General features: G+C 37.2%; 3 protein-coding genes across 6 annotated transcripts; 2 read left to right on the top strand and 1 right to left on the bottom strand.

The window, feature by feature from the left end:
- Positions 1-28624: 28624 nt before the first annotated feature.
- On the top strand, positions 28625-44653 carry ALKAL2 (ALK and LTK ligand 2). 2 transcript variants are annotated; one of them, XM_035321063.1, is made up of 6 exons: positions 28625-29431; positions 30024-30358; positions 32850-32903; positions 33027-33107; positions 35803-35868; positions 43975-44653. In XM_035321063.1, exons 1-5 carry the CDS (start codon positions 29427-29429, stop codon positions 35865-35867), a joined length of 540 nt encoding a protein of 179 aa, XP_035176954.1. In that variant the 5' UTR covers positions 28625-29426; the 3' UTR covers position 35868; positions 43975-44653. The 2 variants fall into 2 exon arrangements, with proteins under 2 accessions (XP_035176954.1, XP_035176955.1); XM_035321064.1 differs by having other exon boundaries at positions 28634-29632.
- A 262-nt stretch (positions 44654-44915) lies between these two features.
- ACP1 (acid phosphatase 1) lies at positions 44916-63285 on the bottom strand. Of its 2 annotated transcripts, none has more exons than XM_035321066.1 (6): positions 63132-63285; positions 56059-56132; positions 55665-55778; positions 51818-51879; positions 49240-49345; positions 44916-48346 (listed from the first exon to the last, which is right to left on the bottom strand). In XM_035321066.1, the coding sequence occupies exons 1-6, from the start codon at positions 63172-63174 to the stop codon at positions 48269-48271; spliced, it is 477 nt and encodes a 158-aa protein (XP_035176957.1). In that variant the 5' UTR covers positions 63175-63285; the 3' UTR covers positions 44916-48268. The 2 variants fall into 2 exon arrangements, with proteins under 2 accessions (XP_035176957.1, XP_035176956.1); XM_035321065.1 differs by lacking the exon at positions 55665-55778 and adding an exon at positions 55834-55947 and having other exon boundaries at positions 63132-63284.
- Positions 63286-63406: 121 nt separating this feature from the next.
- SH3YL1 (SH3 and SYLF domain containing 1) lies at positions 63407-107809 on the top strand. 2 transcript variants are annotated; one of them, XM_035321062.1, is made up of 10 exons: positions 63407-63533; positions 73434-73544; positions 74522-74635; positions 75143-75207; positions 77908-78020; positions 82998-83126; positions 84066-84216; positions 84964-85036; positions 85746-85802; positions 107235-107809. In XM_035321062.1, coding segments are annotated over exons 1-10 (1014 nt in total). In that variant the 5' UTR covers positions 63407-63532; the 3' UTR covers positions 107435-107809. The 2 variants fall into 2 exon arrangements, with proteins under 2 accessions (XP_035176953.1, XP_035176952.1); XM_035321061.1 differs by having other exon boundaries at positions 84066-84228.
- Positions 107810-144179: the final 36370 nt, after the last annotated feature.

Raw genomic sequence — 144179 nt, 5'->3', positions numbered from 1 at the left:
AAGTCCCTCACGAGGTACAGTGCCTGTGAATGTGAAGCTTCCTTCAGTTGTCTGAAGAAGACCATATACTTTTTCTTCCAGATAAATTGATCTGTAGCTGCTTAGTTCTTGTTGTGCTTCAAGTATGTAACATAAGGCTATATTACATTAATTATTTTTTTTTTTCCTGAGGTAACAGGAAAAAAACTGCAAATCCTGTGCAAAACTGCAATTTTGACAAAGTAAAATTTCTACCCTGACATTTTTATGGAAGCTTTAATGTAGTGCTGGGGACAAATTTTGTGGAGGAAAAAAAAAATATGGCAGTGACAGTTCATGCAATGGACATGAACTGGAACACAAGAAATTCCATCTGAACTTCTGTGCTGTGCAGGTGACAGAGCGCTGGCACAGGGTGTCCAGAGGTGCTGTGGAGTCTCCTCCTTGGAGATCTTCAAAAGCCACCTGAACATGGTCCTGGACAACCTGCTCTGGGTGGCCCTGCTTGAGCAGGGGGCTGTACCAGATGCCTCCAGAGGTCCTGCCAACCTCAGCCATTCTGTGGTTCAGTCATTCTGTGAAATATCTCCTCAATGGTATTCATATGATTGCTTTAGCAGCTATCATATTGGAAGAACTACTATAGCCAGGTTTAATATCAGGACTTTAGAACTCTTGTGAACTCTAGATATAAATGGGATATTTTGGTATGTATTACTAGGTCCCAGAAAATTACAGAATGCTAACATAATGCCAGAACATTTTTTTCTTTAACATCTCATTTTCTAGAGAGAAACTTTAATGCTTGGTTCAGATGTTGTCATTTTCAACAACATACAAAATAGTTTAATGTAATTATATTTGTTGTGACAGGAAATTTTAGCTTGGGCAAATAATGGGCCTTTTAATTTCATCACATGGAAAAACATAAATTAATAGCTAACTTTTGCAAAGAATGAAAGTCAGAATTTTGATAAGTAACTATGGTTGAGTTCTTTGAATGAATTTTAGGTGCTTATTTTCACTGAAATAGTCTGTTAGCTGAATATCTTTGATCATGTGGTCTTCATGACACCATTTTTAATTGCCTAATTTTGCAGATCATAAAGGAATGCAGAGATCAAAGGAAAAATGCTTTGTAGTTAAATAAAGAAATAAATAAAAATTTGAATATCAACACTGGCAAAAACAAGATATTTAATTAATTCAGAAAATTACTTATATAAAAAAAAAAAAAGAGTTCGGGAAATACATTTCAGTTCACAGAATGTCATTAATGAAATTGTTTTGAATCATTATTAGTCAAAATAGTGTTGTTCAGTATTTCCACATTACAAATTGAGACACACTGGCTTTGGTTCCCAGTGGGTCTTCTTTTACTCTGCCATTTTGATCTCTAGGCTATCGTTGTTTGGCCACACTAGGCTTCTGCTACTCACATTTTTATACAGGGCAGCACTGATAAAATGAAATATATTTCTGAACGTCATAATTAATCAGAAACTGCCATGGAAAATTCCAGATTCCTCTGCAATTACAATCAGTACCAGTGGTTGTACTGTTATGAGACCAGAAAGGGTTAGTTTTTCACACAAGCCTCCAGTGAAAGGAATTCTTATAGTTTTTCAATTCTCAAATATTTGTTAATACCTTTCAGATTTTTTTTGTTTATTCTCCTGGGTTATAGAAATAAAATTTGTCTATCATTGCTTGACCCTGAAGTTTTGTACTAAAGATTTTTAAATGATGACTAACATTATAAAATAAACAAATATGTATATAATTTTACCATTGTAAGTCCATGAGTTTGTTCATTTGTGAATTAGTCATTTATTATTTAAGAGCAACATGATTTTAAAATTGAAATGCACACATGGAGGAAAACTCACTATATAAGCAAAATTCAAATAACCTGGTGTTCATTTGTCATTTTTTTCCCTAGTACTACCTGCTAAGTAGATAAAAATCACTGGATCAAGCACAAATCAGTTCCTGAAATCAGTAATGTCTTTTCTACCTCATGAAATTAGCTTTACTTTTCTTGTTCTCAAACCAAGCTCGTCTCTCTTCTAGTACAGTTTAAATAACTTTTCCCAATCTCATTCCATGCCCTTTATGTGTAATATAGCACACTGCCATCAGCAAGAGATCTCAGTATCTAGATGACACTAGATGCCATCTGCCATTGAAACCCCAGGCATCTGGTTTAATGTCTTCTGGTTTAATGTCTTGAAGAACCTGGGGGTCAAGACAGAAGTCTTAGCATGACAGGGAAAGGAAACTGGTGTTTCCTTCCCATTTTCTCAATTTCACTCTTTTTAAATTTGATCATGCCACAGGTTGCGGCATGGCTATGTGATTGTTCACCCAGGTACATTGAACAGATGTCTCTCACCATACATTTTCAGTTCTTAATTAAAACTCAAGCACCAAATGTATCGGAATACTTATAGTGCCTCAAATTCTTACATAACTTATTACCAATGAGGATTAGCTTACCCTGCCAGCTACCTCCACTTGCTAGCAGATGCTGGCAGAACACTTTTTCCCTGGGGAGGTTTCTCTCCATCTGCAGTTCTAAAGAGCTTTGGGCTCCTTTTTTGTTTTGTTTGTCAACAAAGATCAAAAAAAAAAGAAAAAAAAATGTTCAAGGTTTCAAACTTGTATCATTGTAGGCAAAAGAGGAAGTTATTAAGACTCCCTCCTCCAAGCAGAAGGACAAAATCATTGGGCAATAGAAATGTGTGCATATATCCTTACTGTCTCTCCTGCTGTAGGTTCTTGATTATTGTCCTGTCAGTGACCTTTAATGAACAAATCTGCACTGGGTCAGGCTAAGATGAGGTTAACTGCCCGTCTGGTGCTGTGTTTTACAGTTATGGATGAAAGATTGTTGATAACACACCAATGTTTTGACTATTGCTTGCAGAGTGTCAAGGGTTTCTCTTCCTCCAAGCAATTTGGAGGTTAAAGCAACAAGCCAGGAGGGGACACAGCCAGGACCGATGGACCCAAATTGACCACAAAGATATTCTACCATATGAGGTCAGCATGCTCAGAAGTAAAAGCTATGGGAAATAAATAAATAAATAAATAAATAAAAATAAAAATAAATAATTTTTTTCTTTTGATCTCACATGTATGTTTTGCTTTACCTATTAAGCTGCCTTTACCTCTAAACTGCCTTTATCTGTGTGGGTGATGGAGCACTGGCACAGGTTGCCCAGAGAGGCTGAGGAGATTCCCTCCCTGGAGTTATTCAAAGGCCACCTGGACATGGTCCTGTGCAAGTGCCTCCAGGTGTCTCTGCTTGAGCAGGGGTTGGACCAGATGCCTTCAAAGGTCCCTTCCAATCTCAACTATTCTGCAATTCTGTGATTCTGTGATTCCAGCCCACATGTTTTCTCACTTTTACCCTTCCAATTCTCTTCCCCATCCCGCTGGGAGGGAGGGAGTGAACAGATGTGTTGTGCTTAGCTGCATGCTGGGGCTAACCCACAACAAACCCTTATCTTGGGCACTCTTGTGTAACTCCTATGTAACTCCTATGTAACACATCTATGACTCTTTTCCCTTCCTTACTTTCAGTCTTCTTGAAGGACAAACACCAACATCATGTGTTCTGTGTTGGACTCTGAGCTAGGGTTACATGTGAAGTGTGGAATTTTCCTATTGTGGAGCACAAGACAGCCAACCCCAGCAGATGGATCAGTTAGTCAAGATAGGACAAGAAAATTACTGGGAAACTGTTGTTCCTTATACCTTTTACCTCCTTGCCACTTCCTCATTTCGTGGCATTATAGGATTATGAATTTCATGATGAGCTCTTTTTGTTTGTTTGTTTGTTTGTTTTCCAGATAAACATCAAGGTAAATTTACAGTGCTGGCATCAGCTATAACATTTAAAAGTATATACTACAATATGTTGTAACAGTGATCACAGATTTTGTGTTTATAAAATTTTATCTGAAAGTTAATACAGTTGAACAGATTTGAAAGATATTGTGCTCTTCACTGTCTGACTTCTATAATAAAATGATACATTAACCAAACTATATGCTGTTTTTTTTTTTTGTTTGTTTGTTTGTTTGTTTGCACTGTTTCTGCAAGGTTTTATATTTTCACTATCATTGTCAGCTAATCAGTCTTTACAGTGTCATTATTTACACTCGTGCAGTATGTTCAGTGGTAGCATTTGAGAGCAGATGTCAGGCAGTATAAATCTAGCCTTGTTACAAAAGCCACTAGTCTATGATACACCTATAAAATAAGCTGTTCTCAGGGAGGCTGTCAGGTCCTTGCCCTTCTGGGGTCTGAGAGCTGTGTGGTGCCCAGTGGAGTCAATGGAAAGCTTTTCATTAACTTCAGTGAGCTTTGGATTAGTACTTCAAGTTTCTGTAGTAGCCCTGATCAGCCACTGTACGAATATTAATTAGATGAGTTGAACAATGCCCTTAGAAGCTAAAAAGACAGAAGATATTTTTTCATCCATTCATTTATGATAAGGGTGAAGGGCCATGATGGAGGAATGTAAGGAGATACCACACAGTGTCTCAGGATGGGAAATGAAAATGCTCATTAAACTCTAAAAATCCAGAGGGATTTAGATGAGTGAGTTTCTATTGGTTCCCTAATAATTCCTCTTAAGGATAAATCCATAAGAGTAATTAGAGGGGAGATAATGGCTGAGGTTGATATATATTTGCTGAAACTTCTTTCCTGTCTGTCAGAACCATGCCTATATGCTTTTAAACATTTCATTGCCACCCCTTAAGTGAAAAACCACCAATGAATACCTAAAAGTAGCTTGAATATCAATCACAGATGATCACTTTAAAGTCTAAAATAAAATTCTTTTCTTGAAATGTTAACATATTTCCACAACAAATTCTAGCACAGAAGAAAATGGGTTCAAAAAGTAGACATCTTTTTTGCTCCCGTCCCTTCTTCTATGATTTAGTGTTACCAGGGATGTTTCTCATTCTCTTGTTTTTCCCTTCTCCTCTGTCTGTGCAGTGTTTCATCCTTTCTTAAATATATTTTCACAGTTACCACCAGCTTCGCTGCTACGATCAGCTGTAAGTATGCATTCAAGTGTTGTGTTTCTTTTAAACATCCTAATGGTTTTCTGTCACTGTGTACCTACAACTCACTGGTGCCCAGAGAAACACTACCTGCTGTTTGATGGGCTCTCAGATCCGGGATATTGTCAAAAGACTGTCAAGGCTTGTCCAGCCGTCAGACTATTACCTCCAATTCCTCCAGTGATATGGCCATCATGGTCACAATGAATTTGGACTAGGAAGGCCTGGAGTGTATGATTTGACTACAAGGCTCTTGGGGCAATGATCAAGAACATGGGGGCCCAGGGTCTTTTCTCTTCAATCCTGCTGATGTGGAGATGAACACAAGGAAGAGTGGATGGATCTCATGGGTAAACAACCATTTGCACAGCTGGTATTGTCAACAGTGATTATTAGTAGTAAACAACATGGATGCAGAACAAAGTAATTTCCTCTGATCTGCTGCAGAGGCTTGCTCTTTTACCTCTATTTGGCACAAGGTTTTTGGATCACACTATTGAAAAATAAAGTATTGTATGATTCAAATTTGCTATGGGCAAATCATGTCATATAAAATTTGATTAATCTTGTCTAGGTATCATGGAGACAATAACAAACCTATAAATGACAAATGTGTGATCTTAACAAAGTGTTAAGCCAGAAAGAGTGATGAAATCTTTAAGTCAGCCGTTGTTCTGGCAGCAGTCTTGAGAAAGACAAATTAATGAATCTTAATTCTGATTCAGCCCCATTATTTGCTGCCTCTACTTGCATAAGGTGGAGGAGACATCTGAGGATGCATTACATTAAGGATATGACTTAAACCTAGGGTTCCTTTTTTTTTTTTTTTTTTTTTTTTTTTTTTTTTTTTTCTCCCGGTAGAAGTGTTCAAGTCCAGGTTAGATGGGACTTCAGGCAGCCTGGTCTAGTAAAAGCTGTCCCTGCCTATGGCAGGGGAGTTAGAACTACATGATATTTAAGGTCCCTTCCATCCCAAACCATCCTGTGACTTTGTGAAGTTCAGCATGTCTTCTTTTCAAATCTATTATAACTTGGCCTCTAAACCACCCATTAAAAGAAAACACTCAATCTGATGATTCAGATATACTTTATAACATTGTCTAATCTATGATGCTGTTGCTTTAAAGTGATGAAGTGGTGCTAAACTGAACAGTTGCAAACTCTTAGAGTCTGATCTAGCTTCTTTTGTTCTCTGTTTTTCTGAATTCTCTGTGGCTATTGCAAAGGATGTATGAGTGCTGTTAAGTAGGGCAGAAAACAGAAGATGGAAAAGAACAGATGTCCTTAGAGAGAGCATCCTTTCCAACTTACAAGGACTATATCTGATATAAATGAAAGAAGGTTTAAATCACAAGTGTCTTTCTTCAGATTTAAACTAGAATTCTTAAATGAAACAACCCTATCCCACTTACACAGTCAAATATGTCTCAAAGTGCATACCTCTGACAAAGTTCATTCTTTAAGATAGAGATCACATCTGTAAAAAAATAGGTTTTTCACAGATTAGGTCTGTATTGTGAGGCAGCTCTTCTTTAATGAAATTATATATATATGAAATATATATATATATAATATATATATATTATATATAATGAAATTATATAGCTCCTGGATTTCCACTCTACTTTTTACTTTTTTTTTTTTTTTTTTTTTTTTACTTTTTTTTTTTTTAATTTTTGACACATGCAGTTTTGGATTTGGGAGCCCAGAACTGGACACAGTCTTAGTAAGGTAATTAGACAAACTTCTTCCATGAGAGCTACGTTTGGTCAAATGAATTCCCCTTAGGTATAAAAGAATAGATTATTTACAAAGTCACTGTAGTTTAGTTATATTTCTGAGCCCTTAATATAACACTTATGACCTTTTTATGATGAAATTTGCTTTCAAACATTATTTTCCAGAACATTTTAGCTTCAAGAGCTCACAAAGAATACAGTAGACACCAGTCCCCTGTGGTGTGCCACTAGAGCACACCAGATGGAGAAGGAAAGGCAGCATTAGAGAGTTCTCATCACTTCCCCTTAGTCCTTGAAATACAAGTTAAAGGGCAGGATTTTCCCTGTTACCTTCTTTGATGGTTCTAGCTTAATTAATCCGTTTCATTTAAATAACAATTCAAGGATGATTTTCCACATTATGACCCAAAATTAAGCAAATGATGTGAGGTGGAGAAAAGAGTTTTGTCAAGAGAGGAGTCATCTACCAATATCAGGTTACCCTGCTATTTCTACCTGTAACTTGAAATAGCAGAGGTAATTTTCTGGAATATTTTGGAACATAGATAAATAACCAAATTGCAGACAAAAAAAAAAAAATAATACTCCTGAGTTGTTAAGTAATTTATGGTTCACACATCTGTATTTTGTCTTTCTGCTCCTGTTAAAAAGTCTAGAGGCAAATAAAACAGTTTATTTAAATAAACTGCAGCTAAAAACCATTACTAATTGCAAAATTAGTTCACATACTGTGAGGGATTTGGAGAAACAGTCCAGCTATATTCTTGCATTTTGAATTGCCAAGGGGTTTCTGCCATACTTTTTCATACTAAATAAAGAAAAACTCCTGTCAACCTTATGGAGTCCTGATCCCTGTAACACATTCAACAGATGTCTTCTATTACGAAGAAAATCCCTGTACGGTGTAAGTACTGCCTGGTCAGACTTCTTTAAACATGAATATATAAGGGATGCAGATATTTACCACATTTATCTCTCTTTTTTATGATGGAACTTCAGTGAGAATTTACACATGAATAAGGGAAACAAACCTGAATAAAATAAAATAAAATTTCAGAAGACAGTAGACCTTAAAGGAAGTAAATATATCAGTTAGTAAGCTCCCCTTTGTGACAGGTAACTCAATTAAATACAGTAATTTAGTAAAGTTTGAAAGTACAAGTTTCAGTTGGTTCTTTGCACACTTCTTAAAATGTATTTGTTTGTTTGTTTGTTTGTTTGTCATAGGTTTGTTTATTGTCATAGGTTAGATCCTATTAAAGTTACATGTTGCAACTGACTTCTAGGCCCCTGAAGCTTAAACTCAGATATGGTCTCTCAATACTGGTTGGGATGCTGGACACCTCAGAATACGACCCAAAATAAATAACAGGGAAGAGGCCAGCTCAAAGCAGCTGTTAGAAAAATTATTAGGAGAAAAACTTGTCTTTGAACATCACCATTGCCTAAATTGTCTCTAACATGTTTATTTCCATGTTGTCAAAGTGCTAAGAAGGACTTCATGTCTTTCATAGAATCATAGAATCATAAAATGGATTTGCTTCAGAGAAATAGTAAGAATGCAGTCATTCCATCTTTTCCTAATTAGTGCACAAATGTGCATACATGCTCAAAAACCCTCTGTGAAGCATGGGTAGACCTCACTTTGTTCTTTAGTCTGAAAGGGTCCCACACAGACATGCAAACACACACCTCAGACCGACTCAAGTACTTCACTAAGTGTTCTTTCTCAGCACAACTTCTGAAGAGATGTAAAATGCTTGGTCAACACCAGCCAAATCATTCCGTAAAATAATATTTTCACATATATTTATTTATTTATTTATTTATTTATTCCATGCAGTTCATGATCACTCCTTGAGCTGTATATGGTGTTCAGGTTCTCTGGTGTTGGGATGGAGGCTGCAGCTATGTGCTGCTATGTAGAGGGGAAGAAAGATTGGATTAGGCTTGGCTGACTTGGCACAAAATTGTACACGCTTCCAAAGGCTTTGTTTAGACAGGGGACTTTGTAATGGCTCAGCACCAATCCCAGCCACATGGTGAAACAGATTTGTGATCAGAGTGCTTTATACTTCATCTAAATGGATTAAGCATGTGCCAAATGGGCAAAGTTTAAGGAAAAGGAAAGCTGCTTGTTAGGTTAGCACTTAGGGAGTTAAATTCTGCCTTTCCTAAATGAAGAAATACAATGATGTGAAAAAAATGTATAAAAAAAAAAAAAAAAAAGGTTTGTTGTCATGCTACTGACTGCAAAAATGATTAAAATAAAAATCAGTTGATAGTATCAATGTCTGGAGAGACATTGACTATATAGAGATAGGGCAGTTGGTAGAGATAATACAGTTTACAAGGGAAGACTATGACAATAGTTCTTGCTGTTCTTGATAGAGAGCTTTTTACATTTAGACTCCAGTAGTGTTAATAACTTCATCTCGTTTTAATACAATTGAAGAAAATCAAGTGTTTGTTGAAAGAAATGCAGGATAAATATTCATAAGATGTATTTCTATGTTTTTGTTTCTAAATAACTTTTAAGCCTAAGGCTTTGATAGGAAAATGTTTATTTATTAAGCTCAACAGGGCTATATATTTTACTTTGAGAGTGATCTCAAAAAGAGAGGCTGTTTGTACATCAGTAAGAGCTGAAAAGACCCCAGCTATAACAGAACCTTATCACACTCAGAGGCAAAAAGAAATAAAGTAGCACCCTTTGTGTCTCAGGAGGGCTAAGGCAAGCAAGCAAGTCATCGTTTTAAGTGTAAGATACATTGATAACACAAATTAATGTCTCAGAATCTAAAGCTCTAGCTCTCAATTATGTAAACATCAATGTCGTGATTTTTCTTTTTCCAAACAGACAGATAATAAATCCAAAACATTTTTTAATTACACAGTATAGGGAAATTAAGGAAGTATTTTAAAACTTGATATTTTTGCATAGAACAAAATATACATATATATATGTATATATACTTTACCACAGAAGGTGAAAGATAATGTTTTATACTGACATTTTTTAAAGTAAAAATTTAGACTGTTCCTATAGGAAAAAAAAAAAAAAAAAAAAAAAAAAAAAAAAAGAAGAAGAAGAACTTGAGTATGACCATGAAACCCAAGATCTGTGTAATATTGTATTATGATAAAGCAAAAGAACATTGAGCATTTTTTAGTAAGCATAGGTTCTGGGTTAGAAAATCTCCTGGATATGTTATGTCATTTAAGAACTCACTCATGAATAGAAAACACAATGAAGCATCTGTGAAAAGCCAGAAACAAAACTCTGATATGGAAAACATAATATGGTTTGAATTAAGATTGGAGTATTGATTTTTTATTCTGAAGGTGGAGAGCAGCCCTGCTGATATGGTGCACTGGTCATGCAAAGTCTATTGTTTAATGTATGTGAGAAGTTTTGGCGAAGTTTATTTTGGACCATGAAATATTTTATGACAATCCTTATATTGTTATGAAAAACAGATTCATGTATTTTGTAACAAAGATATGTATATAATATAAGGATGTATATTAAAAATATCCCCTGCTTCATGCATGGCATAGTCCATAACTGTAGAAGACAAAAAAGTTTTGGGAGGCAGGTTATCTTTGGAAAGCAGAAACTGAATTTTTCTCTTCATTATGCATGATTTGAAGGCCTGAGAGGGTATGATTACCACAGTCAAACAGGTTAGAATGAATAAAGAGAAACACCTAACCAACAAGTCTCTTATTAAAGTTTGGTTAATAAGTTATTTCAGTTTGAAGATGAAGATCAGGAACTATTAGAGATGTGGGCTATTTGAAAAAAAAAAAAAAAAAAAAAAAAAAAGGAATATATAACCTACTTTTACCAGCAATCAATGTTCACATCAATATAAGATATTAGACTTTCCAAAACTATCCTTCAACTTGATGCAGAAGATCCTGAACTATATTGTGATCAGCTTAGATCTAGAGGTCCTGCATTACAGTTCCTGATCTACAATACAAGCATGTATGTTGCTATAAGTAAGGATCTGTAACTTAAACCTGCCTCAAATTTACTGAAAACCCACCTTTATTGATAAAATCCTACCCTAGCCCTGTGATATTTTTATTTTCAGATCCACTATAAACAGATTTTTGGCATCTTCTGTACCATTCTCTAACCAAGACACCAGTCCTTCCTCTAGTATTAAATACAGTTTTCCTCTAAATGACAGGTTTTGTTTTAGTCCATACAGGATGCAGCAATTAACTTTTGTCAGTCACTTATTAACTGTTATGCTGCCTTACAATCATTATGGTGTCCATCCTAGATTTACGTGGAGCATTTTCAAGTAAAATATAAAACCATTTACCCAGGCAAATGGTGTGGGAATTAGTTTTTTTTTTTAAATTTCAAATCTTTCCCTCAGCTTTGCTTTAGGGGTGCATAAACTCCTCAGCAGAGCCTCTTGGTCCTGTATACCCTTCTTGGTCTAGCAACAAAATCAATTTCTTCATCTGTTTCTCTTACCTTTAACTTATTTCTGTTCCTAACCCTCATTAGAACAGTAAATCCTCCAATGCAACCATCATACCGAAAGACTCAAAAGAAGTATTTTTTTCCTAATAACATTCAATCTCAATCTGCCTCTGCAAAATGCATGTTAAAAGACTTCAGTCCCTGCTGTTCTTAATATTGGTATATATATGATAAAATTAGCTCAGACTTCACCTTTTCAATAGAACTATGATCCCTTTCCTTGCAGAACTAACCTTAACTTCTCATTCAGATGAAAAACAGCTACAATTCTAGTTCTACAGACCTGGCAGGAAAGATAAAGCCATTATCCCACTCTATATAGTCTCTGTTATCATAATCTTTTAACATAATCCTGACTTTTTTTTTCAATTCTGGTAACAGTAGTCTCATCCATAGGAAGTCTCTAATGAGTATCATCTAGGAAATAGTTCTGTGGCTATTTCAGCATGCTAGTATGCAGTTAAGATAAAGGAAAAGGTAGGCTGAAGTCAAAATGAGAATTTACTGCATTATATTTTCTAGGTATGCTACCTGGCAAACTGGGATTTGAGCTGGACCTGGAATGGTCTAGTGCCTTACAGTTGAGTCCTGGGTTATTGTAGGCTGTTAATAAGTTTGAAGGCAAAATCTGTATTGGTAATACTGTTGGGGAGATGAGATGATAAAAAATGGTGTAATAGCTGTATTTTGTATTGTTCTTACTTCTGTTCCATCCCCCTCCCCCCAAATTTTGTGATTAAGTTTAAGAATAGGAGTGATTTATTTCTGAAGGTTATTGCTGGACATGCAGAAATTGGATGAAAGTTGGGTCTGGAATACCTGCATCCTCTTTCTCCGGAACCTGAACCTGAAATCAAAATATATATCTACTTTTAACCAGAAACAAGAACAAAGTGTTTGTCCTGGTGGCTTCAACGCTCATCTTAGCTCTGCATGACTTGCAGGATGCCTGCAAAATCATGTTCTTCAGCATCTATTCTGCCAGCGTTAACTGCATCACTGTTCTTAATCTTTGCTCTCAATTTGCATCTATTAGTCATAACTGCCACAGAAGAAACCATGACTCCCCCACTCCTGTTTGCATCAGCTTTTATTCCAATAACATGAGCCTTTATTTCAATACTGAATTATTAGCTACCCGGTCTCACTTAATAATGCTATGAAACTTGTGGGCACTAATATCCAACCTAAGAATTTAGGGAGGAATTAAATATCCTGGCCATAGCTAAGTGCTAGGATATTAAAAAAGGTGTGAGGTGACAATGTAAGACATGGTAAAAACTTAACTTTTACGGAGTTCTACAAGACCAGTAAAAGCAAAACTTGAACTGACAGAGGTGGATATGTTCAATGAAGGTATTTCCAGTTTTTAATTCCCATCTATTGAATTCTCAGGATCACTGACTTACTGAAAATTATAAGCTTGCAGTTTTAGTAAAAGTAAAGGTTCAACATGCCAGCATAACAGACATAAATTCAGTATGAGATGGTTGCTCGATTTGATAAAAGTAAATAAACAGGTACAGCTGTTTCTCCAGCCACTGCAGGTACCCTTCAGGTAAAGATGGGTTTGGGCTGAATGTGAGTGTTCAAACACAGGCAGTTTGAAAAGATAGCTTTATTTGTAGATCTTACAAGGTCCACTGAATAGGAAAAGTATTAGGAAGAAGTAGTGAGACAAAGTTTTGTGCTAAATATTGGTTGCCTGCTTATGCTTATCATTATGGTTAAAATAATAGAGGATAACAGCAAGGACTCAAGAACAGTTAACTGTTACATTCTTATAACATTTCAACAGAGTGAGCTATGTTTCTGCTACAGGTCAGTCCCTGACCTGTAGCAGAATGTTAAGAACTTTAACATTTGATTTCTACACAGTACAATTTCCAAAACCTAAATCTTCTGCTGGATGCTAGAAAGAACAAAGATCTAGGTGAAGGTCTTTACAGAAGTTAACCAGAAGTAGGTTATTGTGTTTTGAACGAAGAACCAGAGCTGGATTCAGGCTCAGATTGTAAAAGAAGAGTGAAGTGTTGAATAATAAGTATGTTTCTTTAGCGTGACAATTCCTCAGGGCCTTCACAACTACCTTCCATTAATTGTTTATTCAATATGGATGGTATAGGATTAACATACTTATGGACAACAACAACAACGAAGTCCTTTGCATTGTCTTTTTTATTATTAGTTTATATATTATATTGTACTGTCATTTATCATGTCACTAAAGACTTTTCTTTTGACAGATGGCTGCTCCTGGGACTTAGTAGAGTGTTCTTTCAAGAAATTATCGAGGAGCAGAAAAAGTGGGCTGATCTGCAGGAGAAGGCAAGCTGGGAGGAAAGCAGATGGAGCACTAGCTTGACTGAAAGGACAGACAGTCCCATAGTACCCAAGAAGAGAAAAAGTCTGCTGGCAGTAACTACAATTAACCAATAGTCCAGTGATCACTGGACAAGTTCAGTGTGATAAGGTAGGTCTGAGGTCAAGCAAGAAAGTCAAGTCAGCATGATACACAGCCAAGCACACAGCCAGACACAGGCAAACCTGTGATCAGGAAAGGATCAGGGGCAAAGGCCTGAACTGAAATGCAGCTCCTGAGCCAGCTGAGGTCTCCATCATAGCTTCTCACAGTGATCTCACACAACTCTTCACAGCAGTGATCCCCGGTTAAATGGCTGCACTGTATCAGAACTGGCCTTCACCACAGGTGGCCAAACACCTCAGAGAGAGAGAAAGACTGCACCTGCATTGATGCTCTCAGGATCCTGACAGAAAGGCTGGGGAACACATATCGAATGTTTTCACAAGAAACTCAGAGCTGATTTAATGTACAGTGAAAGGAAAGAGGCACCTTAGAAAACAGATTGGCCTCTCCGTTCATTTCCTATGGGAGTTGGTTATACTTACAATAATATTCCCTGTTAAAGTTGTTGTAGACCATGCAAGAGACAAACCTCAGATCAGCCTTCTGATACTTCAATAGAGATAAGAACATTAAAATGCTTCAACATCCACAAAAGATAATCATGGCATCAGATATGCCACAGTCAATACCGAGTCTCATCTCTGTCACACTTTATGACTAATGTCATTGATCTATCCTATGGACTATGTAACTCATTAATGTTGTTAACACCCATCTTCTGCTATTCCTTTACTGTATGCTGCAAGCTTTCTCTGTTCAGAAGCTGTGCAATCACCTGTAGAGAAGTGCTCAAATAAATGTATGTCCTTTGTGCAAAAATGTCTGACAGCTTTCCAAGCAGCTGCATATCTTGCCCTTATATCCTGAAAACAGTGTCAGAATATTAGCATCTGTTAGTGTGTCTGAGTTCTGAAAATCAGGAGATAGTAGAAACCATCAAGGACTTGCTAAATATAATGGATCTAGACCCTGTATATTATAGCCGTCCTTCGTAATATGCCACAGAATCCCACAAAGATCAACAGCTTCACTAATAACTTGCTTTCTCTTAAAGAAATAAAATATGATATTGGTTCAGGGATGCTCCAATAGCTCCCAGGAATGCTTTTCAAGTCATGCTCTCCTTAACAAAATTACAAGTAATATCCATCTTTCAGTTTTACTGAACATATTTTTTTTCTTCCTTTCCTGCCAGAATTTCTACAGCAGGTCTGGGATTTCCTACCCTGTCTCCACAAATTGGATGGTTTGACAACCCATCTGGGTGTCTGGATCTCAGTAAGACACTTGAAAGTTCTAGCAACACTTCTAGGTCATTGCCAGGCTGATTTTGCTGGGAGTCAGTCATTCCCCGTGAGTTTCAAAATCATTGTACTCACCTGATGTGTTATTTTTTTTTTTAATTTTAATTTTTATTTTTTTTTTGATGGTCTGTTGAACAGAGCAACAGCATTCAATCATTCAGTAAGTTCTGTAACCTCTTGCTTTCACTGTTGTTCCTGTATGTGCAGCTCTTATTGTGCCATTAAATTCTTGCATTTGTTCACAGGTTGTTCTTGAAGCTTCCAGTAGGACAGTCACTGCCATCTTTTTAACGGTAGCTAATAGGGACATTTTCTCCAACTGTTGCTGGCGGTATGCTGCTAACCCCATGTTTCTTTCTCTGGATCCGTATTTTCTACTCCCCTCATCTTTGCTGCACACATTCTCCATCACAGGTGAATTGGCTTTGCCTACAGCCATCACAGGACTGCTGGTATCATTCCAGTAAGCTACTCTTGATTGCAATTTCAAAAGAAAGCTAATGTAGCAATTCTACCCAGGGAACAACAACTGCAAAGCCCTTCTTCTTCAGGTAAACAAGAAGCTTTTTTGGTTATTATAGAAGAATCATGATACACACAATGGTAGTCCACCAGTTTCAAAATCCACAAATACTTGAAAAATTGGTATGCAAGCTCTCATGCTCCTTCTTTCTGGACCTTAATTCACTGAGGTAGGAATTAACCTCCTGGGCTTATTGCAAACATGTATCATTTTATTACAGAAAAAACAACAACAACAACGACAACAACAAAAGTTTGTTGGATTCAAAAAAGGCATATGAACCTTATTTGAAGGAGCTAACAAAATTAGTTCTTGTGAGTCAGCACTGCATTGCTGGTAAAGTGAAAGTATTCAGAACAGGAAGAATAGATATATTAGTTTTAAACTTGAACCCTGCAAAGCTCACATGACTAGGTTAAATCCAGGAACCAGCAGGCATTTAATGACTTTTTATTTTATTTTCTAGCAAGTATTAATAGGTACTTTATAGGGGTAACAGAGCTAAAGAGAATAGCCTACTCATCCACAGGATTATAAAGAAGGTCAGAGATCTTAGTGGTCATGGGTCTTTGGCCGACAGTAGAGATAATTCTACTTCCAATTAAGTTTTCTCTACAGAAACTGATGAAAAGTTTTGTGTTTTTTGTCTGATTCTTATTATTATTAATAATATATATATATATATTTATTATTTAGATCTGGTAAGAACTTTAGGAGCCTTGGAGCCATCAAGCCTTTTCTGAAACAGGTATGATCAGCACATCATATGAGAAATACAGTTGGTTTTCAGTGACTCAAAGTGGGTTATAGTGTATGTAATAGAAACTGTTAAGTAAACAGTTGGGCCTAGAGACGGGCTAGGGTTCAGGACATACAAAGAACTGGAAAAGGTGTATAATTCAAGGAAGAGTCCTTGGAAAGAAAAAAATAGAACATTAGTCAATACAGAAAGCACAGCCACTGAGGCGTTACCTGCCTCAGACAAGAAAACAGAGAAAAAAAAAAAAAAAAAAGAAAAAAAAAAAGTGAAAAACAAGCAAACAAACAAATGAGAATGCTTTTAAGTGATGAACACTTTGAACTTAAAGGACCTGAATCTGCATGGACCTCTGAAGCATCTCTTTATCAGTTCCTGGGGGGGTCTCCCAAGACAACTGGACCATGAACAACTGGATCATGAACTCTTCTCATCAATGGAAGCTACCCACTGGGGCTTATACATCCACAGCAAATACCAGCTGGAGGACAAATTATGTAACTTCCTTTGATGGCCACTCAGCTGCCCTCTATTCAAGTCAATCAGTTTGGCAGATCTATTGCTTTGTAGGCTTATAAGCAAAATTTCGATGAGAGGTGGGGTTGGAATTACAGTTTAAGGCAGCACTAAAACCCAAGATCCAGGAAGTGGGCTGATGCTGGTAGGAGTAAAATGTTTACGCCTGCAGGTTCCCATGCTGTCTCTAAATTGAGGATTGTGTTGTGGTTTCCTTGTAAGTGGATTCCAGGTGGATTCCAAGACATGCAGGGTTAAAATGATGATTGGGCAACTGATTTATGGAAAGCTAGGGAAAATCTGTTTCACTGACTTTGATAAAATCTAACTCTGGGCATGATATTATGATTAAGGTCATCTTATAAATGATGAATTGACTGAATTCTGCAGTTGGTATCAATCAAACTGGTTAAACCACAGATAGGTTTTAGATAAGACCACAGTTATGAAAAATAGGGACTGAAGATGTTAATTAATTGCTGTGCTTTATGGTATTCTCAGAGCTAGGAGAAAAAATAGAGCCAGCGAAGTACTTTGTAGTTGATTTTAAGGTAACTGAATGCAAGCAGGCTCTAGATAGGCTTAAAATGTAGCACCAACTACTGTCACAGGAGCAAAACTTGATTCAGATTGGAGAGCTGGGCTGCAATGTGTTTTTTTGTTTGTTTGTTTTAAATTAATATTCCTTAAGATTGGCCATACCTATTGAAATCAACATTCCATGTAGACCAGCATGAAGACTCTGACAAGAAGACTCATAGTGAAACAGCAAAGAGGTGTGTATATTTAATGACACATTTATCAGAAAATATTGCTCTCAGATTCTCCAAGCATTCATTAACAAATTTCAGACACAAGCAACAGTTTTGTTTTGCCTTTTTTTTTTTTTGTATTGTTTTGCTCTGTGTATTTTTTTTATAACTTTTTTCTTTCTTCCTTTTTTTTTTTTTCCCTGTCACCTCTGAATGGATTTAAACTGTCACCATTTGGAGGATCTCACACTATGGAGTGCTGTAAGTAATCTACTTGTGTTAAGAACCACTTCTTATCAACTGTTTGAAATCGAAGGTCCACAAACCTTGTTTTGGAAGACAAAATTACACCATACTTACTACCCTACCAATGGCTCTCATGATTTCATAGACCTCTATCATGTTCCCCTTTAGCACGTAGTTTCCTTGTTGAACAGTCTTAATCTATTTAGCTGTTCCCTGTACAGAAGCTATTTCAAATATCTGGTCACCTCTCTTAAACTTTTCTGAACCTTCTTCAGTTCTAGTATATCTTTCTGCAATGAGGAAGGAGGATGCAACACACACAGCTGCATATCACCACCCTCCATGGAAAATAAATAAGCTGTTTCCATTTTGTTCTCTGTTGTGTTTGTTTGTTTGCTTGTTTTTTAATAGTTCTTAGTACTGTCTGATTTTGAGCACTAAGATGACATTTTTAACAGAACTATGTAATTCCAGGATGTCATTCCATAAGAATAGTAATCAGCTCAGAGCTCAGTCTGAGCTGTGTAAAATTTATATTTCCCATACAATTTACTTAATATTGGATGTATCAATACTAGATTTCATCCTCCATTATAGTCACCACTCATTTAGTCTCATAGTGCTCTTTTCTGATTTTTCATAGTAAGACTTTCCTGATTAGCTCGGTATCAGTAAATGTTGTCACAGTTTCCAAGGAATGTCTCATCTGTGCAATCTGGAAATTACTAAAATCTCATCTGGAAACTACCAATCATAGCTCCAATCCCTGAAGAGCTCTTCTTATAGCCTTCTTGCTCTGTGAAAATTGACTCCTTAGTTGAATCTTTATTTTCTGCATTCTAGGCGATTATTTAACTATGCAAAGACTTTGGTTCTTATTGGAATTATTTATTATTATTATTAATTATTGCATTGCATGTAGGAGCATTTTGAGAAAGTTTGTTGACAAAATCAGCTAGATTTCCCTAGCACATGTTGAATCTTCCAAAAAAAAAAAAAGCACAACAAATTTGTAAGGCATGACTTTTCTTTACAAAACCTGTGTTAATAATATTGAAACAAAATGATGGGCAGCTAAAATCACCTGAAATGTAGGAAAACTGATAACAATGGGAAAAAAATCCATTTGTGGCACAGATAAGAGTGAGGAATTCTAATGCACTGCAAAAGAAATGAATCATAGCAATGAAACGGGCCTTTTAACTAGATATGAATTGTTAAATTATTAATAGTGTAGAAAAGGAACATTTGTTCAATTAATACTTTTGTTCTGTCATTAGAATGAAGCTGGATAAGATACATGGATCACATAGGAATAAAGGAAAGATCTTACTTCACTAGTAACTGAGAAAGATATTAGACAACATCAAAAACAGATAAATATCTTACAGGCTCATAAGATGTTTCCCGTAACACTTAATTGTTTGCTGAGGAAATATCTGGCCTTCTGATTTTAATTTTATTTTTTTTATTACAGTGACAATGAAACCATAGGAGACTGAAAACGCTTTTTTTTTTTTTTTTTTTTTTTTTTATATCACCATTCATGATGAGGAAATGGAGTGATATGGATGCTAATTGATTAGCCTAATTCCAGTAAATTAATAGAATTAAAATAAACAATTAAAAGATGGCGTTCTACTTAATGTCATTCAAAAAAGATTTTATAAAAAATAGGCTTTGTTGAACAAGAGAAGGTGGGCTTTTTTAAAAACAATAGATTTTCTTGACAAAAGTAACCACACAGATATATTGTTAAGGAGTTAAATATGTGTAACCAATATAAGGACTCAATGGTAACCTGTAGCAAAATGATAGAATGAATTGACACTTGAGTTTATAAACAAGATATATACAACTGTAAATCCAAAGACAGCACTGTTGATACCATTACTGGCATGCTATGAACTCTTTCCTTTTTTCCTGTCACAAAAGGATGTTGGAAAAATAGTGGAAGAACCACAGAAAATAACATAAAAAATATGTTCTATAATATTAAGGGCTGTAGAAAGTGTCAAAGGAAACATTTTAATTTAAATTGGAACAAGACAGGTAACCAGGAATTCTTGCCTTGAAAAACATGAAAATCTATTAAAATGGGCAAGTAAGCACAACAGCTTATCTCTGTCATCTTCCACTAAGCTGTGAATAATCCACTGATGTCTGAATAGTTCATTGGGACTGGCTTCAACAAGACTCTTTTAGTACGAATGTGGATACTTCATCAACTGAGAGAATAGGACCTTCAAGGTTTACGTGGTTCCACTGAGTAAAAAAATCACTTGACTATGATCTTCTCTGTATGTATTCCTTTTGGTAAGATAAGAAAGAATCATGCAGTTTCCCTTTCATGTCAAGAAAAATGTACCTGTTTTCCATATTACCTAGACCAACTAATCAGAGCATCCATTTGCACTGGGCATACATATGATTAATACTGGAATATTGTTTCTTTTCTGAAGTATCCAATAGAAATCTACCAGATCCACTTGACGTTCTCCTGGGATACACCGCTGGTAGATAACTATTCTGCTGTTACCATCTCACCTTGAATACAGACTAAGAAGAATGAAAAGAAAATGCTTCTCTTTGCCATGAACATACAAACCAGAACTCTTTCTGATGTCTGTTTGTGTTGCAGTGTTTGGTAGTCAACTGCTCACCTAAAAGCAAACTTCTGCAGAAATATTTTACTTTTTATCAACCTCTGATAAATCACAAACACATCTTCCTAGTAGGTTCCACCAAACGGATTGCTTCAGTCAGTCAACTGAGAATTTCAGAGACAACAGTCAATCTTAAAATCGTTTCTTGGCACAGTCAGGAGCTGCAGGACATCAAGGAGCCAAGAACACAAAAACCTTGGGAAATCTAATTAAATCCAAGCTTTAAAGACGCTGGAAAGCCTTTCAAGTCTTGATTCATAAGATATTCTGTTCCAGATGTTCCTTGTGCTAATCATTGTTCTGAGGAACTCCCAAGTGTGGTCCCATTTATGAAATAGAGGGGTGCCTCATTTAATTATGGAAAAAATAGTAGGCTATGCTGTGATTTCCTTATTATCTTTATTTACTTTCCACCATCAATATTTTTGAAGGTTTTGGGCTTCTTTTTTTTATTTTTTTTATTTTTTTTTTATTTTTTTTTGTGAGACTGTCTTGAAATCAAAGGAAAGATGTTTTGAAATGTTTTCCAGAAAACCTTTTTTAAAAAAACTTTTCCAGACAATGGAAGTTCCATCACACCTAATCACAATTGCTTACTGTCAAAAGCCTTTTCGTCTGAGTACTGTCCTCTTGCTCCTCTAACAACCAGAAACCAATAAAGAAAATGAAACAAATATCTTCATCTGAAATGACAATAATAATTATTTTTTTTACTCTAAATTTTTTCCTTTTTTTTTTTTTTTTTTTTTTTTTTTTTTTTTAAGGGGAAAAATTTAAAATTTAAAAATTTAATTGTAAAAAAAAAAAAAAAAAAAAAAAAAAATAAATAAAACCCAAATAAAAAAAAAATTATTTTTTTTAATATAAATTTTTTCCTTTTTTTTTTTTTTTTTTTTTTTTTTTTTTCTACAGGGAATACTTGCAAAGGTCATATCTTCATTGGTCAAAACTAACCAAGGAACATTCTCATTCTATGACAGCCCCTATTAGAAACATGTGACTGCATCTGCTGACAGAAAAGAAACTATCAAAATGGTGTTTCCACTAAATTTGCATTGCAGAACAAGTATAAGAAAATGGGTGTAAATGTATCTATGTTCAGTACCTGACAACAGCAATAAAAGTCCACCTGCATTCCTTTCACTACAGAGGCAAATTCTTTGGTATACCAGAAAAAAATATATAGAATTTGCATACAAGAGAAACAATATCTCAGTTGAATATTTTAATTTGAAATTAACTTTTTAAGACAGAAGCTTTTCCCTTGCCTATTTTTTTTTCCTCTACATCATTATAAAAATGCATAAAAAGACTTCCCCAGATGACAGTGCCAACTGGAAAAGGTGAAAATTAATGCTTTCATTATCCAGGCTGAAGTCCATGTAAAACCTAAATGAATAACATAAATAGTGAATCATCAGTTAGATTTTTGATGATAGTGAATAGGTACAAATTCAGCAGCATAAAGCCTTTTCATAGTTATATGTGTGTAGTTTATATTTTTACTAATTATTTTTTCACCTAGCTGCAATGCAGAAATAAAAACAAATAGACTGAAGATGGTAGAAAAGACTTGTTTAATGTGATTTTTGGAATATAACCTTACACCAACAATTAAAACAACATATGCAAATTGAAGATTGGCTCCACTTTGTAATGAATGTCAACTACAAGTAAATTTTAAGCTTCTGAACCATTTTACATTACTGCCAAATTGTTCTGTGAGACAAATTTTTACAAACCTGGTCTTTTAGCTTAAAAATAGTTTAAAATGTAGAAAATTATTATAATAACAATAATAAAAAATCAAATCTATAGAACATTTCAAATGGTCCCAAAACAGTACTATTCTGTCATGTATGAAAATTTCTCCATTAAAAAATAGATGAGAAAATTTTGGAGGGAAATCAGATGAGAAAAGAGGCTGAAGAGAGCAATTGCAGTAGTAAAATGTTGAGTAAATACAGTACAGCCTGTTGAAATTAATGTAATGTGAGGCAAGCTCATTTTCTGCCTTAGGAAAAAGACCATCTTTTCAAGGTCATACAATATTATTATTATTTTTTTTTTAATTTTTATTTTCCCTCAGGCCACAACTAAAGATACTGGCTATTTTGGTCCATTGCCATACACGATCTAAAAGATGTCATGCTCAAGCAGACAAGGTACAGAAGATGGAGGGAAAAATAAAATAAAATAAAATAAAATAAAATAAAATAAAATAAAATAAAATAAAATAAAATAAAATAAAATAAATAGATCCTTTTTTATCCTGTTTTGCAACTAAGCTGATGTCACTGTGCTTCTTCCTTATTTACATTGATTCTTTACTGCCTCCAGTGGAGGCTGTGTACGGCTGCCTGACCATACAGAATTATTTTTGAAGCTGCTTATGAGCTCCCAGATTCTGATGCTTGCTTTACTCCAGTTTATGCCATGATGCAAAAAAAAAAAAAAAAAAAAAAAAAAAGCTCCTGTAAATTCTTCCAACTGGTAGGAGTCCTGAAAGGGATGACTGGTTTGAAGCTGCCTGCATCCATCCTCGCAATAGGGGCAGAACAGACTGTGCCTACACCAGAAGACAAAGCTGAACACTGCCAGGGTGGGCTCCTGGCACTGCAATCCAGCCATGTATGCTGCTGGATTGCTGTAGCCATCCCTGACACATGGTTGTGACAATTCTTCCTGTTGATTCTGTGGTAACGTTGGGAAGTTAGGCAGTCCAGGAAGTAATGAGTAGTTTGCATAAGGCTGTCCTCTCACAGGGAATAAGAAGGATGGGTTGTGACCTATCCTGTGCCAGCTGGCACCATCTTTAGCAATGGTCTTGAGCACGTTATATTTACTCCTACAAATGTAACCTGTATATGCCAGGTCATGGATTTCCTGCAGTTTGGCTGACTCAGGATGTTTTCTTTCCTTCAGAGGACAGCAGTCTTCCACACAAGAAGAAACAATATTAACACATGGGCTAGTGGACAATTTCAACTGGACTTGAGGTGATTTGGCACCTAACGTGTGCAGAAAGGCTAGGAGTCAAAATCTTAAATCTTTAGATCGTTCTTTGTGCTCCTGTGCTTCTGCTGAGTAAACTTTATGACTTTACCTGGAAGGCAGCTTTTTTCCATTATGAAGCTGGTCATGAAGAGGCTGCAGTGTACTTTGCTATGTGTGTGCAACCAGTGTGTATTCCTACGGGAATGAAATGATTTTTTCTGGGAGGACAGAACCACTGATTATTTTGTAGGACTGTGGTCTTAAAGAGTATGCTTACCTAAAAGCAGCCTCTAGACCATGATCTGGTTGATAGGCATGCCCTACATCTGAACCACCATTCACAGACGCAGCTCACAAAGTGAGTAGCACATTTGCCTACTGATGATCCAAAAGATGAAAAAAGGAGGAAAAAAATAACATGGCTTTTAAAAGTTCTAGTTGTTTTTGCTTAGCATTCAGATGCTGATAATGAGTCATATGTGAAATACCCTTGCATTGCCTAAGATGGCTTTGCTTTTCAGCATAAATCTTTTCAGAAATGGTGCAAACACACATTGAGATAACATTCTCAAATTTAGGCTGTACTATCAGAATATGTTATCATTTATCACCAATGGCTCTACAAAACACATGTGATTCACTTGTCTGTTCAAGTTAAGATCTGCTGTTGGGAATGAAGACAGCAGCTACTCTGCCTCTAAAACTACATTCTTATGTACACTGAAGCCATCCACTTTCCTTTTGCGCAGAGATCAGAGCAGGCCAGCAAACGTAATGCATTCTATCAGCTAATGAGACATCAGCTAGGGCTTTTACTCATACTCTTAATTTGATATGGAAAGACAGTTTCTTGCAGCTGCAGCTATATAACTGTAAGTGAACAGATATAAGTCAAGAGTGAACACACATAAAGTAGGCTTACTGCTGCACAGTAGCTATAAAACTGCCCATGGCCTAAAATATACAGTTTTGTTTGTTTGTTTGTTTTTAATGCAATTAACCTCCTGCCCTCTCTCAACTGTTAAAACTCTTTATCTGCTTTATGTTAGTGTGTCCCCCCCAGTCAATAGCCAAGAGAGGTTTGACTCTCTTCTCTGGGGCATTTATCCTTTCTCTGCAAACTAAAGTATCTCTGAAAAACTACATACATAATTCAGAGTGGTGATTTGAGATTTCAGGGGATACTTTGCACACAATGAAAGGTGGCTAAAAAAGGCGTGACTGTTCTCACAAGGCTTGAATTCCTCCTGATGGTTCAGTAGGATTTGCACTGATGCAGCAGTGTAAAACTGATTAAGATAATTTTGCAACTGTTTTAATGACTGTTGGACAACACAGAGACATCTTTAGCCTTGAATTTACACATAGAGGAAAGATATAGCCAGAAATCTGTTTGTGGTATTTTTTAAACTTTCCACCAAATGTCAGGCTGGCCCTGTTTGTAATATCAATAAAACATTTAGGAACTATATCAAAGTTCTTCAGTTTTTGTTGCAGTGACGATTGATGGGATTTTAATCCTGTTGGCATTTGCATCAGGTAGGAAGTTGGGGAAAGCCCTTAAATACTCAATTGGCTTTAATATCCTTAACATCTGTTGAACTTTTCATTCAAGTTATATATGTTCTCTGGCTGATTTTAGTGCTATAGGAATTCTTAATGCCTTGTCTTTTCTCTCCCCAGCAGCTGTCATTGGGCATTGCTTCTGAGAGTTGGAGGCTCACAGAGATGACTGAGCCAGGAGGATAAATATTATTTTATCCGATGTACAATACATTATATTGAAAATATATTATGCATTTTCACAGCTTGGAGAAAAGATTTTGGAAAGTATCATCTGTTGGATGCAATGTATATATTTTTCTGTACATATTTTAAAACTAGCTATCATACATGTAGATTCCAAATTAATGCTTACTTGCATACTATACTGATGAAAAATAGTACAGTGACGCTAGCCAGAAAGAAAATCAGCTTGCCACCTGCCTGCGTAATTATTCTTTAATCACCAGATAGGTTAAAGTTCCCTCAATAAGGAATCATTAACTTTTATATGGGATAAACAGCTTAAATTATAAGCAGTATCTGTGATTATCAAATCTCCATTTTTATAAAGGATGTGGCGAATATTTTGGAAGTCCAGTTGCCACGTCAACCAGCAGATATCTACTCAATTAACTCAACAAAAATTGCCAGCCCTGTCTCATTCTATTATATTTATCTCTAGCAGGATAGACATACAATCTGAATGTCGCTTTTCTTTCATGAGGAGTGAGAATTCTGCTTTAACCCAACAGTGTAACTCAAATTTTAAGATTATTGTAAGTAGTTGTGATGTTTAAGGAAAAAATATATGTATTTCAAAATCTTGTTTTGAGGTTCTGAGGTCAATAAAAAGTAGCAAAAGGAATATTTTCATAGTCTATTCAAATGAATGTCCATTGGAATTTTCTTCTAAGCATATGCTGTATTGGTTATGAGCCTGATGTAGCCAATCAGCTTTGCTCTGCAATCACCTCAGAAAATGTTGCACTTGCTTTTATTAAATATAGATAGGAACCTTTATGTCTGTTGTAATCAGCCAAAACAAGAACATGCTTGAAACCATAAAGCTCTTAGCATGAAAATTTCACCAGTCTTAGATGACAGAACTGAAGGGTACACATTTTCTTGTTTTCACGTACACCATGTAAGTAAAAAGAGTCGAGATATCTTTTCTGTACTCTCTCAGCATGCCACAATGGAGTAGACATAGTAGAAACAGTGACTAATGTGTGTTATTTAACAAAACTAAAATTCTGCTTGGCTTTTGCTCCAAATTCCAAATGTAGTGCCTCTGTTTCGTAACCAACAAAGGGAATGTGGGAACATTATGCTGGTTAGATCTATCCACCAAATACAGCGTGTGATCTTTTAATTTGTGTATGCTTACTTCACAGGGTCCTTATTCTGAGGATCACAATGTGTATTTTAAAGATAGAGCATTAAATAACTTTGTAGATGTATACCTTTACAGATTTTGATTGCAGAGTAGACACTAACTTTATATCCTGTAAAATAATAATAATTAAAAAATCACATCAGGTGTTTTTAAATGAAATCTATCCACCCAGGACAAGCCAAAATACTGGCTGAATAGCATTACGTCTATAATCGGCTCTCTCTGGTTCAGGTTGCTTTTTGAGACTTGGGTTTCGTATCTCCCTCTCAACCTTCTTTCATGGAAAGCAAGCCAGTTTTTGTCCTGGCTAGGAAAGTGTGTTTATCTTTCATCTCTACCTGAAGGGATTAGAGCTTATATCTTGTAAATCCTGGAAGAACACTTCCTGCAGCTGAATGGCTGCTTAGTGTTGACAAGAGTCATGTTTCCAGGTATCCAGGGAGGAAATCCAAGATCTTTAATGGCAAACAGTGCACCTACTCACTCCAGATGCCTCAGGAGTCAGACTGAAGGTGGGTGGAAGACCTGAGGATCAGTTTTGGCAATATATATGCAGAACAGGAGCTTGGCAGCATTGAAGTGCTTAGCGTTTAGGTAGTCAACTTAGATTGAGAAACGTGCTTAACAAAATGAAACCTGGTGGAACATTCAATTATCATTGCAAATCAATCAGTGTAAATTTTGCTTTACTGCACTGAAATTATGGGAACTATTACACATATTTGTATTATTCAGTGTAAGCAAATCAAAACAGACCTTTGCCTCAGTTTCTTTATGCATAAAAATACAGCAGACTGCTTACTTATCTACTTCCTATCTCAGTTAATGTTTCCATCATACTTTGAGTCTGTATAAATTAATTAAAAAATGAATATTCCTGAGAAATGGAATGAAGTTGTCTATGATGTTAATTTGTCCTTGGCGTGTTTTTGGCCCATGCCAGACATCCCTTACTGAGACTCATGCTGAAGTTACCTTGTAAAATGGATTGATGCACAGTTTTTGATACATCCAGACTTTTCAGGAGGAAGAAAGCTACGTACACCTTATCATTCAGCAACTTACAAGTTGTTCCATGGCAGCTGGTCTCCAAGCCAGACGTGGCAGACATGCCTTGGTACATCTGCAGTATGAGGAATTATGTGGTCTAGGAGCTGTGAGCTGACTCTGCCCCTCTGCCATGCTCAGGGATGCCACCCACTAGATCAAGTTGCCCAGGAACTTGTCCAACCTGGAATTGAACACCTCCAGGGATGGGGCATCCACAACTTCTCTGGGCAACCTGTTCCAGTGCCTCACCACCCTCTGAGTGAAGGATTTCCTCCTAACCTCTAATCTAAATCTCCCCTCTTTTAGTTTAAAACCATTCCCCCTTGTCCTGTCAATATCTGCTTGAACAAAGAGTCCCTCTCCATCTTTTTTACAAGCCCCCTTTAAGTACTGAAAAGCTGCAATGAGGTCTCCCCGGAGCCTTCTCTTCTCCAGGCTGAACATCCCCAGCTCTCTCAGCCTTTCTTCACAGGAGAGGTGCTCCAGCCCCTTGATCACCTTCGTGGCCCTCCTCTGGACCCGCTCTAACAGCCCCACATCCTTCTTGTGCTGAAGGCGTTGAGCTGACTCTCCAAACCTTCCTTTCAGTCCTGTACCTTTTCCCGACGAAGGAGATGAAGGACTCCTTGAAACATAACAGCACAACCCCAGCCAGCGCACTACCTGCCCAGCTTTCCACTCCGCCCGCCTCCATTAGGTGACCCTAGCACACAACCAGAGTCAATATTTGGCGTGACTCGGCGTGCAAACATAACCACGCCACGCCATGCCATGACAAGCGCCGAACCGCTCTCCCGAGCGCCAAGGCAGCACAGCGCCCAGCCGAAGGCAGGCTCCTGGACTCCTTTCCAAGCCGCTCTTGCTCGGTCTTGCCTCTGGGTGTCTTAAGCACGCCGCGGACGGCGGCCACGGCCGGGACACGGCGCTGAGGGGGAGCCGGGGGCGGCCGGGGGGCTCCCCCCTCACGGCGGCGGGTTCCCGCCCCGCCGTTACGGCCGTTGCGAGCCCCTCAGCGCCCGGTCCCTCAGGGCGGCCCCGCTCCCGCCCCGACCCCGTCTTGGAAAGCGCTCCCTCCGTGCCGTCCAACTTTATATTTGCCTTTATTTTCCTCCCCCGGCTGCCAAGGGAGAGGTTTATACACACAATCAGAGCAAATAGAAGGAGCTCAGCCGGATCGCGTTTCACCGGCAGCCCCCTTCCGAGGGTCTTAACCGGGGGGGGGGGGGGGAGAAGGAGCGAGCCGGGAGCGGCGGTGGCACGGCGGGACGGCTCCGGCTCCTACCGGGAGCTGCCTTCCTCCCTCCTCCTCCTCCTCGTCAGCCCCCCCGGCTCTCCGGGGAGCGCTTCCAGGCAGCGCCGGCCGCCCCGGGAAGCCGCCGGGGGCTGCCCCTGCCAAGAAGAGGCGACGCGCACCGCCCGGACCCTCCCGCGGCCACCTCTCCGCCGCCTTCCCGCTCGGCGGCGGCAGAAAGCAGCCGTTCCCCCGTCCTCTTCCCCGCCCCAACACCGCCCCTTCCCCGCCGCCGCAGGAGCCTCAGGTTCCCGGTAAACCGGGGCCGGGGACCCGCCCGGAGGGAGCCGCGCCAGGGCCATGAATATTTCAGCGCCTCCTCAGCGCGTTTCTAATTAAAGGGGGGGGCCCGGCGCCCCCCCCCCCCCCCCCCCTTCCCCTTTCCCCGTCTGCCCTCCTCCCGCTCACACACACACACTTGGGACCGGCTCCTTACGTCGGAGCGAGGAAAGGAGCGACCGAGCCCTGCCCGGGGGAGGGACGGGGGGGGGACCGGGGAGGGAGGGGAGAGAAGCGGGGGGGCTGTACGGCAGCGACGCTCCCGAGGTTGCCAAGTGGACTTTTATTGTTTTCCACCCACTTCCAAGTCGATACTATCTGCCGTCTCATGTCCATCCTATAGCCTATATAAGCGGCTGCGCCGGCGATGGAGTAGGTGGCGGAGGGACGGGAGGGGGGCGGGCGGGACGGCCGCCGACAACTCGGACTGTTCTGCTGCTGCTCCTGCTGCTGCTCCTACTGCTCCTGCTGCTCCTACTGCTGCTGCTCCCGCTGCTCCTGCTGCTCCCGCTGCTGCCCGGGGAGAGCGGCCCCCGCGGAGAAGACAGCTCGCCTTGCGGCACGGAGAGCCAGGTAACCCGGCCAGCAAGGGACCGGCCGCCTCCCTCCTCCTCCTTCTCCTCTTCCTCCTGCTCCTTCTCCCCGTCCCGGAACGCTGGCCCGGCCGGGAAAGTTGGGCACGGGACAGAGAGGGGCGCCACGCGTGGGGCAGCCCTTTTGCCGCGGGGTGCGCCCGGCCAGGGTGGAAAACTTCGGGGAAAGTTGGACACCGCTCGGTTTGTCCCGGCTCGGCTTGTCCCGGTTTGTCCCAGCTTGGCTTGTCCCGGTTTGTCCCGGCTCGGCTGGGCTGCTCTGCCCAGCAGACACCGAGCAGAGCGGGCTCGGTGTCTCGGACCCCCGCGTTTCCCGTTTCACTCCCCGTGTGCCTCCCCACCTGCAACCCACCCCCGTTTTTCTCTTGCAGCGGAATAGGAAGCCTCCCCCGCCGGCAGCGGATCGTTCCTTTTCATCTGCTCGCTCGCCCTTCGGGTCAGGCTGCGATGAGCGGACTGAGGTCTCCTGGGCTGCTGGGGCTGGTGCTCTTAATGCTCTCGGCGGGATATTGCAAAGAGAAGAGCGACTCCGCGGATCTGAAGGACAGGCAAAGCCTCTTAAATCTTATCATGGAGATCATTCAGGAACTGAAAAGGTACCACCTGGAGAAGGACAGTGGGGTGCAGTACTTCTCCAAACACGACTATAACTTAGACCGAAGGGAAGTGGCAGACTACGGAGGGTACCAGGATGAGCAGAGAGTTGGTAAGTCACAGCCCCTGACTTAGGAGAGCTTTCTCCTTCTGTAGGGTGCCTTGGGGAATCAGACATCATCACATCAGGTTACTAATTTTGTACCGAGGATCTACCGCCCAAAATACCTGCAGACTCTCTGGTATCAGAAACTGATGCAGGCGGCAAATTTGGAATAGAAAAACTCCATTCACATCTCAGAGCCTCTTACTGTCTGGATAATGTACTCAGCTGAAAGTCTGACTTCCTGTGTGTTGGCTTTGAACAAAATCTATTAACAAGGGAAAGCAGTGAAATGGGCTGAGATCAAAGAAATAAGGAATGAAAATGCTCTTTCTCCTGGAAGTTTACCATTTTTAAAAATGTGTCTAGTTTAAGTGTTTCTTGGAAATGACCCTAGCGGTAATGCCCCTGCAGGACTCTACTATGCCTTTGCTCTTAGAGATATCGAGAAGTCTGTACTAGAGCTCGGCTTCATTAAACTTTTCACCCTGCTTATTAGTGCTGCCTTTTGTATTCTGGAGGTTAGCACCGCTGAAAAAATACTAGGGAACTGAAATAGAGCACTCCTCTGTCACCACACAAGCTATGCATGCTCCAAGTCACTCCTTCAGTCATCATTCTACTCATCTGTAACCTCCAGTGAAAGCCCCCATGTGTTTGTAAGACGCTCGGGGCTGGATGTTCAGAGCAGTCATACCAAGCCACGCAGTGATGGATAGCTACAGCTCAGTTTCACGATGTGCCTCTGTGCATCCCGATGAAAGTTGACTTGCCTTCTCCTGCTGCCATGTCTCATTTAGTGTTTGCTGTCACTCCCAAACCCCTGCAGCGCTGCTGTGACTCCTCTTACCCCTCCTACTGAAAGGAACTTTCTGAATATTTTCTAGCAGATGCATACTCACCTTCTTCCAATCTGGCTTTCATTTTGCTAGCGTGCTATTTATTTTGCCTTTATTGATCTCATAAAGCTCCTTTGTACCTTTACTTCAGTCATTCACATTCAAATATCCTCATGATTTGCATTTGTTGGTGATTGTCATGAAAATGTTACTTCCCCGTCTAGATGATTAATGAATATACAGAGGAAGACAATTTTGTTCCATTTAAGCTCAGCACAGTGAGAACATTTTGTTTTGTAAATGTTGAAAAGTTAAAGAGGCCAGATGAAGCAGTGAACTCTAATCCGTACAACTCCAAATCTCAGCTAGAAACATTGGCATGGTTCTTGGCCATCCGACATCAGCACATTGGTGCAAAACATCTGGCTTGTATTCATCAGTTATCTATGTAAATATAAAACCACTTCAGAGCAGAATAGATGGTACTGGTGTCATTGACTCCTCAGCAGAATTTTACATTTTATTCTTATAATGGAGTTATTCCCAGCAACTCTGAAGAGGAACTACTGCTTAAAGTTCCTCGTCTCAGTTTTGGCATCACTTTCCCAGTGAGCCTGTCCCATGGGAAATTTCTGAGTGAAGCATGTGTGTTTTTAATGTTCTTCGTGACATAATTAGGTCAAATATGATAAGGTCAATTTTACTTACACTGACTAAAGTTAGAAGTAAATGAAGAATGACTTTCGAGAAGTGTCTAACCTCACAAGTGAATCAGATCTGGATGGAAATGTTCTCTGCTTTATATCTGATAAGAGGTGCCAGGGGAATGAAAAAGGCTGCTCAGGCATTTATGGTCAAATAAATAAAGCACCATGTAGTGTACCATACACAATCAGCGCTAGGCTATCAGCATAGAGTTCGTAACGGAAAGCAATCAGAGATAGCTGTAAATCAGGAAGACACAAGGAAGGGTCAGGGCTAAAATGGATTTCAGTAAACCAGTTTCATTTTGCCATCTGCTGAACACAAAACATGAAGCGGTAAACCACAAATATAGGGAGCCAGAAGAGAGCAATTTGCTTGGGATCATTTCCTGTGAATTTTATTTACTGCCAGAGGGAAAAAAAAAAATTCCTGTAAGTAGATCAATCCAGTTTCACGATTACAGCAGGACAGTTCTTGTACAAACATACCTCTGACAAAAGAATGAATACGGTTGCATAAGAGAATTAGAAGACAAGGCACAAAACCAAACTTGAATGTATCTTTGGATCTTTACCAGCAGTGGGAGGAGCCTTTTCCAAGCAACCGTAAACTAAAATGTTGTAAAGAATTTAAATCTAGGTAAACATGACAATGTAATTTATAGAGAGCTAAAATCTGATTCTTAGTTATCAGACATCATCATTAATAACTGCACACCTAAGAGACAATACTTGTTTCATCCTCATAGTATTTCACGGTGCATTTTACAGTGGCTTCATATGTAAAACAAGAGTTTGCATTTTGGCCTATTGTATGCAAATGAGTTCTGACCACTGTGCATCTGTCAAGAGGTAGCGGTGATGTTTGCTGGTCAGAATTTATTCCTTTTTCTCATGTTGTGTTTGGCAAGCACAGTTCCTACAGCAGAGTGACTATGCTTTTTTTCTGTCCAACAGAAATAGTTCCCAGAGATCTGAGGATGAAAGACAAGTTTTTAAAGCACTTAACAGGTATGTCTTAACTTTGTGTTGGTATCCATTATGTTGCATCCTTACCATAAACTGTACTTTTTTTTTTTTTTTTTTTTTTTTTCTGTAAGCTGCACTGATTCTTATTTTTCCTTTTTATTTCAGGTCCACTCTACTTTAGCCCAAAATGTAGTAAACACTTTCATCGGCTTTATCACAATACAAGGGACTGCACCATCCCAGCATGTAAGTGCCAACCAAAGGCTAACATTTGTAAAAGAACAGAAAACCCTGGAGTAGAGTAGCTCTGCGGGATACCAGTTGTGATACAATGTTAGAATATATTTCTTGCAGTGCAGAGTCTGTAGTGCTCTGCAGCACGTTTGCTAAAACTGCATTAGCATTACAGTGAGGGAAATGGCAACACAACATTTTCACTGCAAACAGACAGCGTAGAATGACTGTATACACTGGTTACTTAGCTATTCATGCATGTGCCTTTTTTGTTCCAAATCAAAGGTGTTTGTTTTTCATAGGAACATGCAACTCCTTTCCCAAACCTATCATACTTAACTTAGAGTGCTGCAAATTCGGAATCGGATCAGAAATTCAGTTGGGGCTATTTCCTGTTCATTATTTATGGCGAACATATAATAGCTGGCACAGGTTGTCCAGAGTGGCTGTGGAGCCTCCCTCCTTGGAGATCTCCATAAGACTCCTGGACATGGTCCTGGGCACCCTGCTCTGGGTGGTCCTGCTTGAGCAGGGGTTGGACCAGATGCCTCCAGAGGTCCCTCCAACCACAGCCATTCAGTGATTCTGTAACATATCTTGAAGGCATTATACATTACATTTTTAAAGTTCAGCTACCAATCTACCAGTCATTCTGAAAGTGAAACTTTGCAAACCTTCTCTTTAGTATATTACAAAAAATGTAATTTTTCTGAGGCTTAATGAAAACAAACAACAATCAGCTGATGGACACAAGTAACCAAATTCGTGTTACGTTATCAGTGTTGGCAGCACAATTTTTTTTTAAAACAATCTGAAATTGAAATTTATCACTCAGGAGATGTGATTCCAGATTCATACCAAGGTGGACCTGTTGAGTAAGAAGATGCTATTTTGGTGCAGCTTTTCAGAATGGAAGCACACTTTATTTTACTTCTCTAAGGTCAACCAGTTGGGTCAGTAGCAGAGCTGGGAATAGAAACAGGAGTTCCTGATTCCAAGTTTCAAGTATTAATAAATATTTCAGCCAAATATATTTTAAAGGCATATTTGGTAAGACCTGCAGACTTACTCCGTATTCATAATTCTTTATATTACGACTACCTTGGAAAGATAAAGATTTATAGATCATGGCTAACCAGATCACGTTCCGTTTACATGGATGGTGATAGAGTTGTTAATAAGAAGTGTGTTATAAATAAGCACATGGGCATATTACCTTTTTCATAAGGATCACATCACAAACATCATTTGACTCAGCACTAATAATTACTTCAAGCTGTGAAGATAAGTTGGCCTCTGAGTCTGAATTAGCCTTGTCCTTCTGACAGGTGACATACCCACCAGCATAATGCCTGGATAATGGAGAATAATTTGTAACAATGGTAATTACAGCATACCTATGCTGTGAGTTAAAGATTGTTAACACGGCATCTCTAGGAAACATAAGATGTAGTTACCCATTAATGGAAATAATGCCTAAAAAAATAAACATCAGTCACTGGACTGGACTGACTATCATCTTCTTAAAGTAACTTTCTTCTACACACATGGAATAAAAAACCTCCTTTAATTCTACATGCACAGTATGATGTTACTTTTTGGTAATATCCTGACTTCAGTTTAAACTTAATGTTCATTCTATGTTGTCATTCAAAGGCAAGACAATAAAGAAATTAAAAGCATCTGTGATGCTGCCACAAGGTGGGAACAAGTACAAAAGTATTTTGTTGGCATATCTTCTTAGTAGCAAAGACACCTAAGAGCTACTTTAGTCTCCTGTTTGTATGTGACCAACTTTCACATTATTTGCTTTCCATTGGCCATATTAAAAAAAAAAAAAAAAAAAAAAAAAGAGGGTCAAAAATACAATTTGATTAATTTTGCAGATTTGCATTGAGTGTGTTCCATCATTACACAGCTCCTTATTATTAATACATCTAAATAAATAAATAAATAAGGTACCTAAAACAAGGACTACCAACAATAGACCTACTGTGGAAAAAAAAAATCTACCAGTTTCAAGATGGAACTTGATACAGTTATCAATTAATTTATATTATGTGGTTGCCAATGGGTAACATTCCTATGAATATAGAGAAAACACCAACAAATACAGGTGATATTATTCTATGCTGACATAACACAATGTATACAATATGTTCTATCAGAGACCTTATTTGTCTAGTTCTACAATTTTTCCAGGAAGAAAAGTTAATGTAAAATATTGCAACTCCCCAGTAAGTTGATGTACTTGCTCACTGATGGCTCTGTTTTAAAGATGGATGAGCACTACTTATTCATCCTCTAGCATAGAAATACTACACTCACATATTTAGACCCCCCCATGTAAGCACATACATAGATGGGTAAATATTTATACATACATACACTTGGAATGCCTACAAGCACATTCATGCTATTTATTTATAGATATTAAGCATGCAGAAATATCATGCATACGATTATATGTGCCTTTAGACAATTATGTGTGCCTTTAGACATGGCTCTCATTACGGAGTTTTTACACACTACTTTTCTAAGTCAAGGAACTGACTTCTATATTGTTGCAAACTAAGATGTTCATTAAACGTAATTATTACAATAATTTGTACACCTTTATCAATTTTGATTTTTAAAAAGCAAAAGTTTTTTACTTCATTAATGTCTATATTTATGCCTTTCTTTTTCTTTTTTTTTTTCCTGACAGATTACAAAAGATGTGCCAGGCTTCTTACTCGGTTGGCAGTAAGCCCAATGTGCATGGAAGGATAAGGTAAGCTTTTTGATAGTAATGACATTCTACTGCATAGTAAAGCTGTGGATTTTGTTTCATACATGAAAACTCATAATAATAAATTTATTTTTTTGGCTAAAATATTCTTCTTTCGGAGTATTTGGAGTAACTGGCTTAATCTGGCAAATAGCGGCAATAAATAAAGGCTACCCCCTACTGGAAGTCATTATATAAAAGTCCATGTGCATCAGCTGTGAATTATAGAATTATATTGTTACCAGCTAGTGAATTTGTTGTTATAGAACAAAAGACAACAGCTGTAGCTTATTTTTTCAAGAGTTGACTCAGTATACAATTGTTTATATTGGTAGTGGCAGCCCTTTTATGTATTCAGCTGTAGATCTCTGGTGTACATTTCAGTATAAGTTAATATACACGTAGCTATACACATGACAGCTTTATACATGCAGATAGTTTGCAGGTGCCTTTATGGTACTTAAAATGTATTAGTAGCAGTGACAAACTAACTTTAAGCTGTCCAGATTTCTAGGGATTTTCATTGTGTACACTATGTCTATGTACACTTCTATGTCTATAGGTTATTCCCTCCCTTTTTGCTTAGATGTACCTCTAATTCCTAAGTACTTTGGGAATCTCAACATGTACCAAAAAAAAAAAAAAGTTCTTCCAAATGAACTGAATTTCTAGAAAACTGACACATAAGAATACAAAAGAACTAATTTGAATTCTGTCCTCAGCCTTTACCTGAGACAGAAATGTGACCTCTGACAACGAGAAAAGCAATAACCCATACGGACATTTCAGTAACAAATGCTAATAAAAGTATTTTAACTCTGTGATAAGATACACTTCTTGTGGAGAAAAAAAATAAATAAATAAAAAAATAAGGCTTAAGCATCTTAGTTGACTTTTTAAAGCATGGAAACTGTTTTGCAAGGCATTCTCACAAGCAAGTTAGTGAGATGAGATCAAGACCCATACAAAAATGGTTGGAAAATACTGAAGTTTTTAGTGCTTCAGTGTCAAACTAAAAAGTTCTATTGAGCATAGTCACACAACTACATTATGGGTATAGTATTGGTCAATACTTTCATTAATTTGCATGGTAGAAGTCAGTATATTTATGGATGACAGTGCTGTAGGAGAGGCAACCATGAGGGAGTACATCACTGAAATTTAAAATAATCTTGGAAATGTAGCTGAATAGTCTAAAAACGGGATAAAACATAAGGGGAAAGCAGAATTATGAAGCCATGTAGGAGTAATACATATGCAGAAATATATAGCAAGTTGTGAAATGCTAGATAGTTCTGTAGAAAGTGCAGGAATTATGGTAGACTCATGTTTAGTCACACTTCAAAAAAAGACAAACTGGAATTTATAAATAGAAGCATTGTTTATAAAACGTGAAATAATCACTGTTGCTGGTAGGGCCTCATTTAGAATACAGCATTTAATTGAGGACCCCATACTTGAAGCCATATGGGTGTTTCTTGGTTGCTCTGAAGAACAGCAAAATGGAGGACTAAAGAAAACATGATTTACAAGAACTAAAAGGAATTAGGATTACTTAGTCTAAAGGACAGATGAGTATGGGAAAACACAACTGAGCTACTTGACTTCATAATAGGTGGCCACAAGCCATTCTCTTTATCCAGTCTGGATAAATAAGATTTAATTTGTTTAAATTTGCAATGAGAGGATTCCAACTATATGTTAGAAAAGACTTTTCTAATGACCAGGGCAGAGATCATATATTAAATCATTAGATACCATTCAGCATTCTGACTTTATGCTAAATTCCTCAACATACTTTTAAGTATTTTCTGCAAGAATTCGTAAAATAGACCTAGACTAGCCCAGCTTCAAGTCAAAAAGTTTCTAAGGTCCATTGACTGTTACACTACTTGATGTCATCAATTGAAATACGCAGCCACTGAGAGGAATCTTTTATTCATACACTTTGTGTTCAGGGATGGAATCATGGAAACAACTGTAGTAAGACAAATAAAAGCTAGTAAAGTAAATCCTCTGATCTAACTACGAGGAATTCCAGGATTTAGCCTTTCAATTCAAAGAAAGCAAGGAATTAATTTGATAATGATATTCACCTGTGAAAGGTAGGTGAGTAGTATATTAACAATACTAATACACCAGAGTACGGAGATCTTTTCTCTCTTTCCTTTGAAAATTTTATCTATCATTGCACCGTATTACAAAAGTACAAACTTGTAAATATGAAGGAACAGTGACTAGAGTAGTTCTCATCTCAAGCCAGTAGTCTATTAAAAAAAAAAAAAAAAAAAAAAAAAAAGTATCCGTCTTATTTTGCCAAAAAACTCCTTTGCTCAACTAACTGGCATGTCTGAAGATCTCCAGAAGCCAAAAGGTACAAACTATTAACAGTATCTGCACTCTTAAGCACCATTTACTAAAATAATATCCTTTCCTCCTACACCACATATGCCTTGAGACCCCCCACTGAAGTCCCCATAAAATTAACCATCTTTCCTACCCAAAACTTTTCCAGTGGATCAGTTCAATTTTGTGTGGATAAGACATCCTCAAACAGAGAAGTACAACGCAGACTGTTTGTTTTCATCATTGCATGGACAGCAGTAGAAAAATGTAGGTTTTTGATTTGGTTTGGTTTTGTATTTTTTCACTTATCAGTCCACTTTTTTTCTCCCCGGAGCAGATCCCATTGTCCAAGATCTTTTCAAGGGGTTTTAAAGTTTTGAGCATAGTACCAACTGCACATGGCAAAACAAAATTTCAAAACCATTTATGCTTAAGATGACTCTCCAGTATTAAGAAGTTTTTTTTGTTTGTTTGTTTTTAATAGCCTGGCAATAGGTAAACAGCTCTGGTTTCTGCTATAAAGCTAGTATCAATTCTAAAGCTCAGACTAATTCCTGAATAGTAGAGAACACAATTTTATTGCGATACTACAAAAGTGAATACTTGTGATTCCCCAAAAGCCTGAAATCTCAAGCAGAATTTGACTGTTTATATTAATTGTAATGACAAATACATTTAAAAATCTTTTAAAACTATGACGCGTTTCATGTTGTTGTTTTACTCTCTCCCAACTTCTACTGCAATTTACATAGAAATGCTGTCAAGATAAAATCTTAAGTAAGATATCACCCAGGGATTATTCATAGAGGAAAGAAAAACATCACACTTGTGCTTTTTCCTTACTTACTTGAATAGTGTTATTGCCTATGAAGTATGTTAAGTATTTAAAAATAATGGAACCATGAATATGTATTGCTTTTATTTAACAAAACTCTTGAACCCATGGTTAATTTATGCTGAAGTTAAACACACTACTAACTGGAGTCTAGATGCCAAGAATGATAAGGAATAAAAATTTAGGTTAGAGATTTACCATGTTTTCTTCAAAATATATCTACAGATAGGGTTCAGCAAAAAATAGTTTATCTTTTTCTTTCAAAAAGATACGAAGATTTCATTGTTCTTCGTAGTTTTTATCCTGCATTCAGATATGGAATTCCACTCATTTTTATACTTCAGCATTTGTTGTTGCTAACCAAGGTGGTATATTGGATCAATCAGTGATCTGTTATCATCAGCTAGTAGAAGATTACGTCCTTAACTGGCGATGCCTACCTTTTTGTTCCAACAGAATTAGACTTTCTATTTCGCTCAATTTTGTTGAAGGCTTATGATTGGGATGGACTATAAGAAGAGTAATTGCTGTCTGATACTTTGGCAAACTGGTAGTTTGGGCACATTTTAAAGATCCATGGACACCTGCCTATGTTTAGAGATTAATGTGGGAGGAAAAGAAGTAAAAGAACAAAAAAGGCTAGATTTGTTTTTGATTTGTTCTGACAATTAGTTTTGGACTATCACAGTTTAAAACAATTTTTAAACTCAGTGCTAAGATCAAACAAGAAAATAAGATATGAACACAGGAATTGGGCATCTGTTATCACAGTGCATACTTAAGCCAGGTGGGGAGGGTAGGTGTGTTAATTACAATGTATCTTGTGAGGCATTCACTTTTTCTCATTTATTGTACATATGTGTAACTAGGCTCCTTTTCTGTCTCCTTTTTAGGGTGTAATTTCAAATTTGCTTCCCCCAAACATCTGAGCAATGCAGGGGCAATTTTACATGTTCAGACTGCATCTGTCAATCCAGAATAGCATGTCTATATTAACATAGCTCTCAGTAGTGCCTTTTTCTAACAGGCAACCCAGGCCATCTTTCCAGCTTGCCACTAGTGCCACCTCTGACTAGTTTTATTCTGCAACATTTCTCCTTCCTCTGTTCAACACAACTACCCTAGAGTCTGTCCTCCATGCTATTTGTTCTCTCCTTCAGACTCATTTTTCTCCAACTTCCCTAACAGCTCCTATACTTCTTGCTTTCTTTGCCCCACCCCATGCAGGTACACCCAAGGACCATAGTGTTGTCCATAACGAAGGTTAATGAATGTCAGGAACAAGATTCCTGAGAATTCCCCTAAAGTTCCCACTGAACATCTTGTACAATTGCTGTGACAAACAGTGATCCAACTGGAAATCTAGCCTCCCTGGCACCACTTGTCACAATCATGTTGGCTTCAGTCAAATTTTACAATTTTTGTTTGAAAGCCACAGGTGCTACTGTTGGGACCCTCCCTTTTTCCATCAATAGGTTTGCTATAGACCAGGAGTGATCTCACAATGTATTCTTAAAACCTCCTGGTACAATAAGGATCTAACTATATATAAATACTTGTGTGCAACTTTTTTTTTTTTTTTTTTTTTTTTTTTACTTTCTGCAGTTATTTCAAATGAAGATAAAACTAGTGATACAATTTTAAACAAATACATGAATAGTGCAAGTAGTAGGAGTCTCAGACTAAGGCAAGGAAGGGAGCTTTAATACAAAAAGTACATGAAAGATCTCCATTACCTCTTCCCCAGAGGAAAAAAAACAACACAGAACTAGCAATATTTAAAATAAAAGAACAATAGAATCAATGTTTCTTGTTTAATAAGACCATGATAGGGTAAGAATAAATACATCCACATATGAAGGTCAAAGATTCTCTATAAAATTCCTAATAAGCTAAAGCATACTGATAACTGAAGTTCCATTTGAAAAATCTGTGTAAACTTTTTAAGATGTACTAACCATACTAGTAATGTACATTACGAAAACTGAAAGGATGATATAAATTTGGAAATTTTAAAAATAAAAGGAGAAAACTGAAATACCAAACTAGATATCCCATTCCTGTAATCCACGTTCTATGTTAAATATTTCAAACAATCCTTAAACCAAAATGTTATTTGGACTCTTACTTAAGTTTTGCTTCAAATGTTTTCTAACTGTGGAGCCTTTAATTGCTATCTCTTAGTTTCTCGTTCAGACTAAGACCAAGTGCACTCAAGAAATGACAGACACTTTACTTTCTTAAAAGAAATGAACATGGGATTAAGATGTGGGTTTTGCATGTTACTAAGTGAAAGCAGACCCTTTTATCTAGAAAGCATCTGTTGATCCATCGCATACAACTTCCCATGACATATTCAATCATGTCGGCTTGGTGACATGAAATATTTCTCAAGGTAACTCAGTTAAGACTTTATCAGAACCACTGCTCTGAATTAAACAGACAGCGTACCTGGTTACTAGTGTGGTGTAATTCAGCTTTGTAATAGTCAGTTCTGAGTTTTAGCTACTAGGGGAACCTCTGTGGCTAGCACCAGATGTAACACTATCATCTTTATCTTCGCTGTATACATCTCTGAGATCTGATGCTCACACTGGAGCAGATGTCCACCTGGGCGTTCATTGCTGGGAAACGAAAAGGAATTTCTGATGTTAGCATATGGAAATTCTGCTACAGAATCCTACTAGCGCAGTGTTTTTAAAGTTTACATTGATATTTAAAACACTAACTTCCTCTCTTGGATAGCTTTTTATTAAAATTTATCATCATGCGCAGATAATGACTAGAACCAAATTTGGAAAGCTGTAATATGCCTTTACAGTATCCTTCATTCATGCTTTTTAAAACTGGAACAACTGTATCGTTCAGATGGTTTCAGCTAACATTGCTGCTTGGGTGGTTTTTTTGTTTGTTTTTAATTGGGGGGTGAAAGGGGTGGGTTGTTGGTTTTTTTCCTTAACAAAGGAAAACTAATAATTGAATTAAAGAAAAAGGAGTTGTATGACTGTCTACGCTCCCAATAGATATTGCAGTCAAGTAGCATTCAGAGTCTCCAGTAAGAATACTACCTGCCATCCTTCAGCTAAATTTCAGTCAATTTTCCTAGACTGACACAGTTTAGGATGTCATCTAGTTTTCCTACATGACACAGACTAAACAAAATTAAAAAAAAAAATAGTACAACAATAGATCAATTCATGCTCAAAACCTAGGGTCTTTTCATGGGTACTGCCAAGGTCAGGGATTTAGAAAACTGCAAACTACCTGAGCACTGAGAATCTAGGACCAACGGCCTTTGATCAGATAGCCATACAAAAGCAGGTATAGATGAGACAACAAGTAAGCATACTATGCAAGTTCAACCACTGCCATTTTTTCCAGGCTCAGTAAACTGCATATTCCCATTATTACTAGTAATGAACAAACTATTAAATTCTCTATATTTAACTTGTCAGTTGTACCACACTGTAAGCAGACTAAAAGCATATTAGTTTTTAAATATCACCTTTCAGCTTCAATAAAGTACAGTATGGGTACGCATACAGAAGAAAAGCTAGATGAAAATATAAGACAGAAAATTTCTATCTGTTTCCCCTCTAAAGCAAGGACATAAAAAAGTGTTTGTGCTATCTCCAAAGCTAAATTAAATTAAGCTTGTCTGTGACATTATTACATTTCCTAATAGTTTTTAAAACATCGCAAAATTAAATATATGTTTAAATAATGCTAACAAGTACTTCTGTATGCATTGATAGCTTGATTTCCAATGGGTTATGTCAAGTCTGACTTTGCATTCAAATGAGCCTATTACAAATTATACTTAAGCAGTAGAAAATGCAGAGAAACTCAAAACATCAGAGAATTCACAGGATCATGGCAGAGATACATACGTTCAGATACACAGTATGAAAGTTTTAACTGTTAAAAATGACATAAGAAGCACTTTAATTCACTGCTTTTTTTCCATCTCCCACATGGATTTCTGGCATTCATGAGGAACATTTATTCTGCACTTTTTCATTCAATAAGGGCATTAACAGGTTGTCTCAGAAACACAAAGCTGGGTAGACACCACTTGCAGCATTTGATGGTCACTTGTCTAGAAAACGCAGCTGTGGAGAATGTCAACATACTCTGAAGTTACTGGAGAGAGGGGGGATTTCTAGATATGTACACAAAGAGATGGTTGTATTACATTTTCTCAGTTTAAAAGTGTGGGGGAAAAGCGTTGCAGTAACCTTCACTGTTCAACTTGTGAATGAACCTTTCTAGACTAGACAATATATGTACATAAGCAGTGTAGAAACCTGTCATTTTGTATAAGTGATTTCGATACCAGTGTTACAGAAACGGCTTTACTTTAATTTCAAGAATCTGTTCAGGGAAGAGTCACTAGATTTGGCAGCAAATTGATCCGTTTCAGCTTCTACTCAAGTTTGTGTGGCCTCACTGTTTGCAGATCCCAGGGACAAGGGAAAGGTCCTTCAAGCCTTATCTTAACTGATTTATATTATTGGACATTGTACCAACAGCTTTCTGATATCAAGACACTAAGACAGAAATTTACAGTCTGTTAATACTATACTTGATGTTTATTCACTTTTTGACCTCACTGTTATACTCACAGGTACAGGCTAAACTTACCTACAAGCACATTTTGATTAAGCAGAACTGTAGTATCCAAATTTCTTCAGTCTACCTAAAATGAACCAACACAAAAACAAGAGTGACTTCCAAAGCTTCATCCTTGAGGAACAAAACAGTAATTTAGTACAGCTACATGCACTATTAGATCTTTATGAAGTCATTACTAAATCTGACATTTTTATTTACTTACTATTTTCAGTATGCTAAATATATTTTTAAACACTTGTATGTGAGTATAAAAATGATGAAAGGCAATTTTCTTCTTTCTTTTAATCCACCAGATATTATTACCATGAAAAGAAAAACCAAGAACCAAGAGAAGTGCCTTGGAAACCAACAGGGAAATAGAACTTACTACCTTTATAACATATTCCATTGTGAACAAGAGATTTATTTTTGCAGATTGACAGACTACTTCCCATAATTCTTTTAACATGCATTTTGTAGGTTGTCAACAGTTGGCAGATTGACATTCTCTTTACAGTAGCATAATTGCCAGTAGTACATAATGCTCAATACTTTAAAAACACACTACAACTGATGTGTAATGCTGCCAAAAAATACGTAAACACAAATATTTCACCACAAAAACTGATGTTCTATTGCTTAATTCTACAATTTTAAGGAATGTTTGTTTGTATATCTAGAACTACAAAAGATCTGCTCCACAGTAGTTGTGGTCACTTGATATCCTTCATGCTTATGCAATTTTTTAAAAGTTTGGTTAAAACAGACTTGCATTGGGGTCACATTGTACCCTAGGAGTACAAATTGCATGACAAATAGAAATGTAATTCAAAGTAGACATATTTTTGGGGACAGTGGAGCATGGATTTTGTACACAAAACACAAGCTGCCATTAATTTACTTTATATAATAAATGTATAAAACATTCCAGCTAACGTGCAATATGTAAATACTGTAAATAACAGGCATAAGTAATAAAGTGTTTGGTATTAACATGTCCTCAGTTTGCTTTCTGTTCACTGAACCCAGAATTGGAAAAACAGATGGCATCTTCAGGTCACACAAGCATCTTTCCAATGAGAGTTTGTTAGCATAAGAAAGGTACACCCACCTTGGAGAAGTCCTGTAATTTGGACATACTCTACAGACTTGGTAGGACAGCCATATCTGTGTGTTCCAGTCTCACGAAACGCCCAGTCCACACAGCTGCTCCAATTCAAGATAGAATTCTAAGTTCAAATCTTTTTTTGATTCAACAAATGGCTGTTCCAAAATAAATAAATCAATAAATCTGCAATCTATTCACACTACTGCAAAGAAATGATATAATGAATGTGCCCAGTATTTTAGTATTAACTTTGGAGGAGTCAGTGAACACCCACTCAAGAAACCTTGTTAACATTTCCCTTTCTTCCCTAAATCTGATATTACATCCAGTTGTCAAAATAGCTCAAACAGGAAGAAAACCATTAAGCACAGTTTGTAAATACACCTCAGAAAGTTTTATCTTAATACTGGCATTTAGCTTCAAGTTTATCCTCACTTAAATCTTCAAAATGTAATCACAACACTGAATACCCTGTTCCCTCCCCACGAAGTTAGCAGATTTCTTGAAATTCACACTTAAGAGCCTTCAGCATCTAGCTCTTTAGAAGAAAAAAGGATAAAACAATGGTTGAGAAGTACAAGACCCCATCACAGAACATGGCTGTATTTACTAAGGGAGAAGTATGTAGTTTTAATTTGATTTCAGACATCACTAAATGCCAAAGTTTCATTTCTCACTGGAATACGTGTATGCTGAAAACATGCAGTTAAGAACGTACTGCTACAGGATTCACTCAGCAGCTCACCTGTAGTAAACTTGTCAGTGGAACTGTGCCTTTCTGTAGCCCCACTGACTGACATCAGATCAGAACATAATACTTAATAAAGGAGTTTAAATAAGTATGATTATTTCAGTTTGTAGTAGGACAGATGAAATCTGGTTCAGTTGGAATTTTCTAGAAAATTGTGTTGTAAAAGGGAAACAGTAATGTATTTAATGGCTTATAAATGAATATAAAAAGTTATTTCCATGGAAGGTTTTTTCTAGATTTAGCAGAAGCCAGCAGGTTTTCACAGAAGATGCAAACTTCAGTATAGCAAATTTTACTTATTTAGTCTGGGTGTAGGCTTACTATCCTAACTGAAACAATCCAGGGGCTTAGTCATTTGTAGGATTAATACAGAAATATGTACCACACGTTCACTGTTGCTCTTGGAAACAAAATAATGGTACTATGCAGCTGTCTTTCTTGAAGGCAATTCCTGTTCTATATTCTCGTATTCTACAAATTTCTGTGCAATATCATATTGCTCTCCTCCCCTTCCTTCAAAAGAAACCCACCAAAGATAAAGTAAATAAATAAATCAGCTTTTACCCTTCCAGCGGAGCTGGTGAATTATTTAGCCGATAGATTACTTGCTGAAAACATAACTTGGGTCAAGCCTGATACTTTACAATCAGAAGTGAATTTAACACAAATAGTTTTGACTTAGTATCACTTAAGAGGAATTTTCGTAAGCCTAGTAAATGTAAACAACCGTACCCTTTTATCTCCTTTCTGTTATCCCAGCAGCCCAAAGATACAGAGTTAAGACTTAAATCTTTACTTTATGTAGGAAACTACAAGTTCCACTTCAGGTCAGCCATGAATGGGAAAGCACAAGCCATCATGTTCTCAATCGTCTGAGTTAGTTTACTTTCACTGCAATATTTTAAATGATCTTTCTGGCAAGAATAACATTAGATTATGCCTAAATACTTCAATTTCTGATGCTAGTGCATAAACCACACTTGAGGTGGTTAGCCCCTAACTGCTCATCATTTTCCATCATTTATTTTATTAAAGCATTCATAAAAGAAATGGAAAAACATTTTACGTATATTATTTTTTGTCCCTGTGGTGAAACAGCTATTAACTTGCAAATTCCTAACTTGTTCACCAAAAATCACAACCGTTGGTAATCCAATAATACACAAGATCCTGGTCTCTGTACTCAAGTGTTCCATCTACCACTTGTCTTTCTGTAAGCAGGTTCTTATGTTTTGTGTCCAACTGAAAGCTTAGCACAAAACAGAAACCTCATTAACACAAATACTTTCCAGCTGTTTTACAGCAAGAGTCCCAGGAAATGCAATTCAAAAATTCCTGTTTTGAAGGCTGCAGTACATGCACAATGACACCAGGATTCCTCCCTCTCCAAGAGTAACACTATGCAAATCCCTCTCCCAGAAGGAAAGGAGGTGACAAGTCTAGAGGCTATTCTATTCGTTTGGAAGGCAGATCTAAGAATAACCACAACACAACTAAATAAATAACAAAGTAAATTTTACAGATACAGTTTTCTAGAGCATGTGGTAATGCTACTTCATACAAATATTAGCATTATTCTGAATAGGAAAATTACCTTATCAGTTACATTACTGATCTCAGTACATTTCTTAGCTATGCTTCTGCCTAAGGCAGAGACTGAATGTGATGTTCAGACAAACAGGCATGGATTTTTACAATGCATTCCATTTTTGTCTAAGAGCAGAACTTACTCTTTATGGGCCTTCATATAGCTTCATATTACATATTATATTACATACAAGTGATCTGTCTTCAGGTTGAACACTTTTGACAGGCCATCCATTCTCCTGGGTAAATCTGAAAATACAGTCTGCCACTCATATAGGAACTGGGAACATAGCAGGGATTTGGGTATTTTACTACTATGAGATACAAAATGTACACTTGATGTTTAGACTTTTAAGCTGACGTGTTTTGTCCTGAAAGTAAATGTTAACGTTGTATGTACTTACACCCGTGTACTAGGAATTGGCCCCAAGACAACAGGAAGATGAACCAGAGAAGTCCTATTAACATCAGTGACTATTCTGAACTGATTTCATTTTAATTAATACAAAGACCTACTAGGACAAAATGATTGCTTCTTTGATAACTGAGCATTTAAAACTATGTAACAGCCCATTTTCACAGGATTCCGATAACAGGTTTTCCTTGCTTGAGCTTTGAAATAACACTAAGAGTCTATCAACAGTCAAAACCATGCCTGTCTTGTGTCAGGCAGTCTTCTTTGTCCACCAGGCTCCATATGAAACAGCTTCATTCCAAAAGTTGTCTAGGTATACTAGGATGACATGCCTAAGTTAACATACATCAACTATCATTTCACAATCTTATGTTGTAAGTTTGTTGAAATTAACTAATGGCACAATAAGAAGACCTAATTTTAGTTTGTATAGCACATAAAGAAGCAAGACATCTTTTACAGTGCTTCTGAGAAAGCACTGAAGGGTTTACAGATAAATTTATTCTGAACAAGTACTTTGTTATTACATTAATGTGTGAGGAAGTGGTTGATCATCTAATCCAACTTTAAAACTTCCCTATGTTTTTCTAATTAGATGACAGAAAAACTACAATAAAAAATTAAACTGAAAAAGTTTTCAAGCTACTGAGGAGGCATAATTTTACAATTTAAATACATCAATCAATTAAACCTTACGTATTTCAGGAGAAGCTAATTTTTTTATTCTAGAAAGAGAATGATGAAGCATTAATGAGGCTTCTCCAAAAATGCTTTACAGCATCTAACACACTGCTCGTAAACAGTTTCAAAGTCCTTTTCATTCCCCTAGAAAAAAAAAAAGAGGAAAAAGAATGTAAGTATACTAATATCATCTCAAACCAAGTAATTTTGCAAGCTCATATTCTGTTGTCAACAATGGCACATAACTGGCATTAGGGAACAGTAAGAACGGTACAAATACATGGTAATAGTTGTAGCATGTTTCTTCCCTAATTTGAACTACCAGTGTCTCAGGAATTTCCATAGCTGAACACTCTTTGTACTCAGGAGCCCTGGATGATCTTTCCTTCATGCTTTATTTTCCCATTCAATTTTGAAGCCCTTATAAGACTTTTTTTTTTCTTCTTTACATTCACACTATCCTGTCATGTTGAGTTTCACAGTTAAACAAAGCACCATGTGGTAACAAATACCTCTTTTTGTTTTGAACGCGTCTCCTACAAACCCATTTGATGCTCTCGACTTCTTGTGTAATGAATAGCAATTTCTTATTGGTACCTTCTTCCATGATACCAGTGTCTTACAGAACCCCACTGCATCTTCCTCCATTTCTCTGTCCTAAACTGAAGGATCCTAATCTAATGGATTGCTCTTGGCTAATATTATTCAACATCTTTGACCACCCCCCCATATCTTTGTCTGTTTTTCTGCATTGTGTTCTCTTTGCAAGGAGACTGACCATGGAAAGCTTCACTTAATATTCAAAATACAGGTGCATTATGAACTTAAATAATTTATATAAGAATAAAGATGGTTTCCTTCCATATTCCAGTAGTTTATATTGGTTTGTTAGTTCTTTTTTTTTTTTTTTAAATAAATAAAAAACATTTGGCTTTGCATATTATCAGATTAAATGTTGTGCAAAAACTGTGGGATCTGGCAAGGTTATATACTATTCATAGAGGGTTTTTAGTCAAGCTAACCAGAGAATTTCTTACATAGTATGGATCTTCAATAATAAGTTGTTTCTGTGGATCATATGTCCCAAGTAGTTCAATTTTGGCCTTGCAGTCTTTAACTTGGTTGCTTTTCCTTTTCAGATCTCTGGAAAAAAAAAAAAAAAAAAAAGTAAATCCTATCAATTTCTCTTCAGAACTTGTTGGTATCAGTATTTGATGTTCATGTTTCTAGAGTACACAGGAAAATAATTAATATCCTTCTGGACTCAGTCAATTCTGTAGACTTTCTACACTGCTCCTTTTTTTTTTTAATTGAGTATCAATTAAAAAATATATATATCGGGGTATATCTAAATTTAATTCAGAGTGTAAGAAAACAGGCACTCAACTTAAGGCTTAATAGAACTTTTTATCAGTAAGTTTATCACCTTCTTCCTCAAATAATTCATTTAGTATTTTCAATGTCCACCTTTAGATCACATTAAATAACAATAATGAATATTATCTACATATTTTTTCAAAATTATGAGGAAGCTTCCTTCATGGGTTAAAAAACAGTGTTCTTAATTCGTATGTTGCAAGATCTCTTGATGCTGCTTCTAACTCCTGCAAAGTCCTTCTATGTTCAGGTAGCAGAGAACAGTAAATTTATGAGATGTCTTCCCTTTTCCATATTGTAACATTTTAGCAATTGTCACATCTTTTACATTGCCTCCCACTGACAAAGCATACTTTTTTGAAACAGTATTTTCCCAATCTACTTACAAACGGTCATCCATCATCCCAAACGCAGTTAAAATGCACCTCTCATCACCTTCAGATTAAAAGATGCTAAGTACTCTAATTCTGACAAACAGCTGGAACATGTTAAGTTCTTTTAACTTATCTATATATCTCCATAGCAAATCATCATTTTACTTACCCAGTGTTGAAAAACCTTAAAGCAGTTTGCAATTGGTCATAAGAAGTAATTCTCTGCAGAATATTCTTTCAAATTGTTAAGTATTCAGCAGGGCTTTTGAAAGCACAGACTGTATTTCTAAACTTCATACAGTCTTATGGATGAGATGCATGTATCATTCCCATTAACAGAATGCAAATTACACTACAACTGACAGTACTTTTTATAGTTCATAGGAAAAAAATGCCAATAGTCATAAGCATCATCAGTTTCAAGAAACTAATTTCTGATGTATTAATTCTAATTAATGAAAAAAATAATTTCATAGTATTTAGAAAGACAAAATAGCAGTGCGACTACAATACTGCTTTTCCATAAATAAGAGCCAGGACTCTATCAAGAAAGAAGGTGTTGCTTAAATTTACAGATTAAAAAAATAAAATAAAAGGCAGCCCTGTGAATGTTGACAACATTTTTTAGAGAACAAGACAGTCTGAAGACTGTCATCCTATACATCCACCTGATTACAATCATTTGCTTCAAGTCTTTTGGCATAGCACCCAACGAACAGGAGGGAGCCAAGAGGCTCAGGTACTACAGAAAAAGGGATGTCCCGTATCTCCCTTTTCTGATACGAGAGGCACTCCATCAGCACTTTTAACCAGCTACAAATTTGTATTCCTAGGACAATGGTTGAACTGGGTTCACATTTAAGATGAACCTTAGAAGTGTGGCAGTAGCAAAATCTCTAATATTGTTATAGTTGTTATGATTTGACTGCTTTACAGCTCATATATAAATGAAAACTGCCTTTGGTATTAACAATTCAAGAATTTGAATGAAACTATAGTAAGCCTAGTCACTTCTTTGTCTGACACACTGCAATCAAGCCAAGTTTTAGTGCATGACATCCATGAATAAATGGCATAACAGAGGTCACTCAAAACATTCTGGAAAATTTAACAAATTATACTTCCTTCAGATAAGAGGTTATGGTTCTTAAAGTCTTTACGTGTTACTAATAGGGTTTTCTTCCTTTGTATTATTAGGTTTACAGGTTATAGCCTTTAAAAATACTTACACTTGTAGATTATTAAAGCTCTTCCCCTTAATCCTAATCATAAATACGTACTTAATTAAGTAGAAATTCTGCTAATGACATCCAAATTATCTAGGCATCTACTTCACCTAATCTTTCTTACGCTCAAATCATCTCAAAGATGCACTTAATTAAAACCATGGGAAACAGCAGCAAACAACAAGATTTCCCCCAGCTAATGACTTAAATTATTACTGAGCTCACTATTTCCATTAAAATAAAAAGAGCGGGGGGAAGGGAGGCACACACGTTTAATCCCTTGCAGGTTTTTGGTGTCTTTTAGATCCTATGTAATCAGAAAAACAGATCACGTGGATCAAAAGACAGCGTATCCTTGTTCTTAACTACACAGGCATCAGCTACACTTGTGTAACACAAAGCATACTAAACTTCCTTTTCCTTAATCTTGACTGGCATGTATCACACTAATTAAACACTGAATTTTAGCTCATTAAACATATAGGAAATGCAGAATCCCTCTATTACAATATCATTCACACACACAAACCCCACAAAACAAGACAAGCTAAGTAGTAACACATAATGTCTTCAGAGTGACTTGTGAGCTAGCGCTATAAGCAATCCAAATTAATTTGTTTCATTTATTCATACATTACCTTAGATTGCTTTCATCCATGCAAAGTATATAATCAAAGGTCTGGAAGTCATCTTTAGTAATCTAGAATTAAAAACATATGTTTTAGCCTAGAAACTATGATTATAAAAAAGGGGAAAAAGTATTTTCAAGTTTTGCAGTTCTGTTTTATTAAAAAAGACATGTAAGGAGTGAAATTGTACATCCTTCACAAACTTGTACAATAATTTAAGGCATCATACTTTGCCATGATTATTTATCCATTTCTACAAGTTTTCCCACACAAAAATGAGTTAGCTATTTTATTAATACTTCCATAATCAAAAAGAATAAATGGAATAAAATCTATAATGAGTTCACATTAAAGAGTGCATTTCACGCATAGTCCTAGGTGTAGTATCGTAACAAAAAAAAAAAAAAAAAAACACTTTGAAGGTTTCTTCAGTACAGGTTTTTCTGGCAGGTGTCTCTGGGAAGAATGGGCTAGAGAAATGAGTAAGCAAGAGAACTGACGTATTATCCTATAAGCTATTAACTTGTACAACATATTTACATATTTGAAAAAAAATAGCAGAAAAAGCACATACTTGTGTGTTAACAGCAAATAAATACTGCTGCATAATAGGGCATAAGAAAAGACTTGGAGACTAGGCCTTAAATGAAACATTTCACACCAAGAGAACTGGAGGGGGGCAAAAGGTTGGAGCATTTGAAAAGAAAGGGTTAATGGTGAAAACTAATGCAGACTTGTTTATTACCAAAGTAAAAATATTTGCTGTATTCATGCTGTGCCTTTGACCTAAGAAAATATTTTTACAGTAGAAATAGCTCTGTTTTCCTGGCAACTCCAACAGAATTTCTACAAGCTTCTTCTGGTTGCTCTACACAGATAAACACTGCCCTGTGAAAATAAGTTGGCATAGATTTATTTGTAGTGGAGATACAGGCAAGAATTAAAAAAAAAAAAAAAAAAAAAAAAGGTAAAACACGCCTGCCACACTTCCCAATCTTTGTATACTTTGACAACATGACAGTTACTACTCTATGAATCAACACTAACACAGATCCAAATGCAGCCCTAATAACAGGATTACTGGTTAGCTTGTGCTCTTCCATAGATATCAGATAAAAAAAAGCATAATTCAGCAAACACCAATGAACTAAAGATATTCCTCAAAACTACAGAGAACTGGTATTTCTGGGGAAGAACCTAAAGAGGCAGTAAAAATGAACGTGCATTTTTGAGAAGTAGTGGCAAGCTAAACCAGTTAACTACACAGAAAATGTATGTAGTATTCAAAAAAATACAAAATTCAAAATTATACAAATATATACAAAATTATACAAAAATAAAAATTCAAAAATATAACCATTATTAAAGACCATCAACGGAGAAACACATGATCATTCCAAATTGTCTGTTACGCATTTGCTTTTATTTTCAGAAGGGTAATCTCCTTTTCTCTGCCTTAAAAAAAATAAAGAGATGCAGTAGTCTTCAAATTTATCCAGCTGTGAAACAATGTTTAATACAACCTTCCTCTAATCTCAGTTCACAATTAAGGCAAATGCTCGATATGAGTCATACTGAAATCAATTTTGACCTCAGCATGAATGGAAGTGAAACTGATTAATTCATATCTCTTTTGTGCATGAAGACTATGAGCTTAGAGAATTTCAATGGGTGCATAAAAAGACAGCCATGTACCATCAACTAAAATGTCAACATTTTATATATATACATATATATATATATATATATATACATTTATACTTCGTTTTTCATTTAAAGTTTGCTTGAACAATCACTATGATGAACATCACCAATGTAGGATGTAACCAGCTTAACATTCTATCTTACATATATCTTTTGGTAGCTATTGGATTAAAAGAAGAGATACCATCCATAATTATGGTAATTATGCACAAAATTACATTAAGGAAAGCGCTTTTCACCGGGTAAGTTTTCCACAGGAATGAAGAGGATAACTGTAAGAGGTAGTCATCTTATGGCAGTATTTGGAGACGAGAGAAGAAAAATCCCTCCTTTCTATTTCTGTAGCTCCTAGGTTAAATCTTTCTCAATCTGTTCTGAAGCAACAAAATCATACACAGAATTCTATCCTTGAGTTTGTCTCTACAAGCAAAACAAATACACTACTGCTTGTACTAACCTGACCATTGTGCAAAGCCATACTTTACGCTGTTGAGTCCCTCTCTTTCTGGAGGTACTACAAGACCACGTCAGCTCTACCCATTTAGGAGTACCAGCAGAGACTATTTGACAGAAGTTTGCAAAAAATACTGGAGTTACATAGTTAACATAGCAAAATGAACAGTTACTTGCAGTTCAGGAACTCAATTTTTGTATTTTTACTTTTTAATAAAAGAAGCTGGTTGTGCTGGGATGTTTTTACACAAATTTTCATCCTGTTAGTCTTTCTATTTATTGTCTCATTCTTTTTAATTTTCCTTCCTTGCATATTTAACATTTCTCTTCTACTTCAGAAATCTTTTCATTTGCCAGACATATAAACAAAAATCTTCATTAAGGTGTTTTCATTCCCTCTCCTCAGAGTTCTTTCAAGGCAAGAAGATCAGATGTTTTTGGATGCTTTGCTGTAGCTTAACTGCCCACAGACTGCTCTAGTAATACCAAGAACAATTCTCAAGTTTCCAAGGCTCATCTTTTAAGAATACAAACACGTTGCACTACTGTGACTTGCACTGAGTGATTAGTTTAAGTACCATTTAGCTTGCATAATGATAAACAACGCTGTTTGTAAGCACTAATAAATAACAAATCCAGGACCAGGAAGAGATCACAATATCAGGCCTTTCCTACTAATTATTCTAATAGCAAAACATTAAAAATCTGGAATGGTATTATGCTCAGTCCTGTTGCATTATTACATAACAGATTAGCATCAGCAAAGGTCAGCAGAGAGCAATTGACTAATTGAGGGAATTTATTTTAAAAAGTTAAGGAACTAACCATGCAGTCCTTGAAAGTGAATAATGTAAATATGACCTCAGGAAGGTCTGGTAAAATTCAGAAGGGATCAGAAATGAAAGACAGTAACAAGACTACTTGATCGTTTTGTCAGTAGATGAAGTAGTCCCATAAACTCAAGCTAAGTAAAGGTGAAGCCCTAAAGGAATATCTTGTATCCAGAGAACAGTTAACTCAAGTAAGTTATGTGCATGTATTTGAGTGTCTGAATGATTTAAATAGATGCAGGAACATTTATTTTCCATCTCTCTGGAGTGCCACACAGAACTAAACTTTTTGTTAATGAAAACTGAGATGAGCTTTGGTAAAACAAAGCATTTCACTACAGAAAAAACTTGTCTTTGACTTAAGAATGTTTCAAGGGTATGTTTTCCTCTGAAGTCTCCACTAACTGTACTATTTATCTTGGGTTTGAGTGTCTTAGTATAAAGATAATTCACGCAAGAGCAGAATCTTTTTATGATAGGTAAACAGGTATTCTGCTTCTTTTTGGACCTGCTAAAATGCAATCCCTTGCTGAAAGAAGCATTGCAGATTACTAGACTCAGTCCACTTTTTAATAATATTCAAAAAAGGTTTTGTAAAAATGCCCATCATACTGAACACCTGAACATAGGATTTTTCTTTAACAGAAAGACCGCTCCAATTCTTCTTAGTTATAGTTCCAATTAAACTTAACAAGAAGTTCACTAACCTCAACTGCAAGTTAGGCCACTTGGGAGTCCTTTGAGAAACTACACATAGTATTTATTATCTGATGCTTAACCATGCACTGGTCAAACGACTTCTGTGATGTAATGGTTAGCGCTAAAGAAAGCATGGGTATGAACAAGAAAGAAAATATACTCTCTTCTACCTGCCGTGCTTTATGTGCTGTCTCAATGCCATGATTTCTTAGACAGCTTAAAGCCCTTGCATCTGGGGAGCGCCCCACGTTCCAGTCTGAAACGGCAGCACTGTCTGTCATCCACTGTAAGAACAAAACAAATACATATACATATTTAAAGAAAATTAAAGTACAGTACCTGCCTGGCAATATGATTCATGGTAATGCCATGCTTCTTCATGCAAGTCTGTCCTCGATAGTCAGGAGGGTTTCCTATTTCATAGGTAGATGTTGCTGCACTGTCTATCCTCCACTACAGAAAAACAAATTTACATTTTTATGTTTCCTTTCACACTGCTTATATTTGAACTAACTGGCTACAAGACTGTTATTTCAAAGGCAAGAACAAGAATAAACAGCTTACCTTATTTTCAACTTTTTCATCAGTTACAAGTTTTCTAAAAACTGCTTCAGCTATTGGAGAGCGACAGATGTTTCCTATAGAAACAGGAGATTAAAGTAAAAATTTAGATGATTAAAAAGAAACAAAAAAATCAATAACTGTGGATTTGTCAGCACAGATCAGATGAAAGATTTTTATTTACTTGGGTAGAATGTGGATACTTATGTTATTGTAACTCAGATTCTGCAAGAGTGGAAACATAATATCCATTAGTCTCCTGAAACCCATATAATAATATGAAAACATACAACCTGTTAAAATAAATATGAGGAGTATTGTGTAAGCACATTGGTCTTTTCTCCTCCTTCACAAAGGCTCTGTGATCACAGAAGACGAAAGACAGGCAACATCACAAAATTTAAATGACAGCAAATCACATTCTTCCATACTGGCAAATTTCAACTAATGCTTTACTGGAGAATCTATAAATATTTGCCTCAAATACTTACGTTACTACCCACCTGTTAACAGAAACGTTTTAGACAATTCCAAAATACAACCACCATCAGGATGGAACCAAACTAGTGACATGGCTGAATCTGTAGTAGAAATCCTCCTGACCACTGAAGTCACTTCAGGTCAAACTGAATCCTCAACAAGTGCAGCTTCCAAATACTAACTCCACCCCCACTCCCCACCCCCAAAAGAGAAATTATTTACACAAGCTCTGAACTTACTTCAGGAAAAGAAATATTCCAGTGTTTTTTTGTTTGTTTGTTTTTCTTTTAGTCCAAAATATGGAGGATTAGTAATGAACAGTAACTTATGGCAAAGCTGAAGTACTGTCAATCAGCCAACGAACAGTTAAGATACCTGTATTTATTACAGAAATACAAACTCAGTCTTGCCTTCCAATGGCCACCAATTACACTAGCCAGTTGATCTGACCTTATTTTCAGAAACTTTAAGAAACATTTCAACAATGAACAATAATAAAAAATAAATAAATATTTTTTTTTAAAGAAATAACAGGTCCAAGGTATTTCTGCTTCACTGTTGAAGCTGTATGTAACCAGATAACTTAAGGTAAACTTCCCGAACCTGCGTGCAAAAATAGTCTTTGAAAAAATAAAAACATATCAAAAAATAAATAAATGAATCTATTCAACTTTACTTGAACTTCCTATCTTTTCATCCTTTCATATGAGGAACTAGATGCATATTTATAGTTGATATATTATCCACATCCACAACAAATCATACAAACTTCCACTTTCTATCAAGGAGTATCAAAGTCCATATGACTTCATTCATAGCTGACTTCTGAGCAGATAAGTATGAAATATCACAAATGGTAGCACTCAATTCTATACCTTTAAAAAAAAAAATCACTGTTTTGCTACTGATTAAATTCCTTCCAAATTTTGAAGAGTAAAAAAAAAATGAAATGCCCACAAACAGAACTATACTGCTGACACCAAGAGACTTACAGATCTCAGCAAAATATCAAGGTGGGTATTTCACTACTAAAGAGGAAGAAGCTGTTATGACCTGGGCATTAAAGAACTTGCTGTCAATCATGCCAACTATTAAAAAAAGTAGGTGGGAAGTAAAACTACAAAGTTTTAGAGTACACCAAAATGAATGAATGAATTAAATGAATTTCGATGGCAAATCGTTTTCCAGGGGAAAACATACTGTTTCCTTTACTTGAACTAGCTTATTCCAAGAAAGGAAACTAAATTGGTCTTCAAAGAAAAATAAAGCAGGTAAAATTTGTTTGCATTTATGAAGTGAGAAAAGAGATTAATATTTATTATTAAAATGATAAAGAATGTGATAAGTAAAAAATTATTTAATTTAATTGAATGAGTTAAGCATTAAACTATAATTTTAAGAGGAATGGAACATGGCAACATCCAGCTTAAGACAGAAAAGAACCTTTGTAGTCAATGAGACCAATTCCTCTGATACTGAGGGCATATACAGCACCACATCTCTTATAAACACATTAGGCTCTCTTTTAAAAGCATCATCTATCTTAAAAGGCTGCTCCAGAAACTCATTTCCTGCAGTAGCCAGAACCTTTTCAATCCCCACTTAATATTTATACTTGGAAGTCAATTCTCATTTGATCTTGGCTAGTATCACTCTGTAGCTTAAAAACCTTTCTTCCCTTCAACAGATACAGAGCTCTTGTCAAGCACAGTTGTGCTAATGTAAACAAACCAAGCTCCTGGCCTCCTTGTGAAATTAATTTACCCTTATCTAATTGCTCCTGTTAAGCCAACTTTAAGTAAATAAATTCAATAATTTTGAATTCCCAAATACTGGCAAATAAAGAATCCTGGAATACCATTTTTTTTTTCTTTTTTAACCAATTTGGTTTACAAAATAATAATAATAAAAAAAAATCCCCAAAATATTTGCTTAGTTCTTTTGAAAACAACCTAAGACAGCTTCTATGATAACTTCTGCTTCCTTCATGAGTATCAAATTTGCGGTCAGAGTCCCCACTTCTAATCTGCCCATTCCCTCTTTTTCTCCATTGCTTCCAACAGATTACCCTTAAGTCATCTTTCCAAACTATTACCTTCTGCTCGCATTACACCAGCTGTTGAGGACATTCACTTCTTGCCGTATGTTATTTTTCCTTTGTACGAATTATATTGTGTAACTGTGCATGATCAGTAAATTTCATTAGTATGCTTAATATTTCAGTAATTTCCAGAATTACAAAATACTTTTGAAATAAAACCTTCACAGATTTTCCTGTTTAACCTTCTCCTTTACCTGACTTGAATCACCTTTTGACTTGTTCCAAATAATTTTCACTCTTCTATAATGTGCTCACTACTTAAAATAAGTGTCTAAATCTTTGATCAAACCACATGAGATATCATCACAAATGGAAACATAAACATTGATTAAATATATAACTACCATACTTCTATCAACACCTAGGAACTGCAGTTATATAATTTATTAACTATTTGTTTGTAATTTAAAAATTAATGTCTTCCACAACAACACATTCCAGGTATTACCGGAGGTATTTATTAACACTACTGCAGAATCACTGTCACCATTCAAATGTATTCATGGGGACTATGGACAGAATCCCATAAATGATTTAACAGCTCTCTTCTCCTCATATTCTGCAATATTATTTTCATCCTAACAAATTATTTTTATCTGTGCTACTCCTTGTGACATTATAGATCATCCCATCTTTAACATTAAGCCTTATTGGGACACATGCAAACTGCCATTCTTATTTTCCATTCATTGCCCCTTTCCCACAGGGTAATTTCTATCCATTTATATACAGTTTTGCATCCCGTTGCCTCTCCAAGCTTTACTGAGATTCTCTGCACATGCACCATATTTCCTAAGCTATGGTTTGACTGTCATAATTGTGGAATGAAAGAAAAAATTTCACAAAGATTCAAAGGGGGATTACCTTCCTCCTTGGACTCAAAACACATTTTCCTTAAATTTTATCTACCAATTCCTTAGCATTGATTTTATCAGTCTTCCCCTCCTCTGGTATTCTTTTTTCCTTCACTGATCAGTCTCCTTCTAACTGATCTAATCATGCTTTTTTATGTATAAGACAATGGTATTTAAGTTCTCTGAAACTCTATCTTCTCCCTTCATTTTTTAAATTTCAACCTCTTCAGGTAGTACCAAAGGTATCCAGAAAGCGCCTTCCCATTGAAATAAATCCTATAAACATTAAATATAATGATTCAAGGGTGAAAGACAAACTTCAATTACAGAATCAGTACTGGAATCATTTGTTGACTACTTTTAAAAAGTCATGTTTTCTCACTAATTTCCCAGAGACAAGACTTCCACTGCCTATTACCCAAAGCAACGTTCAATTCTGAGTTCTTATTCCAGTCCGTGATTTAATCTTTGATCTATTCCCGTACAGAAATAGAAGCTTCACTTCTCCCATCAAGAAAGACAACTTGACTGCATTTCAAGCTCAGGCCCATCGCTCATCTCTACAAAACTGCCGATCTTATCATCCACCCTCTCAATCTGTTTTGTATCTTCATTGTTCCTTATTCAGCTCTCTAACTCTTTCACATTCTTTGTCTTCCCCAAATGTGAACAGATGCTCTTCTCTTCTGTTACAAACACCAGATGGAATAACAAAGGAAGAAGTTTTACTAGCTTTCATCCTCCCACATTTAAAAACCCACTTTCAACTCCATGTGTAGTTAGTTCATCTAAGTCATTATCGTACTACTTCCTAATGTAATTTGCATCACCCAATAACTGACCATCAGGCCTCCCTTGGCAGCAAGTGTTTAAAACTTCCCTACTCTGTGCCATTATATACTCAAATCCCTGTCTGAACTTCATCGTGGTCCCCAGTCATGTCACTGTATGTGACAAGCCTATGTCAAGCCTATCTGCAGACACTACAGGATTGTTATGCTTTTCACAGCAAGCTAAAAGCTCCCCAGTAAGAATAAAGTTCTCAACACATAAGCACCCACCCGCAACAATATGACTCCTAACATTTTTAAGCATACACCTTAATCTTATTTTCCTATTCTAAGATGGCTTTTATGACCATACTTTCAACTCTCCAGTTCTCCTGTATCACTCTGAAACTAATCACTCTGAGACTAATCAAGACACTGTATTCAAACAGCTATCTTAGCACAGAAGTAAGGTATTTTCCTTACTTCTACCTAACATTTTCTTCGTTATACAAAAAGTGCATTAGTTCTTTTTGTCAGCTCACCAAGAACCCTCATGAAAGCAGCTGTTTAGGACCTCTTTGATGTCTTACCAAAACTGCTGCTTTCTCATTGGCTGTATTTAAAAGTATATATTGGGTTGTGACAATTGAATCAGGAAACTCAAATCTTTTTGTGAGAAGTAGCATTTCCTCATACCCAATAAATTCACTGTCATTTTAGAAAAGATGTTATGCAATCTCTGATGGCAGTATTCATACTCAGTGATACACAACAACCACCAACTTCTGAGGACACTCCCAAAATCACTTTGCTAAACCATTTCTCTGACAACTACTCGTCGACACATGGAGACCAGCTTCTGGTCTAAGATGCCCATACAGCTTGTTAAGTTATAGCAGACAAGTCACAAAGAGGATAACTTATATAACATGGCATCATATTAAGTTCATTTCTAGAGCACAAGCATTAATTAGATGAGCTATGTAAGTGTAAAAAGAGAAAATAGCTTTCTGGTCCACCTCCAACTTTAATTCTTTGCCTTAAATTAAATATATATATATGTTTTCAGCTGTCTTTTCATATTCTGTAATTAAATATGCTGCTGGATTCTCCATCTATTTCTTAGTGATGAGGAACTCTTATCATTAATGTAATTATGCACATTAACTAGATTATATTTTGTTGTGTAATATCCACTTATCTCATTACAAACAAAGAATAGAGTAAATGGATATTTTAATAACGGGTTTCTTTCAAAATAATGTAGAAAGAAAATACAATTTTTCATGAAGGCTTGTACTTTTGGGGATTTGCTCTTGCTGAAAGTGGGAGAACATCTGAATTAATACGCTTCATTAATTAGCAAAGAATACTACAGGTAAAGGCAGTTCAAGACATCTACTCAACAGTCTTTTCAGCAATAACCATAGGTTATGCTAACCAAAAGTTGGGGGGGGAACAACAATTAAGACATAATCACCACTTTTCAAGACTAATTGCAAAATGTTAAGCAAACTTTTTGGAGTAAGAAGACACAAGTTGCCTTCTAATACTGACTGAAATACCTATTTGACCACAACAAAAAAGAGCTTTTCATGTCTATTAGCTTGTATGTCACACACCACATACCATTAGGTTGTATTTTTTTATAACCCTGTACCACAGAAGAGGAAATTTCAAAGATATTTGCAACATTTATTTTACAAAATTTTGTCTTGTAAACATCAGCCCTTTTTGATTTGTTCGTCCTATCCTCAAATTTAGTATCATAGTTCACTCTACACCTAAATTATCTTCTGTTAATGATGGCTGCTCAGAGTCCCAACTGGATTGTCTCAACTTATTACAGTGCAAATCATCATTATGGATTTACAGACCTGTAGATACATAGGAATTGTTTTATAAAGATTGCCACTGCCTTTAGAACATACTGCTGGGAGAGGAAGATGCATGTTAATAAGATGTTTTTATAGAGATATTTGTGTAGGCCACTGGCTCCCAAACATACACCAACTGATAATTCCTTATCTAAAGGATGTTTTTCCCAAAGTTACTACTACAGCTTGCTTTTACAGTAAGGTAAATATCAGAACATATTTCACTAAACTAAACTCATTTTGCTATTTGACTAATCTCAATTTATCCTATTACAACAGAAAAGCACTTAGTAAAAAATGAAAAACCAATAGTTTTGTAATGAAACTGGCAACATGCCAAGGATTCACAGGGATCAAGTTCGAGCATCTAAGTAAGATTATAAAAGCTAGGTGGCAGACAGTATTAAAAGCCATGCTAGATCAGAGCTGAGAGCCCTCTAGCCTGCTATCTCTGAGAGGAAGCAGATGTTTTGGGGAAGTATGTACACAGGAAGGTGCATGGCCACATTATCTACGCCGTTGGGTTAGAAATTTATGGTTGTGAAGAGGCAGAAGATTACTGTGCTCATTAGGAATCAACTGTCATGAGCTTCAGGAAAGCATCCAAACCCTTTCTGATCCCTTCACGCTTGTTTTCCATGACTTCTCATGAAATGAGATTCAGAACCTAAAAACATGCCATACACTTTTATTTTTTTTAACCTGCTGACTGCCTCTCCATTTAGGCAGCTCTTCAAAACAACAAAAAGAAAAATTTATTACTTTCACTCCTTTTCACGATGGTCAGAACTGCACAGACCGGAGTCCACCCCCGCCAAGCTCCTCTTACCTCAGGCCCCACCGCGTCTCCCCGGCTTCGCGTCGACCCTACCGCCGACTTCGGCCACCCCTGCCCCCGACCCCTGTCCCTGATCCCTGTACCCGATCCCTGTACCCGATCCCTGTCCCTGATCCCAGCCCCATATCCCCGATCCCAGCCGCCCGCCCCGCTCACCCAGGCACACGAACAGCACGGACTTCACCTCCCCCGCCGCCATCTTCTCCGCTCGGGAGGAGGAAGGAGGCGGGGGGGGCCCTCGCTAGCTGTCGCGCCGCCTCGCTTTACGACTACAGCCGGCTTCATTTTTTGCCTGATTTGAGAGAAAACGGATGGAAAAAAAAAATATTAAAAAAAAATGTCAAACCGTGAAAACAAAAAACACGCACCGAGGAGCGCTGGGGGAGGCAGGAGGGCTCGGCCCGCCCGAGCGGGGGCGGCAGGCTGGCGGTGGGCGGCCTCCCCTCCCCTGCCCCGCCCGCCTCACCTGGGGCAGGTGAGCGGCTCTGCGGGGCCGCCCCGACAGCGGCGCTGAGGAGAGCGGCGGGGTTGAGGCTGAGGCGTCCCTGGCGGGCAGGAGTGAGTATCCCGGGGGGTCCCGGTGTCAGAGGGCTGCTGCCAGCGTGGTTGGTCTGACAGCCCCGGCGGTGGTGGCTTCTCCTTGCAGCCCCCTCGGAGAGGGGTTTGGGAAGCGCCTGGTGCGGTGTTGTTCCTGCCGGGCTGGTGGTGGAGCACAAAAACATGGCTGAAATGCCTCAGGTCCTATAAAGAGCGGCTGAGGGAACTGGGGCTGTTTAGTCTGGGGAAGAGGAAGCTCAGGGGAGACCTTAATGCTCTCTACAGCTACCTGAAAGGAAGGTGTAGGGAGCTGGGGGTCAGCCTCATCTCACAGATAACCAGCAATAGGACTAGAGGGAATGGCCTCAAGTTGTGCCAGGGAAGGTTTAGGTTGGAAATGAGGAATCATTTCTTCTCAGAAAGAGCAGTCAGGCATTGGAACGGGTTGCCCAAGGAAGTGGCGGAGTCGCTGTCCCTAGGGGTGTTTAAGGAAAGGTTGGACCTGGTGCTTAGGGACATGGTTTAGTGGGTGACATTGGTAGTAGGGGGATGGTTGGACCAGATGATCTTGGAAGTCTTTTCCAGCCTTAATGTTTCTATTATTCCTGTAAGGGGCCCTGGGGTTACAGGGGCTGTGGTATGGCTTCAAGTGGGTCCTCAATGAGGGGAGCAGGGTGAGGAGGGCCAGCCATGTAATTCTTCCATTTCAGTTTTCTGAAGCCTTTATTCATGCTTTCCATGGAGTGAAGTTTCTGGAGTTGTCAAAATTGGAAGAGATGCCTCCCTCCTACCTTTCTGTGTGTTTGTGGGTTGCGGAAATCTGGGACAGTATATAGAAGCAAGCACTTGAGGCTTGATGATCTCTGTATGTCCCTTCCAACTGAGCTATTCCAAAAACAATTCTGGATGTCACGTAAAACCCAGTGTATGAATGCACATTGAGTGTGTATCACGTAGATGTGCCTAGCTCTGAAGTGTTGGTCTGCATTCCCAGCCCTCAGCAGCGGGACAGTCATGGTCTTCACCTGGTCCAGTCAATGCTAACTTAAGACCTTTGAAGTGAACTGGAACCAAGTTCCATGTGGTTCTTTGGCTTGATCAGTGTTCCTCACCACTAGGAGTTACTATCTCTGACATAAGCTTTCTATACTTAGCTTTTTAACACATCCTTTACATTGTTTTCAAATAGCCTGTCATGCCAGGGCTCTATGAAGCGTAAGCTCTGTCACTCAGCTGGATGGAAACACTACTGTGAGCAAGACAATGCAGGAGCTTAGCGAAGCTAGGGCTCATTGAATTCTTTAGTAATACGTGCCAAGCACTTGTCATGTTGTTTTGTGTTTGTTTGTTTGTTTGTTTGTTTTTTTAAAAGCCATTCTTTATTCCTTGTTTCTTGTGTGATTATGGTAGAAACTATTCATATTCATTGTGGGAATTAATAACTTGTTATTGATCTGTGTGCCTAGGGATATTTATGGAAAGAGGAAATGAGGGAAAGAATGATGCCCACAGTTTTAGTAATAGAAGTACCTTCTGCAAGAAGTAGCAGGAGTCTGTATTTTGTTAAGTGCCCAAGTATATTTTTTTCTCGTAGGTTACTGTAGCATATGGGATTATTGGGCACCTGGGAGTTGTAGTTGGCTACATTTTTGTTCTCTCTGTGCTTTTGTCCCAGGTGAGAAGAAGAACAGGATGGGTTTTAGGGTTTTGTTCTTAAAAGCACAGCTTTGTTTTAGTTAAAGCTTTGTTGCATACTTGCTTATCTCCTTGGAAGCTTATTCTTAGTTATTAAAATAGAGTTAGCAAGACAAAGCTGGGATTCAGGTATGGGTTTAAGGGGAAAATCCCAATCAAAATTTAACATGGCATACCGGGTCTTGTATTTAACATGAGAGACAGGCAGAACAGAATTCCTAGCTCTGGTTTAGCTTTGGTCATGCTATTTATTTTGCTTGATGGACAGCACCCCAACCCCTTTGGTACTGACTGTTTACACATCAAACATATTACAATCAGTGTATGTGAAGACTTGCCAACAAGGCTTCATCTAGACAGTTTCCTAAGGCTTGGGTGGCATGGTGGTTAGGTGTGGTGGTGTGTTTTGCACAAAAGCCTGCAATTCTTGTACTACAAATTCTTGGAAGAGTTCTCTTTTCAGCCTCAGACGGCCTCCGAGGTCTCTAGCTGTCTTTGGTGCTTGTTGTAGAGCATCCCAGCGCTGTTTTCTGACTGTCTTTGTACAAACAGAATGCCAATCATTTCTTTGTCATCTGAAAGCTGCTGCTTCTCATGTCCTGGTCTGCTTTAGCCTCAGTGGAGGGTGGTAGAGTTGTTTCACTTATGTTTTGCTGACAACTAAATTCATGTTGTTTTAACACTTGAGGTAGAACACAGTTCTTCTTCTGGTCTTTCTCAACACCTGATCCTTGTGGAAATTCTCACATTAAAGGCTGGACTTGGTGTTGCAATGCTCATACAGTGTCTTCAGCTTTAGTGGCTAGAATTGATATGTCTTTGTTGGTGCTAAGTTTAAGCAAATATTACGTGTTCAGTGACTCTAAGAAGGGTGTCTTTTGTACCAACTTAAGTTGGAACAGGTATTGTCAGATAATTTATTAGCCTAACATCAATCCTGAACTATAATATTGAGATATACTATTGTGGACCCAGATGAGTTATAGAAGAGAATCTGCATAAACCCTTTACTGTGTAGGTGCTGTGCATTTTCTTCATATTTCAATGACTTATCTGTTTAGGCGGCATTGTCTCATATTTCATGTCTAAGCATTTAGCTTGCTAAAACCATGTTATAAAACACACTCTCTAGCAGTTCTATTCTCCTGAGATGAGAAATCATCCTTGTTGTAATAGGCCTAGTAGTGAAGACACATTTGTCATACTGACGTGATTTTTTTTTGTGCCTTCATTTTCCCTCTTATTTTTTTTTATCTGCTTGCCTTAATCAAATATTTGAAACATTTAAATCTTTGTTTTCTTTTTAAAATGGTACTTTTTTGTGATCATTGTGCCTCTCAGAAGTAAAAACTTGAAGTCTGATGTAACCAGTCATCTTTGTTCTGCTTATTCACTTTGAGTACCACTCTGAATACTATCTGGAAGCTCACAAAGCTTCTGTATTGATTATATTTACTATTAATAGCTTATTCAAATGTAGCGAGAACTGTATTCATTGTGAGAGAATAACACGTTTAGTTTGTTGGTAGGTATTTTGATTTCTTCCCCATACCATTTTCATTTATCCTTTCTCCTAGTGCCAAGCCTACAACTCAGTTGTAAAACTGTGAACGTAGGATTTTTGTGTTCTTGCCATTGCTAAATGTTATGGGGATTAATGAAGACTTTTAGCTACGGGCGTTCTTCTGCTCTACCTCCCATGGGATTGAAGAGATGTCTTAAGTGCTTTGCAGAACAAATCACCTGATTCACCTGTGCCTCAGGCTGTTAGTGACTATTCACGTATCACAGTTCCTTAGCAATAAGGAGGCATCGCCTCATTGAAGCATCTTGCATATACAAAGTAAACACATTTTTCTTTAAAGTGTCTTGTCCAGCTATGTCACTATCATAATAGCATTCCATCTCACATCATGAAGTTCATCCTCCTAGGAGATGAGAGGGGATTGGGGATGCTCCAAACTGACTTTAGTGCTGAAACTGCTGGTAACCAAACTCATCAAATGCTTTTGATAATGTGGGTGGCTCTGTGGTATAGGTGTATTGGTTTGACTTTGGTTGTGTGTGTTTTTTTTTGTTTGTTTTTCCCGCTTGTTTTCACACTTCTTGACTCTTCTCAAGGAAATAGTTCAAAGTTGAGTTGAGGACTGATAACCCACTAAGTGGTACACTTCATGTTTGGATTAGTAAAGTCCTTTCCTCTTGGAGAAAAGGAATAACAATACACGCATGGTGAAACTGTGGGTATCATTTGTTTTGTGTATGCATGCTTTTTTAACATTAGCAAAGCAGAGATTTCATAGGGGGGAAAAAAAAAAAGAAAGAGCTCCAGTGCTCTAGGAGTGCATACATAACTGATAGGCAAGCTAGCCTGAAAAGGCAGATGGTCAGAGATACCTGTTAGTGCTGACAAAAAACCTTGTATTCTTTTGGGCACTATACATGATGATGCTAACATAGCTAGCATATAAATACTTTTATCACGTTTCATACCATTTTATTTATTCAGCTAGCTTGTGCAGAGGGTAAGTTTATTGTTGGACATGTTCTTGTATGCAATTACTGCATTTCCAATAAATCTTGCCTTGCTTTCAGAAAGGTCATTGGCTAATGTCTTCCTTCATGTCAAGGGGGAAAGAGTAGTTTCATTAAATACGTAGTACAAAACCTCTTAGGGTTGCAAAGACTGGCCTTCCAGTCTTAGCGTAGCTCTGCAAGGCCATGTGGTTCGTGCCGGTATACTGGTACGCTGCCATACTCTTACTGTCTCTGACAGAGTACTGAATGCTCACACCAAGATTCCTTAGGAACAGAGCTGCATGAAAATGGGTAAGATTTCAGGAATCCAAGTTGTAAGGAGCACAGCACAAGTGCATGAGATTAGTAAAGTGGTTTTGCTCTGCAGAGGGCCTTTTTTCTACCTTTCAGCTTTGTTTCCATCACCTTACAAGATGTCTTCTGTCGTCTTCTGTCTCCCTTACTGTTCTCCAAATGCCTCTGACAGAATTATATAACATACACAATTAGCATGAACCAGGCTGTCAGTGGCTGCTACTTTCTCGTTCCCTCAGTCACTTTCTCAGATTCCTTCTGCCGCACCAGTAGTGCCTCTTGGCAGGATGATGCAAGTCCTGAAGCGTTCCTCTTTCAAGTGCCTTGGATTCTCACAAGGAAACAACCTCTGCCTCCCGCTGTTGGCTCCAAAACCAGGAGTCTGGAGCTCAGGCTCTGACAGGTGGAGCCTGGTGGGTCCCAACTAAAGGCAGTAGTTGTTGCCCTTATTTTATTTCATCCTGTTCCTCCATTTTGTTTTTCACCTTCTACCACCACCTCCTTGGACTCTGCAGATCTGTTCTTGATCTGGGCTTCTTTGCTGTGTGTCATTGGCTTTTGGTACTGAAAGCAGTAAGTGGAGACTGACAGATCCATTTAATAGTCTGTCAATTAATACGTGCTTCTTGGCCACTGCTCTAAATCCACCTCACTTTTTCTTGGGTTAGACAAAATGCTTACAGTGCATGTCTTGCATGTTGTGTTACCAGATGAATCCCAAGGCTGGAGCTGGCTACCACAGTACCACAATGTTACATGTTTGTGAAACCAAAATGACATTCATCTCCCTAATTGTAATGCCGAGCTGAAATCTCTTGTTTAGGCTCTTCTCCAACACTGCTCTGTCTTGCTTTTCAGGTTTCTCCTTCCCCTACAATGTCTGCCTTAAACCTTTCTTGACTTGTTGTCATGTTTATGAATACTCTTAATCATTCTTTGTTCCTACTTGCTTTTTGGGGCTGATGCTACTGCTCTAACCATAGGCATTTTGCAAATCAGCTGTATTTTAATTTATTCTTGTGCTGTTTCTGAACTTTTCAGTGAAGTGAGAGTAAAGATGAAATTACTGCATGAGACTTGTGCCATTATTTTTAATTGTTCTTGTGACCAAAAAGTAAAAATTACTTCTCCCAAAATACTTCAAAGCTCATACATACATGGACAACTTGGGTATGAAATCTGCATGCTAGGTTTTGTCTCTAGTTATCATCAGTCTCCTTTGAAACTACTTCTTGATGTTCAGGTTCTTATAATGCTACCCAGCTTTATTTCATCTGTTCGTATTCAGCAGAATTTTGATTATATCAGAATTAGTTCTAGCTTTTAAGTAAAAAGGCTTTATTTATTCTTTATTACACCTTGCTCAGATAATTTCACCAAATGTTCAGCCAACACATTATTACTGTTAGTCAGAATGTAAATTAGAGGCTGACGCACTTGCCTCATCAGCTTACAAATTAAGCAGTTAATCAATTTTGGTGTGATATTCCCCCATGGGGCTTTGTGTTGCTGACTCACATATGCTCAATATCTTCTCCCTTCAACAACAAGCAGCGGTGTAAATGAAGCTCGCTCCCAGTTGAGCATTTGCTGGTCACGGCATTCCAAATCCGTCACTCAGTGTATCCTCCTGATAGACATTATTGCCTCATTGCTTCTCGTTACCTCTTTCCTGAGCACTGGTTGAATACAAAACAGACAATTACATATGCATACTTAAAAGCTAATAGTGAAGGCAGTGGTACAGGATTATTCCTTACGTTACTGGAGGGATAAACCGAACGTGGAGCTTGTGCTTGCTCCTAAATATTTCATACAGTATTTGTATTAAAGAGCAGATATTTCTATAACTTCTGTAGTTCAACAAACTACGGCAATGTTTAAGTAGGCTTTAAGAGAAGACTTTTACTGTTCAAATCATAATGTAACCTTGAGCAGGACAGCTCAATATGTGAACTGAAATTTAAACTATTTTTCATGTCACAGAAATCCCCGTTATGGTTTTGACTGTTTATTAAATTAAATATTGACAGCAATTAAAATAAGGAAAAATCAAGATTTTTGCTCCTAGCCTTCCATATAGTCTTGAAACATATCCTTTCTATTGTATTTTAGGGCAAGCACAGATCTTTTATAGTGCAAACTTCCATGATTTTTTTCTAATCTAGTAAATAACTAGCTTTGGATTCTCCTTGACATACCTGTGTGACTTTTTTTCCACTTTTTAAATGACAAATGTTTAATGTTCTTTGGCTTTAGACAAATTTTCATGAAACTGATAGATTTATAATTTGACAGTGAGAGTAAAGCCTCCTTCATGTTATGTACCTAACCAAGAAAATCTGTGTTTGTAGGTTAGTTATTGTCAGTTTCGTAAATTAATCTTGAATTCTGTCAACAAAATCTTGAGCGTGGCATTGCCTGAGAGGGAGAGCCAGTTCTCCCTCTTCCTTCAGCAATAAAAGATGAGATTTCTTTGACTATGGCATTGCAGCCTGGTGCAAGCAATCTTATAAAAATGGGAGTCCAGCCAGGCTTCACCAAGCATCATATTATCCATAATTAAGGTCAGGGTGTGAGTTTGTGGGTTGGTTGTGTTTTGTTGTTCAAAAAGCGAACATTTTTCTTTGTTATTTCCTTGAGAGCCCCTGTAGGCATCCTGCCAGTTCCTTACTATCTGCATAACATTACAGAAGTAAGTAAGGAAACAGTGGTGGTTCTGGTGATTTTTTTGAGGTTGGGAATTAAGCCAGTGTATGGCTGGCTGAGGAATTTCTTTCCATCTCCTCTGTTCCCTGGCAATAGAGGAACCCTACAATATCTGGCACAAAAAATACCCCTTTAGAAAAACAGGATCAGAAATCCACAATTTTTGGTTTGTTCAGGCAATATTTTTCAATCCAAATCTTGCATCTGAAAGTAAAATGTTTAGGATTACACTGGAGTAGTGCAGATAGATAAAACACCAGGATAAAAATAAGCCAGGTCAGAAAATCATGGGGACAGCCTAGGTATCTTGTAAAACGTTCAGAGTAAATGTTGGAAATAGTTGCTTTGATATCTCCACTCCTGCCCCAAAGATGTGACCACAATAAGGTCTTGAAACCGATTCTTTATTCAGAGTTGAAGAGACAGTGAGGTGGTAGCACGCTTGCTTTTGCTGGCTCATGAAGTTCAGCTTTAAATTGTCTTCAATTAAGCAGTAACACTTGTGTGCATCTAAACACACGTGCTTTTTCTGGTAACCATAAGGTCTTTCTGAAGCAATTCTGAATCTGAAAAGGTGTTGTTTTTTTTAACTTGTCTCTTGTTTGCAGCCTTTTAGATCTGAAAACTTTTTTTTGTCAGTAGACAGACATGGGGAGGGGATTGACGAGAGAGGTTTCTCTGCTAATATGCTTGAAATAGCCTTTTTTTATTCTCCTGTTTGGAACTAAGGAGAAACAGATGGGAGATGTTCCTCCAAAATCTGAGGTTGGCTGAGGAGAAGTGAGGTGGAGGGAGGAGGAAATGCATGTAAAGATAAAGAATAGTAAAGAAGCACAGAGGTATATTTTATTTCTCTATAATCTAGAAGCTAATGCTTGGTTTTGCTCCGTAATGTTTCTTACCTCCAATTATCAGTGCGCACACCTGTTATTTTCATAAAGTCTTGATGACTTTGCTAAGAGTTCGGCATGGCCAGACATGCAACTGTCCCTTTTACCAGAACTAAAATAAAGCATGTCTTCCATTTAATTCATTTTTCTTTAATCTTACTGAACCGTACCATGAAGTGTGTATCTGGGGAAGATTGCATAAGTGACCCTTCCCAAATTCAAGACCTCTTGACTTGCAAAACACAGTAAGTGAAAGCCTACATTCAGAAGCATTCACCTGATTATGCAATGCCATGCACTGTGTTGCAATGTTACTTATGAATTATAAGTTATAGCAAGCTGAAAGTGTTATTCATGCCTCCTTGGGAAGACTGATGTTGCAATACGTTCGTCATGATCGACGTTTTGTATGCTTTCTACATACAAAATCAAAAATATTATTTCTTTCTTATAACATGCTGGTAATGTTTTCCCTGTTACCTTGAAAATATGATGTTAAGAACAAGCAACAGAAGTAATGGAGACGTTTGCTCTAATCTAGTTTGTTCATCTACCAAAAAGCAATTAGCCTTTAATGTTTTGCTTGGGCTGCATTGTCCTCTCTTGCTGTGATCCATGCAGCCAGTTTCCAGCCAGGTGAACCAGGAATGAGACTCCTTCTGAACTCCTGCAAGCCAGCTTTCAATTTTAGGGCTGTAACAGCCTGGGAAAATTGCACGTTCCAACAGCTTTTCTGAAAGTCGTGAATTCTTAGAGTTTAGTTTCACCTTCTCCAATCTCTGCACACAGAGACTTGGCCATTATTTCAACTTTCAGAACACAAACAGAAGGGGTTGGGAGGCAGAGTTAGCATGTCTTCTATTGTTTATCACAGCCCAATGTACTCTTGCACTTCATGCATCTTTGCATATTTTCTCAGAGATCAATATTTTTTCACAATATTGTGATGACTTCTGCAACTTCAAACTCTCCAGTGCTGCATTTTCACCAAAGCCAAGCATTGCTACAAGCTTTCACAGGGTAGTTCAGAGTCTCAGCTGTCAAAATCTCTTGCTCTGGGAGTGTCCTTTCTTGACTGCAGAACATACTAGAGGAATATACTTCACTTTGACAAGTAGATGTGCAACTCCAGTTCTGGCCAGAAGAGTCAGGAGAGAAACTCTGCTAACTTGCCGCTAGGTGCTTCACTTAGTCTGAGATGACTTGCTCCCCGAGCTTCATTGACTTCCTCTCAAAATATATTTAGCTTTCACCATCACAGCTTTGGGTGAGAATGTTGCCCAGAGTGAGGAGGTAAGTGAATGTTCAGGGAACACTAATTAAAAAAATTAGGCCACTTTTGACTGCGTTACTTCTCTATGCATGCAGTCTTTTCTATGCTTTTTCAAACTGAAAAACAGTGGGACTCTTACTGGAACAGTGACTAGTTGTTTTCAGAGACAGAGCATGATGCTATGTGGACCTTTGGTCTGACAATGTATGTGTGTACTGTTGGGACAATTTATTGCTGATAAACTTGCAATTGGTGGGTGTTATGTCCAGACAGGAAAACAAGATTTTAAGTGAGGGTTTTTAGTAGATGTAAGAATCAGGACTGACATGTGTGTGTCTATATTTGTCTGCTTTAAGGCCTCTTTTTGCAATTCTACAGGAGAAATGTTGCTATTCATACATGAAATTATAAATATAATGTTGCATAATATTGATTCTGCTCAGTAGTCACTTTTCCCGTAAAGTTACACTGATTTGTTTGTTATCCTGAAGTGATCATAGATGTTTCTTTCATGTTTTACAGTGAATAATCCTATACCTTCCAACTTGAAGTCAGAAGCTAAAAAAGCAGCTAAAATATTACGAGAATTTACAGAAATAACTTCCAGAAATGGACCTGATAAAATCATACCTCGTGAGTAAAGAAACACATTTTGATTCAACTAAAACCTCTAATTCTTACCTGTGTTGAAATCCATCTCTTTTTACCAGCACCCTCTGTTTTCACTGACCTTAACATGGAAAGGAACGAAGAACTGGGCCATTAAAACTTCCATAAAAATATTTGGGAAGTAAAGGGGTTCAGTTTGCTGGCTTCTAGACAGATATAGCTTATTGAGAAAAATGTTTTGCATGTTTATAGCCATAGGGTATCCACAGAGGAAGGCTTCTTTTTGGGGTGGAATGTCTTGTGTTCACCCTGTGAAAGTCTGTTCATAAGGAGAACCTTGAACAGTAGCAGTAGTTTTTGAATATGTGTTTATCAGAATTACCTAGGTGAAAAAAGTTGAAGGAAAGAACAGGGTACATTTCTCCTTTGATACAGATTAAGCAACCTTATTTGTTGCTATCATCTTTATTCTGCCATGGTTATTCTGTTTCTTCTAGTGTCTTCCTTCACCAGGTGTTGCTAGTTGTGGCTTTGAATTTATAACTACTATGTTCCAGGAGGCCTGTAATAAGGCTTGCAGAATGATGACATTTTATTTGACACAAACGCTGTCTAATGATATAAGCTGATTAGGCTGCTGTGTATCACCGATTTGAATTCAGACCTCACTCCTCCAAAAATCTGTAGAGACATTGGTTGTCAACTATTCACTGCCTCATTATCTTGCCAAGGGTACTCACAGACAGCGTTCATGGCAATAAGTGAGCTAACCAGGACAGCTGAAGCAGTTGTGGCAGTGCAGAGATCATTGCAGTGCTGGCTGTGTGGTTGACTGAGGAGTGGAGGTGTCATCATTGTTAGTTCAGTTTTCTTGCAGTTTTGAGTTCTTGCTTTTACTATTTAACTGTTATATGATCACAACTGTTAAAAGTAAAGCTTCCTTTTTCCCTTTCCTTGAACTTCACTTACAAGATTTTTAATAAACTATTTTCTTTTTTCAGCCCATGTAATAGCTAAAGCCAAAGGCCTTGCAGTTTTGTCTGTTATCAAAGCTGGATTTTTGGTGACTGCTCGAGGTGGAAGTGGAATTGTATTAGCTCGTCTTCCTAATGGCTGTAAGTTATTTTAATTCTCCCATGAAGTACAAAACAAAAAACTTTTTCTAACTTATATATATATATATGTGTGTTTTTTTTTTTTTTTTCTCCATTATTTCTTTTTGTAACATAAAACAAGCTAGTAGCTGCCAACATCTGGTTGGAAAACTGTTTTCAGAATTCTGTACCTATTTTTGGCCAGATGTAAATGCATTCAGTATCTTTGTATCAAAGTATGAAATGTAAAAGCATAGTAGAAAATTAATTTTAAAAAATGAATTATGTCCAGTAATGGACAACTGTATGATAAATTTGTAATGCAGAGATTGGTTTAAATGAGGATTTCTATTTCTTCCATTCCTACCAGTGGGATAAACCAGTGTGGTTGTGTGATTACATTCTAGTATGTATGAATATAGTTTCAAGTGGAGAACTTGTCAGAGTTTTTGAACTGCAATAACCATATAAGTATTTCTTGTAATATGTAGTAAAACTTTTGTACTTTTCTCTTGTTTTGCTTGACAGCCTGGTCTGCTCCGTCTGCAATAGGAATTGCTGGCCTTGGTGGTGGATTTGAGATTGGAATTGAGGTATTATTTTGCATTTGAAGTACTTTTTGTTTTATTTTGTTTTCAAGCAATTAAATGCATTGATAAAGTTCTAAATGTTGGTGAGGTAGTGAAATCTAGTTCGATGTGAAGGAGGGTGGGGGACACAATTTTAAGATTGATTTATACAAGCCAAACTAAATATGGGAGGTTGATCCTATCAATCTAATTGGATGGAGAAATGTAAAAAAATAAATAAAGGAGGTGGTAGCTTTTTCTTTATTTCCTTGATTTCTCACTTATAGAAGACTGAATTTTTCCCTAATAGGGAAAATTCAAGTCAGAGTTCCATGAAAAGCCAAATGGAATTAATTAAAAGTATACTATATTTAAGTGTATCAAGTGCTTTGTTAAAGAGCACAAGGACTCCATCTAGCAATAAATGCTGAAAGGAGCTGAAGGTGCTGTAAAACGGAGCCTAGCTAATGCCACTGTACGTCATGTGTTCCCTACTCAAGCTTGTGATTCTTGGTATCACCCTTCGGTTTGGGAGCACCAAAATTGACAGTGCCTCCTCTGAAGAAATGCTACAGAAAAGAAGTCAGTTTCCAGATAGCAGAAACACTTAAATGAGAGACTTTCAGTGTTCAGAGGAATCTTGTTGATCTGAGCTCTGGCTGTCCTCTGCCTCTTCTTTGTACCTATTCTTCCTCACAGCTTCTTAAATGTTGTTGCCATCTGTCCTCCTCTTTCTCACCCTGTCCCCCAGTCCCATCCTTCTATTTTATTTCTATTTAGCCTCTATTCACTGATTCCCAAATGAAATCAAATGTGACAGACAGTATGCTGCCAGCAAGATCTCTTGCTATGGGCATTCTGCTCTTCAGAAGAATCCATGTGAAGCTGATCTGGATGGTACACGCGAGTCCCCAGTATGTCTCATGCATCCCCAGCTACCCCTCTTCTGACAACCAGTCACCTGGTACTCACACAATGAGCAACTGTTCGATATTGTGTTAGATCCTCATTGTTCACTTTCTGATCTCGGGTATTATTACTGTGTACTTCTTGAAGAACACTATGAATATGAAATTACTAATTTTTGTAAGGGTTTTTCTTTGGTTTTCATGACTGCAGGATCTGAATACATTACAAAACATTGAGTTTGATGAGCCCCAGGGTTTTTTTGTACATTCTCATTTTGTGACAATGAAACAGACTCTTTAGATGCTTTGATAAATCAATGGAAGTTTTGCTTTAATCATCTCCATCTGGTCTTTTAGATAATGTAACCATTTACTCCTGATATTTACTAAAATAATTTAAATACACAAGCTATTTCCAAGAGGACATTTTTTCTGAGCAATCTCATTTGAAATTTTAGTCACCCAGCTTACAAAATACAGTTTCCTTACTAGCATTATTATAACATGAATTTATTGTCTTCTTCTAGAGAAGAGATGCTATTCAGAAATATCTCAGTGGCTTAGGAGCCCAGACTCTAATTTCAGCACTGTTTTGGCAATTTAAGAACTTAAATATTGTAGAAACTGGTTGAATTTTATTCCTGTAGGAGAGATTATAATTAACATAGTTGTATTTGTGCTTATGGATAGTTTTAAACATTAAGAAGGAAATCTCAGTTTTCGTAAGTCATAATATTTGCATAAGTTTTTTCCAAAAGAAAAAAATTGGTACCTCAAATTAAACACTAGTCTGAAAATTCATGCTTTCCTTGAAGGTTTTATCACTGTGGATTCATTTAGCTTTAGCTGTGGATTCATCATCTCAATGGGTAAAAGGAGGTAGCAGCATCCTGAATGACATTCTGTCTCCATCCCTGGATGATTCAGAAACTACTCATGTCAGACATCTTTTGTTTGGGATGGGGTGGAGGTTACCAGGGGGCTAATAACAAAGGCCTCTTACACTGTGTGTAATACTTGTGGGCCAGAATTGTTTTGCAAATAATCTGGTATTTCTTCTTGTATTCCCTGCTGTCACTGTTTGGAATTCGGGGTAAGTTGAAAGTTTGTTCTGAACCTGACTTTCAGTCATGCCCATCTGATGGAAGATCATGTGCAGTAGTCCTTGAGTACACAGGACATCTGTTGAAAAAAACTAAGATACAAAAGTATAATATACTTTGCTGAACTCTGAAAAAGGCTGGCACTGCTGGAGTCCCGGGTTTAACGTTGAAATCACCCATACCAATCTTGTTTTTTTTAGTGCATGTAGTGTATTTACTGAGCCTTATCTTTCAAAAATACCTTATCTCTCTAGTTACATGTTTCAATAGTTCTTGAAGAGGCTATCTACACCTCATAAATTCAAGACTTAAAAAAAAATCAAATATTAATTTATATACATGTGTGTATATAGTTATGTATATAAAACTCCTGATTTTGTATCAAGAAAATACAATTAACTAAAAAAACTAAGTGAAAGGATTTTTAGTTTCCAAAAACTAAAATGTAAATTTTAGCATCCATTCTTGCAGAAAAGTGATCAACTTGGTTTTGAAAACTGTTTCAAAAGAAGTAATTGCAAGAATAGAAGTAGTTATCTGATAGGATGGAAGATTCTAATTGAATTAATAATTTCATAAATTTGGAGCTAGCTTTTAATTTGGGGAAGGAAATATCTGCAATGCTACCACCTGCTTTCCCATGAAACAGAAGATTCTTCTCCCATGAAGTTCAAACTTCTTAAAAAGCATGGTACTTTTTCATGTTTTTGTAGGTTTCAGACTTAGTGATAATATTGAATCATGAGAGAGCAGTAGAAGCTTTTGCCAAGGGAGGGAATCTTACACTTGGAGGAAATCTTACTGTGGCTATTGGACCTCTGGGGAGGTGAGTAAAATCCCTTCATAATATGGGTTAGCTTTAAATATGGGAAATATTTTTTTAAAGGCTGTACAAATACTTGCATGGCTTTCTCTGGTATCTTAAAAAAACAACCTGGGCAACCTGTATGTTGACTGGGCTATATTGTTTCAGTAGCATAATTGTAGTGTTATGACTTTTTAGTTGCTTGTGGTTTTTGTTTGTTTGTTTGTTTTTGTTTTTTTCCTTTCTTGGTAAAGGTATTTATTCACAGAAGGAACATGTTCTGAAATTTACTCTAATTTTTACAAGACACTGCTTGGGTAGGCTCCTCAGTCATCCTGGTCAAAGTGAAGGAGATTGAAAAGGCCAACAGAATCTGGCAAATAACAGATGGTTACAGGACTGGTGCCACATATGGGGGTTTGGCTACTTAAACTGTGGGACTTGCTTGAGAAACCTGGTCTGCTGGGGGCTGATGGGGTCCATCTGTCAGAGAAAGGGGAGAGCACTGGTCTCTCTCACCTATTGGTCATAGGCTTGCCAAGCTGTTGAGCAGGGCTTTAAACTAGAGTTTCTGGGAAAGGGGAATCTCAATCCATCCTGCTCCTCCCAGTTTGATATCAGTGTCAGTGATAGATGTTCAAAGCCTGGAAAGTGCCTGAAGAGCAGCACAAAGGAATTCCAGCTGTTAAGGCAGCTTCATCAGGGTCCCAACTCAAATGTCTCTATTCTAATGTGTGTAGCATGGGGAATAAACCAGACGAGTTAGAGTTGTATGCACGCTGGCAGGGCTATGACTTTGTGGGCTTTACAGAGATGTGGTGGGATGGCTCCTATGACTGGGGTGTTGGAATGGAAGGATACAGGCTCTTTAGAAAGGGCAGGTAGGGGAGATGAGGAGGGGATGTTGCCCTCTATATCAATAAACAGCTGGAGTGCACGGAGTTCTGCCTGGGGATGGATGAGGAATTGATAGAGAGCATATGGGTCGAGATTACAGGGAGGGCAGGGACAGGTGACAGTATAGTGGGATTCTGTTACAAGCCACTGGGCCAGGAAGACCAAGCAGATGAGGCCCTCTATAGACAAGCAGAAGCATCTTCATGTTCACAAGCCTTGGTCCTCATGGGATAATTCAACCATTCTAATATGTGTTGGAGGGACAGCACGGCAGGGCATAGGCAATCCGGAATGCATTGATGATAATCATCCTTCTCCAAGTGATAGAGGAGCCAATAAGGAGAGGTGTTATGGTGGACCTCATTCTCACCAACAAGGAGGGACTTGTGGGGAATGTAAAGCACAAGGGCAGCCTTCCACTGCAGTGACTATGAAATGGTGCAGATTAGGATCCTGAGGGCAGCAAGGAGGGAGCACAGCAAGCTTGCTTTGGCCTCTTCAGGAATCTGCTTGGTAGAGTTTCATGGGACAAAGCTGTAGACGGAAGAGGGGCACAAGAAAGCTGGTTAATATTCAGGGATCACCTCCTCCAAGTGCAGGAGAAATGCATCCCAACAAAGAGGAAGTCAGGTCAAAACACTAGGAGGCCTGCATGGATGAACAAGGAGATCCTGGCCAAACTCAAGCAGGAAAAAAAAGAGGCCTACAGAGGGGGTGAGGACAGATAGCCTGGGAAGAACACAGAGATCATCCGAGCAGCCAAGGATCAGGTTAGGAAAGGCAAAGCCCTTTTAGAATTAAATTTGGCCAAGGGATGTCAAGGGTAACAAGAAAGGCTTCTATAGGTGTGTCAGAGATAAAAGGAATAGTTGGGAAAATTGTGGGCCATCTCAGAAAGGAGACAGGAGACCTGGTCATCCAACTGCCACAACTCAAATATGATGAAATTCCCACTGACTCGAAGAGGGGAAACAGAACCCCCATTTTTAATGGGGTGGGGTAAAGAAGGACCCAAGGAACTACAGGCCAGTCAGTTTCACCTCTGCTCCTGGCAAGATCACAGAGCAGATCCTTCTGGAAACCATGCTAAGGCAAATGAAAAATAAGGAGGTGATTGGTGACAGCCAATATGGCTTCACTAAGGGCAGATCATGCCTGACAAATTTAGTGGCTTTCTATGATGGCATCACAACATTGGTGGATAGAGGAGGAGCAACTGACATCATCTACCTGGACTTGGTGCAAAGTATTTGGTATTCCTACGTGATATCGTTCTCTCTAATTTGGTGAGACATAGATTTGAAGGGTGGACAACTTGATGAATGAGGAGTTGGCTGGATGATCGAACTCAAAGAGTTGCAGTCAACAGCTCAAGGTCCAAGTAGAAATCAGTAATGAGTGGTGTTCCTCAGGAGTCAGTATTGGGACCAGACCTGTTTAACATCTTTGTCAGCAAAATGGACAGTGGGATCAAGTGCACCCTCAGCAAGTTTGCTGCTAACACTGAGCTGTGTGGTGTGGTCAACGTGCCGGAGGGAAGGGATGTCATCCAGGCTTGAACGTCTGGCCTGTGCAAACTTCATGAGCTTCAACAAGGTCTAGTGCAAAGTCCTGCACCTGTGTCAAGGCAATCCCAAGCACAAATACAGGCTCGGCAGAGAATGGATTTAGAGCAGTTCTGAGGTAAAGGACTTAGGGGTGCTGGTGAGAAGCTCGACATGAGACGGTAATGTGTGCTTGCAGCCCAGAGAGCCAACTAAGGCTGCATCAAAAGCAGTGTGGCCAGCAGGTCAAGGGGGGTGACTCTCCCCCTGCACTCTACTCTCGTGAGACCCCCACCTGGAGTATGGCGTTCAGCTCTAGGGACCCCAGCACCAGAAAGACATAGCCCTATTAGGAGTCCAGAGGAGGGGCATGAGGAGGGTCAGAGAGCTGGAGCACCTCTCCTATGAAAACAAGCTGAGGGATCTGGGGTTATTTAGCCAGGAGAAGACTCCAGGGAAGGCCTTCCAGTACTTAGAGGGGGCCTACAGGAAAGCTGGGGAGGGACTCTGTCAGGGAGTGCAGTGATAGGACAAGGAGTAAAGGTTTTTAAACTAAAAGGGGAGATTTAGATTAGATGGTAGGAGGAAATTCTTCACTCTGAGGGTGGTGAGGCACTGGCACAGGTTGCCCAGAGAAGCTGTGGATGCCCTATCCCTGGATGCGTTCCAAGACCAGGTTGGATGGGGCTTTGAGCGACCTGGTCTAGTGGGAGGTGTCCCTGCCCATGGCAGGGGGTTGGAATTAGATGACCTTTAAGGTCTCTACCAACCTGAACCATTCTCTATGATTCTAGGCTCAATAAAGAGCACAAGTGCCACAGTGCCTGAGTGAACTGTTATTTTCATTGACCTACTGCGGATCTGCCTGGCAGTAAGTTTAAAAAAATAGGACTACACCAAGCAATTACTTTTAAAGCTTAAGTGATTAAGCCAGCTTACTTTGAAGGATGAGATGATATAATCACAGAATAATTTAATTTGGAAGGGACCTTAGGAGATCTCTAGTACAACTTCCTTCTCAAAGCAAGGTTTGTTATGACTTCAGATCAGGTTGCTCATGCCTTTATTCCAACTGGGTCTTGAAAAACTCTGCTTAGCCTCTCTGGGAAACATACTCCACTGCTCAGCTGTTCTCATGGTGAAAAGTTTTGCCTTACAGACAGTCAAAATATTTCTTTTTTTCAATTTGCCTATTGTCTTGTCTTTCCACCGTGTACCACTTCAAGAACTTGACATCATATTCTTAATTGCCTCCTCATAGATAATTGAAAGCTGCTGATAGGCCCCCCCCCACCTAAGACTTCTCCAGTCTAGTCAAGCCCAGTTGCCTCAGTTTCTTCTCTTGGAGCATGTATCTTTTCATGCCTCTGTTTTTACAGTGAAGATTTTGCTGATATTTTGTCATCTTTTTCTGACAAAATAGAAGGGTAAGATACTACCTGCTCCACTGATGAGATAGATATATGGATCAGGGGAAGGCAGTGCATGACATTGGTGTTGCAAGTTGTTCAGTATGCTGTCCTCCAGCATCCTTGTGTCTATTTAGGGATATTGTGGTTTAGGTGTACAGGCAGAACTGATCACCAAGTAGATGAAAAACTGGATTATCAGGCTTGAAGAACAGTGGCAAATGATTAACGTGATATCCAGAGATCAGGTTCTTGTGGAAGTCCTCACGAGGCTGTTCTGGGACCTCTCCTGCTTGATCATCTTCATCAGTGACCTGGAGGAACAGCTGTAAAATAGCCTTTTTGAGTTTGTGGATTACACTTTGTAATCTTATCTTTCTGTTGAGGTCTGATAAAGCCTTACTTGATATATTTTGTGCTGGTTTGGGCACCATAAAATCAAGAAGATTGAGATATATTGAGTATTGTTACATGTTGCAACAAATGTAATCACAGCTTTTTAAACACCATCTATGAAGAATGACTAAAGAGCTGGTTAGAGACTGAGGGGCGATAATGTCTTAAATGTATAAATGGCCATAAGAAAGAGGAAAAGAACAATGCGGTCCCCTCTCCTCATGACAGACAAGACAAAAATCGGAGAGATTATTGCTGCAAAAAGGATTTCTTTAAGGCCAAGAAAAAAACTTCAGAAGTAGCAAATTTGTCTATTGAAAATGCAGAATCTGTGTTATTGGAAGTCAATTTCAAACAAGTAGTGAGTATGGACTTTGTATATATGTTATTGTCCTGGCTTGGTAAATTTGAATAGTTTTCTGAAATTCTTGTGTTAAGGTTAGTAATTTTTCAGACTTCTGAATGCAAGAGGAGGTCTATAGTATAGAGTATTCTCATGAGGCAACATTATTCTGTGGTTTGGAGGAAACCTTATCACCCAAATTAATTACTTTGTGCTGGGTTCTGTCTGAAACGAAAACTGAAAATGGATTTAAACTCTGACCCAGTTGAGCATATTCAGCAGAGCATGTGAGAATAGAGAAAAGTGAAACCCTTGCAGGCTTTTGGCGGGATTAAGATAAAAAGGCTATTGCTGCTCATGTTGTGAAGCCATACTGAAGACTATCAAGCATTTTTTTTTTTCCTTCTAGAAACTTAGAAGGGGATGTTGCACTGAGAAGCTCTGCTGCTGTCTATACATACTGCAAATCTCGAGGACTATTTGCAGGTGTATCTCTGGAAGGAACCTGTTTAATTGAAAGGAAAGAAACCAATCGCAAGTAAGTTTTCTTTGAAGTTAGAGGATTCAGTGAAGGAACAGTGACACAATGAACTGGGACGCATTCAGTTTGTTCTCACAAGTTTTTTTTTTTTCCATTCCATGCTTATTTTAGGGTTTCTTAAGAGGTTAGGGTGTCTTCAGTTTACCCAACGGGTATTAAATAGATGGTGAATGTTTAAAGAGACTTTAGGTTCAAAAGGATAGTTATAGAGATATTTACTGTATATTGAGAAATATTTCAAGTAATTTGAAACAAAAAATAAACCCTGTTTTAGACCATCACTGAATTTGAGAAAATAGTTTGTGAAGTGCTGCAGATTTCCTTTGTACAGTCTATTACATTTAAACTACTTAAGGCACCTCTGAATGAGTGGAAATATTCAAAATTGTTTTACTGTGTTGCATGCAGATCCTAAAATGTAAACCAAATAATTCCAAGAACTAAAATACAGTAACTGTGAGGTGTCTGCTGTAAATCTGTGCTTATGAAAACTTTGGTTTTGCTAATACCAGCAAAGACTACTACTAATTCTAATGACAGCATGTCAGTTCATAAAACCGCAGTGCCAATGCATTATTAAACAATTTTACTGCATCATTAAGGAATCTGTTAAAACGTTTTTTAGAAGTGTCGTGTATTTCTTCAGTTTGCTGCATGATTGGCTTGCAAATGGTCTCGTTGATATATGCTACATGACCAGTTAAGAAATATTACCAGTGAAGAACATTTTGAAATAAGGTGGTAGGCAATCAAGTTTGCAGCAGCTATTTATCATTCAGAATTTACTGCTAAGCTAGTGATGTCGCTTCTAAATAGAAGATCAATAGGAGAAATCTATTAAGAATAGGAGGGCAGGGGAAATGCATAAGGTGGTCTTATCTAGGCACTGAAATATAGTAGTGATCAAAGACCTGGCATCTGTTTTTTCTGCATCAGGTTTTATGGGCAGGATATACGTGCTAGTGCTATCCTGTTGGGTGATGTTCCTTCTCCTGCTCAAGCAGAAGATCTTTATGAGATTCTAGCATCCTTCACTGAAGAGTATGAGAATGAAGAGCAAAAAAATAATCCAGGAAAAACGGTAACGGTACAAGGAAGGGTTTGTGCATTTCTTTCTCGCAGGCTTTTTTCTCTTCCTGAACTGTTTATACTCAGTGGTAATGGTAATGTTAGTGTTCTCCTGGCATTCTTAAGATCTCTATTGGATGCTTACAAATGTAACGCATAGCAGATATTTCATAGAATCATAGAACGGTTTAGGTTGGAAGGGGTCTTAAAGATCATGTAGTTCCAACCCCCCTGCCATGGACAGGGACACCTTCCTGTGCATAACATTCAACTACACTGTTCAGTATTCCCCTGCTAGGCAGTTCTAGAGAAGTATGTTGCTGGTTTGGCTTTGCATCATCTAGAAAAAACTATATATGCTTGTTTTCAGAACAATGTATAATCAAATCTGAGGTGATGATTAGAAAAGTTTCTTCAACCTATTCCTAATCAAGTTAATCTGTAAATAACGAGCATACCAGGTTTGATTTGGTACTCTTCTAATTGTTCTACTTTTTCTGGCTTCTATTTAATCACATTTAAAATAATATAATTCTCAGTATTATAGAGGATGACTTTTTGATTGATGTTACTGATGGACAATCACTAGTTTTGTCTTTATTTAACCCATAGTGAATTACTCTATAGTCATGTGTATGTCACTAGTTCTGTAGTGTACTTCTTTAGTTCATACATTTTCAGTGTAACTTGACGTACCTCTAGAGTATGAAGTTAAAATCTACTTCCAGGTCTGATGCAAGTTATTTTAAAAATGTATACATTTTAGGTAAATGACCCACCTGCTAGACCACCATCAAGACCAGAACCACATAAACCTGCTGTTGGGCCAACACCACCAGGTTAGACAACACCGTGATAATGATTGATTGATCTCTTTATAAATGTAGAGCATTAAGGCTAATTAAAGTTATGCAATTACTGTTGTAGTAGCTGCCTGTATGAGAACATTTTTTTTTATATATATTCTCCCTTGGGCTAATACTGAGAGCATGTTGAGATAGGGCCATGAGCAATAAATGGTAAAACCTTTTTTTGTTTGTTTTGTTTGTCTTTTCTCTGACAGATTTTCTATAAAAGTAGTGTTGGTTTAGTTACAGAAGTAATTATTCAAGTAAAGCATACATGTTTGTTGGATATATAGAAGCCCCTTAGTACAATGACACTTCTTAGTAAAAAGTCATAGTTCTACTAGAAACTACTAGTCCTACTTCTAGAAACTTCTGGTTTCCAGAAACTTAGTTTGTCTGTTAGGTTGTCGTTTCTTTGAACAGAGTTCTTACAGTTGAGTGGGGGAGACAATTTTTGTCTCTAATAATTCATCTACCAAAATACTCACATTGAATGTAAGGCAGTATGCAGCTTCTGTTGTTAACTTGATTTATTTATATGGACAAGAATAGAAGGCAAGATCCTTATTTCTTTCTCCTGTACTGCTCCTTAGATAACTGCACTCATTTTGGAACTATTGAACACGTTAGAAAAACAGCATATGAAATACAACAACATAAGTTGGTATATCATATAACTTGGTACTTAATTTTCTTTCAGCTGAGAAGAGCTCAAACAGGCTTTATCCTGAACTTCCAACTAATTATGCCTCTGCGGGTAAGTACTAAACTTACACAAGTTTTATTAATACAACGTGAATCTGAAAAGTCCTAAAAGTACTTTAGAAGACGTCTTCCAACATCTTCACAGTCCTTTATTATCCATGTGTTAAAATGAGATTTGGTCAGATATGCTTTCCTGAAAATATTTCATAAATATGCTTCATATTCCTTGGCTTTACATTCCAACAAAAGATGAGTCTTATTTTATTTTTCTGACCAGCAAAAGTTTTTTTGCTTTATTCAGTGAGCTTGAAAAATACACCCAAACTAGCAAAACTGTTTCACGTTGCCATCTAATTGAAGTGAAAAAGTAAGATGATATAACAAGCTTGCGTCCAAGCCCTTATGCGAGGCATTATAACTCCTGTTTTAATTAAGAATTACTTCCACAGATCATATCTGATTATCCTGGCATAAACAGATTTCCATTGCCGTTATACTCCTCAAGTTTTTTAAGACGTATCTGCATTGTACCAAAAAGATAGTATTTGTTTGGTATTCTATTCTGATTCAGTTAAGCTTAAAGCAGTTTAAAGCAGCTCTAATAATGAATCTTGTAGTATTTGCAACGTAACTCTTGAGCTGTGGGGCCCATCATCTGGAAACGTGTGATCCTTTAGCTACATTTCCTAGGGTAGGTAGGTATAATGGCCAGTGCAGGGGTAAGTTTTGATACTGAGCAACAAACTTGTCTGGGTTACAAATAAGGAAAGGAGATGAGTTTCCAGTTTTGGGGTGTGGGTGGAGGAGGACTAAGGTTGACATTATGGTCAGAGGATTTAGTTTTCCAGCAGTTACAAAAGTCACAAAAGTTGAAGCATTCATCCATCTCATTAAATGAAAGAAGAACTAGACTTGCAGATGAAACATTTTTAATTATGTTTTATGTACGCCTGTATTATCTAGATAGGTAATGTAATATAATCTATTTCAAATGCAAGAAGAATGCTACATGAAAAACATGTTTTTCTAAACTGATAATGCAATCCTTGACTCAGATGCAAGTAGTGTTTTCATGTAACCGAATAACACTTGAACTTAATGCACTTAGCTGGAAAATGAGGTTCAGAAATGCTTTACATTTTTTCCAGATACTTAGAAATATCACAATTTTATTGAAAGAATAATATTTTGAAAAGACTTTTTGCAGTTCTGGAACAAAAAGAAAAACCTCATAGCTCATATTGTGATTCAGTGAAGTTTGAAGTTTTGCATCTGATAGGTAATGTGTTCCCTTTCAGGAGAATTTATGAAAAAGAGAGTGGGTCTATGGCTACAATATTATAAGACAAAATGCTATTCCTAAACTCCAGTGGTTCTCCTTGTAGCAATATATTTTTATTTTTTTTTATAATTAGGAAAGAGTAATGATGTGGTTTACATCTTTTAAGCAGTAATAGGAGTTGCTTTAAAAAAAATCTTGAGAACTTGTGCTTGTATTTTCTAAGTAATTGAGGTTTGGTTTTTGTGGTGGTGGTTTTTTGTTTGTTTTCAGATTTCTCTTGGACACGCTGGAATTTCTTAGCTTTCATAAGTACTTGAATCAAATGCTATAAAATTTAATTTTATCTTCAGGAAAATGTGTGCCTCTTCTTTAGATTTTTTGAACTGAATGAATTATCTATCTGCAGATACTAACTCCTTAACACTATTGTGTATAAAATCATTACTCTCAAACTTGATTACAATAAAAATTCGAGGAAATCAGAATATGAATTGTAACTAACTTTCTTCAGCAGAAACTTTTCATTTTGAAAACATTACCAGATTGTTAGTGCACCATCAGGCATATGTTTGTGTTCCTGTATACTGAAAGAAGTATTATATCAAGCTTTCTGATAAAGAAGAAGAGGCAGACAAGAAATTTATCACAGTGTTTTAGAAGCTGAAAAAAATCTTCAGTGATAGTTTGAGTGATTTTTTTTTAACATCATAAGAAATTCATACCTTCATGTATTAATTTGCCTGCAGCTTTTCAGAGACTTTTTGTTCCCTCTTGTTCCCTTTGAAACACTTGTTCTGTAATCAAATCAACTCTTGATCTTCCTTGATCTTTCTTTTGATTGCTAAACAGACTGATGAGCTCTTTGTCCTTAGTAATTTTCTTTTTTCCTCTCAAATTTTAAATAGTGCTACAAATAGCAAATTCAGAGATGTGAACTCACAGACATCACTATGGTTTTTGGAAGCCCAAATCCTATTGAATTTAGACCAAACTCTACTCCTCATAATTTTATTACGTAAACCTTCTTATGTATTGCTAATCCATGTTGAAACAGTTGAACCAATAAATATCAAGGCTTTCTGACTAGGTGGTGCCGTGAAGTTATGGCAAACTCAATTTGTTTTTACTAAATCAGTGGGATGCTGCTTTTCATGGTTACAGTTCTCCAAGAGTCAGGTCTGATGCAATTCTCTGTAATTTTAGAGATGATCTCAGTGTGTCTTTCAATAATCTCTGAATGACAGCTGGATAAAGAAATTTATGAAAATTTGTTTGCTGTGAGAATTCTAAGAAAGACTTTATGCCTCCTTAAGCATATTTTGTCAAGGAAATTTTAGGGTTTGTATATTTCCTTGTTTTGTTCGTATGTTATGGGGTTTTCTGTGACCAGTTACGGACTGGTTAATTAAGCCAACAAAATTACATGGACTAAGAGTCCAAGAGATGTAAAGCTTGAACTGCTTTGCAGCCCTCTGAGTTCGATATCATCATTTTTACTTGTGACCACCTCCTGTTTCATTTATTGTTCTTGTGTGTTCTGCAGTTCAGTTTCCATCTGATTTACGATCCTGGCGGTTTTTGTACTTTTACCTAGTAGGATGATACTGATCAAATTCAGGGAAATTATGAAATATATAGTGGCACTGCGACACCATTCTAGATTTCTCTGCATTAGTATCTCAAATTATGTGTACTGCTGAGCCTGGTTAAACACAATGTAGTGAAACAATTGAGCTTTTAGTTAGAGCTTCTGAAAGAGGGCATCACTGTGAATGTGTTTGCAACTTCACAATAGGCTTGCTTTGCTAAGTGTGTATTGAAGCATTTAGTTTTCTTTTTTTTCTGATCAGCTTCTCTTAGATTTAACAAAACTAGTATTAGCTTAGAACAACTCAAATTTAACTGGAAATCTGGCATACAGCTATTTATATCAGTTATGCAGTTCCACATTTAGAAATCCACTGATTAAGTAAATAACATCTGACAACTGCACTGCAAAAGAAATGCAAGTGGGCCTAAATCCTCTCTTGATGAGGCACCTTTTTTTTTTTTTTTTTTTTTGTGATCTGAAAATTAAATAGTCCATGGGAACATGACTTATTTCTGTCACTGAGACCGGCTTATATTTTGGAAACACTGGCCCTGAGTCATTTTCATAGGCATTAGCTTGTATACTTCAAATCTATCCAATAATGGGAGTATGAGAGCTTTGAGATAAACATAATAGTATATTCCACCTGAAGAAGTGCTGATAAAAAGTCATCCGTTCAGTCAAACTTCCTGTATTTTTCCATGATCTCTGTGATGTTACAGTTCTAGCTTCCTGTTAGGTAAGGAATTTGACTGGTTAAGTTGTTTTCACATTGTCTCTTCATGTTGAAGTGGAGTAGACTTGAATGAAAGATAATGATTTAAAAAAAAAAAAAAAAAAGTGGGTAAAATCAAGTAATACACTTACATAAAATTGGTTTATGTCCATACTCCTTCAGGCACTGTGGATGTGTGCTGTGTATTTGGAAATGGGTAAGAAAAAAGCTTTTCATTTTTCAGTACATGAATTATTCCTTTTCCAAATAAGGCAGAAATTTGCTGTTGAATCAAGTAGAACTATTTCACATTGGAAGCAAGAACCCTCATCAGGCTGTGTAATCTCTTCCTTCTATTTTATATGAAGAGGAACTCTACTAGATTGTTGACCCTAAAATGAATAGGAAGGTTAGACCAATACATATTTGTTTCAGAAAAATTTTATGGCGTGTGATATATGAAGTTTTTTCATGTTTACTAAGTTAGTAGATAGACAATGTCATGAATACTTAACCTCCTGTAAAGTACCTAACGTATCTTTTTTTCTTCTGAGTTTTAGCTGAGCTTGGTCTATTTTTGTGGGTTTTGTTTCTTTTTTTTTATGGCAAGGCTTCTGACATGTTTGTATTTAGTTACTGGAATAATAAAACATCTATCTGGTGGTCCCAACGGTATTAACTTTCTTGCTATTATGAGCTCTTTCTTAATACTAACCAAACCCAGGAAATCCCAGGAAATTATTTTTGAGACTATTTTTATCTCTGAATCACTTTTCTAGGATCATACTATTACCCTTGTGAATGTTATAAATCAGATAATCAAGCTGCTTATGGCTTATGATGTGGCAAGCTGAGATGAAAACATAGCATTCAGGAATTCTTCTGGTCATAATGAAATAACTTGCGTATAATCAGCTAACTCAAAATACAACAAAGCATAAGAAATTGAGGTCAGATGTGTTAGGATGATATTGGGGTCTTCCTGATATGTGCATTTGTTGGTGGAGAACTGTAATGATAAATATGACCTAGAATCATAGAGTATCCTGAGTTGGAAGGGACCCTTAAGGATCATCAAGTCCAACTCTTGACACCGCACAGGTCTACCCAAAAGTTCAGACCATGTGACTAAGTGCACAGTCCAATCTCTTCTTAAATTCAGACAGGCTCGGTGCAGTGACCACTTCCCTGGGGAGCCTGTTCCAGTGTGCAACCACCCTCTCTGTGAAGAACCCCCTCCTGATGTCAAGCCTAAATTTCCCCTGCCTCAGCTTAACCCCGTTCCCGCGGGTCCTGTCACTGGTGTTAATGGAGAAAAGGTCTCCTGTCTCTCGACACCCCCTTACGAGGAAGTTGTAGACTGTGATGAGGTCTCCTCTCAGCGAAGAGAAGTGCACCTAAACGAAGTGCAGTATTTTTTTTTTTTCCTTGGATTTTTTTTAATGGCTTGGAATAAAAATTAGGAAGTTAGAGCCAATTTGTAGGAAAATGATAGTGTAGTCTGTTTTTTTTTTTTTTAAAGAAGCAAGCAGCATAAAGATAATTCTCATTCACAGTAGTTAAAATTTGAAGTTGTTCATGTGAACATACAAATGTTAAATAGTGTGAGAAAGATAATTCTCATTCACAGTAGTTAAAATTTGAAGTTGTTCATGTGAACATACAAATGTTAAATAGTGTGAGCTAAAGACTTTGTCTGAGGCCCTTTTAAAGCCCACAACTTGATATTTTAGCATGTTTATGAAATATATGCTTAAAATTTTATTTCAAAGTATTTATTTCTGTAGTAGTAGGACAAAGACAAATTCAATTTGCTTTCCTATCTATTTATCTATTAAAAACAAGAAAAACAAACAAAAAAAAACATTAGGAGTATGGGAGTTTCTGCTCCATTAATGCTAATGGAAACCAAGCAGGACTTAAGTACCTCTAGGAGGTGATGGGTACACAAGAGGTCTGTCCAGACAGCAGGATACTGAACTGTGTTTGATTGACTTGTGATAAAGGCTGATACTGATCTAAGAGATGCAAATCATTTTATAGTTGTGGTTGGGTGAATAAGATGAAGTTTTGATCTGTCTTGATAGTAAGAACTAGAAACTTTTCTATGTCTGAAAACTGTCTTTTTGAGAACATCCTGTCCACCACACAGTCCCTATCACTCCCCTTATCTGATGGGAGGTCAGTAAGATAAAACGCTGCATACCATTTCCTGGAAGGATACTGAACATCAACTTCACACTAGTGTTAAAGGAAGCCTCTGATAATAAATACCATCCTTTCTTTGGGAATTAATTAGGATTTGCTATGACCAAAAAAAAAAAAAAAACACTTCATACTTTTCCATAAGCAGCAAAAAGAACAGGGCAAAATTAGTATTTCCCCAAAAAGTGGTGTTCACTATCCTAGAGGGACCTGGGGACTATCCAAGGGACCTGGGGTCTTGCATCTACCTTTGCTCTACTATTTCAGAATTGCATTATGTTGATCAGTCAGGTAGGTGTTGGTGATTGAACCAAGAAGGTAATTCGTGCTTTGGGAAAAATACTCAGTTCCTGAAAAGCAAACAGGACGCCTTGCGAAATTAAATCAAACACCAATATAGATTTAGTATGGCAAATAACTGTTCTATGAATGGTATAAAAAATACTTCTTGCTTTTACAAAGATATGATTTCAAGAAACTTCTTACCTAAATGGTGGTAGAGTAACATAATAGCAATGAGAATATACTTACTGGGTCAAGAATAAGCCATAGCATGGATTTCAGCAGCCCCTAAACCCATTGACCCAACTAAACTGAACAAGGGGTTTCTGAACACTGTATATATCTGCATGTCATTTTTATGAAAGTGGTAGACTTCACATTAAAATAGTTAGGAGATATTCACTGGCTTTTTCTACAGAAAGCAGTTTGTGAATCTTTTTTTTCTAATGACTTGAAATCTTTTTGTGCTTTTCATCTAAATTTATTTTTGGAAAGATTAAATCAGTTTTGTCCCATGCTTCCCTGCTCTTTAGCTAAAATATCTTTTCTGTTTTATTCCTTTCCTAGTAGTAACTTCTTTCATCTGAGTTTTATTCTGTAAAGCTATTTTTTTTCTCCCTTGGAAACAAGCTTTCTATCCTTCATCAACCTGTTCCTCATCCAGTTTTGAACATTGGTGATGGGAATTGTCAACAGGACTTCAAACAAGGCCTTGTACAATAATATTGTTTTCTGTGCTTCCATATAAGATCTCTTTTTCTCATTAACTTTTTTTCTAAACAGTCCAGAGAAGTTTTTGTCTATGCCAGGCTGGAAAAAAAGAAATTGGTCAGTATTTACAAAATGTTAGTGTAGAATCTGTGTGGAAATTGCCTAGAATGAAATTGGGCTTCCTATTGGTTTTGTTTGTTTTCGGGCTGTAAATTGCTTTTCAGAGTAAGGTAAAAGCTAACTTTGATATCAGGTAAACCAGTGCATGTTTCAGTAACATAGTAGCAGAACTTTTGAATCTGACAGTAGTGATTTAAGAAGCAAAATAGAGACGTATTCAGGTTGGGATGTTAACTCAGAGTGTGTAGTGGAAACGCAGAGCATCTTGTCAACGTAATAAAAGATCTGAAAATTGTTCCTACACAGTCAAACTGACCTGAATAAAACATTGTTCAGTTCTCTTTACTGTATTTTTTCAGAATATGAATGCTGCGCTTAGCATTGCGTCTCATATTTTCCAGTATGATTTCATCCAACCTATTATTTGCATTAATGTTTTCTTGAGCATAATAAAACCCTTGACATTGATATAGTTTATTTGACCATTTCAGTTTGAATGAAAATTTAAATGTTTTTTGAAAAGGCAGAAAAAAAAATCTAAAAAGTAATCAGCAAAAATACTGTTATGGAATTGACTCTTACAAGCAGGAGGTGTTTTTTTATATCCTAAATATCAAATGCATCCACAGATGCTTGACAAAAAAGGCACTCTTTAATGCAAAAGCTGAGTGTGCTGAAACAAAGATAGAAAGCGTTCCATCAGCAAATGAAGATGATGAGCCAGCATGTTCCTCATGGAACTCAGAAACAGTGAAATGTGTTCCTATTGAATGAGCTTAATTTGCACAGTAACTTTAAATTTTAATATAGTCAGGTCTGCTTCAACTACCAATTAAACCATTGGTTTTGTCTGTGAGGTGTGATGCAAGCAGCTGGCATGAAAACTTCTTTAAAATGGTCTGTTTCCAGAATATGTGGAAGAATTCAAAAATACTTAAGCCTCATTCTGTGTTTTGTGTGTGTGTGAAATGTATAAATACATTTATATATGTATATATACACATAAAGACATGTATAATCTCCATTATATTGTTTTTTTTGCATTTATTGCTGAATTTCTGTCTGTTCAGTCTGTGGAGTACTACTGTGGATAGTACACCGTGCAGGCTACATCTGTGCCTAGCATTGCTTCGTGCTCTCTTTAACATCTGATATTAAACCTGGATTAATTTTTCCAGTCATCATTTTCTTCATTAATGGAGAACATGGGTTATTCCCAAAATCAACTTGAAGGCTTTGTAACCAGACTGAGCACTGAAAACCTGGATGAGGTACCTACCTGAACTATTACGCAATGTCTAATTCTGCAAGTAATTCAGAAAATAGGCTTTGCTCAGACAAGTCCAATGAAAGTAGAAGAGGGCTCAACACTTGTTTTCACCTGCTTTTCCAGGACTGGGGCATACATTTAGTACTGAGACTTACTAGAGAGTGTAATTCCTGGAATGATGCAGAACTTTCTTGTTATTATCCAGGCTACCCTGAATGAACTTTATGAAATTGTCTTAAATATACACTTAAATGTAAAGCTGCTCTTAAAACAAAAAATCCCCATCTTCCTTGAACAACCTGTTCCAGTGCCTCACCACCCTCTGCATGAAGAACTTTCTCCTAATATATAATTTTCTCTTCTTTTAGTTTAAAACCATTCCCCTTTATCCTGATACTGTCTACCCATGTAAAAACATCATCCTCCATCTCTTTTTATAAGCCCCCTTTAGATAATGAAAGTCTGCAGTGAGGTCTCCCCAGAGACCTCCAATCTCTTCTCCAGGCTGAACAGCCCCAGCAATCTCAGTCTTTCTTCATAGGAGAGGTGCTCCAGCCCTCTGATTCTCCTAATGGCCCTCCTCTGGACCCACTCTACCAGGTCCACATCCTTCCTGTACTGGGAGCCAGACCTGGATACCCAAAGTGAGGGCCTGACGAGGGCAGAGTAAAGAGAGACAGTCACCTCCATCAACCTGTTGGCCATGCCCCTGTTGATGCAGCCCAGGGTACAGTTGGTCTTCTGGGGTGCAAGAATCTTTTTATCAAAAAGTAGAGAAAGACAAGTATTTTTGTTATCTCAATGCATGGTCTCCTTTAAATAAAAACAACAGCTAAGGCAAGAGAATATTTGTTCTCAGAGTGATTTGCTGAATATCATGGCTCCTGACCTTTGATCAGATGAGCATTATTAGAGATTAATTGGATCCATGGTGGCATATGACATACTTCAAGTATTTGCACAGAAAGACTTATGCTCATATCTGATTATAGCAGCTTAGTACCTGTAGATGTAAAATGTCAAAACTTCTGTACGTATTTAGACCACCTCAACCATCTATTCAGTCAGATCTGATTCTTGTTTTGTGTATGCTGAGGGTTTTTGAGGTGACTCTACATTTAAAAATAAGTAATGCTGTTAAGAAAATTAGCAGTTTAATGTCTATAAGACAGTTGAGAGTTCACTTGCAAGATTCCTGACTTGAAACGTGTAGCTCAGATCCATTTCCCAAACAAATGCTGGCTCATTATTTGTCCAGAAACAGCTAAACTGAAAATTTTAAGTATCTATATGTCTGCTCTTTTCTAAAGGCTCAGCTTAAAACGCTTTCTTCTCACGTTAAAGGCTGAGAGAGGTGGTATAAGAACATGGAAAAAGAATTGCAATAGGTTGAAAAAGGAACTGATCGGTGTTCTGGTGTGTTTCAAGAACTGAAAGAATTACGTTCATGACTTGTAGTGTTTAGGATACAGTGGAGCTACTGTTTTTCTGTGTGAATGGGAGTTTATCACACTTTTTTTTTTTAAGTAGGCGTTAACACCTGGAATATTTTGTTGCCATACAGAGCCTGAAAAGTTAATTTCTTCAGAGAGTTCTAATGTGTAACATAGCACAGTATGCTTCTGCTTTACTCCTGTCTGCACCACCACCACCTGACGTTTCATTTTGTCTTGTGAGAAGAAAGCCATGACGTGTTCTAGTTTACAGCCCTAAAGGTCCTCTTCTCTGTTCAACAACTTGTATTGCACTTTCTTTTACCTGTTGTCATATATTCCTTACTTCACTTTCATCGTGCCTTTAAAAACGGGGGAATTGTCACATTCCAAGGTGCTACTGCATTCAGCCTATCTTTCACTATACATGATGATAAAGCCAGAAAATGGACATTGCCCGATAAATACCCAGTAGTAAGCCTTAATGTTATAAGGTATTTTGTTTCTTTTAATTGTGATATTGTAACTGAGATAATATAGGAAGCTGACTTAGCTTTTGGGCAGCCTATCTGTGAATATGAGCTCAACATCACCTATGTGGGTTTGGGCCAAAGTTGATATTACCTAAACAATAGCTGTTACGAATAGCAAAGCCTTGGACTTCAAATAACATCAAAGAATGGGCCATTATCTGCATTAAACTTCTACATCCATAAAACGTGATGAAGTCTACACATACAGTCCATTAAACCTCAGAAGGTCTTAATCTCCAAGATGCTGCTTTGCCAGAAGTCAAGTGAAGTAATATGCTATATCGGTCAGGTTTTTATTATTGCATGTGATCATAAGTAGATATTTTTGAGGGAGTGTTTTTTCAATATTCTACAACCTCACTGTGGAAGTATTTTTTGTTTACATTCTAGCAACCAAGTGAGCTGGTTTTTTTTTGTTTTGTTTTTCATTAATGAGTCGTACAGTATATGCAAGATTTTTTGTGGAGAGAATACTCAAAATGGTAGTCACATCAAAAGCAAACCATGCATTTTCTCCTTCCATAAAATAATACTGTTTTCTGTTCCAGTTTTCATAATTTGGATTGTTTCTTAAACTCTTGGCTAGAAAATCAGTTGTACCAAAGGACTTTCCTTTGTTTTGTGGTGCTCATAGTTGGTGATAAACATACGATTACATACTTTTGTAACTTTGTTTCTTTACATTCCGGACCGTCTTCTGAGTTTTCAGAGGTATTCTATGCATTTTTTATTGCTGTCATAACATAAATGAAATAGTTTCCATTGTTTTGTTTCCAGGGAGACGTATCAAAAGGCATACATGCGTTCTTTGAGACAATTGAACTAAGATTGTCATTTAGAATATCAAAGCACATCTTTGGTTCTTTGTTTTAACACATTAGAATATGACTAACTAGATTTTTTTTATGATCAAAACCACTGCTAGTCCACATATCTTGAATTTTTAAAAATGTAATAATGAGGTAGGTTCTGCGATACACAAAATTAGAGGACTGGACAGCTTGCAGAAAACGGGTATGTAGGAATAAATAATGGTTCCCTCAAATCCAGCTAAGCCGTATCTCTTTGTTACACGCGTGCTCTCTCAACTCCTTTACACCATTTCTTGGACTACCTATGACACAATTCACCTAGGAACTCAAATCTCTGCAGGGCATAACTTTATGTTCATAGATTATTTTTATAGGTGCTGTTTTACATAGTAGTTCAGGACTCTAATATAATGGAAACAGAGAGGGTAAATTTAGATATAGTAAAAGGTAGATATTTCTGAGTATGCCTGATCATACATAACTAAAGCCTCAGATTTTCCTTACATTCTTGAAAAAGGTGCCTTACCACTGAGACATTTTCAGCTTCATAACTCTTTGAAGAAAAGAGCATTATATCAGACAGCGGGCAGTCCAACTACTGTGTCCATATTGGTGATCCAGCACACGATTTAGTGCTTTGACTTCAACCTGGTTAATGCTGCCTTGAACTGTTTTCTAATGTACTATCAACAGGTCAGTTTTAGGCCCGTTTCCTTACTCTTTGTAATAGCCGCCCTATTTAATACATGTGCTGGTATTTTTTCTTAAGGTCAGGGAAGAGATTAAGACCCTAATTGAAAGATTTCTTTCCCTGGCTTCCTTTTTGTCTGTTCTGTAACCTTGGAACAGATTTCATTATTGTATATAGAGACTCCTCTTTTTTCAAAACCTACTAATACTAAAATAGTTTATGGAACTGATGGCTTTTGTGGATTAATGATGTCAAACTAATGAGGAACATTTCTGTGTTCAAAACTGTATTATATTGTTTGACTCTGGTTCTAGGGCGTGGAATACATCAATTCACATTCAAAATCTATAGCTCTCAACACTGAAGTTTCTTCAAACTGACACATCCACTTTCTTTTGATTTCTCTTAGTCTTCATTGTTAGATGTGTAACTTCATTATTGTTCTTCTATATACATTAGGCTGGATATTAGGAGAAATTTCTTTCCTGAAAGAGTTGTGCAGCATTGGAACAGGCTGCCCAGGGAAGTGGTTGAGTCACCATCCCAGGAGGTCTTCAAGAAACATGTAGGTGTAGAACTTAATAACGTAGTCTAGTGGTGGACTAGTCTAGCGGTGGGGTTAAAGGTTGGACTAGGTGATCTTACAGGTCTTGATCCATTAGCTTTGTGTTGTTTATCATTTATTCTGCAGCCTTGGTTCACTGCTATGTCACTAATACTTCTCTCATTCTTCTATCTCAGCTTTCTGTGGCTTCCAGTTCCTCCAGTGTTCTCTGCTGTCCATCCCCTTCATTTTTTTTGCTGTCTGCTGATTTCTTCATTCATGACTTTATCTCCTCATCAAAAGATCTGTTCTGACAGTCCTCTATGCTGATTCATCTCTCTTTTTTTTTTACTTTCATATTCAAAAATAAATCCCTGGTCTCCACAGAATGTACTCTGTGTTCATTAAGTTCTGTCACTCTTCTGCATAAAGAGCTCTGCTCTTACTGGTACAGCAGTCAGTTACCTATGGGCATCTTTCTGCAGAGGTAGGGCGATGATGTTTACGTTTGGAATTCACCTTGTATGGAATGGTAATATTCTATTTCAACATTTTGAAGAAGAATTAGGGAAAATTGAACAGGTGCAGAGAAGAATAAGTACAATGACTGGAGCAAGAAGTCACTGATATGAGGTAACTAAGTTATTTCTAATGCAATAGCCTGAAGATTTGAAAAATGTTTATGACAGTAAACGCATAAGGAAGGTAAATGCCAAGAAAGAAAGGTTTCATCCAAAGGCTAATGTTGACAAAAATAAATAATAATAATAAAAAGATGTAAACTAGTAGTGAATTACTTGAAGCTGGACTTAGCCACTGGGGGAGCAGGACTCTGAAATAGCCTCTCCAAAGGGCTAATGGGGGCAAAAAGAGTGGCCAGAAAGGTGGTTTAATGTCTGCCAACACACTAACCGAAGTCTCAGAGAATGTGCTTTGTGTAGTTCCATGCTTCTGATCTCATCTATATACAGGTTGTCTTTCATCTAATAAAGCCTATAGTTAACCATATTGTTACCTTCTTTTATATTTCCGTTTGCAGTTCCTTAGTATTGTGTTTGACCATCTTTAAAGCAGCTTCTCTTGCACCCAGCTGAAATGATTGGCTCCAGCTATGCTTACAAATTAAATGTTGTAAGGAAATGTACTTGAGTACTGAAAGTTTATCACTTTTTCTACTGAATTTTCAGCAGATTCCTGGCATGATTTTGATCTGGGAAAAGCAGTGGGTGTCAAATGAGTCCTTACTAGTCTTGGAAGTTACATATGCCAGCACCTGTCCCCAGTAGGCAATCTGAATGAGGCTACCTTGGTTTCAAGACAGTGTAATACCATAAATAGGGCCATACTCTGACATTTGGCCTTGGTACTACTCCATTCACTGATGCAAATATAATACTTCCAAGTCTCTGGTGACTTCTTTATAATCATGTATTAGACATTGTATTCCGTCTTCCATTAACCTGATAGATAGTGATCATGTGCTTTCCTTGTAACATTCATGCTCCCTAAATTCTATTGCTTGGCTAAGTCTATAAAAGTCTATAACTGCCTTTATGTATATAGTTCTTGTGTGTCACTGAGAACACCTCTTTATCACCCCTCCATTTTTCTGTTAGGATTTCCCAGCCAGCTACCCTTTGTCCCTTTTTGTTTGCTAAAAAACATTTTCTGCAAACACCTCATAACAACCTTTGTCCCAGATCCATCTCTTTTTGCCTTTTTCTGGCACTCCTTCATTAACTAATTATTAATTCAAGCTAAAAATGATGAAATAGAATATGAAACTGCCTGTTGCTGATCACTACAGAGCATGTGTGATTTTCAAGTTGATTTTTTTGTTAAGAACTTATTACCTTCTAAGCGATGTGAGTCCTATAGATCATTCTCTGGATACAGTTTCAAAGACTCAGCCTTTTATTTCCATCTCTGTTTTTGTCCTGTTATGAGTCAGTTGTTGCAACATCCTTCTCTGACCTTTGCAAATTCAATATTCCTTTACTCTCACCTAGATGCAGTTCCCTACTTGAAACTTAATATATTGCCCTATTTGCCTGCTTAAGTTCTTTTTAAGTTAAGTGTGTCTTGTAGTTCAAACAGAACTGAAAGATCTCCCTGTCAGATCCAGCTTTCATCCTGTTCTTGTGAATTTTACAGACTGAACTTAGTGGTTTGCCTACTACTTCAAGCGTAAGCCATTTCTCTGCCTACATTCAAACCTAATCATAGCCCAGTGCTGCTGCATTCCTTAAGTAAAAATTTTAGGTCTTTGGTTCTTTGTCCTGAGTTCTAACCCTAATTCAAAAGCTGCTCCTGTCATTAGTAGTGACCCTGAAATCCTCAGAATTTACTGCAGGATATTTCTTTGCGCATACCCTGCCTTCCACATTCTAAAGCCATGTACTGTATCCAGTAGAATATGCATCTCTTCAGTCCTTGCAGTTCCTACCCAAATTTTATACAAAATATAGCTTAGTATGTCTTATCAAAATATGAAGGAGTGCCAGCATCCATCATCACTGTAAGAAGTGAGCCTATTTAAACCCCTATTAACAATGAATCACAGAATATCCTAAGTTGGAACTGACTCACAAGGATCTTCAAGTCCAACTCCTAACTCTTCACAGGACTACCCAAAAACCAAGCCATACAGCTGAAAGCATTGTCCAAACGTTTCTTGAGCTATGTCGGGCACCCATACCACAGCTATAAGAATGGAACAAAGTACTGTACTGAGGAACTACTGAACTACTAGTTCCTCATAGTAAGAACTAAAGAGTCTCCAGTACGTTATTGTACTTATTTTAATTGCATCAAGTTTCTCTTCCTGCAGTTTCAAAAGCTAAAACAAACCCAACTCCCCTACCACCACCTTCACATTGTTTGTTGTTGCAGGACAACACGACAGCACACTTCCAACTAGACAAGTTCAAAATGTATTGTTTTAATTTCACTTGACCAGACTCTACATTTACTTTAAGATTTGGCTGTTCATTTTTTTTTTTTTTTTGGCTTTTATAAACCATAATCAAGTTAACTGTGCACATTCATTGGTACATGTGGAAATAGAAACTGTTGCTAACTGGATCCTGTAATCAAATTCTAATTCCAACTTTAAAGCTCTGACTGTAATGCAGTAACTCATATTTAATTCAGAATTAACCATAATTAATTTGCTGATCTCACTCTATCCTTCACTTGTCTTGCAACGATCCACATCTAGCTCTGTTTATTGTGAGTGTATCAAATCCAGAAATATAATGCTTCATCTCATTCTTGATATTGCATGTCCACCAATTAATCTTTCTCTTTGGCCCTTGCCTTACTGAACTCTGATCCTAATCTTAACCTTAGCAGTAGCTCAGTCTCCCTCTCAGACCTAGGGTAAACTGATTTACTTCTGCAGAAAGAGTAACCATCCTAGCTTCTAGGGGGACTTCTAGTGAGTTTAGCATTGCATTTTGAATTCCTGTTCTCAGGCTAGCATTATCACCACAGTGCGTATTTGTCCTCTTTACCAGATCAGCAGTTAATCAAGCTCTTTAATAAAAATCATTAATTAAAACTCAGCAATGGCTATGAGCAGTTTGACCACTAATCTTCACTATGAGAGTGGACACTTGTGCAAGAACTGTTACAGAGAAAGAATGCTTGGTTCATATAGCTGAAACCAAAACCAGGTTTCCAAACCAGGAAACCAAAAGTCGTTTGTTACTTCGTTAGAGACAGATAATTTGCTGGTAGTGTGATCAATATCAGTGTTACAGCAAGTAAACCAAAATACTTCATAACTGCAAAATGTTAATAAACACCTCAACTTTCTAGGTGCCCTTTATAACTAACCCTCCACATTTTTAATTGCACTTACAGGCACACATACACTTTGTGTTATGTATAATTGTAATGGCATTTACAGGCATGCATGCATATCAGGTGTGCAGTTTTTCATTTGTGCACATCCAGCCTCGCTGGCAGTAGGTGCTGCAAACATGTTGTTCTACTTGCATGCACCTCTTGTTGGAGATGTGGGTACTCCGGCTCTGTGTGCTCTCACAACCCAATGATCCATAAGCTGGCAAGAAAGCCCCACTACAAGGCCATGTGTGCATGAAGAGATGTCTTTACTGCTTTCACCCCATGTTGTCACTCCTGTAGATGGGTGCAGAATGGTCACAGTGCTTGGTGGGGAGGTTGCTCTGCCTGGGCTGGACAGAGGAGATTCCAGCAGGGTGACTTGTAGTGGTATCAAGTTGGGTTTTGACTACTGCTGTTTCCAGTCCAGACTCTCTCCCTACCACTGCAAATTTTCATGCTGCTTTTATACTTCTTCCTAAAGTGACTTGAAGTTTCAAAGTCTTCTTGAGGATTATCTCTTACTGTTGCATTGAGCTAATACTTGTCTTCCTCTTTAATGTGTCCCATTGGGAACTGATGATAGTCTTCCTTTTTAACGTGGCAGTTTGGGGCAAACATCCTTCAGACAGTTTCGTGTATTTAATCTATGCACACATATGCTATTCATACTTACAATTGTATCTTTGCTGGTGGTGCTGTCCAAACCATTTGCTAAAGGTGGCCATTAAAACCTATAAAATCTTCACTGCAGCTGGCGCCAGTTGCAGGACCAAGTAATTAACCTAGTTCTTCAGGCTATTTTACGTTTTTTCTTGAACTTTAAACTCAATACTAATCCTTTCCAAACAAAAGCCCAGTGTCCTGTGACAGGTAAACAACTAAAATTTGTCTGTTCACTGTTAGATACAGCTCTCATCCTAAACTCATGAGCAGTAACTGAGGCTTTCAGTCCGTGTTAACACTATATGCTACTGATAATAAGCCTTTGTGATACTTGATATATTTGTTTTTCAAAGCATAGATGTTTGCGTCTGTCTCAATCCCTTAATTGTTTTCTGACATTTTGTCTGTTTGTTGATTTTCTCTTATTTCTGCTGCACAAACAGGGTTCATGTGGTTGCTTAGTTTTCTAGGTCTCCATTTAACCAATGAGAATTCTGTTGGAGCTTTTCTGTAAGCTGATACTTTTTGGTGGAGCTTTCATGTCAGTAGTATACAACTTCTGTCATGTCTAATGCTGGAGATTCATCTAGCTCTACCATTTTGTGTGGCAGTTCCAGTCACTTCTCCCTATTTCTTTACAAAATATAGAGCAAATAAAATTTAGTACATTGAATGTACTACTCATTCAGGTTGATTTGTAAATGACAAAAACCTAAGACATACATTTTAAAGTTTGTACAATAATTTTGAGTAAGGTAGACAGGCTCTTCAGTTTCAAAGAAAAATAAATCTACCTAGACTATTGTATTTTCATACAGTATGTTGCATGGCAATGGAAACAATTTTACAACCTTTTCAACTTCAAAAGAAACCAGACCCACAGCCCATTCTTCAAAGCAGAGATTTAGCAGAAAGTGCATAATAGATGGATAATCAATAATGTGATTATGATCTCAGTCATCAGTACCCTTGATCAGTTGATGTGTCTGAGGTGACAACTGAGTCATAGGGCTTCTTTAATTAGTATAAATGTAGCAAGAATACCTTTCCTATAACAACTTTCTTGAGAATGTTTTCACTCTGCAGTAAGTGTACTGTAATTTAGAATAGCTTTCTCTCTCATTTGCTATGGGGCTAGTGCTGCAGAGTACATGAGACAGTAGGTTCACTCTAGTTTATACCTCATCAGGTCCTTAATCCATAGCAGTGGTCAGAAGTCCTTAGCAAAATGTTTGTATCATTATAGAATATAAAGATGAATGAAAATGATATTGTGGGCAGAGCACATACCATGTCTGTGTATGTTAGGACAATGCATATGAATGCTGGCTCCTGCAGTAGTAGATCTTCAACCAGAATTTCTGTATTTCTGTTTTGACCACTGTGTTTGTAGAACTGTGCTCTGTGTATTCAGATACCATTATTAAGGACTTTCCAAAATGTAATTTGTTTCTATTCCAGTATGCTTACTCATAAATCTCAGTGATTTCAGTATCATATGCTGTATGTAGCACTGTAGCACCATCTTGTGTGAGCTGCAAATGTTCTTCCAATATATGCATTCAGTAATCTTCATGTGTATCTATTACGATTGCATTTAAAACTATTTAAATTTTAACAATACATTCTAAAAATATATTACAGTGGAATTTGAAAAAGTTTCACGTTCTCATCTGCAGAATATCACACCTATCATAATACAGTATAAGATGTATCCACCTGAGTTTATGTAATGAGGAAACAAGAACATTAAACAGCTTCTCCTTACAATACATGTGGCAGTTTTCATGATGCCACAAGATGCCTCTTTGTTAGAATGCTCCGTATAAGTATGAGGTATGGAATGCTGCAATCTGAAGGTAATAAATATGTGTTTTATGTGGTTTATACCACCAGAATACAGAATTAATGCACAGAGATTAGAATCTTGGTGAGAAATAAAATTAAACTATAGTAGGGAAATAGCTGCTATGAAAAATTAAGTTGGAAATGTTGTAAAACACCTGACGGTCATAAAGCTGGAAAATGCTTTTAAATGATAGTATGTGTCAGTTGGGGCAAGTATTTGGAAGCTGTTGTTCATAGTCAATTGTAGCACTTTGAGGTTTCAGTATGTTTGGAAAGATAGACATGCAAAGGAGCAACAGGTGGGACGCAAAATGCATAAAACATTCCTGTTCATATAATAGGACAAGCAATAATTGGAGATATGATTGTGGTGCATCAAATACTCTGCAACACTTCACGTGTGCTTTTTTTTGCTCCACATTTTTGTGCTTTGTGTCTAGGTTCCCTTCATTTTTCTTCATACTTTTGCTGAGCCAATTTCAATATACTCAATAGTTTGTATAAGAGGAATGATAGTTTAGTCCTGGAGGTAACTGCTACTTCCATCATTGCTATGAGTCCAGCATATTAAAGTGATGGTGACAGTTCTTCTGTTAAATGTAATTAAAAGAGGCTCTTGCTGTCAACTTCCCTTCTTACCACTTTCAGTCTTTTGTTTTGTTTTGTTTTTGTGCTATCCATTATCTTGTTTTTCTAAGTGTGTTAACATTATGCAGTAATAAATATATAGTGACTCTAATTCTCCTTGATTGATTGTCCATTTGAACATTTAGGCAATGGGAAATGCTTGTAGCTAATATGTAATATAAGAATTTGTGGCCTTCATAGGAACTTGGCACTTATAGCCATAACTGCTGCCTGAACGTGGCATAGGGGTAAACCACAACCCATCTTCTCTTGTATATGCAAATGAGTCATGACTGTTCTCATGCCCTGGCACCTAAAGAGTACTGATTCCCAGTATCTTCTTATTGTTCTTCAAGTAAAAAGGAGTAAAAGTCAAAGCCTCTTTTACTTGTGTTTTTCCCTATGATTTCCTCAGTCATACTATCTAGTTTCAAACCATACTTTCCATGTGAACACATCATATCATCCTGACTCCATCATGTTTGAATTCTTGGAGGAAGATCATGAATTCCTGAATATTTCGTCTGGAAGGGTTTCAAGCGTGAAAGTAAAAAGGATATTTAGAAAAGCTTTATTGCTGCCTTTTTTGGTAGTAACTGGTGGAGGTAGGGAGCTATTAAACACGGGCATTCTTGTCTGGTTTTGTTTTCACACCAAAAGACGTAGTGACGCATGACTTCAAATTATGAATATAGACAGAGAGAGAGAGATTGTGTGATCAAGAAAGACAGCGTTTGACTTCATTTCAGTCGACATTGTCCTAGCCCATGGCCAAAAAATTTTGCATCAGTCTTTGATGATTGTTACAAATTGTTGTGATGGGAAAGAAGCTAGTCTATGGAATGAACATATATATTGACACATTGGAAAAAATAGCTATACTTTTTATGCATACGTTAGTCGTTGTTGTCCTCTCTGTTCCTTATTTTTTGAGAGAAGTTTGTATTTGGGCTGGAAGGGCACAAAAAGGTTTTTCTTCTTTCATTTGAATTGATAGAAGCAACTAAAAGAAAAATTCTGTGGATATTGTTTGTTGAGGACAGACTGACAAAAAAAAAAAGTTGTAGTGGTGCTTCTCTCACCATCCTTTCTTGCTCTGAACTTGAAATGTGTAAACCAAGAGGATCTTGGGTTTCTGCTTTTGCAACAGAATTCTAGCAGCAAGCATGACTTGGAGATGCAGTCAACGCTGGAAACCTTCAGTCTTTGTTTGAACATACGTGCAGCCACTACGTCCATATAACCAATACATCCTGAATTATCTCCATGTAGCTACATAAAGGTCTTTTTTTTCCTCTTAACTAGTCTTCCATTGCACCTCATAGGTGTTTTTTTTCACTTTTGGATGTGTTCATGCAAGAGGTTTAACTGTTTACTAAATCAACATTGAAGCTACCTCATATAATTCAGGTAGTTAATAATTGTTTGCTCTCAATTCCTTTAGCAAACTGAAGATGTTCACTTAGACTGAAGGTTCAATTGTAATAAACATTGAGAAATAGGCTAAAAAATGTTTGCTGAAATGGAGACTGAATAATGGTATCCAAGACTTTAGATGATTTTCATACTAGATCAGAAGACTTATGACATGTTTCTAACCCCAACTAAGGAGTGAAAGTTATGTAAGAGGTTGGTGGAAAGCGAATAAAAGCCATTTTTATACTTGGTCTAAAATACCACTATACAAGACAAGTCCTTTCTGGTACATCAAGCGATAATCCGTTCTTTCTGCTAGCACGTTTTTTGCAACATGCAAGATACACTGAAATCCTAGACACTGTAGGCCCAGTGGAAAGAGAAGGGATGTGCTGTGAATATTTTGCATTTTGCTATTTTATATCTCATGTACTGATTTTTTTTTTTTAAAAAAAAAAAAAGGCAAAATTGCTGCTATAAGTTTCACATGTTGTGTCAAGAAACTCACATGGAACACAGTCCAAAACCAAAACCCAGAAGCTGTTCTGTTGAGCAATCTTTCAGTGTATTGGCACTTTCTTCAGCACACCACTTTTATTCCTCCTGTCTCCATGGAACAATATGAATCATTCAGAGAAAACTGCTGATCTTTATTTTAGGCAGAGTGCTACTTTATGAACTCGGTTATGTTGATAAGCTAGATTCCAAATTTCCTGTACTAAGAATGTAGTGGAAACCATGGGCTTTTTCATCTGCAGTTGATACACTCAGATAAATTAGATTGATATCTTTGTTACTGTTTTCTACTGTATTTAAGAATATTTTATTCAAGGATTTACTGTATGTGCAATTTAGTAATTTCTCTTTTATTTAATTTCTTTCACTTCAGGTAACTCTTCGAGCAATTCTGTAGAAGTGACAGCACTTTATTCATTTGAAGGACAACAGCCAGGTGACCTGACTTTCAAAGCTGGAGAGAAAATCAAGGTCACAACCAAAACAAGTTCACAGTTTGATTGGTGGGAAGGAAGAGCAGGAGAAAAAACTGGCATCTTTCCAGCCAATTATGTTGCCATGAGTAATGACTAAGCTTGTATAGAAGAAAATGTTGAAGCTAACTATATTTAGACTAAAAAATATATTTTAATTTCTCAGAATTTGTCTTAAGACAAATTCAACACAAAATTCAAATGCATGTAATGGCCTTAGCTTTCCGTTAAACTTATTTCTTAAATAAACACTAGGTGATGGTCAATTTATGATAAAATTTTACTTTTGGGTCAAGTTGCTGTATGAAAAGTACTCTACTTTGCATCTAGTTTCAATTCTGTCATGCTATATGCATTTATTTTTTAAATGAGGGAAAACAGAAATAATTTAAAACTAGACATGCTGAAAAATACTAGCTTCCTTTAAATTATGATTTATGGTCTCTTAATAAAAATACCGTCAAATTTGCATCAAGCTATTTGAGTTTGAGTTCTTTACTAAACACATGGTTATTTTTTCAGGTATGGCAGAAGAAATTATTACCTTTACTTGGTTTTAAAAGTCACTTTAGCCATTGCAGTTTTTCTTAGTAACTACTTTAGGTCTGGTCCCCAGTACAGATCAGTGCAGCTGACCTGCTGTTATGATCTACCAATCTATCAGGTGCTGTTTAGCTTTAAAGCATCCCACCTGAAGGGCAAGGCTAAGCCTAGTATAGCAGTAGACTTATCATTAGAAAATCATTCAGTTCCAATCACTGACAAAAATTTCTGGACTTCTTTCAGACTGGGTCACACATTTTTGACAAACAAAACCAAAAATCAAGTGTGTTTACTACATTACAATGAAAGCCTTTCCTATGCTTTGCCTGACAGACAAGGTAAATGTGTATGATCTGTCTTCACACAGATATCACCACTGAACGTCCATACGCTTTACTGCAGTTTTGTAAGAAGGTACTTTCCAGCCAGCTGAAAAGTGTTATATAAGCATAACTGCAGTGAAAGTGTTAGTATACGTTTTCTGAAGGATTGTTGTAGCATCTGCCAATCTTGGGTAAACCAAAAAACTAATTCTGTGTTTGTCTATTTTCATAGACTGCATGTATTGCTTACTAAGCAAAGAAACAGAGTCATCCAGTATTCACTCACTGAATAGAATTAATAATATCATAGACCCAGAAACTAGATAGTCCACATACTTGCAAAGAATCACTCTTGCATTTATTATACCCTGTTGCTGCACTTTAGTTATGCAGTACAAGCTGAAGCATCCACTAGCAGTATTGTGCTATAGTACTTCATAAGTCATTTCTGGAATGCTGGCTGCTTTTTCAGCCAGTATACTTGCCTTTGTATAGGGTTGTTAAAGCTGCTTAACTCATTTCAAGTGTTTGCTCCCATGAAACTGACAGAATTTATGGACTTGCACAGTAAAATCTTTTTATTGTTTATGTAAATTCAGTTTCTTGGATTGCCTTAGCTTAGGGAAAAATGAAGGTTGTCTAATCTAACAGTTCATGACAGTCTGTAGGCTCTGCAGTATAGTACTGATCCCAATTCTAAATCCAAGGCGAAAGGGAAATGTTAAATGGAAATTGTATCTCATATCTGGAAAAATCCTTTCTTCCTCTAAATATAATATAGGAATGAAAAATCAGTGGGTTGATCTAATGCAAGAAATGCCATTCATGTTCAAAAACAAACCTTCCTGAAGCACTACAAAACTACAGTACAAAACTACACTGCCAGATTCTATATGCCTTTGACACAAGCCAGATCAACCCACGTCAGTTGACTAAGACTTAATTCCAAAAGTGTTTTTAGTTTCGGGCTTTATGGTAAAAGGCTGTGTGCACAATTTTGTAAACTAAAGAGATCTGTAAAGGGCGGGTAGCTACATAGCAGGTTTTCTTCAGGAGGTCCACAAAAAATATTAAATTTTAAAAAGGGATATACAGAGGGACCCGGAGACACTTGTATTTAGTAATAAAGGTTTTCCATGAAAGAAGGCTCATGTTTGAGTTCCTTTGCCACAGAAAGCCTGACCCAGATCCAGAAGAAAGAGAAGATAGTGGAGGAGATGGTGCCTCTACTGCAGAGTATTAGAAGTGTTTGTAGACCGGTTATGGGGTGCCTGGCATCTGGTCTTTTAGTGAGGGGTTGGAAGTAGAGATATGTGTAGGCCCAAATCAGTAAGTATATGGTACTAGAAGAGGAACAATTTGTTGTGGAGCCATGGGGTTTTCTCAAGGAGATACTTAATAAAAGGCACAGAGATTACAGGCAACATGCTTCTTCTGTGGTATTGAGCAGGGCCAATTCAACATCTTGCTTATTTAATCAGTTCTATTCACCTTATAAAGGAACGATTCTTATTGCTCAAGCACAGTTAATCATAGAACAGTAATTTCTCTATATATAACACAGGTACCTTCCATGTTTATTTTAGGTCTGTGTTCTATGTATGGCAGCCTGATTTCATGTCACTCTTGCTGTTTTGTCTCAGCACCTTTGAGTTTTTCTTTGAATATGATTGCTGATGGGTCACTAGTCTGGTGGGACGGTATTACAGGTGTGCTACAAAGAATTGTCCTTCTGAATTGCCTAGCTGCTGTATTTTCAGTAATGCATGTACAAATATTGCTGGCAGCTTTTCAAGGAAGTTTTCACCCACTGTGGTCTTTTATAAAATATCAAATGATTTGTCTGCTAGGAGCATTTGAATTCATCTTCCTATCTGTGGCCTAAGGTTTACCCTTTCAGAGACTGAGATGCTTGCATAAATGTCACAGTTTGAAGGATAAAAAGAATGAAAACTCACTGTTATTTTCTCACCCTCAGCATGAGTTTGGGTTTGCTTGGTTTCCAGAGTACTCAAAGATATTTCTCATACTTCAGAAGACTAAACTTTTCTGAAGTAAATCTGAGACTATGAAAGCCTTACCATCTATATCCATTTGTGAGGTTTTACTACTTAAAACTAAAGAAAGATAGAGAAGTCAATCACTCCTTTTTTAATAGTTTCCATAGTTCCACTAAGCAGTATTTCACCCTACCCATATTTTCAAACCTAACTTTGAATTAGTTCCTAAGCTCCCTCTATCACTGCTGGAAGGCTCTTCCAGAGCTCTAGGCTCTGGAATGTAGCTCCTCCATTGTTCTGAATTTGTTCAGTGCGTTCATACAAGTTTTTTCTCTTGAGACTTTTTACAGTATTTGCACTGTCATGCAAATTTCATTTTTCCCCAATAAAAGCATGATGAAGAACATATATTTATGGTAACAAGACTATGCCAAGTCTATCCAGCATGAATTCAACTCACAGGAAATTCCTAGTGCATACAATCTTTTCATCAGCTTTAGGATTAAGACCCCTTTTCTTTCTCCTTTGTTTTATGTGATTGCAACTCATACAAAAAGTTAGTTTCTTCAAATCCATCCTTTCCAGGGAATAACATTTCAAAAGATTTGATACCTGTTTTAATATCAGTATTTAGGAAGATTTACATTAGCTGGCTATGAAGTATGTTAGTTTTGTAAAGAGAATCCATTGAACTTCCCACACACACACTCACTAAAAAAATTATATGTGCAAAGTTTTATACAGTGTTTGTAATGGTGAAATAATATCTGACTGTTCCATGCATCCATAATGTTCAGTATTCTAAGTATTTAAGCAACTTGTCTGTCAATAAATGATGTAAAGACAAAAAGAATTTGCATTTTAGTAATGGGACAGGATAATAAATTTTAAATTTTATCTTTAAGCCATTAAGATTAGCATAGAAAACAAAGTACTCATTTCATCCTGATACCACCCAAAGATAAAAAATCAGGGGGGAAACTGAAAAATACATTTGTGTTTCCTTTATTTTTTTTTTCTTGCAGGCTTTTAATCAGCCTGCTGTTAAGACGGAAACTGCTAGTAACTGTTATCAAGAGATCTTTTATTCCATTTCTATTTTAATTAAGGCATCCCCTTTAATTGAGTATTTAAAGTGGTGTCTTAGCTTTCAGCAATTTAAAAATATGTTTTGTAAACCTTATTCATTTATTCTTAACACATCTCCAACAGCTTACATGATTTTGTCCATTTATGTTCATTTGCAATAATTTCAAGTGCATGACAAAAACCATAATTACAATATGCTCAAACCTTACTCTTTACAATACCCATTTGCAAAAATCTGTTATTTTACTCATAATTAAATTTTAACTTGTCATTTTAAAAACTAACTAAGGCAATAACTGCAATCTTTTGATCTGACATTTTTCTCCTTTCTTTTTTCCCTTTCATTTGCTGGCCAAAATATATTTTTGTTAGGTCTCAGTGTAAATTTCCACAGTAGTTGAAATCTCCAGTTCTTCAGCAATATATAAATACGTAATCCCACTTTCACTTTTCACATCAGACCAAACATTCCAGTTTATTGAACTTTCTAAAAAAACAGCTCAGACCTGTATTTCCTAATTAACTTCTGTTTCACTTTTTCTCTACATGTATATACACATGTGTATGTGCATTGGGTGAATACTTTGGATTCTTGTTTTGATAAGGAATGGTTCCGTTCAACTGAATGTCTTCTGTAGTGATTTTCTATTCTGTTTTCCTTAATGCAGTGGAAGTCAGATGGCAGGTATTCCTGCCATCAGGAATGCTGAGGAAATTTCTCAGGATTTAGTATAGAATGATAGAATCATTAAGGCTGGAAAAGACTTCCCAGATCATCTGATCCAACCATCCCCCTACTACCAATGTCACCCACTAAACCATGTCCCTAAGCACCACGTCCAACCTTTCCTTAAACACCCCCAGGGACGGTGACTCCACCACCTCCCTGGGCAACCCGTTCCAATGCCTAACTACCATTTCCGAGAAGAAATGTCTCCTAATTTCCAATCTAAACTTCTCCTGGTGCAACTTGAGGCCATTCCCTCTAGTCTTATCACTAGTTTTCTGTGAGAAGAGGCCGACCCCCAGCTCTCCACACCTTCTATTCAGGTAGCTGCAGAGAGCACTAAGGTCTCCCCTGAGCCTCCTCTTCTCCAGACTAAACAACCCCAGTTCCCTCAGCTGCTCCTCATAGGACTTGTATTCCAGGCCCTTCACTGGCTTCGTAGCCCTTCTCCGGAAGGGCTCAATGCTCCAGGGCCTCAAAGTCCTTCTTTTAGTGAGGGGCCCAAAACTGAACGCAGTACTCAAGGTGCGGCCTCACCAGAGCAGGGTACGGGGGGGTCGATCTCTTCCCTGGTCCTGCTGAGTATGCTGTTCCTGACACAAGCCAGGATGCTTTCTTGGCCACCTGGGCACCCTGCCGGCTCGTGTTCAGGTGAGCATCAACCAGCACCCCCAGATCCTTTTCTTCTGCACAACTTTCCAGCCACTCTGCCCCAAGCCTTTAGCGCTGCATGGGGTTGTTGTGACCAAAGTGCAGGAACCTGCACTTAGCCATGTTGAACCTCATCCCATTGGCCTCTATCCATCGATTCAACATGTCCAGGTCCCTCTGCAGGGCCTTCCTACCCTCCAGCAAATCGACACTTCCCCCCAACTTGGTGTTGACTGCAAACATACTAAGGGTGCAGTCAATTCCCCCATCCAAGTGATCAGTAAAAGTATTAACGAGGATGGGCCCCAACACTGACCCCTGGGGAACACCATTGATGACCAGTTGCCAGCTGGATTTCACTCCATTCACCACCACTTTCTGGGCCTGGCCATCCAGCCAGTTTTTAACCCACCAGAGAGTTTACCTGTCCAAGACATGTGCTTCCAGCTTCTCCAGGAGAATACAGGCATCTCATTGATTAATAACTGAGTTTATCCTTTAAAAGCTCAATAATTTTCTGCAATAGTTCTAATTGTACATGTAAAACTTTTGAAAGCAGTTTTTACAAATTATGTCAGGCTTCATGGTCTTAAACACACTACATACATTTCTACCAATTCTATAAACTGCTTATGTCTGTAAGATCATAAAGAGGAGACAAAATGATCATACATATGCAGCCTCTGCAGTAGATCTGTAAAAGTATTGTCGGATCTAAAGGGAGCTGAAGTACAGCTTCTTACATTGATTTATTGCAAGTACTTGGATGTAAAGGACTTTTGAAATGTAGACCTTTCTTCAGTGTTTGGTAAATACAGACACAACAGCCTGCCTATAAGCATTTATTTCTAAAAAACTTGGTCAGAACATTTTGAAATCAAATTTGGTTGCTTCAAGAATCTAAATTTATCTAACACTTCAGTCTAAAAGTTCATGGGAAACCATTTGTAAGTTTTTAATTGGTTCTTGCTCTTAATTGAATTAGAAATACTGCAAAGAAAACTTCTTGGCTTTTCCCATGCTACAACTACTGTAAGAAAATAAATATAAAGAAGTAGCAAGCTTCAGTCTTTGGAAAAGGTTTTAGTTCATTTCATCCAAATGATGAATATTTCCCTAAATGTCAGGAGTGTATGAACTAGTGCATGCTAACTGTAATGCTGAATTCACATCCAAGAGTCTTTCTGTATCTGCAATCCATCCTGTAATTCTTTACCTAGGACTTATTTTTACAGTAGAAATAAAAATTCCTGTAACTGTAGACTTCAGAGGAATTCTGCCATCTGCATCACTAAGCTGAGTCTTGGAATCTGCCTGTATAAAAATTTACAGTTAATACTGGCTTTGCTTTTCTCTTCAATGCTTTCTGAATCTTTCACCTGGCAAAATTCGCCTTCCATCTAACCTTATGGAAAAGGCAAAACTCCTTGCACATTTATGCATGTTTCTAGCCTTCAGCTTGGGAAATTTTATACAAAAAATTTATTTTTATGTTTTATACAAAAGTCCATATGAAACGTGTAGAAAGAATGCCAGGCAAGTGCCTAGATGTCCTAAATGTAGCTGTCTACCACATGGAAGATTTACATACCCAAAGAACCAATTGCTTGATTGTTGAAGGAAAGGAGGGCATTGTCTGTAATTTTAATGTCTGAAGGTCAATTTAAGTATATATACAATTACCAAATACAATAGAATACCAAAATTGCAAATATATAAATATATACACCAAATACCAAATACAATTAGTTCCATTCACAAAGGTAATAGTCATAGTTAAAATAATTTTATTGTTTATAAAATTTTGAAGTAAAGAGTTGCTTCTCCTCAGTTCTTCTCTTCCACCTTCTGTAGTTTTGTACTATTCTGTATCCTTCTGCAGTTTTGTACTATTCCTGTGCTATTCATGACTTGCTGAATGCTAGAGGACTACATTTGACCATGTCCAGGACATGGCCTAGACTTCATGTGGCTACTCTGTAAACATCAGTAATGCTAAACAGTTAATCACCTTAAGGAAAAAAAATATCTGAAAAAATCAAGTATATGGTCTTATAATAAGTGTTATTAGAATTCTGAGTTCCTGAATATGCTGTTTTCACAATATTTGAAGTGACTTCTGCTTCCATTCATTTTTATTTTTTTTCCAAATGCAAATGCTAGTCAAATATTTTTCTTGAAGAGTTTTAAATCTATTTTTATGTAATCTATTGTAACTTATTTCTCACAATAAATTTAGATGATAATATTGAGGGACATAAATAAAGTACCTGGATGCAAACCTATTCTCACAAATTGACAGTTCCAGCTCTTTGGGAGACATTTTTGATTAATGAAGTATCAAATCACTTAACCAGGTGCCATTCTGTAAGATTTTATTAAATGCAGAAATTTGGGCCACAGTGAACAGCTGTGATGTCTGTTAAAATACTGACTTTGATTTGAGGTATACATTCTGTGGTGGTCATTATTTTGTGGAAACTAGATCTGCCCATTACCTTTTAAAACCTGTCGCAGGTTATTACTTGCTCTCAACCCTTTAGTGTGTCTCTTGTACTTTCATGTTCCCAATTTCCTTCTTTCATATTTGATGTCAAAATTAAGGCCACAGCTAAGCCAGAAATTCAAAACACCAGTTGCTTTTTCTAATTTGTTTCTTGTCAGCCATCAGATTCTTACAAATATGAAACAGGACAAGCTGCTTTAAGATTTCACAGCCTAAATTGTGTTTGATGCTTTTTGGATCACTTCTTTAGCATATCTGATTTCATGCTTTTCAGGCTAACCCCTTGTTTCCTTGTGGCAATGCTGAAAATACTTGAACCTGTTCCAGCTGATTTGAAATTGGTGGGTTTCTTCTGGTAGCTTTGAACTAGTCTTTAAAGATTAAATGATGGTACATCTACTGAAAATCTATGTTACTCCACTGACTTTACTGGGAGCCAGGCTGCTGCTCAAATTGCAGTGTAATATGGAGATTATTGATATATTTATATGCTTCTGAGAACCATCCAATCAATATTTTCTCCATCTCCATCACACCCTCAAGCCTGTGTCTTAATTTAGCTTTCCATTAGCTCAAATAGGATACCTATTTTGCGTCAGTCCATGCTAATTATTTTTTATGTTACCGTCTCTGTCTTCTTCTGGTTAGTTAATTCTGTCATTTGAAAAGCCATCCCACACTTCTCACAGGTTTGAAGTCAATTACAACTGGAAATCTGAAGCAGCCCTAACCTTTGCAGATTTCTCTGCAGGTTTCCAGCATCTTTTCCTATAGATACGTTGGATTATGGTCATGAATATGACAGCTAAAGGACGCAGGCTCTCTTTATAAAGATTTCTAATCACAATTGCTCTCTAAAGAGTGTCAGAATAATTTTCTAAATAAAAAGTAAAATCCTAGAGTAATTTCCTTGTTTTGCCTTCTCATTTCTTGTAATGTTGCTTTAGCTTAAGCTAGAGTCCATCATAACGTCAAGAATTTTCCTGTTACAACAAGGTTTTTTTACTGATACAAAGAGGTCCCTTTCTGTGGAGAAGTTCTGATTGCCTCATTGCTGATAAATGTTATAATGAAATGTGTAAGGGAAAGGTATTCAGCACCAACCAACAGATCATCCATAGAGCATTTCTATTTTGGAAAATGAACATATATTTGTACCAACTATTTTCAGGTACCTGTAGGTTTAGAAGACTTTCCTAGTTAGATTTTTGTTTTTCAAAGCAGTCAGTCGAGAGGCATAGGTTACATGAAATGCCTTCTAGAGTGCTTTCTGGAGTCTGTAGTAGAGCAGATTGCCTTGTTCCTCGAAACTGTCATCCTTATGTCATTTTGCTGGCAAATCTTCAGGATCATCTCCATACATGAAAATTCTTGTCTTGCATTTCAGTAGTAAGTATGATTTTTTCTCCATGACCTACTAAATTAAGCAAGGAGACACAATTTCAAATCCTATTAGCTAGGGTTTCCAAACTGGAATGTGAACTGAAACTATGGATCATTGCCACTGTGAATGAAGAATGGAAAATTTAAGAAAGGGAAAGATACAATTAACAGCAACAGCAGTTCATATCTACTTCAGAAATGGGAATTAATATGGGATATTAATCTTTGTTGCTGTTTTTGACAGATATAAGCTATCTGCTTAGTTCATCATTGCCTTTTTTGGTACTAAGACAAGTGCTGCATAAAAATATATATCTAACTCACGTCTCTCCCTATTCAGAGAATTGTGTCCAAACCTTTCTTTTAGATTAATAGAATACCCTTCAGTTTAGTCTTCTGATAGTTTAGAACTATTGTTGGTAAATCTAAGAAATAGAAAATAGTGAGCTAAAAAGTGAACTACCTGAAGTGAAGAAATAAAAATCTCATGAAATGAAGTTATATCCTAAAACTGTTCAAATCATAGGTTGTTAAATGGATCATCTTAGTCTAGGTTTCTTAATTTAACAATGTTGTCTAACAATGATGTTATCTAACAACAATATGCGTACTAAGCCTAAGGAACACAGGTAGCCTGGAATATCTTTCTTTTACATGTTATAATATTAAAAAACTATATTTATATTTCTCTCCTGAGGGTGATGTCAGAACAAAAAGCCAGAATGATATTCACGTGCATTTTTAAAATGCCAGTTTTTTAAACATGAAGAGTTCTGTTAACAATTGTGCTCTAAAATCCAAATGAACAAATGAACTCAGTGGTTTCACATTAATAGATCCTGGCTGACAGTATGAAACTTGGACATTATTGATTACAGTTCCAATGAGATGTACTAACTTTAATACAGTGTACTAGCAACATGTGCAGGCAAGCCAGATGCAAAACTGAAACATTATCTAAACAGAGTTGATTTCAAATGTTTCAAATGTAAATAACCCACTGGGTGGTCCTTGAGACTGTCAGCAGTCATTACTTTCTGCAGCATAAACAGGGCTGTCAACTAGGATTTCTGTCACAAAGATAAAAAGTTATTCTTCCCTAGTAAAGCCTAGGCTGTTGTTTTTAACTAAAGTCATGCACCTCCGTGATAGATGAAGAGTTCCTTTCTGGATTTTACTAAAAGTATTTTCTAAGCTGCTGTGAAAAAACAGAGTAGATGTCAGAACAATGTAGACTAGGAGATAAGTAAAGGTTAATAGAAATAGCAGAGGAACAAGTCTTAAAATTCTGATATGTTTAAATAAATGAATCATTTCCATAGATTTGCTGTGTTTATTTTTTGAAGTTTTCTTCAGGTAGCAAAAGTTTAAGAAATAAAATAGGTAATAATAGATAAGAAACCTATACCCTTGGACGAAAAAAAATAACTGTACTTTTGAGCCTACTCTTTGAATTAAAAATATGAAGAGTATCAGTTTAAGTGATCTAAAGTATTAGTTGATTGTAGGGATTTTTAGAATGGCTTTAAGTCCTCTAATCTGATTCAGATTTTTCAGAGGAATATTATTACAGTGCCTGCCTCTGCTTAGTTCAATGGCAGCTGAGTAATTAAAACATCTTTACAAATCTGGTGTGTTGTCTCTAATAACAAAATTGTTTATATAGCACTATCTTTTGTATTAACAGTCCCATCTTGTTTTTTATCCTCTGAAATCTACAGGACCATTGATATTGGCTTCCATAGAAACATGGCTTTGCACAGTGGAACACAATAAAGCTTATATCTGAAGTTGTTAAAGATTTCCAAATGATTTCCCAAAAGTAAATAAAATTTATAGGGTCTCTTCAAGACTTCTTTCAGATTTCCTCCTGGAAATGGATTGTAAAGTGTCTATATCTCCCTTCTGCAGTTGTCCTGTTCAGTGCTCAAAAGCAAGAGAATTCATGCTCTAGCAAACTGCAGAGATGTGTTCTTCCTATGCAGGTATTTTCCTTATGCCCAAAGAACGGAATATAGATTTGCCATTCCATGAAAAAGTAATCCTTTTCAACCTGTATTTATGCTTGATTACACAGTGCAACGAAAGACTATTAGAGTCTTATCAACTGAAAACATTAACAATGTGGCTAATCCCTCCTGGTGCGTTGACTCCTCAGTTGGTATTGTGTCCCTTAGTAATTTTTGACTGAGGAAGAAAGGGAATTCTTCCTCTGGAGTGTGACCTTAAACCTGAACATCTGAGGAAACTATGTACATTTTAATGTGATAATGAAAATAATGGAAAGCATTTGTCAGGGCTCCAGGGTAAGTCTGCTCTCTCATCCTTTTGTAATTGGGAATATCGTCACAGTTCCTTTAATCTTAAACTGGTCCCATGGTTGTGCTTTTTTGTTTCCAGATGGAAAGACATCTCACTAAGCTCTATTTGACACTGCAAAAAAATATCAGTTCATCTAAGAACCTATGACCAGGGATGCAAAATTAGCTTTCTTCAAAGTCTCTTATTCAATGAGAGATAAATGCAGAAGAAGTTTTAAAAAGCAAGAAACCTTTATTCTTCTCTTTTTATTCTTGATTTGTATGTTCTGTAAATTCTGTGTAGCATTGTCTTTGTGCTTGTCAGATTGCCTACATACCTCTTTTCTTTTTCCCTCCCCACCCTCCTCTTTCAATATCCTCCCCATTTCCTCTCAAGCAGCCACAAGATATTCACTTCACTTCCCTTTTCCCAAAAGATTTTATATGGTCCTTTTGATCCTTGTGTTTCTGTCTTGGAAAAATACCTGTATAACATAGCTGGCATCTTGAAACAGCATTTTCTTATTTAAATTGAACACTGGTACTTTTGTCTTAAGTTGCTTATAGCATGTTATCTTATTTTGTTTCGTTATCTTTTTTTGCTACAGAATCTTACAATTTGCATAACTGTACAAAATAATTATTTGGATAGCCCAGTACATTCTATTGCTGAAAGGAATTCAATGGCTAAGTCTGAATGAGATCAATAAATTAGAGATGCCTAAGATAGTACAGTGTCATTTATTGCATATTTTTCTTTTTGTGCTAAAATTAACTTTAGTTCCAATGTCAATATGTTTAAAATGGATCTTTAGTTCAGCAGATCACATAAGCACATACTCTGAAGGCAAGTAAGCTGTAAGTATCCCATACAAGTTTCAGTAAAAAAAAAACAAACAAACAAACAAACAAAAAAAAAACAGCCTTTAGTGAAGTGAGATAACACCTTCCCAAGTATCACTCAAGTAAAGGCCACTGAGAAGAATCTATTGCAAGACTTTGTACCAGAACAAGAAGACCTTATTGCACACATTGCAGTGGATATTGAAGGACTGCAATGGTATCTATGCTTTGTGAAACAAGTGAATATATGTTAGTGAAATGCCTATAAAATTTCCCTATTTATGTGGGAAAGGTGCATATATTAATTAATGTTTATTCATATCTAGTTTTCCCAGCTTGTGATTTTCAGTTTAAAGGCTATACAGTTATAAATTCAGTGTACTATAAGCACTTATATTAACCATCCACAGATTTTTTCCTTACATCACATTTTTACTTGACCTCTGTCCCAAACTTACAGCTGTGTGCATACTATGTGCAGACCTAAATAGCTAAAGTGATGGAAGCAAGGGACTCATCCTTGCATAAATACCAAGTGTTTGGAGGCCAATGTCTCACTTTCTGTGTCATGAAAGGGGAATACTCTCATTTCTCGGTGTGTGTTCTTTTCGGATTCTTTGAATCAGATCTGTCATTTTTGGCTTTTACAACTTTTTTCAACAGACTGAAATTTTCCATGAACTACTCTCTTTCACAAGAATTGCCCATTTTTAAAACTACATAAAATAGAACATATTTAGATATACTTTTTTTTTTTTTTTCAAAAATGTGAAAAAGGTTTGAAGGATAATTTCAATAAAAATGGAGGAAAATAAAATTTTCTTTATTCAGAGGGTTGTGATGCACTGGCACAGGCTGTCTATAGAAGCTGTGGATGCCCCATCCCTGGAGGTATTCAAGGCCAGGTTGGATGGGGCTTTGAGCAACGTGGTCTGATGGGAGGTGTCCCTGCCCATGTCAGGGGGTTGGAACTAGGTGATTTTTAAGGTCCCTTCCAACCCAAATCATTCAGTGATTCTATGATTCTTCAAGTGTATATCAAATGTTCCAGCTCCCTGAGACTTCAAATCCTTTTCTTCAGTATCTTTTTTATAAATATCCTTTGACTTTATTAAATTAGTGCCAGAAGGCTTTACTGCATAAGGAGGTAATAAAGTGGAAGGACTGGACAAGCTAAGGGTATATTCTATGTAGCAGTTTTTATCAGTACCTGTGTGTGAATATATATCTAGTAAGTGTTGAGGAGGTAATGCTGGACTGAACCTCTTTCATTGGATTATATCGAGTCTATCATTATTATATTATTAGCTGATGTTTATTTTTGTAACTGTGCTTTCACTAAATCTGTAACAAATAAATAAATACATAAATTATAAAGTAAAATAAAGAGCCTGCTTTGAAGTTCAGGATTATGTTGTGCTGGGAATAGTACTTAAAATTTGGCTGAAATGCAACAGAAGAGGGAAGGGGCTGAGCATGGGAATTCTAAGGCTGAGAGAATCAAAAGCCATTGATATTGTGAAGGTTTGGTCTTGTGACCTTTAATAACAAAGCTTGTCTTCCCTTGCACTCCACTGGCATGATTTACTTACATGAATAAGAGTTAAAGGATCAAAACTCTAATTTGATGGAGATGGATATCTTAGCATCATTTGGTTTTGTCTACTCTAAGATCTAATTTTGCTTTGATTCTAAAGAGAAAAATTAGAAGACCAAAATCCCTACATAGTCACTGGAGAGGGGTAAGTGTTTCCAGGGAGGGCCACTTAGATAGCATTAGTAAAATAGCTAAAGAAGACAAGGTAGATAATGTACTTGTGGAATATAACCATGCCATGGGGTTCTTGCCAGAGACTTGGGTGCATGTTAAGATTAGTCAAAGAAAGATAAACTCATGGTGGAGTTCTTGCTAGTTTCATTTGGAATGTTAATAGCCCAAATTAAACAGTGTAGAGTACTCCAAATACCAGAGCAATGAAAAAGTTTACAGCAATGATATCAACATTTGGAACATCCGTATTTTTTCAATCTGTTCATTTCCCATGGCTTTCAAAATACTTGCACATTGCCAAATATAACACAGGGTGCAGATATGATTTAGGCCTGATTTTAATTTCAGTGCCTGGGTATAATTCCTTCACTGACGTTACCTCACGAATCCAAAACAGAACCAAAACAATATTGCTTTCAATTAGAAAAAAGTGTATATGCCCGTAGATGAAACAAGCTTCCAGATTACTGTACACAGCAAGAAGGCCAAAGACTGAATTGGTACAGAAGAATTGTCCCTTTAAGAATAGTGATTTGGTAAGATGAACATAGAAAGTTGTAAACCCTGTTAAACTTGTATCTTCTCTGGGCAAATGGTAAGTAAGTTGTTCTCAAGGACTGCCATCCTGTCCTTTTCATCTACCAAATTCAGGTTTTATATGCACCATTCACATTGGAGATAGTGGTACGAGATAAAGTGTAATCTCTTTAAGTTCTAATGACACCTTTTTCATAAACAGAAGTGATCAAGAACCAGAAAGCCAAGACTGAGAAAATGGCAAAACATCAGGGAGAGAGAAAAGTCTGGGAGTTTGTGTCCAGTTCATGAATCTGCCATTTGTAAGATACAATCCCTTGTTTCAGCCAACCTTGCTACTCATGAGTCTTCCCCAAAAACAATGTTAGGAACATGCTGTTTTTCAAACACTTCTAGGACTAATACATGAAAGAAATTGAGTGTAGGCATATTTAAAATATAAAAATCTATTTCTACAACACTCTTGTGTTGACGCTCTTCTACATTCTCTGTGTTAGTAACTTGGCAGTAATGGTCAACTTAATACTTGAGTGCAGTGCTTTTACAGGTGGTTCTGTGCTAGTAACTTCGTTAGGGCACAGGACAGTAACATGATGAGCTCCTTGTTGTCTCCATGCTGTTGACAAAAGTAGAAACAAATGAGTCTATTCTAAGTTGTTCTCTGCAGTCAGGTTATGGAAGTAACTTTGACACTGAACTTCAAAACTGTGAGGACATCTACCAAAAGTGGTACAGGAGTACCTCTCTTACTGCTGCACGAACTGAGCATGTACTGGCAGACCTAAATTTCACAGGAAGTTAATTTCAAAGTTACAAAAGTTGTTATCTTACTATGCACCCACAGAATAATCGATATTCTATCCTAGAGAAGACTTGCCATCTTGGATTAACCCCAGCTGTCCATCACTCCAAAAGCAACCCTTTAGCCCCTTTATATTTTCATAATTATATGAATGTTATCAAAAAGAAGCAAGAACATGGGAAAGGAAAAATAAGTTTAAAATAAGCATTGAAACTGTGGGAACGTGGTAGGGGAAGAGTAGTGAAGGCAGTAGGTCTCCTCCATAGCAGCACTGAGTGCTGTGCAGGGTTGTGTCATGTACGTGTTGATTTTGTTATGAAAGGCACTATCGCCTGGCTTATGTGAAAGACAACAGGAGCTACAAAAATAAGTCTTTCTTAGAGACTCTGAAAATGACCATAATTTAGTGCTTACTTGGTCCAAGGCCAAGAGAAGGCCAAGCCACGCAAATGCACCTTGCAGTTTAGCAAGCTTGGGTACTGACTGTTTGCTGGAGGGAACAATTCCTATTGTTACACAAAAGCATCCTATCTTTGAGCTTAGAGAGACCTAACCTGAAACATCTGCGGAAAGCAGATTATTAGATTATTACATTAATCAAGTATTACATGAATGTGAAATCTAGATAGGAGGTTCTCTTCACAAAAACAACAACAACAACAATAACAAAAGTGAAAGAAGCAGCTCATTTTTATTCCTTTTCCATTGTGGTCCTTAGAAGTCTTTTAGTGAATACTGAAATGGGAAAAAAGAGTGGAAACTAGATTAGAATAGCTCATATGCTGAAAAGGTTTGATCCAATTGCTCTTGAAATCACTAGGAATCTTTTCATTAACTTTATATTGAATGCCTAAGGACACTTTTTCTTTTAAGAAAAGAGCTGCCTCACTGAACATATTTGAAGAGTTTGGGGTAAAGTAAAGGGCATTTAATTTACAGAGCTGTTGGCTAATGTGTTAACATCCATACAGTTAGAACAGTCACAGCCCCAGGCAAATCACAGATGAAAAGATACCATCAATGTCAGCAAGAACAGTGGTGGACTCTGTTAGCTCAAGAGTATAGGTTGCACCCATGTTTACCATCCACTTATCTTCTGCTCTGTTGGTGGTGTGGTGTTTTTTTTTGTTGTATGTTTCTTTGCCTCTTTGTTTTGTTGTTTGTTTGGTTAATTCTTTAAATGTTCTAAATTAAATCAATACCATTGGTACAATGTGGGAAGCTGATAAAAGCTTCTTGAGATGTCTTTGTGAGACATACAAGATACTACTTCCCAAAGTGCCAGCTTCCTCACGCGCATTGAGCAGGAGGAGGCAAAGCCAAAGCTGTGTGGGACAATGGGAAAGGGGTAAGGGATATGGCACTACTGGAGGAAGATCTGATTCCAGACAGAGAAGATAAATAGTATCTAAGTAGCTAACACAGTTTTACTGGTCTGCTTCAGTCTGGTCTGCTGCAAAAGGAGCTGATGTCTTACTGTCAGACATCATTGGGACTTGTGAGGAAATGAGGAGTTGAGGAGTTGATTCCTATCTAGGAAGGGATTGCATGAACTTGGGAAGACACTGTAAAATACAGAAGGAAAAAATAAAAATACAAAAATAAAAAAATAAAAAATAAAGATTGTATAGAAGATTTACAGCAAAAATGTGTCCCGATATTTGTCTTTCACATCTAGGAGGAAGACAACAAAAGAACTGAAAAGTCCATTTTCTTCCATAAATGAAGGATAAAGTAGAAGTCTGTAGTTTTATGGACTTTCTAGTGATACTAAACATTCTATTATTTCTTCTTATCCCCCTCCGATAAGGCCAAAAGCATATACACTAAATTTGGTACAATGCAGAGATTAGCAATGATTCCATGCAAGGATTACACAGAAATCTGTGAAGACAGAAAAACAGTTAAAACTCGGGAACCCTGTCAAGAAAAATAACACCTCGTGAGGTTGTTTGCAACTTTTCATAGCATCACTTTCCCTCCCACAGATTATTAACTGTTGCCCCAGTTGCTGGTTAGGATGAGCCTGCCACAATAACAGAATGAATGGTAAATAAACAGCATCTGGGTGTGAGCAAACATGTTAGCAATGAGCTGTACAAATCTCAATGAATCAGTTCTCCTTTTGACCTTCACATGTCTATCCCTAATGTGTGTGATTTACAAAATTCATCTGAACTAAAAAAAAATAAAAATAAAAATAAAATTCTTCATGTTTGCTGTCCTGGATTTTTTTTTTCCCCTTGCTTTTGGTACACCAGGTTTCTTCCTTGCACAATCAAAAACAAATGGTCTTTTAAGCTCAACACAAAATTCATCACACGGGAAAGAGACAGAAAGAGACATTTATTGTTACTTTTCTTCTTAGATTCTTCTGCAGCACAGGACAGCTATGATTACAGGAAACATACTTAGACCTAGATAATTAGTTTTTTGTTTGCTTGCTTGTTTGTTTGTTTTAAAGAAAAACACAAAGAATATCTCAACATCTCAGAAGATTCTTAAGTTACAGAAAATTGAGGCTAATCATTTAAATGCATGTGTTTAAATTGATGTGATGTCACAATGGTGATTTTGGTGTAAACTTCATAGATTTTAATATGCTTTTAATTTTTTTATCACATCATTAACTGAGTTTCTGGGCTTCACCATGTTGAATAAAATTTACAAAGGAAATAATATGCAGAAGGGATAAAGTCTTCATAAAAGAAGATATTTTGAGTATAGTTTGGCTGCCATTCAAAAATGCAGAATTCTGATGGCTCAGTTCATTTCAGTGGGAGCCTTGTTCTCAGACAGTCTAAACTTTGTGATCAGTGGCAGCCAGCAGAGCAATAGCTAACTTGTCTTTTGATAGATGGAGCTTCTCGTTAGCCAGTTGGGTTATTAAACAGTTTTGAAAGGATTTTTTTTTTAATTCCCTGTTATGATGACAATATTTGCCATCACTGAAAGTTTGAATTAGAAAAGAATGTTGCATCTTCATGTTTGTATTCATACACTGCATTTAAAATAGGGTATTTTGTTTTGGATTCCTTTCATTTTCTTTGAACAAATGCTTGTATTTTTTCTCATGAACATGCCATGTTCAAAACATGACATGTTTTAGGATAACTAATTAATTGTTAAGTTTTTGCTTTTTATCACAAAGGTAAATATGTGTCAATGAGAAAGGTTTACAAGACAGTGACCTCTCTTGATCTTTAAGTTATGTCCTGAGTGTTAATACCTAGCATCTGAAACAGAGAGAAGTAACTAAAGAAGTGTGTCTTGTTCACACTGGAGTCAAAAAAAACAAGTTGATAGCAGAGTGAAGGTTGCTAGACACTGACAGTGTCAGCTGAAAACACAAAAACACATTCTGTATAGGTCAAAGACACATAGATATATACCATTTCTCATTAGAAATATGTTCAATGTGTGCTTAAGTCACACTGGAATTCAACAAATATTTTATTTTATAAGGTACTTCAGTTTCTTTGATGAACTAGGGCCTAAGCAAAGTAGTTTTATAAAGAAAAAAGTAGTCTTTCCTAGTCTTGATATTTTTTCAGCTCTAGTTGCAATATGGGAAAAATACACACACATAAAATACTTAAAAGAGAAATGGGGAGAACAGACAAAACGGCAAAAATTAGAACAAGAAATCATTGCCTATTTCCCATTTCTCCCTTTAGCTTTTAAAAGGTAGACACTGTAGATTTTGAAAACAGGAAGGATTAAAACAATTCAGAAGAGTGCATAAGGTTTGCAAGCAAAAAGCGAATAAATTACCGAAAACAGCTGACTTGTACTGGTTCTTTAGAATGACATGTTGATACATTTAAGGGACCATATGGACAAGAATGTTGAACTGGAAAAAATATTGAAGATAGTCAAGTCATCAACCTTTATTTTAAGCCCTTTAAGACTTCTCTTTTTTTTTTTGGTGGTACAAACCACCAGAAACCTAAACCTAAAGAAAGTACTGACTACCTTCACATTAATTTTTATAAATGACTTTATTTGCTAGGAGAAAAGATAACTTTATCAGGTTATTTTTTATAGAGTTTTTTCTTCAGATCTACTAGGAAATACTAGGTGTTCAGCATTGCTGAAAGATTTGGGGTGAAATCATGGCCAATGGGAATTTTGCCATCAACTTCAAAAGAATAAGGTTTCGTCCTAGATCTTATTTGTCTAGCAAGGAGGAGTTTATTTTTCTATTCTTGTGTGTGTGTGTGTGCGTGTGTGTGTGCACAGCCTGTCAGCATTACATGAGACAAACCATCCTCATTTCAAGAGGGCCTTTCAAAAGCCGGGTGATTGCCAAAATTGTAAATCCAATTTGTTCACAGATTGACCGGTGTGTGATCATTCCAATTATATTTGGCACATGTCAAATGGAAGAATCAAACCTCCCTCTTTTTGGATCACTTATAAACACTTCAAAAAATAAACTCCTGATATAATTAGCTGTTGAAATGCTTGGCAGGTTGCCCTCAAAAAAATCCCCACCAGAAGAAAACACCCTCCCTTGATTCTTCCTGAGCATGTTCTTCAATAAACCACTCAAACCTTGTCCCCTGCACCCGCGTTGATTAGTGCAAGCCTCCCCACTGTCTGTGGATACCCCAAAAGACTAGTTTTCCCACAAGTGAGGCCCAGGAGCTGTGTTGCCTGAGACCTGGACAATGTGGCAAGGTCATTCCCCCTCCTGATCTTACTCTGCACAAGCTGCTTCTTAATCCCTGCTGCAATGTGAATGCAGCACTTGTTAGCACCCTAATCCTTTAGTAACTCTGTTACTGGTAGATGTTGAGGTTTTTGGACATCAGTGAAAGGGCATGGCCCTACCTGTCTGAAATCCTGTGTAGGAGCCACCTTTTGCAGCAAATGTCTGCCTTTTACCTCTTAAAAAATCCTTCTCTTCTGCCTTTGGCATAATCCCACCAAAAGGAAAAAGAAAGGAAAATTCAGCAGGCTGGTCACTCATTTTTGCTACTATCTCAAGCACAAGAGTGCTCACTCTTATTTCTTTATGGTTTTCATTTTCCTTCCCATTGTCATGAGAATAACTTCAAAACATTCAGAAGCTCAGAAATAGAAAAAAAAAAAAAATGCTACTGAAGAAAGGAAAGCAGAATGGGAGGTAAATATATAACGAAACCCAAGCTTATTTAGCAAAAACACATTTCTAAGAACAGGTTGGCAAGAAAGAATATGTGCCTTTGGAGTTTCTAAAGTCAATTTTTACTTCATTGTCAGAACACTGGGGACCTTCCACTGGTTAAGCTTTAAAATACATTACTTCTGAAACCAAGTCATAGCCTTCTTGTGCTCCAACTTTCACTCTGTGCTGTTAACTCCCACCCTATTTCTATAAATTCAGGTCTCAAGATCATCCAGACCTTGAACCCTCTTTGTGTTTATAATGTTTCTTAATGTTCTGCCTTTTTAGCAAAGTTCATAAATACCCATTTTATGTGCCAAGATCACCAATAAAAATATGAAATCAGACTTATGACAAATCTCTGCCAAAAAATAATAATAATAATAATCTCCACAGATACCTGCTCAAAGCAACACATCACTTTTTCCCTATTAGGTATTTCCTTCCTGATCATCACTTTCTATTTTCTTCATCTTCTGCATCTCAGTTTAGTTCTCATGTACGAAATGATCAAAGGTTACATCAAGTATTTTAGACAAGTCCAGATAGATTGCCTTTGATTCATCACCCTTTCCCAGGAATAGCTTATCACAAAAGCAGCCAGATAAGCCTTGCATAATCCATATTTGGTAAATATCGTTGCACTTCTTCCATGTTTACTTGTGTTGGTTTTTTTTCAAAATGGTTCTAAAATCATGAATACTGACAAATGAATTGGTTGATGCCAGGTTCATGTTTTTCTTTCATTAATATAGTTAGTAAGTTTATTATTCTCTAGTCAAAAGCTACCACAATCAGTGTGATGGATGTATTTATAAGTTTCTACTAGACTTCAAGCTCCATGAGGCAGTTTTCTAACTTTTCTACGATCATCTGATCCCTCCAGATGAACAGTGGTAAGCTAATTAAGACTGTCAGCCATCTTGTACACAATAATGTTCATATCCATAAAACAACTCTCCCCCTTTTATATATATACAATCTTTCCATTGAAGACTAGTAAACCACTTTATTTTAGAAGTATTTCAACAAGGGAAAATCAAATTTTGAATTTGCGTTCATGTACTCCATCTCAGTAAATTATGAGATCACTACCCAAAGACTTTGCTTTCAAGAGAAAAATAATTACACGTGAAAGTATATATAAACCCTAAAACAAGTCTCATGAAAATAACTTTCAGTAATCTTTATACCTAGTAAAATAGTGAGATCCCTCTCACTCCTTTTCACTTAAGGAAAAGAACTACTTCCAAAACAACAGGCTAAAAACTGATTATTAACTTCCTCTAGAAGACTGAGGGGTTTTTATATTTCTGCTCTTTAAGGCAGTGTAGCAATCCCCACTTGTATGAAAGATATTGAGACACTCTGACTTTCCTGTACAAACCTGCATTTCTGGATGTCTGTAAATCAGCCACTTAGATTGTTCCAGGCAGAAACTTGGCTTCCAGATGCTCAACACAAAAGAAAACGCTCTTCTTTTCTTCCCGTATTTGACAAAACTAGATTTGATAGCGTGTAAGCCACACCACTGGAATGTAGTAAATAAATAAACATTTAAAAGATATATTAGCAGCCTCAGTTAGATTGTTTACCTAGTTTTAACTCAAGTGACCTCAGTTTAAGGCATAGTTCAGTTATTTAGCTGTATTGTGACTTCCAGCATCCTGCCCCCTCACTGAGGAAAGGAGTGTGAGCAAAGAGCTTCATAACATCTAGGAGTAGGCAGGAACAGCAGAAACAGAGAAGCACCAAAACATCAGGACTATGTATCAGAGTTTGTATTACATGCTTGAATCCCACGTATTTCTGGTGAAGCTTTGCCAATGGTTCCCGAGTGCAGTGGGTACTATAGGCACTGTTTACACTTATCCAGAGTGTGAAGTGCTGGGCAAGGAGACCTAAATCTCCCCATCCCAGAAAGTAAGCCACTGCTATTCCATTTCCAGACCATTTCCATAAGTGGGGGGAAATACAGGACATGGAGAAAGAAGGTAATGGACCCAATATTCCAGAAATTCCCAATTATTCCCTCCTTTCAGGGGTCTAAGGCATCAACACTGCATTTCAGGCCATAAAGTTCTCTGAGTGCTATTTCTCAGTAACAGGGAGTATCTTCCCTCAGAGTCCCTCCTGGGGTCAGTGCTATGAATATCCCTTCCAGCAGAGCAAGCTGAGGCAGGCAGCGGCCACGGATGGCATTCGGCTTGGAGAATGTTGAGTTATGTGAACATCAGCTTTCACAATCTGATTCATAGCCTGAATGAAGGCTGCAAGTTTGCAGGCTGGTATGCAAACACATTCAAAGGTAGATTACAGCCTTACTAGCACTCTTATTTAATCTGGGCAGATTCAAGTTACAATGAACATAAAAGGCCTTAAGAATCCCCATTCCACTTAAATTTCAATCCTTCCTCCCCATTCCCTGTTCCTTTCTGGACGGGTTTGGGAGTCCAAGTTTTAGAAAGGTAGTAAAAGAAAAACAAATAGTGGTGTATCTGTTGGACTTCCATGGCCTCATTAAATTGATTACTTCAGTTCCCCGTGGAAGAAAAATACTGTCTGCTACTAACTACAAAGTTAATAAAGAGTCTTGAAGAACAAGTCTTGTTGTAGAAGAGGAAAAAAAAAAAAATACCCAAACCCCATGCTCGCTTCTCCTCTAACTTCAACACTGAGATAGAGTCATCCAGCTTTGCTTGGGCTTGTAAGTGAGGCATCTGAGTCCCCTCCGTGGACACGCAAGGAAATGGACATCTCTAGGGAGTCACACTAGTAGCCTCACAGCATCTCAAGATATCAGATTCTTAGTTCAGCTGATCGCCTAAAGTAAATTGAGGACACAGCTTGATGGAAGTGAAGATGTGGAAAAGACTCAAAAGTCTGCTTAGTGAAGGTATAGGTAAATAAAGACTTCAACTACTTAAAAATTATAGAAGAAATCTAGTAGACAAGGCCACCACTCTGATCTAAACAACACAGACATTTTTCAGAAGGTCAGCACAGGGCAATAAGCAGTTTTTCCTCACTGGACCACCCCTAAAGTATCTTTCCGAGCTTTAATGACCACCAGTGCAGCAGCCTCTTAAAGCAAGTTTCCCAGTCGTGCTGCTTCTGTTGACAACAATACAAATGATACATGTGGAGAAAGTCCCGTAACTGCACTTCAGGCTGCAAAGCAAGCCAGAAAGCTCCCACGGTTTGGTGTCACTATGCTAAAAGCTAAAGAAGTCTAAATGTAGATGGAATCACACTTTGCTGTGCCTATGTTAGGCAGAATGAACAAAAATTAGTTGTTGTATCTGAAAATACTTGGGTTTGCTCTCTTGTGTTATGGACAATAGAAAAGCTTGTTCCTACTAAGTTTTCTTTTTCAATTATAATAATCTTCTGTCTTTCTTCCCTTTTCATTGGGACTAACTTTATTATCTATTCTCTTCTAAAATCTCTAACTCTTTACTTCTTTCTTTCAAATTGTGTAATTCATTAAAATAATTAACTTTAACTCAGAGCAGTTTTTTTGTTTTGTTTTGTTTTGTTTTGTTTTTAGATTTTTCTATTAACTATCTTAACTTCAAGTTTGTTGCTTCTAACTCAGACCCCAAGAAGGGTTAATCATCCCAACCTTGCTTATTTCACTTGCACAGAGGTTTGCAAAGTACCACACAACAAAGACCAGTACATTTTTTTTGAGGAATGTCATTATTTTAATGGTACATGTTGAACAGACCTCTTGAATTATAAGAAAGAAGTAATAAACAATATTACATATAATATAATATATATTTATTTTTTATTTCTTTTTTTTGGGGGGGGGGGGCCAGAACTGCCATCAAGTAGACAAAGTGATAGTTTATGTCCTTAATCACAATACTGCTTCATTAAGTCAATGAAAAATTTTGCACCTTCTGTCACTGATTTGCAAAGATCTGGTCATGTGTTACATTATATGTAAAAATTGGTCATCACCTCTTTTCAAATGAAGTCCTATGTTTCCAAACTGCTTGTTTCATGCAGCATGAAAGCCCTTAGAGAAACTTTTCCCATGACTTGATCCTCTATACTTTTTTAAGCCTGCAAATACAGATTTCTTTTTTTCTCAAGTTGTATCCTTGCTTACTTTTGCACTTGTAATTTTTATTTATGTGTTTCTGTTATAATTACCTAGTTAAGACATTTGTTCTGATTTACTTTTTCTCTAAAAATTTCATAATCAAGCCCTCTTCAATTTGCTTCTTTATTTAAATTCTAATTACATTGTCACTATTTTGGAATATAAGAATTATGTCTATGTGCATAATTCATAACTTGGTTCAGTAGCTGACCTCTGAAATACGGGCTGATGAAAGTTTATGGCAAGCATAAAGTGATTATTAATTTGAGGTGTAAATGTTGGCATAATTTTTTAAAACTGCTTTTGCTCAAACTAAGCATGAATCCAACCCAAAGTGATTTAATTTGTTTCAAACTGTGCAGGTTTTATTATGATTCCATTTTTAGTTGGAGTCAAATCTGAATTCATCAAAGTGCACCAACCTGGTATTCTAGATGCCATCTTACTCAAGCAACACTATAAAGATAATATTTTGTTTTAAAGATGCATATTTGTGTTGCCATCTGAGACATATGTCATGAGATCAATGCTGTTAGCTGATCAGGCAGCCAAGGATAGGAGTGATAGCCGGCTTGTCCTCATTGTGTTGGAGCAACAGAAGCAGCTTCTTCTGCCACAAGATATTTTCCATCTGATTCAAAGCCAAAGACTTTACCTAGGACTCAAGTGGGTTGAACACAGTGTATAATGAATTAGATCACTCACTTCCATGCTCTGGGAATCACGTTAGAGGCATATTACAGGACCTAGGAGGAAATACAGAGAGTCTGTACCAGAGAGACTAAAAATCTAATATTTGGCAGTGCTGTTATAGCTTTGGGGTCTCTGCGTCAAATAGATCCATGGGTGTAATTAGGCTTCCCTGAATTTTAGCTGTTCCCTCTGTTCTGAAACCAAACATTTTTCCTTGATAAACAAATAGAAAAGACTTTGTCATGACTATTAACATATCCTGAACAGTATTAATTGCAGGAGTGATTTTCAAAAGCATTCTTTGTTACCCTAATTGTGACTTTGGAAATCAAAAATGTTCTGCACCACCATTATTGTTGTTGTTATTATTATTATTATTATTATTATTTTCAGGCTACTGGCATTATTCCCTGGATCTGAAGTTAAAATTATGTTCATATTATTTTCCCAGACAGAGACCAGTCTAAGCATTTTTGAATCAATAATTTTTCTATCCTTTCCACATATAAAATGGCTCTGTTTTCTCTTTAGTGTCTCCATAAGTCTTAAGATACTGTCAAAATACAACACGATTTATATTCATTGTGCTTCATGTATGTTTCCCAAAAGTGCCAAAACAATAAACCCTGGATAATAGATATAAGCTATTGCTGATAACTCAACCAAGAAATATATGACAACCGTGATAGCATGGCTTGTTCTTAGCAATTATTTGTATTCTCTGAGAGATGGAAGCTATACCAGAGCTTGGGAGCACAAAGCCCCTAATCCCGCCATTAGGAAGAGAAGAGAGTCACTGCACTGTCAGGCTACAGAGATTGCTCATCTCTTCGTCGTTCCATAGGGGCAAAGGTCATTATTTCTGTTGAGCCAGGGCACAGGTTTCTCTCTGAAGGAACCTCAGACTGGGAGTGCTTAATTTCTCCAGGGAGAAACATAATTTATCCTATTCATAAGCAAGTAAGTAGGTTAGCAATTAACATAAGATAAGCCTGTATAAAGCAGATGGTGGAAGGCAAAAGAGCTGGAACCTCAAGTGGCTGCCAAACAACAAGACAAGGGCATATGGATCAGTGCAGGCAGCCTCATGCCCTCTCTGTCTCCATCCAAGATCAATCAGGCACAAGCTGCTTCACTGATGAAGGTGGAAGACAAGAGCTGTGTGGAGCAGAAGCATGATGTAGCCACTCTCGGTAGGGTTGTTGGCAGAGCAGCAGAAGCTCAGGAAGGTGTGCACAATGACCTGGACCCATGGTGTAAGTGCTACTTAGGCAAGCAGTTGAGGAGAACGACCACTGAAAGGTGGAGAAACCCTGTGAAGATGTGTGATAAGAAATTTAAAATGAAACAATGTTATTCTATCAGCAAAATGTTTTTAGTACAAATGGCTCCCATAAGCACTTGCAGTAAATGCTCTCCAGAGACCAGCAGAGAAACTGTGGATCTGAAAATCTCACAGAATGAAAGGCATTCAGTTCGCTCCCAGCAGCATAGTGTTACAAGCAACATTCAGAAAACATGTCTGAGTTTAAAAATAAAGCAAATAAACAAGTAATAGCATTGCCCTCCACCACTCCCCAGCAAAGATATCTTCCTGAGAAATGAACTGGCAGCAGAACTAGTTCTTGAGATTGCCAAATCTGCAATGTAAGCCAAAATTCATGCATTTTTTTCAATCTACCTGAGCTCCCTTAATAGTCAAAGGAAAGGCTGCCTCCCGAACATCCAAATCATGTTCTGGAGAACACTATTCCACAGCTGAGAACCACTGAAATGCTCTGAAAATTATCATTAAACTTGGGAAAAGGGCTCTACTGCTTAGATTGCAAGGTCCTTTCATTACTCTTCTCATGCTTTTTTTTATATTTAAATAGTAAACTTACTAGCAGGAACAGGTTCTTGCATTATTACTGGGATCATAGGTGCTGGCAATACAATTACTCTGACAGTGCAAGGTCCCACCATGTCATCACAGCTCATGCTGCTATTTAATCATGGAATGGCTGAAGTTGGAAGGCTCTGAAGGTCACCTAGTCCAACCTCCCTACCGAGTAGGATCACCTACAGCATCTTGTGCAGGATGGCATCCAGGCAGGTTTTGAGTATCTCCAGAGAAGTAGACTCCACAACCTCTCTGGGCAACCTGTTCCAGTGCTCTGTCACCCTCACAGTAAAGAAGTGCCCTCTCATATTCAGATGTAACTTTTAGTGCTTCAGTTTTTGCCCATTGCACAATCCACCCTCATCTTCCTCCTTTCTCAGTAGGATATAGGACCTACCTCTGAACATGGGCACATTTGCATTTACAGCAAAGCTGGCTTCTTTACAAATTAATCCTAATTTTGGAAGAACCCTGTTATGACAACTAAATCTCCAGAGTATTTTTTTTGTGCAGAGGAGTTTGACCAAAGTCTCTCTGTTTTTGTTTGTTTGTTTGTTTTTGCATTCATTTCTGTAGTCCCAACTGGGTAGGTAGAGGGGAGAATAAGAGGAAATTTTGGTAGAGGTGTTTTAGTTTGAACATACCTTGTGAAGAACACACCGTTGAAGACCTGGTCCTCAAACTCAGCAGCCACATCCCAAATGCCTGATGTCTAGAAGTACCAAAGGCAGGAAAGGAGCTGTTCCAGGTCACAGCAGATCAGCCACCACATGTTTTCTCAGAGTTGTGGCAGGGGACTTGAAGGGTGAATTGAATTAAAAGCAAGGGTCAGAACAGATACCACCACTGACATGTGCCCAGGGTCTGCCCATGCCCACTTGCAGTTTCCAGTCAGCAGAGCTGCTGGACTGAAACAGAGGGAGGTCCTGTTCTGCTCTGCACTGCACTAGGCTGGCTCTGGTTTACTGATACCACGGTAAATAAGAGCAGCATTAGATAAAAATGTTTAATATAGACACACAGGAAAATCACTGATGGTGCTGAGGTTAAATCCAAGGGTTAGTGGTCTTTATTATGTCCACAGAAAGAGATTGCTACTCTTTAAAAAAAAAAAAAAAAAAAAAAAAAAAACTATCTTTTTTTTTTTTTTTCTAAATAAGCACTGTGTAGTCTTAATATAGATTGAATTCTCATTAATCCTTAAAACATTGTTCCACCAGTGTCTATATAGCAGTATTTTCCTAGTTTCTAACATCTAGTTCATACGGCAGAATACCAATTACTATTACTACAGGAATAACTGTAAATAGAATTTCCATGTAAAAGTAAGGCATTCATGATAGTGACTATCTGTAGGCATGCACTATAAGCAAATACTTGGACATGAAATCTTAGCCCAGAAGCATGCACAAGCAGCCCCAAATTCTTCTGCTAGCTGTGCTAGCTTTAGAAGAAGATAATTTATCAGCCACAGAACTGAAATGTTTTGAGTGGTGGTTTATTTTTTTATTGAATAAATAAATGAACAAATAAATAAATTCAGTGCAACTTTTGTCATAATACCCTAATATTATCATGGCACTTTTTTGAAAATAAACCACAAATGCTGCATAATGTGCAGTTTCATGGGAGAAAAATGGTGTAAGCAGAATTACAGATTTTTATATTTATTTTTTTTCTATTCTGGTCATAAACTGCAGTATCTCAGTAACTCAGAGTTTCATTTCAAATATAAAGTAATGCCTCAGCATTTATTTACGTACACAGACCATGACCTATTGTGTTTCTCAGTCACTGTGAAGATGAAAATGTCTATCTGCAGACTTTAATGTTTACCACCGCAGCTGAAAAACATGGTTGAGAGTTCAAACCTCGGATTGCTGGTTGGAGACATACTAAGATGCACGGTTTCCAGAAAATGCACTACGCGAAAATAGTCCCTAGATGTCACTAAATACCACTGCTGGTTTAAACACAAACCGAGACGTTTTACACCAGTTTTGTATTCTCACTCTGGAGATGTGAAGTATTCCTACTGGATGGAAATGTATAGGTTTCCAAAACATTATATACATACACGTATATATATACATATATATATTAGAACTTCCATAGCAGTGGTGAAATAATTGCATATTGAAAATTATGGGAGTTGGAGTGTAAAAGGCTGCTTGCGCGGCAAAGTGGCAGGACGGCTGGGTTTGCTCCTGAGCTGTCAGACCTCCCAGGTGGTTTGCATCTCCTTCTGGAGGTGATATGGGGCTCGGTCCAGCAGCTTTTCATCTGAGAGGGAAAATCCTGCTGCTTTCTGGGGACAAAGTTAAACCGGTGTTAAGTGCATCTGACAATTTCTCTTTTTTCGTGTATGAAATTACTTTTCCACTGCAGCCTGTTCACACCTCATACAATGGTCTTTCTTTTTCTTCCCAGAGGTGCCCTGAACCATAAGAGCCCCCCAGCTATTATCGGATGGTGTGGGTGGGACATGGCCTGTTTTTACCATGCAAAACCATTTCAGGTGAGTTTTACACTCTCTTCAAGGCTGTTGTCAGCTGATGCTCGTCACCATTACAATGCAGCATTCTTTTTCACCTCCTTTATTTCTGAAACAACAGTTCAGATATAACTCAATATAGAAAACATCTCAGTAACCAAAGTACTCTTTGTGGATTGTTACTGACAGTCTTATTATGTCATAGATACAGCTTTCTACACTGTCTCCACTTCACTGAATAACACATGCTCAGACCACTTTCTGGTGCTGAAGCCACCCAGCACGGAGCAGCCCATGCCTGTACTTTATGCTCTCTCCAAAACACTCTAAGTGCATGCAAGCTGCCTGCTGCCAGCAGCCTCTCAGCCTCTCCTGAAAATTATTTGGAATTATTTGGAATATTTCTGGTTGATCTTGGCCAAGATTATGTTAGACCATTCTAAAATATTATCAGCATAAAATTTTAAAACATAAAAGTTTTAAAGCCTTCCATCGTTTGGCATTTTAAGGACTTTGCATAATTATGCATGTCATTATTCATGTGTTTTCCACATGTGTTCTCAACATTTCCTTTATTCAACAGCTAATTCCTGGTCTTTTGTGGTAACACTTTTTTTTTTTTTTCTTTTTTTCTTTTTTTAAAAAAGCATGCTATGCTATCCTAGCTTAATTACATTCTCTGTGGAACTGCATCTGTATATTTTCTGCAGAGATCTCCTTGTCGTCCCAAGAACTTTGGTTAAAAGGCTGCCTTTGACAAACAGCAGGCCTATGGGGAAGGTTTTCAAAGGTAGGTATGGCAGGTGGTATTTTTGATCACCTGCCTTTATTTTGCATTACAGTAAACTGTGCGATACAGTGGTATAATCTACACTTAGTGATGTCTACCATTTTCCTGAACTCCCAAAGGGGAGTGATCTTTGTAGCATGAAAGGTATTAGTCAACTGACACTTTTTCCTTACAGAAATGAAAAATACTTGTAAACATTAAAAATCGTCCCAAGTGGAAAAGAGACTCCACTAAAGGTGGAATAAAGAAGTTCTGTTTAAAATGGAAAGTGAAAAGAGATTACATCTAAAGTAAGAAAGAAAAGCAACAAAAAAGTCTCACGTGGTTTGTGGTTGCAGAAGAGAGGCTGTAAAGCAGAAACCTGCTCCACCAGCAAACCCAGGCAGGTGTTGCTGTTGCTGCTACAAATAGCACTAGACAAATAGTTCTGCCTTGCAGCAGGAAAATCACCACATTCTGAGGATTTATTCTCATGGACAGGACATCTGGCAACTTTCTGTATGGTACATTAAATCATACCCGAAGTTATACTCTCTTGACTACTTAAGTGTTCTGTTCAGTGTACTGGGATGGCACAAGTTTAGCTCTGTTTTAGCCTTTCTTCTTCATCCCTCACTGGTAATTCAGTTATCTCTGATTGTGCTTATTTGGCACTGCTGAAGCAAATCCTTTGGGTTGGCTCTGCTAAGTCTGGGTCTAGATGGACAAAATTAGAGCAATTTAATATAGTTCTTGTATTATTTCGGTATTAAATTGAAAGAAGACAATACAACAAGCCACTGGAAAGAAGCAGGCATCAGGTGTACGATAGGAAATCAATGCTGCTAACATACAGAGCTGTGGATTTACTGTAAACATCAGCATTATAAGACTGTACAAAAAGTGTGACCCTGCTTGATGTCTCTCATGCTGTCTGTCATTCATTGGCACACTCTATTGTTATTAACACCATTTGTGATTGTTACAGTGATTGTAGCTAAGAACCAAGTCACAAGACTCAGCTGGTCTGTGTGCTCTATAAATACAGGACAAAAACCAGTCTGAACCAATAAGCTCCGAGGCTTCCCAGAAGGGAGAGAAATGCAGGCAAGGTGAGCAGGCAAGGGGACACCACTCAGCACTTTACTTCTCAGCACTGCAGCTGCTGTTAACACTGACAATGCACTGCTGCCACCGGTTTGTTCCTGGAACTACACTCATGAGGCATCTAAGGAGCAACATCTGAGGACAAGTGTGAGGGTGTTTCTCAAGGGTGTTGCTAAGGTGTGATGGAGACATCACAGGAGAAAGTAAGTCAGTGTTTGCTTTAACAGTACAAAAATCAGGTGTGATCCCCAACACCCTCTTGGTTTGCACACAACAAATCTCAGAGGGCATTTTTCCTAGTCAGCTCTCTTAGTACCTGTAACAAGAAGTTATCATCGAGGTGTTTTAGGAATCTCCTGGATGCATTTGTATCAGCTGTGTGGTATTCCCTGTTCATGTCTGGCAAAGTTGAAATCACCCATAAGGATAAGCGAACTTGATCTAAAGGTATCTCTCAGTTCCTTATAGAATAATTTATTGATGTCATCGTCCTGGCTGGGTGGTCTATAGTAGAACTCCACAATTATATCTACTTTATTTGATTTTTCCTTAATCTTCACCCAGAGACTCTCAACTGTGTCATCACAGACTGCAAAATCCTGGAGAGTGATCTGAAAAGACCACCAGGCATTTGCAGTAGTCACCCTGGCATGTGTACATCTAGTTCTCTGACAACAGCCAGTCCACTTGAGTATGGGTGGAAACTTCCTTCTTATCCCCAGAACCACTCAGTCTTTTACTTACTAAAAATATATCTTTTTTTTTTTTTAATTATTAAAAAAATATTAAAAAATATTATTTTAAAAAAAGAATAATCCTTGTTCTTTCATTCTGTCATCTTTTGTAGTTATGTTGCATATAACTCAGGATGCAAAAAAAAAATCAAGATGTGTCCAAAATTGGCTTTTTCTAGCAGGTAATACGTAAATATAAATGTATTTCATATTTTAAATGTGTTACAATAAAAAAATAAACAAGTATGCAATATAGTTATGGCATAGAAAATGCACTGAATATAATTATGAAAATATGCCAATGGTTATTGTATAGATAATTAATGAAGGTAAGTATAAATGTAAGAAGAAAATAGATATTAAAAAAGACAAAGGTTATTTTAATAAAGTGCTATTGGGGCAGTTCTACAAGAGGCAGAAATCATCTGGGTCTTTTCATGAGCAACAAGTCAGAAAAACAAGTTGATATATACATAGCTAACCAATATGATTTTCACTTCTTTGGAGTGATTTACAATCACGTTATCATATCCACTTACATTACACAGACTAAGATAATTTTATATTACTCTATAAGACAATAAAAAGAAGGTCCAATGCTGACTTTGCAGCACTGTTCAGAATTCCCATGACAGTTCACTTTCTATTAACATAACTAAAGTTACGATGGCACAAGATGCTTGCAGTGGTTGCACACACTAGCTGAATTACTGCTCATACTGTTACCTTATTTTAGCACTAATACTGCTTCCTATGTTACCTCAAGGTGAATACTTCACTTAAGTGTACTAAGAGTAAGATGAAATGCTGTGTCTAAAACTTTTTCTGAGGTCTGTATGAAAAATCACCAAGGACAAGTAGCTACTGTTATACCTGACTAATATTTAAGAGATATTTTTTGAGATTTCAGCTGAATAAAGGCAAAATCACAATTCTTCATTCTTACACATTTTTGTCACTGTCTCCTTTCTGCACATCACCAACATTTTCAATGAGTGTTTTCCAAAGAGCTATTTCCAAATCACTCTCTCATGCTACTAGGGAAGAAGGAATGAGGTATCTGACCTTAGGGACCAATAACACATCCTAGGAAGTGTTTGTATGAAGCCTGAAGGCAAATTTCAGGTCGTGAACTGACACAGAAATTGCCAGCTCCACAAATATAGTTGTAGCAATATGTTACAATGCTGCAGCCCTACAAAAACAGAGCAGAGGTTTTAGCAGCAAACAGACCTGAGACAGTGGTGTCTTGCCATTGTAGGAAAAGCGTGCTCCTGCTTGGACATGAGGTTAGCCTCCAAAAGATTCAATGTACATCCAGGCCTCATCTCTAATACTGGGTTGAAAGTTTAACTGTTGCACTTGGAGATAGTCTGTCCTTGGATACGGTCCAGAGAAAAGTGGTAAAAATGATGAAAAGTCTGGAAACCTATGCCCTATGGGAAAAAATAAATAAATAAATAAAATTTAAAAAAATCCATACTAATAAAGCCTTATTAGATTGTTACCTTAAATGGTAGTTCAAAACTTAGAATTCTAAATAGTTCCCTCATTTCAAAAACAAGCATACACAGAAACAAAAAACCTACACACCTTATCTGTTACAGCTATTATCTTTCCTCTTTTTCTACAAACAGGCATTTTCAGTGCTGTAACTTCCATGGGTGTGTGGCAGTGAATTGAGTGAATTTAATACTGGACTCCAAGTCCTCAAATGAAAACTGACTTTCTATGGGCAAGCTCAGCCATGACACTTTATGCCTGCTGATGTTGTGGGATCAAAGACAAAGCAATGTGCTGCCTTTACACCTGATTGCTAGAGCAACAAATCAGATTTGCCTTTCAGTCCCAAATTTACCATGCAAAGTGCACCAACATAATAAAACTTTCATTAAGCAGCTTTATTTTTTCCATATAACAAACTTCAAAGGAAACAAGAACTTGGAAGAAAATGTGTATGATAGAAGAAAAAAATATTCAACTCCAAAGAAATGATACCACGGAGAACTAGCAGGTTCCTTTGCATAAGTATCGAACGCTCGCAGCTGAAAAATATTCCACAGCATTGAAAATCAGGCCAACATTATTTAACCAAGATGAACCATTTTCCACATATCATTTATCAGCTCTAATGTGTAATAACCTTAGCAAAGAGTAACTAAGTGTGGAGTTTGGCCTTAAATATTCTGTTGCAATAATTTCTTCTTTATATGGAGAAGCTATGTTTCCTTCATGATATTAAAGTTGACAGGAGTCTCTAATTCCTAATGGGATTAAATGATGGCAGAGATTAATTTGAAAGGAGATCATCTTGGAGCATTGCCAAGAATGACTTTTTTTTTTTTTTTTTTTTTTTTTTAAATGCTAACACCCTTTAGTTTCCCATCATCACATTACACGTGGTGAGGCATCCTAAGAACTGCTCAGCCCCATCAAACCCTCCAGATGAACGCAGCTCAGTCTTTATGACTGTACAGGCATAATATTTACACTGATATGTGCAATTTCTTTAAATTATGTAATGGAAGACTATTTCAGTAAATAATTAGATTTCATCATATTTCAAATGAACAAAGGGCTCAAAATCTGAAATCCCTGTTTATTCCATAGTGTGTTTCATAGTGTAATGGCTATATCAAAAATTTTGTGCTCTAGAGGTTTTATTTTGCTTCACTTTCCATTTGAAAGTGAAGCAAAATAAACTTTCACACTTCCATACAATAATATGCCATGCAGGCAAGTCCTACTCACTTATTCTCAATCAGCGTAATTACAATTTACAAATTTTTCCTTTTTTGGTTTAAGGGATATATTTTTTTTTGCATTGAAATAGGATGCAATGGTTTGTTTTTCAATGTAATTTCCAGTGCATTTGTTCCACATGATTTCATGAATATTGAACAACGCAGAGTCTGTCTTGTAACCAGTAAAAAGAAGAGAAAAAAAAACTAAGATTAAAAAAAAAAAAGAGAGACAAAAAACAAGGTCAAGCAAGCAAGCAAAGAAAATCAGACAATATTTTCCAAAGTTTCCTCTTCAAAGGGTAGTAGCTAGTGAATATTGGTCCATATAATAACCTAAATCCTGTTTTTCTAGTCAGGACTAGCTTTTAGAAACAAATTAGATTCCAGTTAGCCATTTCATATTTTTATAGTTTCAAAATAAGACATAAATAAATAAAGTTTCATTTGCATTTTCACACTTCACAGTTATTGCCTATACCTATTTCAAATCCATAGAATAACCATTTAAGGTTCATAAGCACTGAACTTCCATCAAATGTGGCATTTAAACTTCTGATTTCCCCCTGCTAAGATATTCACTTGATACAAAAACACAACTAAATATGAAGTATGAGAAGGGTGGAAAAACTTGTGGCCTTGAGGCCTGAAAACCACTCATGAGTTAATTTTACAAGACCTGTGACTGCATGCTCCTTTCATATTATTACTTGTTTAACAATTGTGGCTAATGTTTGGTCTAAAAATACATTTGAAAGGCCTAGTCAGCATTTGGCAAGGGCAAGTTTCCCCACCTTGAATATGCTATATTGAGGTGATACTTTTTTACTATTCAGAAGTCCTATTACCAAAAACTGTAAAAGAGAGCTTGTGTATTGCACAGGGAGTATCCATGATATATCTGATCACAAGATAGAAGAAGCAGAATCATAGGCCCAAGAGATGAGTTAGAGTCAGATATGGTTGCAAAATGTCTAGAGATACTATTGATTTGCACTGGCCAGTGAAAGAGCTCTCTTCAATGAAACCACCATACCTTATTTGCATTTAAAGTTGGCACTTTGGATACCATTTTATTTTACATATATAAAACAGAAGGCTTATGTTACATACAATATACTTGGAGTGTAATATTTACATTTTACTTCATTTAGAGTTCCTGGTGAAACATATCACCTCTACTGAAATTATATGTGTTTCCAAGAATTTTGACCAAGGGTGAATTTTGTTTATTCAGCTTATTTTAAACATTGGAAACAGTAGTATATGCATTCTACAAGTATGGAGGAATTTGCGTTACCTCATCCATGAGATGATGTTGATACTTAGATTACTTTTGGCCATTAGGAAATCTGATGTTCAGTCAGTAGCTTTTCCCTAAACATTGTTCTGACATGTGCAATACAGTTTCTGCCATGCAATTCATGCATCCAGTATAAGATAAAGAATCGGTTTTATACAAATTGGTTCCAGTCTGGTGAAAGTTTCAGTCTCAGTCAGGTAAGCTTGATTTTTAGTCAAATGTTATCCTTTTGGACTGTTGCCAGCCCCAAAGTTTCAAAAGTCAAGGTTTCCACCAAAAATAATATGATCAATTTAACTAGGAGACTTTTATCAAACAAAAGGTTATGGATTTGTTCTTTTTCTTCTATTTTAGGAGTGCATTTTGGTTTTATTTTCTTGT

The sequence above is a fragment of the Oxyura jamaicensis genome, chromosome 3, assembly GCF_011077185.1.
Source record: "Oxyura jamaicensis isolate SHBP4307 breed ruddy duck chromosome 3, BPBGC_Ojam_1.0, whole genome shotgun sequence".
NCBI lineage: Eukaryota > Metazoa > Chordata > Aves > Anseriformes > Anatidae > Oxyura > Oxyura jamaicensis.
Note: the sequence above shows the minus strand (reverse complement) of the source record. Positions and strands in the feature narration are given on the sequence as shown.

Bases quoted from the DNA above. Each gene is read 5' to 3' on its own strand.
- SH3YL1 (XM_035321061.1), top strand. The intron at 73,545-74,521 runs GTGAGTAAAGAA...TTCTTTTTTCAG, and splicing joins ACCTGATAAAATCATACCTC to CCCATGTAATAGCTAAAGCC. The intron at 75,208-77,907 runs GTATTATTTTGC...ATGTTTTTGTAG, and splicing joins GATTTGAGATTGGAATTGAG to GTTTCAGACTTAGTGATAAT.
- ALKAL2 (XM_035321063.1), top strand. The intron at 32,904-33,026 runs GTATGTCTTAAC...TTTTTATTTCAG, and splicing joins GTTTTTAAAGCACTTAACAG to GTCCACTCTACTTTAGCCCA. The intron at 33,108-35,802 runs GTAAGTGCCAAC...TTTTCCTGACAG, and splicing joins GGACTGCACCATCCCAGCAT to ATTACAAAAGATGTGCCAGG.
- ACP1 (XM_035321066.1), bottom strand. From the start codon at position 63,174: ATGGCGGCGGGGGAGGTGAAGTCCGTGCTGTTCGTGTGCCTGG. The intron at 56,133-63,131 runs GTGAGCGGGGCG...CTGTTTCTATAG, and splicing joins CGTGCTGTTCGTGTGCCTGG to GAAACATCTGTCGCTCTCCA. The intron at 55,779-56,058 runs GTAAGCTGTTTA...TTGTTCTTACAG, and splicing joins ATGAAAAAGTTGAAAATAAG to TGGATGACAGACAGTGCTGC.